This window comes from Mytilus galloprovincialis, chromosome 10 (genome assembly GCF_965363235.1).
Source record: "Mytilus galloprovincialis chromosome 10, xbMytGall1.hap1.1, whole genome shotgun sequence".
NCBI classification, from domain to species: Eukaryota; Metazoa; Mollusca; class Bivalvia; order Mytilida; family Mytilidae; genus Mytilus; species Mytilus galloprovincialis.
This window is the reverse complement of record NC_134847.1, coordinates 52,715,869-52,848,576: the sequence shown is the minus strand read 5'-3', so window position 1 is coordinate 52,848,576 and position 132,708 is coordinate 52,715,869. Positions and strand designations below refer to the sequence as shown.

At 32.2% G+C, this 132,708-nt stretch overlaps 3 protein-coding genes and 1 long non-coding RNA gene across 8 annotated transcripts in view; 1 reads left to right on the top strand and 3 right to left on the bottom strand.

Annotated features, from left to right (window-relative positions):
• Positions 1-6,779: 6,779 nt before the first annotated feature.
• LOC143049228 (uncharacterized) lies at positions 6,780-16,355 on the bottom strand. The gene is made up of 4 exons (XR_012970136.1): positions 16,217-16,355; positions 15,862-16,101; positions 8,301-8,453; positions 6,780-7,158 (listed from the first exon to the last, which is right to left on the bottom strand). It is a non-coding gene; the product is annotated as an uncharacterized LOC143049228 (long non-coding RNA).
• A 27,170-nt stretch (positions 16,356-43,525) lies between these two features.
• LOC143047818 (protein henna-like) lies at positions 43,526-92,649 on the bottom strand. Of its 3 annotated transcripts, none has more exons than XM_076221100.1 (13): positions 92,526-92,649; positions 85,958-86,050; positions 84,653-84,812; positions 82,171-82,259; positions 81,045-81,112; positions 77,098-77,148; positions 76,322-76,467; positions 75,369-75,504; positions 74,825-74,951; positions 74,034-74,129; positions 73,278-73,411; positions 45,347-45,462; positions 43,526-44,612 (listed from the first exon to the last, which is right to left on the bottom strand). In XM_076221100.1, exons 1-13 carry the CDS (start codon positions 92,538-92,540, stop codon positions 44,557-44,559), a joined length of 1,287 nt encoding a protein of 428 aa, XP_076077215.1. In that variant the 5' UTR covers positions 92,541-92,649; the 3' UTR covers positions 43,526-44,556. The 3 variants fall into 3 exon arrangements, with proteins under 3 accessions (XP_076077215.1, XP_076077216.1, XP_076077214.1); XM_076221099.1 differs by lacking the exons at positions 43,526-44,612; positions 45,347-45,462 and adding exons at positions 70,394-71,480; positions 72,204-72,319; XM_076221101.1 differs by lacking the exons at positions 73,278-73,411; positions 74,034-74,129; positions 74,825-74,951; ... (6 more) ...; positions 85,958-86,050; positions 92,526-92,649 and adding exons at positions 46,951-47,084; positions 47,658-47,753; positions 48,149-48,275; ... (5 more) ...; positions 52,704-52,863; positions 53,371-53,475.
• An 18,921-nt stretch (positions 92,650-111,570) lies between these two features.
• On the bottom strand, positions 111,571-112,895 carry LOC143049227 (isopenicillin N synthase-like). Its single transcript, XM_076222937.1, has one exon. It carries the CDS (start codon positions 112,882-112,884, stop codon positions 111,892-111,894), a length of 993 nt encoding a protein of 330 aa, XP_076079052.1. The 5' UTR covers positions 112,885-112,895; the 3' UTR covers positions 111,571-111,891.
• Positions 112,896-116,978: 4,083 nt separating this feature from the next.
• Positions 116,979-132,708, top strand: part of LOC143047815 (protein henna-like) — a 17,926-nt gene continuing 2,196 nt past the window's right edge. Inside the window, exons 1-11 of one of the 3 annotated variants that reach the window (XM_076221093.1) lie at positions 116,979-117,139; positions 125,679-125,801; positions 126,129-126,306; positions 126,704-126,792; positions 128,415-128,482; positions 128,861-128,911; positions 129,549-129,694; positions 130,529-130,664; positions 131,427-131,553; positions 132,037-132,132; positions 132,456-132,589. In XM_076221093.1, coding sequence (XP_076077208.1) covers positions 117,056-117,139; positions 125,679-125,801; positions 126,129-126,306; positions 126,704-126,792; positions 128,415-128,482; positions 128,861-128,911; positions 129,549-129,694; positions 130,529-130,664; positions 131,427-131,553; positions 132,037-132,132; positions 132,456-132,589 — 1,232 coding nt within the window. In that variant the 5' untranslated portion in view covers positions 116,979-117,055. Of the gene's footprint in view, positions 117,140-118,625; positions 118,741-123,519; positions 123,565-125,678; positions 125,802-126,128; positions 126,307-126,703; positions 126,793-128,414; positions 128,483-128,860; positions 128,912-129,548; positions 129,695-130,528; positions 130,665-131,426; positions 131,554-132,036; positions 132,133-132,455; positions 132,590-132,708 lie in introns of those variants that run through there. The other 2 variants (XM_076221095.1, XM_076221096.1) reach the window with 2 other exon arrangements.

Sequence of the window (132,708 nt, the reverse complement as noted above, 5' to 3'; positions counted from 1 at the left end):
ATTTTTTGCCTTAAACTAAAATTAGAAAATGCAAAATTTAGACATAAATCTGAAAATAAAAGGATTTTTAAGTCAAAAACAACCAAGGAAAAGGTTTACATTTCAAATTCTAATGTTTTTTCACATAAAAATCATACTGACTTGGTTTTAAAAGTCTTTGAATTTGATGTAACGGTTATTGTTGGAAGGGTGGGCATGTTTGGAAATAGGGTCAAAATCGCACATTTCGGTTCAATTTGAGGAGAAAACGAGCCTGGTGACCCCCTTTTTTCTTTGCATTTTTGGATTCAGCATAAAAAAATCTACAGAATATGTGAAAATAAAAAAATTCTACCGGGGGTCACTATTGGGGTGAGCCACCTTAACAGACTACTTCCATTTGATAAAATAGCATACCCCTATATTGGATATTTAGTCGTTTATATACATTTTGTTATATCCTATAGCTTATCTCGGTGTGGTTTCAAATTGAAAGAATCTAAACGCGCGTACACTCACAAAACAACTTTTAAATAATAGTAAATAGTGTAAGACTTTTTGAAAATAACCCCGTTGATAAAAAAAAATTCAAAGAGAATTAGTCCAACACCTTTAGTCTATGTAATCAATACATTGTATTACAAACCTTTTCCTGCATAGCTTTTTATCATCACACAACATGTTTCATTTAAAATATTATCGCATTCTGCCCATAACCCACTGTTGGTTTTAATGTTTCTTTTCATTTTCAACACCTCAGTCGTAACGAAGTAATTAGTCGAAAACCCAATTATATAAAATATTGAAGCTGTGGCTAGTATCAAGACAGAGGCTGATAATCTGAGATCTGATCCATCTCCCATCTTTTTTTTTAAAGAAACCAAATCTGAAAAGATCAACTCGTCATCATACATCATACTATCTGTGTTCTATGTATAATTTTTAAACTGTAAATGATATAAATCTTTATGAGTTTGTTTTTTTTTTTTTTGGTTTTTTTTGTTAATATCTTTAATCATTATATTCATGTAAAGGTAATTTTGTCAATTTTTTTCTCCCTTGGCGATTCATTTGTTTATTATTTGATCACTGCAATTAAATATATTGTGTTTATGAGAAGTTAGAACTTAATAAATTAGGAAATAGTTGCAGAAGATTTAAACTAAGTTCTACTTATTTTATCTTACCCCAAGGAGTAAGTTCGACTTATTTTATCTTGTCCCGAGTAGTAAGTTCTACTTATTTTATCTTTCGATGAAATGTACACCCGGTAATAATGGTATCAACACTTTTAAGTATTTAGGTGAATTTGATCTCTAAATGACCCTTGTGTTTCTCCTAATAACCTTCTGATGTCGTGTTATTTTTTAATCATGACGTCAAAGTTTTGAGTTTTGATGGCATAGTTTTCCGGAAGTTGTGATGCCGTAGTTTGCCGGAATACATTTTTTTCTGGTTGATTAAAAGAATGACCGAAAAATTTGCATAAAAGTGTAAACACGTCTATCATTTAATTCTGTATCTTGTTTCGTATCATCAAAATTAAAACCACAAGAAATTGTTACAAACAGCAAACTCCACTGTGAATGCTTTTTTAAAATACAACGTATGTTACTTTCTATTAAAAACAACATAGATATAGATGTATACTTTGAGTCAAGTTTTTGCACTTCATAGGACGGATAATATCGAACCTAGAGAATTGTCAAATTGCTTACCTTATTACAGTTTTCAGTTTTTGGAGTTTCCAATTTTGGTATAAAAGGTAATATTCCAAAGGATTTAAAGTTTCCCTATTTTGTTTTTTTTAATAATATTCATACACATGAGGGAACAATAATAATGTCAACTTTAATTTTCCTTTCAGTAATTTCTTTGTTCATTAGTGTTTGTTCGAAGTAATCGAATATCTTGTATTTATGAACACACATTTGGGTCAATCGGACTTACTAATTAAACAGTTGCACTGAAGATTAAAACTATAGGAGTACTGGGTTTCGTATAAAAAAAAAAATTATAAATAGCCATTGAGGGATATCCCCTTTTATTTACATAATTGGTGAAAATGTTACAATTTATATTTATATTTGATAATTAGAATTGGTTAGTTAGCTTTCAATTTAAAAATGTTGAAAAATCATAATGATTTAAAATGAAAAAAGACAACACTGTAGACCTTCTTGTTGTTGTTGTTTTTTGTTTTGGCGTAGGTAAAACTAAAAGCTGTTGTAACTCTTAGGGAGCTACCATTTGATTTTTATGGGGGGCTAGGATGAAATTTGAAAAAAATAGGCAGGTCAGGAGTTTTGAGTAAAAAAAAAGGCAGGATGAGACACTTGCAAAAAAAAAAAGTCAGCACTACAATTTAGGTAATAAAAAAGCAGGATAAACTAAAAAAAAAAAAGCAGGATCGAACAGAGTGAAAAATAAAAAGGCAGGACAGAGATGACAGCTAAAAAAAATGCAGGACAAAATTTTTCATCCTAGCCCGGCCTAATTTTCACTGCGTGCAATATTCTCTTTCGATTACCAGTGTTTAATAGGCTTTCGTGATAATGGTAAATCAAATCGTACATAGACGACTTATATAGTATCCATTTGCCTAGTTTAACCTTTTCTCCTCAGTACAAACTAGTCTTTCAACACAGTACATGATATATAAGGTATAAAGAAGGAAGTGATTGCAGATTACCTTAACTATATACAAGTGGCAACTCTAAATATCAACACAACAATGTTAATCTGCAAATTTGCGAAATAAATGAGGATCTTGCCTCGCCGCGGTTCAAATTCATGCTATTGGGATATCGATACAGCATGGCCTCAACTGTATCCTGCGCTCATCTGCAATTAATTTTATCTGCATGTCTTATATATCATGTACTGTGTTACAACTCGGGACAATACTGACGAGGAAATGATACATATATACACCGAAAAGAAATATTTGGCGGAAGAAGACAAAACAATGTTATCTGAACAAAATCAATTGGTATCCTCGCTTATAATAATTCCGTTTGTGTTATTTTGGGATGAAATTGGGAATAAGTCGACTGGGATATTGTTTCCGTCATCTGACAGATTATTGATGCATGGCCACAGACCACAATTAATTTCTCTATTCAAAAAACAATTGCACCATGCCGTTTTGGCAAATCTTTTGTGTGTGAAATGTATAGTACTAGTCCAAAAATATATCCAAAATTCAGAAAGATTGAAGCAATCACTCTTACATATGTAGCCAATACACATCCATACCCCTATGGACAAGCAAAGAGATGTTGCGAAAACTGTTAATATGACCTTTTTGCACTCGGTTTAATCACTCTTTCCATATTAAATCAGTAAAAATATAACATCCAAAAGTTAATTTCGCCTCTTTTCTTTCATCCCCCCCCTTTCCACAAAAAAAATTAAGAAATGAATGAGGAAGGGAAAGAACAAAAATTAAGAAAAAATAAACTCTGATTAAAAGGAACTATATTCGACAACGAAAAACGGGGTCATTAATTGTTCTTGAGCTTCAAAGAAAAGACTTCATTTTAGGACTGTTTGAATTTAAACATAATTTCGTCGTGGTTAAACTAATTAACAACCCTTAATTCTCAACTTGACGGCATACAATGGTTTGAGTACCTGAGTTGCAGGGACCTGTTTCTAACATGCCTTCGGATGCTATAAAAATCTGATATTTTAGGACCCCTGGAACCGGGTACCGGTATATAATCATGTTTTATGTAAGAAATAATTCATGCAAGCCATAGATTAGTTGAAATTTTCACATGACCTGGGTTGTTATATTAGAATTTTACCCCAAGCGTAAGCAGCGGGAAAAGTTAACGTATATAACGCGGACCTAGGCCATGTGAAAAACCAAAACAAATATATGGTTTCCATGAATTATTTTGATTCTATTATTATGGTTAGGTTTTTCAGTAAAATTATCGATTACTCTTTCTTCTGCACAACGTAACAGCATGCCGGACAAAGCAACTGGCCTCCTAGAAATGTTGCATTCATGTTACAACAAATACTTGTTCTAAAGCGCTCTAAAGTTTGGAATCAAATTGCGTGTACAATTGTCTAAGATGTGATAATGACACACATTATGGATTTGTTTTATCAGCGTCTATCAACAGCACTGTTAAAAACCCAATTAGTTTTTTAAGGACATACGATACAGTTACAGGGGAGGTAATAACTTTGCTAACGTAAATTGTTATTTTCGAGACGTCAAACTATGATTTATCGGGAAAAGATTCAGTTTATGACTGTTTTATATCATTCAAACCTACTTAAGTTGAAAACGACTTCATGGACCCCTCTTTTTTAAAATGCCATTTGGTTTGATTACGTAAGAAGATTGTGTGCCAATTCTCATTAAAACGTAAATAGTGCAATTTTTTTTAATTTGATAAATATGCCACAAATTCGTGAACATTTGATAAATATGAGTTATTTCTGAATAAAAATGTATAAATATTTAAGATACTTATAAAATACAGAAATTACAAATTATTTAACTAAAAACCATTTGTGTTTATCTTTTAAAACAAAAAAGTTCTGGCTTTATTTCGAAAGGGGAAAATACGGCCACAAATCCGAATTTTGAGCAAATATACAAAATTTCGACTTCATTTTACTCAAAAAGTATCACATGAAGGTATATGTTTTATTACATATTTGATTTAATCAGGTAAAAAATAGTCTATATGGAATTTTTTTTATCAAAACGTAAATACGGGATCAAAACTGTATCGTATGCCCTTAACTTCACATTAAGTTTACACATGTAAGTCTTTACCTAAATAATAAAATGATGACTTTGTTTAACATCTACATCTTCGAACTTAATAAACATAATAATACCTCAGATACAATAGTCTGCTTTATATCTTGACTTACCTGTAAAAATTGACAATGAGTGTAGGTATTTACCAAAACTTACAACAACAAAAAAACGCTTTCTGCTCCGCAATTGTATTTTTTTCATTTCTATGTATCAAAATTTTTTGCAGTATCTGCTTTTGCAGTATATATCCATAGTGTATACGATATTCCATCAATATTTCCTTGATTGTGGGTTGATGCTTAAACAGAACTAAGAGTTCAAAGGGATGAAGCTAAATGTGTCCCTTGGGAAATTTAGCTGACGCCCACACGAGTTTGGTGACTGTTCAGGCATATCTGCATGCATGATTCACTTAAGGAATGACTGTAATGTTTTTTCTGTCTATAATGAAATAACATAAAAGATGTGGTGCACACTGAATAACGCGCGTAGCGGGTTATTTAACAGTGTACACCACATTTTTTATGTTATTTCGAATAGACAGAAAAAAAACTTTACAGTCATTTCTTATCCTTTAATTCTAAATTCCATTTAAAACCGTAGAAAACCATGTAAAAACGTTGATGACGTCACGGTCACATGACTAAATTATGTCTATGGGCTGATAACAAAATAACGTCAGCCAATCAGAAGACGCGTTATATTCAAAATTAAATTTTAGATGCATATATTCCAATTATCGTAACAACAAACCGCTTTTATGTGACCTACATTATTAAACGTATTATCAAGTTTGTATTTATATGAGTAACACGATCTGCGTCACTTGTCACAGTGGAGCAGGGTGATCTGCTTTCCCTTCCGGAGCACATAATATAAACCCCGGTTTTTTTATGAGGTTCGTGTTGCCCAGTCTTTAGCTTTCAATGTTAGTTTATATTTGAATTATGAGTTTGAAAGTCCTTTTGGTATTGTTCGCAATGAGCATATGGCGAACCTAATATTTATCTTTCGAGTGTAAGCTCATATAAATATACAAGAAGATGTGGTATGGGTGCCAATGAGACAACTCTCCATCCAAGTCAAAATTTATAAATCTTCGCGAAGTGGAGAAGAAAGGATAAAACGCGAAATAAAGTATCCGCGAAAATAAGTTGGTTTACTGTATTTGGAAGAATTCAATTGGTAATATTTCCGAAAATGAAAGAGATATTAAATGCATTATTTTTCGATTATCAGTTCAACGAACCAAATATGTATGCGAAATTTTATGAAAACTTGTGGTATAAAGATAAGAAGATGTGGTTTAATTTAAATGATACAAACTCTCCTCAAGAGACCAAATGACACAGAAATATAGAATATCCATACCTTGTCTCGAATTATAAATTTTATTTAAACAAGGCTTTGAAACAGATAGAAAGCGAGGCAATACACGGTCAGTGACTGTATATCACAAATGAATATACGGTCAATTCAATTTGACTGCGCCAAAAAAACCAGCTGCAATATAAACTACTGTACCAGATAGGAACAAGATTGAATTTGGCGCCATTATTTGGTCGCCTGTCCTAAATATTTTTTCACAAAAAAACTTAAGACTTAGATTGATCGTAAGTATATTGAATTGTTCATGAATTACGATCAATCTTAGTCGAAAGTTTTTTTTTGTGAAACTCCTGTTATTAAATGGTCGTTGTTTTTGTTGTTCTTCATATTTTTTATTTTTTTTTTTTTCGTTTAAATTTTTAAATAGTTTGTTATTGTGCTGTGCTATTACATTGCTGCTCGGGCTCATGTAAGGGAAGGGTTGGCGCCTCCAAGCTAGTTTAATCCCGCCTCATTATGTATGTGAGAATTTTGTTTCAGTTGTTGCCTTTGATGCACGTCTGTCATATTTGTTGTTTTTTTTTTTTGCAAATCGCTTTTGTGGAGATTAGGCCGTTAGTTTTCTCAATGGAATTGTTCATATCTTTTTATATCGGTGTCTATAATTGACGACTATGCGTTTAGGCTTAAATTTGCCTTTCATTTATTGAATAAATGTGGAAAATCCTTACCCCAAAGCAAGATCATAACCGATTCATACATTGTTAGGCTATCCGACATAAGATTTGTGACACTTTAATAAGATCAAAGAGAATAATTTAACTTATTTGACACATAATATTAGTTATGTGAAATCAGTGGTTGACGGTTCCTCTTTCTTTCCAGCACACACAATCTATATATGAGATCCATTATCTGGAAGATGGCGGCTAAACCAGTGAGACACATTGCTATTACGCATAATGTATATGAGGAACCATAAAATGGTTCAAAACTTCCCCCAGCTATTTCACGTGCAATATCTGGATACACAGCGATTCCTATAGAAATACATACCACTGAAAGAAAAAAATGGGTCATATTCGAAATAACGTAAAATATGTGGTGCACACTTTAAAATAACCTGCTACGCGGTTTATTTAGTGTGCACCACATTTTTAAATGTTATTTCTTCATAGACAGAAAAAATATTATAATAGTCATTCCTTAATTATTTCTCTTCTTTTTTCTTTTATTTAATTATATGCATGGAACAAACAACAAGGTACTAATACATATCTGAAACCCAGTCTAAAACGATACGCTGATATATGTGTTGATGACGACTTTAACATTTTTTTCTTACATTTCTGGTACATGTATACTCTGAGAAAATTTTAAAGCCTAATTAGAAATTAAATAGATAGCACTGTTTCTGTTGTTCCTCATTTTCTATCTATTTTCGGATCTGCAACAATGATGTCAATAAAATATCGTATAATCATACAAATTTTTCACTCGTCTTATGATTTTATCATGGTACTTTTAGTCTGTCCTAAAAAGGTGTTCCTCGACGTTTTGTTTGTTAAGGTGGTACCCAACACTTTAACTAAAATTAATTTGGCTCGTTTAATTTTCAGAAAATTTTGACAAGGTATTTACTGTGACCCTTTGACAAAAATTTCAAAATTACAAAAAATTTGAACCAACCGTTTTATCAGAAAAATTACACTGGTTATATAGCAGTTTGACTAAATACTTATTTTGATCGTTGAGAAGCTTAATATTCCCTTAACAACACAACGTAATTAAAACGTTTAGCTGATATTACAGAGTTATCTCCCTATAGTGTTAGGTACCATCTTAACTGTGTGTATTCCTTTCAATTTCTATTATCTTTTTTGGGGGGAGGGGAGGGGGGAGTTAATGGTTGTTTGTCATTTAAAATTACTGGCACTTGCTAGTATTTTTTTTTCACAGGATCTGAGATGCGATTTGTGGTCTTTAAAGTTGTTGAAAAATTAATCGTTTCAGATTATAATGCATTTTGTGTAATATATATTATTTAAAACCGTACAACACATTGTGATTGGTTACGTTATCCTTAAACAATTGAAAATCAATGAAGTGATGTTATTTATCAATTTGGGATGTAAACGATGCAATTATCTGTTGATTCTAAAACGGCTCATTATGGCTTCGAAACATAGATAAGACTTACCAGCAACTAAAGTAATGACAATTCCAAAAAGTCGTAATATTCTTCTTTCAGTGGGCTTGCATCGTAGACACAAACTGAATGCAACACAAAATATCGATGCTAGGATAGAAAGGAGTCCAAGTATAAGCATAGACTTGCATACTTTTAACACATCTGAAAGGACAAGTACAAAAAGTATTAAGCATATTAGATATTATTATACCTCTGTAATCATTTTCTATATCAAATAAGTACACAGTAGTCTGACTATTTTTCAAATTCCAAGTGATTAACTGTTTGACCGGTCAATAGTTTCCAATTATTTGACTGCAAGCATCATTTTATTTCCCGGAAATACAAATGCAGCTACGGGATTTGAGAATTTTAAAAATATCGTGAGAGAGTTAATACGACGATCGTTTTACCTATGGTATCTTCGGTTGACTTAGCGTTTCAGAATACATATGCAGCAAATGTGAAACAGCATGGTTGTGTTTCTGCTTTTTATATTACGGTAGTTGATTGGTCCCAGCCATTTATTGTCTGTGGTCTAGTTTTGAAGTCTTGATACGAGAATTACTGAGTGACAGAGCAGGGTGATATAGGCGTAGGGAAGGACGATAAGCTATTTTATAACATTTTGTGCTGATATTTAGAGTAAGAATGAATATGATAAGTGTTTCAGTCGTGTATCATCTTCACTTGTGATCCAATGCACGGATCTGTCATAGAGTTTTCACTTGTTTAGACGTACTTATATATATACGTATATAGATGTGCATTTTATTTCTGGGGACATCTATAGACTTATGTTAAAGAGAAAGTCCTAATAACTTTATTCCCGGGAAATAATGGTGCGGACTTCGCTGACTTCAAATACATTTTAAACAAAGAAAACGAATCTCCAGAGACTACATTGTTATTATTTTATTTTTAGTTAGAGTTGTCCTTTCATGTTCCCGATGTTGTTACTAATCATCCGCAGGCATAGTTTCAAGAACCAGCTGATCATCTACTATAACAAATCGGAATATTGTATATTTGGATTAATACTGAATGCAAGTGGAGAATTTATATGGGGTGATTTCTCAAGTAGTGTTAATATTCTTTCTTAAGGAGGCTCGCGGGTATAAGATTTTCCGAAAAAAATCAAACATTAATTTTTCATTACAAATTTTATTTATTACCTTTAGTAGTTGTTAGTGTTACTTTATCATATGATCCAAAAAATCATTCCAAAAATCAATTCGTGTTGGCCCCAGGTGACTTTTAAAATGTTATCATTGAAAAAGCTCCAAATTATCTCCCTTTGGTACAAAAATGCCATTTTTTTGCATTAAAATTGAAATACTTTTTAAGGCGAAGTGTACGTAATTGCACGCCTCTAGCGGAACACGGGATTAAAAACGTTCGTCGTTAGTTACGCAAGTTATCTCCCTTACTCCAAGAAAGGACACACGAAAGAGAAACTACTTTGAATTCTTCGGTCTATAATGAATCCAACAAGCACGCCTGTGCTGTCTGTAACCTCATAGAAATTATCTAAATAACTCCAATTAGAAATCACAGCATTCTGTACGTTGTTCTGTGTGCAGCCTGACTTAAAAACACTGTGTGTGTGTTTTTTTTTTTTTTTTTTTTGTTTTAGACGCGTAGGAGAAGGCATTTCGTGTTTATGATATCAACAGAAAGAAAAAACGCCTCACAACAAAATTATAAACAAATAAACAAATAAACATGTAACAATTTTTCTTCTATTGATATCAAATTAATTAAAATGAAACCTGAATTGACCCAACAATATCGTTTTAAAAAGCCGTAGTCTTGAACGAAAAACACAGTACTCAACGTACAGTTTTATAATAGGTTACAAATAATTAATGAAAGACGTGTGAATTTAATTGTTTTTAATTAAAAAGACGTTGAAATGTTCGTATTTTGTGCAATTGAAAATTTAAGGACATGATTTATATTCATATAAGAAATCAGACGATACCAAGAGAATAATTTGACCACTAGTGCAAAACTTACCAGTGGAAAGAATAAGTTACAAAGACGGAAAACAAACAAAAAATAACAAATTATGCCCCAAAAATTACTCAGTAACTTAAAAATTGTCTCACTCTAACATTTATCTTAAAATAAGTAAAAATTATGTCATTCAACTCCCAGTTTTCAACTTTTTCTACATGTGTCTTCTATTCCGTTCGAAATTTATGGGAAAACTAAATCTAAATTTAGAACCATATTGAAATTGAAAGTACACATGTAAGATAAAATAATAACATGTCATTTCTTCTTTCACAAATTCCAATTTCGAAGAGATATATAGCGAAATCTGTTTTCTTTTATTGTGCCTGTGTGCATCATTCAAAATTAGAGAATGTAATTTTGAAATATCAAGTCTCAATTCAAGATTATGAATGAATAGAATATAGAATTACGGGGGGAGGGGGTAGGACCTTTATCGGATCTCCGGTATCGGGTGTTTTTAAGCTCGGGATTTCGGGATTGACCCTTTCGGGATCCGGGAATTCTATACTGAACGACTTTAGAAACGCAACACTCATTTTGTTGATTTTTTTTTTAATCTTGTTTGATTCTCTTGTAACTGCTTTTCATGCTTATCATACTTCTTTCTCCTTACAAAAAATCTAAATCTGAGTTACCTGTGGTTATTGAACATACCGAATTTTTGAAGTCGCACGAATTTCTTAAAGCGAAATTTTGGACCCATGAAATATTTTTCCGTTTTTTTTTTTGCTTCGTGAAACAGTTATTTAAATCCTTTGCCTCACTTAATTCAGTTTTAAAATGTTGCATCTCCATTTTGCCAAGACTAAGAAATAAAAAAAACTGAATTAGCCCTTAAGAATACTGCAAACATGAAACATAAACGTGCTGCAACCATACTTTATGACTTCAGAAACTCGTCTTTCTGTCCTTCCGACAACGATACAAGTAGACAAGATTTGTTGCTGGCCATCAATGAACAGATCAACGTGAAGTGACAATGAAACGTCAACAGAATTTGAATATGCAACGTCATTTGCAAGACCTGTTTACGGCCGCAACGTCAACTGCTAATCAAATCGAGTGTCATTGAGTACAGATTCATGCCATAAATGTTTCCCATCTACTGAATTGCCAAAGAATCGACTGAAGGAAAACCTTTAACGCCCTCAAGTTCCAACCGCATAATTGCCAAAACCAATTAACGGGTTGAACAAATGCAAAATCAGAAGGTGTAAAACAGAACCTAAAACATGTCAGACAGAATTTGTTGACCTTTCTGACAATCATGTTGGCGTTTGTAACAGGCAGTCATCGCTTCAAAAATAACACAAAAATAATCTAGTGTTGCGTTTCTAAAGTCGGTCAGTATATTTCCGAATTTCGGGTAGTTGGGATTTAAATTTTTTTTAATTCGGGACCTCGCCGGATTTCGTGTTTTTAAGCCCGGGATTTCGGGATCTGGATTCCTCCTTCCCTCCTCCCTCTATTATGGTTAAAGAAAAAAGGTCAGGGAAGTTTTGTGATACTTGTAACTGCAATTTAATATTTAGTGGAATGAGAGGTGAAATGTGTTCAGACTATTACATTTCGATTTTTTTTTTAAATTTAACCAAAGTTTACTGCAAGGGGTGTTTAATGACCTCGATGATTATCCATGAGGATCTCGCACTCGGTCAGCTCTAGGTTTTCACCTAGTTCATGATCATACAAGAATTGAGAAGCCTGTGGTTTACTAGTCTTATAATATGAGACTTTGGAGTTCATATAATTTACATTCAACGTTTTTATAGAATATTTCAAGGCTTTTTGACTATCAATGTTGATCCCCTCTTCCAATTGATTGGATAAAATGAATGGATTGCCGCCCCTATTTCAAACTGAAGACCTATAAACTGACTGGCATTCGAATTTGTTAAAAGAAATAATTGGTATCTCTATTGATTCAATACCGTAATGCCGAAAAACAATCATTTGTTTCCACGAATTCCGAACAGCTAGAAATATATTCCCGAGTTTCAATTTGAGTAACTCGAATAATTCAAGCCCTTTCCATGTCCGATTTCCTCCCACACGAGAAATGTAGCATTCGTACATCAGCTGAATAATACGACTGAATTATTCGGGTTACAATTTGTGTAAATCCCGAATGTCATAAAAGTTAAGGTCCAGCCCGACTTTCGGAAGGGACTGTTGTAAATTTCAGGTTGATTTCCAGAAATAAAAATCATACAAAAATGTTTCACGCAAATATTCGTCTTTAGACGTGTAAAGTTATACAACGGTTACTAGCCGGTTTGGATTGTGATAAAAAGAAGCACATGCAATGCATAAAATATATAATGTCGTGGCTCAGGGATGTGTTGAATTATAGAAATGCTTATGCGGCACAAATATAAGATTAATTTACCCAAATGTACTAAGAATTACCACACAACTTAAATTTACTTAAATATTGATTTGTTATCCTGTGCCAGACAGATGGCTGATATTCTGAGAAGAGACCTTGATGAAATGAAGTTTTATGGAAACAAATATTTTGAAAACACGTCGCAGTGTTTAGATTTTAACAAAAAATAAGGCACCAAGGTCGAAAATAGTTCTAGTTCATAATGAAGAAAATGTCAACCGTTTTCTAGGTTGGCGATCTCCGCACGCACCCGAATATAATAGACAAATACAATACAATAGTACACACAACGTACCATAAAGAACTAAAGACCGAACAACACGAACTCCAACAAAACAGTATATATTTCATACAAGTATAGGACTATATGAAGCGTCGTAACTGTTGCGGCGACGTCAATAACGTTGTCGTTGTTTTTTGTTTTTTTACACTCAAGATTCAACTTTAACAGGGTATAGCTTGAAAAGTAGCACGGTTGCTAAGGACTTTCTTTGCACCAATCGATTCCTCAGACATTTTAGAATCGTCTCATAAATTTAAAAAAAATTCGATTGTCTAATATAATAGAAAATCTTGGAAATGTAACAATTCCTGCCGAATTTCACGATTTTCCCTATACATCCTAAATGTAATTTTGGTGTATGATGCTGGTAACTTCAACAGCTCGTATCTCAAAAACGAAAACGGTTACCCTCTTTTTTATTTTATTTTCCGATTTATTTTTACAAGCAGAATCTACATGTAAAATTTTAAAAAAAATGCATTACGTACACTTCGCCTTAAGGGCATACGATACAGTTATGAACCTGTATTTACAAGTTGATGAAAATTTGCATATAGGCTATTTTTTACCTGATTAAATTAAATATATAATAAAAAATATACCTTCATGTGCTACTTTTTTAGTAAAATGAGGTCGAAATTTTGTATATTTGCTCAAAATTCAGATTTGTGACCGTATTTCCTTTTTCTAAAAAAAGACATAACTTTTTTGTTTTAAAAGATAAACACAAATTGTTTTTTGTTAAATAATCGGTAATTTCTGTATTTTATAAGTATCGTTAAAAATTATGCATTTTTTTTCAGAAATAACTCATATTTATAAAATGTTCATGAATAGAGGAAAAACATCATTTTTTGCTGCATGTTTATCAAAATTAAAATTTGGGTCATATAATCTCCTTGCAAAATGAAACAAAATGTCGTTTTAAAAAATAGGGGTCCATGCACTCGTTTTCAAATTAAATCAGTTTGAATGATAAAAATCAGTCGAAAATGCATCTTTTCCCGATATGTCATAGTTTGACGTCGCGAAAATAACATTTTACGTTAGCAACGTCATTACCTCCCCTGTAACTGTATCGTATGCCCTTAACTCATCGTTGACCCTCTATTTTTCATTGTTGTTTTCGAATAAGCTGTACATAAACTAAATAATTTTAAAATTTAAGCGATTTCTGTAATTTAGTTCTTTTTTTATTTCGATATTACCCATATTTCTCCTATTAGTTCAACAGAAAACAAGGACATCAACAAAAATGTATGCTTCTTTCGAAGGCAGATTGTGAGCGTAAATGAACGGTGACCCCATTTTTTGATTTCATTTTTCTATTATTAAGTATAAGATAACGTTCGTTTATAAAAAAAAATAAATAGAAATCCTATATTAAATAAAAAAATTGATTTAGACCCGCGATTAAACCACGAGGATGATTGTGCTCGATTTTGTTTGATTTCGGGAAAAGGGTCATTTTAAGAACCAACTTATTCGATAAAAATTAAATTAAAATTTAAGGAGACTATAATTATAGTCATTTGAAACATACATTTGTACCCACATATATTTTCATGACTTTGTTAATTCAGGGTATCAAAATTCGTCTCATTTATAAAGAATGAATAGATATACGTCAAAAACGTAATTAAAACAAGAACGTGTCCATAGTACACGGATGACCCACTCGCACTATATCATTTTCTATGTTCAGTGGACCATGAAATTGTGGTAAAAATTCTAATTTAGCATTAAAATTAGACAGATTATATCAGAGGGGACATGTGTACTAAGTTTCAATTTGATTGGACTTCAACTTCATCAAACACTACCTTGACCAAAAACGTTAACATGAAGCGGGTAGTACTATCATTAATTTCAGTCGACTGTGAAAGTGGGGTCATCACTATAATTAAACACTACCTTGATCAAAAACTTTAACTTGAAGCGGAACAGACGAACGGACGAATGAACGAACGGACGCACAGACTGGAAACATAATGGCCCTTAGTGGAGGTAGTCCTATTAATTAAGACTTCGGAGGTTCATATCATTTACATTCAACGTTTTTTATCAGGTTATTTTTTTACTATCAATGTTGAACCCCGAAAAATGCGTTAAACTTGTGGTATTTTTGTGTTCCTTGTACTCAAATTTATAAGTTGGTTTTACATATTTCCATATATTAAACATGTATAATCAAGGTGTATTTCAAGGTTCCGTTGTCCTATTAAAGACACTTTGTTGCAAATTTTTAGTTATGTCAAAATCGCGTTTTTTTTTTTTTTTATAAAACTACCTCAATGTGTTTATAAAGCATACAGGAGGCCCGGTAAGACACCTTTTTGGCCCCCAAAATATAGCAGTTTTACAGATTTTTTAAAATATACTTCTTGCTATTTATTGGGTCTGAAATGTTTTTTGCTCATTTTTAGACCAAATCAGTCCAGATCTGTCACATAAACTTATTGAAGCAGATGTATCTGAAATGTTAGACCAAAATTGACACTTACCGTACCTTTTCCATTGTGAGCTGTTAGAAATTATTGATAATACTGTTACATTAAAACCCTAAGCGTATTTACACATGGAGCTTTGTCACTGTGAATTATAGATATATTGTCGGAAGACTTTTTTTGGAAACGGCCCTTGTGTAAAAACGGTCATACTTCTTCAACTAATGGCTCATTTTTTTTTTTTTTTTGTATAATTGATTTTATATACTAGTATTGGAGTTCAATATTTTTGTGATTTAACTTTTTGATATTTTGATATAATAGAATTTACCGTAAGACCGAAAGACCGTAAAAGTTATCAGAATTTAATGTTTATGGAACATACCAGGAAGGGGAGAAGATTACATTTTGTAGTAGGTATCAACAAACCTTTTTCTTTTGTTACTCTATTGACTGTTTCCTCACATTCTACTCCACGGTCACCAATGTAGTCAAGGCAATGTTTCCATAACCCGCTGTAGGTTTGATATTTATCATGAGTAGTCTCACTAAAGTAAGGCGTCGAAAGTCCAACTATAAATAATATCGAAGATACAACTAGAACCAACAAAGAAGCTCCTATAAAAATCAAATCCGGTTCATCTTCCATCTTTTATAGGGAAACCAAATCTAAAAAAGAATTAACACATGTCATAATCTTACACCACAACATCTAAGACTTCGTATTCATTTTACAGATAAATGTTATTTTTCAGCTTGGCATCATTAATTTAAAAAAACTAACCTGGCTCGCTTGATGATTTGTGTCAAACAGTAAACCGTCATAGAAATGGTCCTGTGTGTGTTTTGATTTTTTTTTCTGTTGACAGTGCAACAGGAAATTCGGATGATTTGTTTATCAGATAAGTAGAATGACGTCGTACGTAACAACCATTGTCTTACGTTACAATGTTGCAAGATACTGCAGTGCGAACAAGTGTAACGTCAAAAAATGGTTTTCGGGGTTTCTCCGTCATATATCTGCGACTGCGCAATTTTACTTCACTTTATATATTATACAGCTGACTAACATTGTCATTCATTCATTTCACGGGAAAATCATGTCAGAAATATTTTCCGACGGAAACTATAAGATTTTCTAGTTTCTTGGAAATTTCTTTTTTTTTTTTCATATCGAAATTATTTATTTCCGTAATAAACCGTATCTCATAAAAAATGTTTCTAAATGAAAAAAAATCCTATTTGTAATACTTGTTCGTGTAATCCTATAGATAAACTAGTGTAAAGGGCCTTCTTTAATTTGCAATAAGGTAATATAGGCCTTTTTTGCCCCGTGTTGAAGGCATCGTTGTGACTTTGCGATGAAGAACATCAATAAAAGCGCTGCTCTTTTGCTTTTGTGCTTTGAACTGTTTATTTACATGTAATGTGTCATTGACGCAAACCCAATATCCGGTCATAATTTTTTCTTCCCTTTACATTATTTATGGGTATAGCTTTTGATGTTATATATTTATCATTGTTACCTTAGTTAACCTTGTCATGATTGGTATTAGCCGATATTTTTTGTTATACGACCGCAAAAATTGAAATTTTTTTGTTCGTATATTGGTATGACGTTGGCGTCGCCGTCGTCGTCCGAAGACATTTGGTTTTCGCACTCTAACTTTAGTAAAAGTAAATAGAAATATATGAAATTTAAACACAAGGTTTATGACCATAAAAGGAAGGTTGGGATTGATTTTGGGTGTTTTGGTCCTAACAGTTTAGGAATTAGGGGCCAAAAACAGGTACCAAAATAAACATTTTTCTTGGTATTCGCACAATAACTTTAGAATAAGTAAACAGAAATCTATGAAATTTTAACATAAGATCTGACCACAAAAGGAAGGTTGGGATTGATTTTGGGAGTTTAAGTCCCAACAGTTTAGGAATTAGGGGCCAAAAACAGGTACCAAAATAAGCATTTTTCTTGGTTTTTGCACAATAACTTTAGTTTAAGTTAATAGAAATCTATGAAATTTTAACACAAGGTTTATGACCACAAAAGGAAGGTTTGGGTTGATTTTGGGAGTTTTGGTCCCAACGAATTACGGGCCAAAAGGGTCCAAAATTAAACTTTGTTTGATTTCATCAAAATTTGAACTATTGGGGTTCTTTGATATACCGAATCTAACCGTGTATTTAGATTCTTAATTTTTGGTCCCGTTTTCAAATTGGTCTACATTAAGGTCCAAAGGGTCAAAAATTAAACTTACTAGTTTGATTTTAACAAAAATTGAATTCTTGGGGTTCTTTGATATGCTGAATCTAAACATGTTCTTAGTTTTTTTATTATTGGCCCAGTTTTCAAGTTGGTCCAAATCGGGGTCCAAAATTAAACTTTGTTTGATTTCAACAAAAATTCAATATATGGGGTTCTCAATATGCTGAATCTAACCATGTATTTAGATTTTTAATATTTATGACCGGTTATCAAATTGGTCCACATTGAGGTCTAAAGGGTTCAAAATTGACCTTTTATTATTTGATTTCATCAAAAATTGAATTCTTGGGGTTCTTTGATATGATGAATCTAACCATGAATTTAGATTTTGGATATTGGAATACCACAAAGGGATGGTAAGAAATGTCTTTGGGAGTTATGGCTCAAACCGTTAAGGAATAAGGTGAAAAAAGGGGGGGAAAGGGTTTCCAGGTTAATGGACAGTTACTTAAGTACAAAACATAATTTGAAAGCAGTGTAAGGTTGGTAATTGAAACTCATTTTAATAGCTCACCTAAACTGCTCTTAAATTATGTATATTGGAAATTTGCCAAAAACTTTAGTTTAATGAACTTCATTGGAAATTTGCCATTATAAATTGTTGCATTGGAGTTATCTTTCTTTGTCCAGAATAGTAGTCAAATCAACTTAAATCATGACTATGACATTTTATATTTTATGATGTTGTTGTAAATGTGTATATTGGTTATTTCCAAGTAAAGGAATATTGTTATTATTGTATTAGAGAGTTTATTTCAGTTGTCTGAAGTTATTTCTAGTATTTAGTATATTGAATGAGTAATTAACGTACGTTTTACTTTATGTTATTAGCTGTATCGATAACGTCATATATGGCGCAACTTTGTCATGCATTGTTCAGAACGTTACCGTTGGGTCAATATTTTAAGCGTGAACCCAAAAGTGTTCATTTATGAGTTATTAACTGGAAGAATTGATATGTCTAGATTTGTTTATTTATAAGGTTGTATTATTATAAGCATTTTGAGTCGAGGACTCCTATATTTTATGTAAGCGTTTTACGTTGTTTTTCTTCCTGCTTAGAATATTTACTTCCGGTAATTTAAAATAAATACGAGTGCAACGTCACGTTCGTCAGTCTTTGCTGTGTTTACTTTTGGCTTGCAGCAAGGCTCGTCCCGGGGGTTCCTAGAGGTAAGAAGCAGCGCATTAGCTGTATGCCTCGCATTTTATATTACAAGTAAGGGTTATAATTTAGAGGTAAGAAGCAGCGCAGATAGCTGTATGCCTTGCATTTTATTTATATTGTCATTGTTATATTTAAGATAATCCCGTTTGACCCGTACAAAAATACAAGTAAGAATATTATTTAAGTATCTTCGCCCGGTATATGTTTATTATATATTATTGTTGGAATATTGTACTTGTATGGAAATATATCGGCAGTTCTAGATGTTTAATAAACGTATCATTTTTTTACTATTGATTATTTATTCACGCTACCAAGAGAGAACAGAAAACAGATTTGACGTCCGTATTTATTTATTACCCTGTGCATTTACTAGTTTTATGAGATATTCGTATTTGCTGGCTTTATAACTATATCAAAACATAGCGAGAAGCAGAAATTACGACAATGGTGGCAGCGGTTTAGTTCTCACGTTTCAAGGAATTTGGCACGTCTATTTTTAGAAATATTACTGTGTATGGAACACAGTAAGTGACATATATTGTATGGAGTGCATTTAGCTCTATACATTATACTGTGATAAGTGGCTTATTTTGGAAAATACAGAAGTGCATTTAGCTTCTGATTTTTTTTGAAATATATTAAGGAGGTGCATTTAGCTTCCTAGAAAGAAAAAAGAATATTTATAAAAGAGGTGCATTTAGCTTCCAAGCAATTATTTATTAGGGAAATAGAGGTTCAGTTAGCTTCTATTGGCATATTATTGTGTGTTTTAAACATGGATCTTAGAAATAGAAAAATCCCAGCTCCAATTTTTGGAAGGGGGGAAAGTATGAAAAATGTGATTATTTCACAGAGCGGAACTGTTGAGACCTGTAATTTAATGGATTTGGTCATAGAAGATGATGTTAATTTATCCACCCCAGCCCCACAGTAAGTCCTATGACCTCGCCTGTGCAGAATACGGTTGAGGAAAGTAAGACGAATTTGAATGATAACGATATTATTGCGATTCTAATGGACATTCAGAGACAATTAAAAAACCAAAATGATATATTTTCTGAGATAAGCACGCAAGTTTCTGAGATGAGCACGCAAGTTAAGCTAAATCAGGAAAATATAGCTCAGTTAGTAATTGCAAGGGGTAACCATGTGGCTGAAAATAACACCAATACTCAGAATTTTAGTCAAAATAGCATAGGCCTTAACATGACCACAACTGAACAAACTAACCAGGTATCAGTGACCCAACAGTTAGTAGCTGGTCCAAGTACCGATAACACTTATACACCACGCCCAGTTAGTACAAATGATGTAAGAGAAAGTAGTCGTGTTCAGCAACTACAAAGGGAAGAACCAAAACCTAGAAGTCCACTCTTTGATGGTAAGGGGGATTTCAAGGCCTTCTGGACACAGTTTAGGTTATTGGGTAGTAGGTTCAATTGGTCCAGCGACAGACAAGTAGAAGAGCTCATTTTAAATAGTCTTAGAGATGACGCCTTGGTATTTGTAAATGAGCTTCCTGTTTCCTTTCACAGAGACATACAACAAATACATGATGCCATGTCTCAGAGATTTGGGGATCACATTTTACCAGAGACGTACAGGACCAATTTGCAGTTTATCAAACAGGATCAGAAAGAAAGCATACAAGAATATGCTTCTCGTGTTGAGTGGATGGTAGGTAAGGCATACCCTGATGTAAATGACTCAAGTTTGCTTGACCGTTTTAAAACAGAACACTTTATTAAGGGACTGCCAGACCAGTCACTATCATATGAAGTCCTCATACAGAAACCAGCAACATTGCAGGATGCAATAAATATAGTAACATGGCACGCAAGTTGTAGAAAAAATGTAGGCAAAAATTGTAATGTCAGACAGGTAAATACTTATGAAAATTTCACAGCACAAGGGAAAACGGAAGACTTCGAGGTATGTAGGACAGAGAGTCCAAACCAATATGTAGCTAACGCAGAATTTAAAACGGGCTTAGACGAGTTGATTGATTTTGAAGACATTAAGAAAGACCAATTTAATGCAAACAGCAGTTACCGAGTAAATACATGTTACTCATGCCACCAGGAGGGACATTACAGCAGAGATTGTCCTTTCTCAAGAGGAAAAAGAGGGAAACCAGAAAATATGAATACTTTCGGAGGGAACCCGCAGTTTGGATTTATAAGTCAGGATTATCAGAAATAGTTAGGACTATATAGCAGATAAGCCTACACTGGCCAAATATCAGAGTATTTTTGTGTAGATTCTGATTTTTTATAATGTAGATACGAAACTTGTGTGATTATTTGAATTGATGAAATGTAAAAAAGAGATTTATTGTTTATTAAGAAGACTTGTAATATTAGTTTATACGCTGAGTACATTAAGCACAAATATGTAGAGTATACAGTATTATAGATTTTTGAAAGTATATTGTGGTACTGAAATTGTTTTTGAGATTTTCAGTAAACAGGTGATTTTTTATCAGAATCTGGAATTTGATGATCCTATTGAATTGTTGCTGTTGTTGCAGTAAAAAAAGATTGTTTAATACTATTTTGGTGGGAAGCTGCTTTCGGTGGGTGTATATTGGCAGTTGGGATACTTTAGGTGCCATTTTTGTTTTGGTGCGAGAATAAGTTAAGGCTAATGATTAGTCTAGATTGCATTATACATTTAGGTTACACCATGGGTATGCTGAGCTATAGTCTACACCATTTTAGATATTTCTCGGGGAATACTGATGACCATTTTTTTTTATTACTTGTACTTTGTACTAATTTTTCTACTTATGTTAGTATGGTGCATCGGTATCGTGGTTGTGTATATATTTATACACGGTGGTACCCTTGACGGCGGTATAGTACTTGGTAGGACATCTGTCGGCTTATGGTTAGTCGGGTGTTTATATGGAGTTGAGCTTCATGATGTTTTAATTCCAGCGTCTGATAGAATGGAGAATTTTGGAATGAACTTTTAATGTAGTAACTGTATGTAAGTGCTGTTGCTGTATAAAAAATAGAACTAGGTGTTTTCGTGACACTTTACTGTTATATAAGTATAAGAGAATATATTTATATGTGGAAGAAAATTTTAGTTAACTTGTATTGCCTTTTAAGTATTAACAGGCGCATTAGTTTGTTATCGCAGATATTGTTTTTGTTAGGACATAAACAGGCGCAGTAGTTTGTTGATGTATGTTTAAGTTTAAAGATAGCTTAAATATTTGTTTGTTTTTGACAAATTGGAGATGAGTAAAAAATGTTTTATTTGTATGATAGAGTAATATGTACATAGAAATATTGTGAAAAGAGTTTTAAGACGTATTGTCAAAATTGCCAAGCCCATATTTCGGGGACGAAATGTATTCTGGGGGAGGGGCAGTGTTGTAAATGTGTATATTGGTTATTTCCAAGTAAAGGAATATTGTTATTATTGTATTAGAGAGTTTATTTCAGTTGTCTGAAGTTATTTCTAGTATTTAGTATATTGAATGAGTAATTAACGTACGTTTTACTTTATGTTATTAGCTGTATCGATAACGTCATATATGGCGCAACTTTGTCATGCATTGTTCAGAACGTTACCGTTGGGTCAATATTTTAAGCGTGAACCCAAAAGTGTTCATTTATGAGTTATTAACTGGAAGAATTGATATGTCTAGATTTGTTTATTTATAAGGTTGTATTATTATAAGCATTTTGAGTCGAGGACTCCTATATTTTATGTAAGCGTTTTACGTTGTTTTTCTTCCTGCTTAGAATATTTACTTCCGGTAATTTAAAATAAATACGAGTGCAACGTCACGTTCGTCAGTCTTTGCTGTGTTTACTTTTGGCTTGCAGCAAGGCTCGTCCCGGGGGTTCCTAGAGGTAAGAAGCAGCGCATTAGCTGTATGCCTCGCATTTTATATTACAAGTAAGGGTTATAATTTAGAGGTAAGAAGCAGCGCAGATAGCTGTATGCCTTGCATTTTATTTATATTGTCATTGTTATATTTAAGATAATCCCGTTTGACCCGTACGAAAATACAAGTAAGAATATTATTTAAGTATCTTCGCCCGGTATATGTTTATTATATATTATTGTTGGAATATTGTACTTGTATGGAAATATATCGGCAGTTCTAGATGTTTAATAAACGTATCATTTTTTTACTATTGATTATTTATTCACGCTACCAAGAGAGAACAGACAACAGATTTGACGTCCGTATTTATTTATTACCCTGTGCATTTACTAGTTTTATGAGATATTCGTATTTGCTGGCTTTATAACTATATCAAAACATAGCGAGAAGCAGAAATTACGACAGATGTATTTAAATGAGTAGTTATTGTTGAAAACTCCATTAGAAATTTGAATTGAGATCATTTTTGGAATAAGGGAAAGGGGGAGGTGAAAAAGAAATTGGTGGGGATCAATTTTTCTTATTTCAGATTTCAGAAATGAAAAAGAAAATTTCTTCAAATATCAAAGGATTAATATTCAGCAGCATAGTGAATTTCTCAAAAGCAAAAAAGAACATTTTAAGTTCATTAGACCACATTCATTCTGTGTCAGAAACCTATGTTGTGTCAACTATTTAATCACAATCCAAATTCAGAGCTGTATCCAGTTTGAATGTTGTGTCCATACTAGCCCCAACCGTTCAGGGTTCAACCTCTGCGGTCGTATAAAACTGCGCCCTGCGGAGCATCTGCTTAATTATTATATAAACAACAGTCCTTTTTGTCTGATTTTTATAGTTTGTTCTTCAGTTACACCAATATCCTAGGTTAGAAGGAGCCTCCGGGTTTGGCGTCAGCAAACTAGTTGAACGCGTTACATTATCCATTTGCCTTTTCCAATAGGTGACCAGAAATTTTGTATTTTTTGTATTTGAGATTTGTACATAAATCAGGCCCTTAATTTTGTCATTTGATTTGTTTTACATTTGTAATTCAGGGTCTTTCAAAGCTGAGTATGGTGTGGTTTTTGCTCATTATTGAAGGCTGTATGGTGTTCAATCGTTTTGAACTTCTATGACAGGTCTCTGGTTGAGATTTGTCTCATGGGCAATCATACCACACCTTCTTATTGTTATATCAAACAACTGCATCTCGTACATTTATAGTTTATGTATGTACACATGAAATGTATAAAACCCTTAGTAACCGATTCTATCCACAAAAACGTTTATAACATGATAGGTATCTTATATAAAATATACTGACAAAACAATATAACTAAATTATTATGTTCTTTAATAAAGCAAGATCTTGCATCGCTCAGAGATTATAATTCAGAAGATGCTTAAGGTTTTAGTCTACTTCATTGATGAGAGTAATGTATTTATCAAAGTTGTACAAAAGTCGAACATGTAAGAATGTTGTTGTTGTTTATAGTTAACACGTGTTTAGTTATTTATAGTAAGGTCGGTTTGAATGGGGTTTAAAGTTTCATGCACGAGTGAATTCAGGTAGTTTAAAGTCATTCGAGCCATTGCAGTTAAAGTGACCAGTAGCACATAATATACCCGCTTCAAATAACACGTGTGTTGGTATGGCAAGTTCCGAAAGAGAAGAAAGTCCACCGTCAAGACATTCGGACATTAATGTTACAGATCGAGATACTGTAACGAAGATTGCAGATATCACATTTAACAACTTCAAGCATTACTTCGACAGCAAAATTGGCAGCCTGAAGAGAGAACTAAAAGAGGACGCAACTAATAAATCCGAAAGAGTTGTAAAACAACTTAAATTAAAAACCAATTGTTCAGAGAACCATTGATGGTCTTTCCACCACTTACAACATATTTTGATGTGAAAATATTAAAAATTCAGTTGATATGTCAGTTCCTATGACTTTATGATGTCTAAATATGAATTTGGAGCAAAGGTCAAAATCTAGAACGTCCAATTAACCTATGACCTTGACCTCAATTTCAAGGTCATAGACTAAGGATCTCAAACCTAAAGACACTAGTTCCTTAATATGTATGGTTCATGAGTAATATCACTTTACGCATAATTCTAAACATAAGAGGGGCGAAAACTCCCATTTATTGTCTACGCACCCTTTCAACCAAAATTTATAAGTTACGACATGTCGCAACTAACAATTTAGTAAAAATAATTTGTCGATAAGTTATACGGCTTTTGAAAATAAGTGAAAATCAGCCAAAATCAAATTTTATAATATGACCTTGACCTTTGACCTTGACCTTATTTTCATTTTTTTGGACCAAGGACCTCAAATCAAAAGACCCTAGGTCTCTATTACTTATGGTTTACCAGTTAGAAATGCAAATTCTTATATCAAACATAAAAGGGGGGATAACTGTCATATGGAATCTATATACGGCTTCGGTCAAAATAAAACAGAACATCCTAAGGATATAACGAGCAATTTGGAAAAATAAATTTGTCGGTTTCTTATACGGTTGCGAAGCCTTAGAGATAACAAGAAAAACAGTGTTCGGGGAGATAACTCTTATTTGGGAAAGTATTCGGTTAAAACGAGTTGGTTTCAAAAGCGTATAAACTGTTCGATATCATATTCCAAAAATGTAAGCGACATCTTGCGAAACAAAAAAACAGCGAAGGAAACAAATTAGGCGGAAGAAGAAAAAAAAATAATAATAATAATTAAAAACCAATTGTTCAGAGAACCATTGATGGTCTTTCCACCAGTTAAGACCTTTTTTTATATGAAAATATTAAAATTTGGTTTTAAATGTCAATTTTAGCGTCAAATGACAGCTTATTGAAAGCTTATTCCAAAAATATATTGTTTCTATACAAAAAGATATAAATAAGGGAGATCATTTTTTACTTCCGGTTTAAAATATGTTACTTCCGGTAATTTTTTATTGTTTACTTGACACTGATTCCAAAAATATGTGGTTCTATATACTTTTTCATTAATTAAGTACAAAATATAGCTACTTCCGGTTTACAAAAGGTCACTTCCGGTTGTCTTTTTCTAGATCACATTGCTTGCAACCTAATTTCAAAAGTCCCATGTTTTGATCATGTATACATATGAGGTAAAAGCAAAGGTCAAAATCTAGAACGTTACATTTACCTATGACCTTGAGCTCAATTTCGAGGTCATCAACAAAGGACCTCAAATCAAAAGACTCTAGGCCTCTACTATATATTGTTAATGAGTTGTATTACCTTACAACTAATATTAAATATAAAAGGGGGCAAAACTGGCATCAAATGTCTACGTACTCTTTCGACTAAAATTTACGTGTTACGACATGTCGCAACTAACAATTTAGTAAAAATAATTTGTCAATAAGTTATACGGCTTTTGAAAATAAGTGAAAATAAGCCAAAATCGAAATTTATAATATGACCTTGACCTTTGACCTTGACATTATTTTCATTTTTTTGGACCAAGGATCTCAAATCAAAAGACCCTATGTCTCTATCACTTATGGTTTACCAGTTAGAAATGCATATTCTTATATCAAACATAAAAGGGGGGATAACTCTCATATGGAATCTTTAAACGGCTTCGGTCAAAATAAAACAGAACATCATGAGGATATAACGAGCAATTTGGAAAAATAAATTTGTCGGTTTCTTATACGGTTGCGAAGCCTTAGAGATAACAAGAAAAACAGTGTTCGGGGAGATAACTCTTATTTTGGAAAGTATTCGGTTAAGCAGAGTTGATTTCAAAAGCGTATAAACTGTTCGATATCATATTCCAAAAATCTAAGCGACATCTTGCGAAACAAAAAAACAGCGAAGGAAAAAAATTAGGCGGAAGAAAAAAAAAAAAAAAATAATAATCAGAAGAAAACCAATAGGTCTTTCCACGGAAAAGTGGAAAGACCTAATAATAATAATCAGAAGAAATCCAATAGGTCTTTCCACGGAAAAGTGGAAAGACCTAATTAGAACATTCGTACAAGTTTAAGTTTAATGGTAATCAGGTCCAACATGAATTCAACTCGGAAAAATCATGATTCTGTAAACAGCATGCCAGCCACCGATTATCATGTTAGTTTGTATCTAATTTATTTGATGCAAAATGAGTGTTCGTCGTCTAAAATAGAAGAAGTAATATATTCTATTGCTTGGGTACATAGTATAGCTAGATACAACAATCCATGTGCATCTGAAAAATGTAGCCGAAGGTGCAAAGAGGCAGCTTTCTCGTCCTTGTTCTAAAAAGGAACCCATTACACCAGAAATACTTACTCAGTTAGTTAATAGATTTGGTTCTTCTGATAATCTGTTGGATAAACGAATAGTGACTATGTGTTTGATAGGTTATGCCGGTTTTCTGAGATTTTATGAAATAATTAATATTAGGGCATGTGATATCCAATTTCAATCTACACATATGTCTATTTTTATAGAAAAGAGCAAGACAGACAAATACAGGCAGGGAAGTTGTGTTATAATTGCGAAAAGTAATAATATTACATGTCCAGTTACTTGTTTAGAGAGCTATATTAAAGATGCTGACATAAATCTTGAAGATGATAAATTCATTTTTCGGCAAATAACATTCTTTAAGAAAGCGAATACTCATAAGCTTCGTAATGATTCAAGACACATCTCATATACTAGAGCTAGAGAATTATTATTAGAAAAATTACAATCTTTAGGACTTGATAAAACTAAGTTTGGATTACACTCGTTAAGATCTGGTGGTGCTACTTCAGCCGCTAACGCTGGGATTTCGGATAGAATTTTCAAGAAACAATGGAAGGTGGAAATCAAACAGAGCAAAAGATGGTTACGTAAAAGAGGACCTTAAAACACAGTTGTCTCTTTCACAAAATTTAGGAATTTAATAAATAGTCTTTTTCCTTATCTTTTTCCCGTTCTTTGTGTGTCGAAAATGTGCACTTGTCTCTGCAAGTGGCGTCTCCCATGTAAGAGTTTGTGGTTATTTGATAAATATTTTATATTCGTTTGAGTTTACGAATTAGAATTTAATTCTTCTAATGCGTCTTTTGATTGATTGTTGTGTTTTAACAACACTTTGAAGCGGCACTATTGGGCTATTTCGTGGCGGCCAGTTTTTATTGGTGGAGAAAGCTGAAGTGTCGGAGAAAACCACCGACATTCGATAGGAAGAATGACAATTCTAGTCAATTAAGATTGGAGTCGGAGTGCACCTGTGCCCTTTGATGTAGAGTCCCTCCGAATTTACGCTTTGCACATCATCACCGAATTGGCGATAAATGTATTTAGCTTTGTAGTAATGTGACATATCCGGTGCAATTCCGACCGTGCAAGGGCTGTATAGCCAATCAAGGTCGTTAAAAACTTCCATTTGATGTTGCGTTCAACGTCTAGTATTTTATACATATTCATTACCTGGACAAGTTGCCAAGAATTTTTTTTTTTTTTATTATTTGGTCTTTGCTAATGAATAATCTGGAAATAATCTAACCTTGAGATTACAGTAGTGTGCGGTATTCTACATTCTGATTTGCTGATCTGGTTTGATGAAGTTTAGTTGCATGAAGAGACCAGAAATACTAACTTTGAGCACCAGTACGCTTGGTTTTTATTTACGAATTGAACTGATTTCTTCATGAATTAACTTTCTCATGTCGGTTGATTATTCAAAAAGCTCGATAGAGTTTATGTTGTGTCATTGTTTTGAAATCTATTTATATTTATTTGTAACATGATAGTTTATATAACAATTTGTCTTTTGTTGTCATGATTATCGCGTGACTAGAGCTGTGTCCAGTCTATGTGATAAAAAATATCTGTCATATTGTGAACTCTATGATATTTCCATGTCATTTAACTTTTATAGAATTTAATGTTTTAAATTACTGAAGTAATCTTGAATTTTTGTAACGGTACTATATTCTTTTACGGAAGTTGATATAAATCGACTTGATTGACCGTGACACACAAAGAATTGTATTGTTGCGATTTGGAACCTTAAGTAGAATTGCACTTAATATATTCGGACCATTGCTAATATTTGGTTTTTTCTGTTTTTGTCCTTTTGATTATCTACATAGCTTCTATAATGTTTTTACGTATTTTTGAAATAATAGAATCATATATTATGCTCAAATATATACACACACAAAAGAAGATGTGATAAGATTGCTACTGAGACAAGTCTTCACAAGAGACCAAACGACACAGAAATTTTAAACAACTATAGGTCTACGGCCTTCATAAATGAGCAAAGCCTATACGCATAGTCAGCTATAAAAGGCCCCGAAATGACAAATGTAAAACAATTCAACCGAGAAAACTAACGGCAAAATTATTTTTTACTTCATTGTTTTTCAATTATGTTAACAGACATTGTCTCCCGTGCTGTGTGGAGGCTGTAGAAAGTTTCCCGGGCTTGGAGTGTATGATTTTCTATATTTTTAAACTTATGGTGTATATATTATTGAGATAACGTTTCTTATGTCGTCAAATCATTCTCATAATTTTAGACCTGTTTATCAAAGGTACTTCGTCTCGGAATTTATTTCCTATATGCCTTAATATAACACAAGGTACTCAGTATAGTGATACCTTTCCTGAAACCATAGACATTCATCTATCAAGAGGTAAAAAAAAAATCAAATGCATTTCTGCTCGTTTTACCATAAAATTGAATTGAAAAGATCGAGCGTCAAATCTTTGTTGATAAACACCTAGTATGTACAATAATTTCATGACCTATTGGTGGTACGAAAAGGAAAATACGAACCGTCAAACAGACAACTGGCATATAAAACGTGATAAAAACAATCTAAATGTTCATATGAACCCACTTCGAAGGCTATATTATTATTCGATTATCTAAAAATCAATTTTATTGTACGAAAAAAATCATATTTAAAAAATTCACCATGGCCTATTCTTAGGATGGCTATTTGTACAGATCGTGTTTTTGGTAAATACTACTGGAGAAAAAAACTTAAGCGACTTAATAATCTATTATACGTAAGATGTTTATAATGATATAACTCATAAAGGAATGAAAGTTGTCTCTCTTCCCACAGAAAATCTCTAAACATAATATTATAAATATATATGTGAAGGACTCTGAGGGTGTGGTTGGGACGCTGAAGAGCGATTGTCAAGCTGAATGCGATTGTCTGCGACGAAGTATGATGGTGTTATCGTTGAAGCGCGATGGTGTATATGACGCGTGATGGGTAGTTTAAAATAAAAATAATGTGCATTAGACACCTTTCGAGTTCGATGCATTTCCGTCAAAAACTTTGGTTTTAGTGAACATCAATCGTGCGTTAAGGGGATGTCGTCACTTCCGTTCTAATGTCGAGCGAGTTGTTGAAAAACTATCATGCCGAGAAATCATCGCTAAAAATTCCGGTTCACCTGTCAAAAGTTGAAGATTTCATTTCATTCAACAAATTAATTTATCACCTGCATGTACGTGTCGCTTAGAACAAGGCCATATACCAAATGGTCAACATAAGGGACGACATCAAAAGTTCAAAAACTTAACTCACAGACATCACACCCCCCCCCCCCCCCCCCCCCCCCCAACTTTTTAACTTAATTTTGGAAAAATTGATTGACCAATATAGATATATGTAAAATCGATTTTGGATATACAAAACTTGCAGCAATTCCCACCCCACCCCCAAACTATTAAAGTTTTTTTTTTTATCCTACATCAATTTTTTGATGTCGTCCCTTAATCATCCATGTAATTTGATTTATGGGATGTTTGCAAAATTTCAACAGAGGCAATTTCTTGGCATGACGAGACAGCATCTCAGCGATAAAAGAACATATTTGAAAGAACTATGCACTCGGATACCTTTTTTTCTTCAATTCTTTTTTAAACGTCTTAGTTTCTTCAATTTTAATAATAGAAAACAAGACTATATATTGTATCAAACGCAAACTGGATAAAGTGATAAACAAGTTTCTTTTATTAGTAAAAATTACTGCTTCATTGCTTATTTCAGAGTTCGAACCCAACACGCGGTAGCTTGGTTCGACTCCAGTCTTAAATGACTAGGATTGACAGTTTCCATGCCGAAGGTCAGTGGTTGTCTTCGGTCGACCCAGCTTTCTTCAATAAAAAAAAGCTGGGCGCCATGACATAGCAAATAATGATAAAAGTAGCATTAAAGACCAACATTAAATACATCAATCATTGTACATCTTATACGTCTAACACACAAATCTATCATAGTTTTGTTAAACTCGAATCTATTTAGAAATTGAATCTGATACCAGTTGTAGCAATTTTTCTCGCATCGTACAACGATTACTCCGGATAATACTGTAATATGTGTCGCTGGACATGAGAAAGCTTAACCTTTAATAATTTTGAATTACTAGAAGAAAAGATGAATTGTAAAGCAGAACTATTTAAAAAATATGTCAGATATTTTAAGGAGATAAGATGTCATTAAGTATTGAGAAGATATTTATGATTTCCAAGGGTAAGATAACATAGAAGGGGACTATCTATAAAGGTTAATGTGTCCATCATACTGTATCATTTGTGGCAACCTTTTTGTTTAAATATTATAACATATTGTACTTTTTTTTTATCTTTATTCATCATACTTCATACATACAATTATCATATACACACATAGCAATTCCTTATACACACATTTATATGCATTATTATCACAGTTTTAAATATCCATTTATTTTGACAGTAATACCCTTTATCTATTTACTTTGATAGTATTTATTCATCATTATACTTTATATATTTCTTTCAAAATATCCATTTATATTTACAGTTATATACTTTATATACATGTATTTACTTTTAAAATATGTCTTTTTTTTCCTTTTTTTTTTTTTTTTTTTTTTTTTTTTTTTTTTTTTTTTTTTTTTTTTTTTTTTTAATTTTCTTCAATTTGATCCAACGAAATACTATCTCTTATCAAATAAGACTTAATGATTCGTATTCGATTCTGTAAACAGTGATTTTAGTCAAAACGGTTATGCAAGATGAATAAAATAAAACAATATATGCGGATGGAGTTCCAATTCCTTCACATATTCAAAATTTTTAAATCAGTCGCATAAGTTATTAACCAAAGACTTATCTTTTCAAATTGAACAAAAACTAGTATTTCTGTATGCTAAAAAATAAAATTATTTACAACAATATTCATTTCACCAAAGTAAACAGTTCATTGTCAAATGCAAATCTGGCCATTAACTCAACTTTTTCGTCCGTATCGTCTGGACGAAATTCATAGTCTCTCACATCACCAAAGTCTTGTTCTACATTTTTCTTAAATGTATGGTAATCATCATCAATTGAACACACTTCTATTGTATTGTCAAGTTCCCTATCATACCGTATAATTTTACCGGTTCCTTTCAATTTTGCTATTAGTTTATCTGGCAATAATCTACTTTTCTTGATCACAACTTTAGAAATAACGTCATCAATTCCAACTAATATATCGTCATCATCAGATTCATCATCTTTTTGTGTTGGCAATTTTCTTTCATTTCTACTTTGTTTTACATTTTCCAATAAATTTTGATCGACATTGTCTATTGATCCTTTCCTTTTTGTAGTTTTCTTACTTTTCTTAGGTGAATTCTTATGTAAATGTTTATCTGAAAACATTGTGCCGTTTTCCGGTAATTCATGCGCAATATTGTCCATTACGGTTGCAGTTTCGGCGCTCCGTACATTTCCATTTTCGAGTTCCATCAATTGATCACATTGAATAATTTCAGTAGCTTGACTTTCGTTTGTTGTTATATTTTCATTATCTTTGGTAACTTTCTGTATGAAATTCGACATTCTAATGTTATTCCTGCGTTCCATAGATTGAGATTTACGTTTATTGTTTTTATCCTCACTTTGTCCAAACATTATAGAAATCCTCGCTTTATTTTCATCGCCATGTATTGTAAATGTTATTTTACTAAACAAACTACATGCATTGTCTATCGATTTTACTAAATAAGCAGGTAATTTATCCATGTTTACTGTAATACAACTAGTTCAGGTTAATATCTAGGTCGACAGCACATATCTTTAAAAAGTGTCTTTGTGAAACTGGACAAGCGAATTATTCAACAATGAAGCAACACTTACTTTAAACTAGTAAGTTCCTCCGCAAATACATGGGAAAGAATACTGGTAATCCAAGTTTTCACCATATATTTAGAAAAGTTTTCATTGACAAAATTAACGTCCTTGCCACTCCTATAACATATTGTACTAATCAAAGTTATTCAAGTTCCTTTACTAACTTGTAGTCGACACCTTATAATGTACAATATCTTTTTTAACCAGAGAAGGGTGTTTTCTATGTCTTAAGATTGCAAAATTTCTGAGAAGGATTGGAGCAGTCGCTATTCGAATGCAGCATTCGTTAACTTAGTAGACATGTCATTGTAAAGCAATACTTTGAACCACTGACAGGGTCTTAAACGATCTAATGCGAAAATAATTACAAAATTAAAAACAGAGTACTGGCCCTGCCAATCTGACAAGTGTAGGTTTCAGCTCGAGCGTTCCCAGTGAAGACATAAAAAATAGAAGTTCAGAAAATCAGATCACTTTCGTCTTTTTCTATTTAGCTCATGAGTCTCTTCTTTGCTTTTCTTAACTTTATCATGCATGACATAAAACTTTAACTTCAGGTTCTTAAACAATTCTGACGTGTGCAGTATGCTTCAATATGAAATTATGAGTAAACGTCAATGATACAGCCACCTAGTGACAGATACAACAAAAAGACATGTTCTCGGTTTGACGGTAAACCAGATATATGCGAGATTTCCTCACGGGAGAAAGGAAAAAAGACCATTCACAATTTGCCTTGCATTTGTTTTTTCCCTCTTTCAATTAATAAAAACAAATCTTTCGAATGTAAGGTTCATTAGATACAAATATTCCTGGAGGAAGAACCCCCCCCCCCCCCCTTTCTTCGTGTTCTCTGACACGGATTGAATAGGATTGACAGAGTTTCCATGCCGAAGATCAGTGGTTCTTTTCGGGCGACCCAGCTTTCTACGTTTAAAAAAAAGCTGGGCGCCATGACATAGCAAATAATGATAAAAGTGACATTAAAGACCCACATTAAATACATCAATCATTGTACATCTTAGACGTTTCACACACAGATCGATCATAGTTTTGTTAAACACGAATCTTTTGATTTAAAATGGAATCTAATTCCTGGTAGTAGCAATTTTTCCCGTATCGTACAACGATTAATCCGGATAACACTGTAATATGTGCTGCTGGACAGCAAAAAGCTTAAAATTTAATAATTTTGAATTACTCGAAGGATAGATGAAAATTTGTCACGTATTTTATGGGAAATCATTAAGTCATGAAAAGATACGTAACATTTCCAAGGGTAAGACAACATAGAAGGGGACTATCTTTAAAGGTTGTTGTGCCCATCATAATGTATCATATGTGGCAACCTTTTGTTTAAATATTATATCATACTAAACTTTTCAAAGTTATTCAAGTTCAGTTACTAACTTACTTACTTATTTATTTATTTGAAATTGAATCTGATAACCGTAGTAGCAATTTTTCCCGCATAGTACAACGATAACAATCCGGATAATACTGTAATATGTGCTGCTGGACATGTTATATCTAAAATTCAAACGGTCGTGAATGAAAGATACGTATCAAATCACATGCATTTTAAATCCTTGCTTCTCACAAAAAACGTAAATTATTATTTTACAATAATTTTTAAAAAAATAATAACTATCATAATTTGATACTGTTTTATTACACGCCCACTATCACATACAAAAGTAACAGATAAAATGTCAATGAATCCGGAGACAAAACGCTTGAGGTAGGTAGTTTGACATCAGAATAAAAGTATTATATTGATATATGCGATGACGCAAATGCGTATTCTTGTCCAGAGTTTCAGTGCTTATGCTTTCTAGATAGAACTTTTGTGACAAACTATTGATTTATTACACGAAATTTCTATTTTGACGCAACACTGTTGATGGCGTTCTTTGATTGGCGACTTTAACTGGCCTAACTATCCCAAATTGACAATTGGGTTGAACTTGTTGGTCCAACATTCCCCCAACCATCCTGAAATGACAATTGGCGGACAGATGTTGGTCCAACATTGGACCAACCATCCATAAATGACAGTTGGTGGGAAGATGTTGGCCAAATGTTGGCCATTGATTGGCACGCCAACGCCAACAATCTGCCAACACTGCCAACAATTAACAGATGTTGGGCCAACAGGTGGATGCTATCTGGGTTTTTACTATTTCTTGGACAAAAATACCACGTACATTCATACATATATATAACTGACTGTGACAATTTCGAAATACCCAGGATTTTATACCTAGGGAATATATAACTGAACTTTGCCTTTTTATTGTCTTTTTTTATTCAAGAGTCACTGGTGATTCTTTGTAGACTTTACTAGCGTCTGGCGTACAACATTTTAATCCTTTTAGCGTTTCATACCTACATATCTTTTACATAAATTGTTTCTTTTGATAGTATTTTCAGGTATTCATGAAATTCATAAATAAGATATTCTTCAAAACCAAGTTTCTCTATAGAATATTTGGATTGATTTAAGTAAAATCAGGAATTTTTTGAAATTTTATATGTTTTATGAGACTAAAAGTAGTCTCTATGTAAGAGGGTCCAATGAAGCAGTGTGTTACTTTTAAGTAAAATATACGAAACCTTCTTAAAAGTTGCATTCCACAGGGTTTCACTTCAAATGGAAATTGGACTTTAAATTTATCCATCCAACATTTACCATGAGTTCATATATCTTCAATAATGATTTATTAAATCAAATTATAAAGTAAACTGAGTGGTTGAATTTATATTGCTTTTAGTTTGTGCAATTTCCATTAGAAATCTGGTTTGTAGAAACTGGGATTTACAAAGGAGTTATGTAAATATGAGGTATATTCCCAGGTTATCAATAAAATAGCCGAGTTTTGAAATGTATATTCAAATAGTAGCTGTATGTATACACTTTTATATTCACAACTTTCCAGCATAGCTTTCAACTGACTTGTGCAAGAATGTACACACAATTACATAGTTTAAAAAAGGTAGTTTAACATCATCATTATCTTCTTCTATTCACAGTCAATTATTTCAATTCAAAAGTAAACACAAATTCAGCAACAATCTTTTAGTGACCAGCGATCTTAGGTTCACGTATTGCTTTTTTTTTAAAGCAACTTATTGTTTTAGTTTACAAACAATCCGTTAAATGTCGATCTTTTGATGTGTCATGGGGTCGTGGTGTCCTACGACTAGTTTATCTTTGAGTACTTAACTAATAATTATTCCTATGAGGCATGCATAAACAAAATGACTTCTATTCAACAACGAATGATATATTTCTTATTTTTTTATATAATTAAGGTAGCACAATACAACGATTTTTTACTTCCAATCTCCAACCTTTAAAATACTGTTACTTTTTTAAGACTGCATATCAATTAATAAAAGAGGTATACATAGATAGATAAAAGATTAATCTTTTAAATGAATGACAATATTTTTGTTATGCAATCATTATGTAATCATTTATTATGCAATTCATGGCAAAATCTTGATCAGTTCACTTGAATGAATTTAGCTCTATCATCTTTATAACTATACAGGAAATTTTAAATCATAATCAACACAGGAGGAGTTACAAAAGGTTGTCTCAAATTATCGCTATCGCATTCCATTCTCTCATAAATTTCTAATTACTGTAAACATCCTTACCACATAAAAGTAGATAATATTTGATTATGTGTAAAATTTTATCCATACATTCTATCCAAAATCTGAGACACCCTTGTGTAGATAATGGCTCTAGGAACAACATATAATTAAAATCAACCCTCTCGGGATATCGATGAAGAAGCTAATTTCAATTTCATTTTAAAACTGGGGAATTGGAGGTATAAAATCTTTGTATTGTGCTACCTTAACTGAACAAAATTTAAATCAAGTTTAAAAATGTTGATTCAGATATTTCATTAGGTTAATACTATGTATACATTTTCACATGCAGATACATAAATTGTAGCTAATAGAGATTTCCGGGTTAGATACATCTAAGCTTTGTTAAAATAATAATAATTTTATTATGTCTATATATAATGATTATATCAATTATAACCAAAAAACCAACGCCTTAACTAATCAGTATACAGGCGCCGCTAGAATGTTGCTACACAGAAATGGAAAGTCATAATGAGAAAACATCTAGTAGTTTGTCGCGAACTTAAGTTCTCAATCAACCTTCAAGTGTCAGTATCTCGATCTAAGTAAAAATACGAGGCAGACTTTATTTCCAGTTCAATCAGGTAGACGCAGAGCAAAAGGTAATCAATTTGCCAATTATTAAGTGTAGATTTAGCGGATATTGAAATTAAAGGATAAAGCCTCATACGATTACAGGAACAAGTCGGCAAGAGTTGTATTGTTTATAAAAGGCATTTACATATCAAACCGCAGCTTTAAACCTTAAAGTCAATTACAATGCGTTTCTCAGAATTTAGCCTTTTTGTGTTTAGATTTATTTATTAAAATTGTAAAATTAGTCATGGTTACCCTTTGTACTGAATGTATGTTATAGTTGACATAATTAATATGAATTCATATACCATTGAGTTGAACAATGAAATATTATTATAATTATTGAAACAAATGCAAATAATTTAGACAATTAACAATATATTTATTTATCATATATTTAGTACAAAATACAGCTATTTTGTATATCTAATAAAGGTTGTTTTTCCAGTCTGTATCACCTACCCTGTATCGCATACCCCGTATCGCATAGCTAAACCCGTATCGCATACCCCGTATCGCATACCTTTTTTTTTTTTTTTTTTTTTTTTTTACATAAAGTTTTTTGTTTTTTTTTTGCTTAAGAAAAAATTTCCTCAAAATAGGTCATTTTTTTTAATGACGTCATTGTTTGGTATGTAACGTCACGAACGTCAAGTTTTCATATTGTATGTGACGTCACGAACATCAAGTTTGCATATTTTTTGGCACACTAAATGCAACTATAAAAAATACAAAACACTCAAATAAATACAATAATAAACAAAATATTTTTAAAACAGCAGCAGGCAAATGGTAAGGTAACCCAGGTGCTTTGTATAAGCAGTTATTTTTAGGCTTTGAACCAAGACAAAAGCAGAACTGAAGGTAACCCAGTGCTAATCTATCGGGATCAGAAAACAGTTCATATAATATAATACTCTTCTGTTGAAATATATGATAAAGCGTATAATACATGGCAAAATCCGTATCACATGCCGTATCACCCTCGACCAATATCATCCCTCGGGCCTAAAGGCCCTTGGGCTGATATTGATGTCTCTGGATGATACGACATATGATACGGATTTTGCCATGTATTATTCTCTATATAATATTATGAACGAATGTTATAGGAACGACTTATAAGGGACAATAATAAATATAGCCTTTTTGTGTTTAGATTTATACTAACATATCTATCTTAAATTCCTACAATATCAAATCACATTCCCATTCTTCAACACATATGTCTCATTTACAACAATTCACAAAATTTTCATTCATACTTTTCGTTAAAAATCATTAATCTATTTTTACATATTGCAAACTTACGAATTGCATTGTTTCTATTTTAAGGATTATATTTAAGTTTTAATGCAATCCTTTTCCGTGTTGTGTCATAGTGTACCGCAACTAGTGTAATCTTTCGTGTATATAATGAAATGACTCAATTGTTCATTATTGCATATAGCATGTAATAACAAAATGACCATGATGAAATGTATTAAAAACTTGACCTTATTTTAAACTTCATACTTGAATACAATTTAACATGCGTTCAGTTTTCTCAGTAAATTATTGCAATAACTAAATGTGGATAATTATGATATATTAATAATATTAACAAAATAATCACGATTGCCTGTGCCAGCAGTTTATAGATGTATAAAACTGTAAAAGAAACAACAACAAAAATATTATATATTTTTGACAGAAATAGTGATTTACCTATTGCATTCAGTGGTGTCAATCAGATGTGGATTCTCCCAAAATTCTAAAGATCTACTGCTTAATCTTCAAACACAATCACTGCAATTTTGCTGCAGCATTAATAACTTTAATTGTTATACGCTTACTTTTTATGTACAAATGAGAATCGAAGATATTAATGTCTTATTTTGGGTCATAATACGTTTTTTTTAATAACCACACTGAGTCTTTGAAGAATACAATGAAGAAGATATTATTTAAAGCTTGATTTCTTAATCGACAATTTATTCGTTAAAATTTGGTGGATTGATATTTCAACAGACAGTCGGTATTCCAATGGGTACTCATAGTGTTCACCCTATAGTTGACTTATTTTTGTGATTGTATCACCAACTAAACCATATTGCAGTGAGAACTTGCATCTCATATATCCAAGGAATCAAGAAAAAAGGTTCATACCTTGATTGTCCTCCATATTCGACAATTTTACACTACAATCTATGACAAATAAAGGCAACAGTAGTATACCGCTGTCCGAAATTCATTCATATGATGAAATCATAATCTTTCAGTCAGTTTAATTGAAGTCTGGAGCTGGCATGCCAGTTAACTGCTAGTAGTCTGTTGTTATTTATGTATTATTGTCATTTTGTATATTTTCTTTGGTTACATCTTCTGACATCAGACTCGGACTTCTCTTGAACTGAATTTTAATGTGCGTATTGTTATGCGTTTACTTTTCTACATTGGTTAGAGGTATAGGGAGAGGGTTGAGATCTCACAAACATGTTTAACCCCGCCGCATTTTTGCGCCTGTCCCAAGTCAGGAGCCTCTGGCCTTTGTTTGTCTTGTATTATTTTAATTTTAGTTTCTTGTGTACAATTTGGAAATTAGTATGGCGTTCATTATCACTGAACTTGTATATATTTGTTTAGGGGCCAGCTGAAGGACGCCTCCAGGTGCGGGAATTTCTCGCTACATTGAAGACCTGTTGGTGACCTTCTGTTGTTTTTTTTTTTTGTTTTTTTATTTGGTCGAGTTGTTGTCTCTTTGTTTCCATTCTCAATTTCATAAATCGATTGAGAAAAAAAATAAAAAAATCCGGGTAACAAACTTAAACTGAGGCAAACACATCAAATATAAGAGAAAAACTACGACACAACAGAAACACAACACTAAAATGTAACACACACAGAAACGAACTATAATATAACAATTGCCATTTTCCTAACTTGGTACAGGACTGTTATGAAAAAATGTGCATGATCCAGTATACTGACATCATATACATGAGTGTGCTCCTTACACATAAACTGCTTCAACAGAGTTATGAGGAGGACAGATTAAAAATGACACCCTGTAAATTTGATGGACACCACCAAACGTAGGTTGATTTATACGATGAGTCTGTATCTCAACTAACAAATGTTATTTTAACATCGTCTTAAATTGTGTTTTAACATCTGTGTCGTGTGTCTGATGAGTACTGAACGTAAACGTTACCCAAAAATGACTGTTATGCATTTACCGAGTGTGGATTTGCATAATAATATTACGTGTCTCAGTATTTCATACATCTAATATACATGTATTTATTTTTCACGTTCCTGTTATGGATCGATTCGATAACTGTTGTGTCTTATCGTTTTAGTCTAAATGATTATAAAAATGTCTTTCCAATACCATCATTGTTATGGGAAATGTTGATATCATCTAGTATTTGGTCGCGAAGTTTAGTTGTCAACCGACCTTCATTGCCGATTGGTCGACGTAAGTAAAGACACGAGATTGACCGGCTTTATTTCTAGTATCCTTTATTTCCAGTTCATTCATATAAAATTAGAGAAAAAATTAACCAGTTTGTCATTTATTTAGGTGGTACTGAACACCTTGCCTAAAAATAATTTGGCTTGTTTAATTTTCATAATAGTTAAAAAAAAAAAAAATATTAACTTTGACTTCATAACAAAAATATAAAATTTTTCAATAAAACTGAACTAGAAAACTTTATTTGAAAACCTTCATTGTATGTATAGTAATCTGAAAAACACTAGTTCTGATATCGGGAAGTTTCATATTTCCTTTAAAAACAGAAAATGATTAAAACGTTCAGCTGATTTTTACAGAGTTATCTTCCTGTACTACGTGCACCTGAAATGAAGATTTAGTGGATATTGAAATTAAAAGATAAAGCACCGTAAAAATAAAGAAACAATTCAGCAAGATTTATATTGTTTATAAAGTCATTCACAATGCGTTTTTAATAATGTAGCCTTGTTGTGTTTACTTATATTTTTTATGAAAATTAGAAATTAGTCATTGTTACACTTTGTGCTGATTCTATGGTACTGATGTCATAATATGATTTTATAATCTATCAAATTGAACAATTTGAACATTTATGGTTTAGTGAAACATTATCATAACTACAAAATGTATTGGAACAATGCACTAAATTTAGATATCTGAGTAAACAATATCTTCTTTTGATATTATATAGATGTTAGAAGTGCAAATAAAAAAACACTCCTTTCAAGTAACAATTTGAAAAGTAAACCATTATAGATAAAAGTACGGCCTTCATCACGGAGCCTTGGCTCACAGACGCTATAAAGGCCTTGGCTCACACAAGCTCTAAAGGGCCATTAATATTGACAAGTATTAAACCGTTCAAACAGGAAAACCAACGGTGTAGTCTATATTTAAACGAGAAACGAGAACCACTTATGAACCACATCAATATGCGACAACCAAGGCACATCAGGTTCCTGACTTAGAACTGGTGTAAACAAATGCACCGGGTTTAAATGAAAGGAGGATGTAGGAACGATTTTTTAAGGGACAATGATCACTATTAAATATACATCTTATATTCCTACAATATCAAATCACATTCCTTTTCTTCAACATAGATGTCTTATTTACATTTTATTTATAATTCACAAACAATTTCATTCATACTTTTCGTTGCGAATCATTAATCTATTTTTACATATTGCATTGTTTCTATTTTAAGCAAACATTTGTTAAAAGTTCGAATGTTGTGTTTGAGTGTCCTCTACCTAGTTTATTCTTTGGTGTATTTAATAAAATGACTAAAACCAATCATTATTTCAATGTATACAGCGTGTATCAACAAAATGACCTAATTTTAAACTATATAGTACTTAAAATATAATTAAACATGCGATCAGTTTTCTCAGTAAACTGTTTCAAACAACTAAATGTTGATAATTATGATGTATTAATAATAACAAAAATAATCATGATTTTATGTGCCAGCAGTTAGCCGATGTTTAAAAATGTAAAAGAACCACCAACAAAAATATGATATTTTGCTGGAAAAAAATGCTCAGGGTAAATATTTGTCATAAAGGGCCAACCCGTGATAAAATCACGATATTTTCAAGCACCCATGAATTATTTCTTAATTAAACCATATTTTCGGCTAACAAACCTGCCAATTAAATGTAAAATTATAGCAAATCAAACTATTAATCTTACTAATCTATCAAAAATCTAAAGGTTATGAACTGAAACCAATAAATAGACAATTCTGTCAAATTAGCCTGTTTATAGTTTCTTCCTCCAGTAGTTTTGCCAAATGCAAACATAGGTCTTATATAGCTCAAGTCCGTAAACATTGGTATAAAAAGAATCCATTGCAATAAGATCTAGGTGACTACATACCTATACTTAAGGTCAAGTTACAGTAAATGGGCTATGTCTTAGATTTCAGTTTTGACCCTATGATTATTTTATATCATTAAAACAGAAATTTATGTGTCAACAATATATAGTTTTTTAAGAAAAATCTATGGAGTAGAATTAGAGATTTTGGCGATTTTAAGACAAATTTTAGAAGGTTTTTCGCAGATTTTATGTACTTTCTATACAAATATTCACCCATATAAAAAGAAATCAATCTGCAACTTTTCAGATAATAAAAGAGATAAATGTATTATTTTTTTCGATTTTCAGTTGTAGTTCAACGAGCCAAGGTTGTATGCATTTTTTTTTAGCAAAATCTGCGACATAGCCCATTTACTCTTCCTTGACCTTAAGAAGATTTTACTCACACATTTGTTTGTTATTTTCCTAACCGAGCTTATCATTATTATAAGGACTGATGTGCATTAGTGATTTAACCCCAAAAATACTGACAATGTTCCGGATTGAATACTAGCACGTGCATATGAGATGGGTTGAAATAGTGCAAAATCGGATGTACCTCATGAAAAAAATCAGAGGCTCTGTAGTGTATTTTATTCTCATTAGTAGATACTAGCATACTAGTGTACATAGGTCACTCACAGCTAACGAATATCAGTTCTCAATTGTTCACACAGTAATGTTGCTGCCTGAAACTACTTTTTCAGGATTACATACTTAGACGTTGTTTTAGGAATATCCACATAGAGACACAATATGATATCGAATATCTAAACTTAAAAACATGTACAACAGTACAAATGAAGGTGTAAACCACAACTGAGGAAAGCTGATAAAGTCCAAAAGGTGTAAGACCGGATAAGTCAACAGGATAATCGTCTTGTGTATGTGTGGTATATTAGTACGGGAGCATGTGTTTGTGCAAAAAAAGAAAGAAAGAAAAGTGTACGATTCCCCTGCACCCTGTTTTTTTTATGTGTATACTTTATGAACATATACAAGAAACTTTAAACATAAAGCTAATTTTTTATTATGTGAAAATAAAAAATAACATATAAAACAATAAATTGTGATAACATATTTTACTACATACATATGTTATAAAATAAGTAATGTAAAGACAATAGTTGTAACGTTAACAATCAAATACATATGTGAAAATACAATTAGAAAAACTCCTATTTCAAAATGACAGATCTGTAAAGTTAACAAATAACGATATACTATAGCGGTATCCGTGGTACAGGCAAACTGTTCATGATGCAAAACTTGGAACATCGAAAGTTAAATGGATGCATCGTGTTGGATTTTGCATTTATTGGTTTCAGATATTGGACATTTGAAATCGTTACATGCTAAAAAAAAAACAACAACAAACCCAAAAAAGAAATTATATGGACGAAAATGAAAGCTTAGTAACACCTTCACAAAAGAAGGCATGTTTACCTGTATAAAAGCGCACGACATAGTTTCTTTTGTACTGATAGCATAGTAGGAACATAAAAATGAAGTGAACTCCAGTCTTATAATACACAAATATTTTTTTTTTAATATTCATTCATTTTGTGTTCTTATTTATCTTTTTAAACGTTCTGAGATGCTTTTTCGTTTAGCTTTCCACATGTTTTCTTCATCAATTTAAATTAAAAAAAAATGTTTATATAATATAGTTTTTCTCTTCATTAAATATATTAAGAGAGGGATTCTCATATTGCTGAGGGAAAACTAAAATAAAATAAAAACGATTCCTAGAAAAGTGTCCACTAAAGTTTCCACTATCGAAAGTAAATCTTTAAATGCATGAAATTCATGACAAGACTTGTGTGTTAATGATTGAAATGTTAATTGTCTCGAATGGTACCTTAATGGAAATGAAGTTGATATAATCTACATTACAAGAGACTAAAATCATAATAGAATAATGCAGTGTTTTCTGTACTAAGTCATAATAATGTCTAGTGATATGATCATCTCTAGCTGTGAGATTCATCAAATAATTTGTACACTATGGTATTGTTCAAAATGGTTTCAATCGTGCACCATTTACTCTCTAAAACTTCCAATCTTTGTAAGTATATCCTGAAGCATGGTGACTTCACCTGAAATATATATAAAGCAGATATAATAGCCATCGCGATGTCTTTTTATGTTTTCTGTTGTGAGAGATATAAATGTAAAAAAATATGGACATTGATGATTGTTGAGCTTGATTTCAGGGTATGACTTCCTCAGTAAAGATTACAAAAATGTGTTGCATATATACGTATAAATACGTCGCAATGTTAGGAGCTGTAAAACCAAATAGTGGGGGAATTTATTGAACAGAACAAACCTATGGCAGAGGGGTTTTTATATGTAGCTCGACCGAAGCGAATTAATGCGTGGCATATGATGTTGAAATTTGATTCTTTTTAGTGAATAATATTGTTATCTGTTGGTATTTTGCAATATTGATTTGTCATCGGAGCATGCATGCCCTATATATATTAGAATCCATGCATTTTGAATGCTTTTTGGGACACAAAATTGTTAGGTTGTTTCAAACTGTTCGATTCAACTTCGAACAACATATTTTTTTCTTTAAATACAGAAATCTTCTTTAGATAAATATCATTACGCGATACACATATCAATCTATGGTTTGAAAGCTTTCAATAGATGAAAAAAGTTTTCGTATTATTGCATAATTGCATTGATCATTTTGTTGTTTTTAACAAGTTTGAAATGATATAAAAAAAAACACGATGCTTTTATATTTTTTGTTTTTGTTTACTACAAACTATCATATTAATCAATCCCTCAATTCACGCAAAACTTAATCTTAAGTTTATACCTTGTAATTCTTTGACAAGAGTAACCACTCCTTTTGTCCCATCGATGACATCTATTCTTTTGGTGAAAGGGTTGTAACGCACATTAAATGAGCGTGGAATCTTAGATGCATAATCTCTAAATAAAACATAATGAGATAATGTAAACGCTTAAAAAGTAACAACCATTAACGCGAATTTTATGTTGTGTGCAGAAACTTAGACATTTTGTTTCAATTTCCATTCTATCTATCTACCCGTTAGTGTTAAATGTATCACAGCTTGTGCTTGCCAACTATGAATAAATGTCTATTATATAAATTTACTGTTTGCAAAACTATGAATGTGTTTGTAGATAGATGCTTTTGTGTTTTGTTAAATTGTTCCTTTTAAAATTGTTACACGATGATGACTGCTGTACCCATAGTTTGACTATTTCATTTATTGTGTCTGTTTAGTTAACGCATCACTGGACATATAACGGAATTATTTGAAACTGTCGTCAAAGTGAGAGGGTTAGCGCTATAAAACCAGGTTTAATCCACCATGTTCTACATTTGAAAATGTCTGTACCAAGTCAGGAATATGACAGTTCTTGTCCATTCTTTTTTATGCGTTTTGTTATTTGATTTTGTCATGTGATTATGGACTTTCCGAATTGATTTCCCTCTAAGTTCAGTATTTTTGTGATTTTACTTTTTATTCTTGGTAATAATGATGTTTTTGTCGCAGGCGGATAACCCTGGCCTCACAACTCTTTAGAACTTTTGGTCCTCGGCGATCTTCAACTTGGTAGTTGTTATGGCTTACAAACTTTTTACATCTGAACATAGTTTTGTGTGGACGTAGCGCACGTCTGGTGTATAAAAATATTTTTTAACCTGTTACCTTTGGATGGCTATTATTCGTTTGTTTCTCTGTCCTATATTTTCTCCCTTTAATCTGTTTATTTATTGTAACCCTGTCGTGTAATAATCATATGGACTATTGAAATTTTATATCAATTAATTCCGGGTATGTCACAAGATAGTAATGTCATATTCTCCTATTGTCCTATATTTGCGTATGACAGTACTGTATAAAAACTGCTTTAAAAATGTTGTATTAAAACTACTCTAAAATAAGCCACTTATATATGAACGTCGTTATTTCATATGAGCCACTTTCGTACTTTGAGATTCCTCACATCAACTTTTAACACCTTCAGTTATTGTTTTGTTTATTATTAAATTTTTTTATTTGTGTCATTTATTGAACTTTTCTTTTCTCCCTTTTTACATCAGACCTTTTTTTCTATTACTAGTCGATATCATTAGAAGGAAGATTTCTTTAAAAAAAAAATATCCGACAGTCATTTTTTTGTCCTTCTTTCCTTTCTTTTTGTAATATCTTAATGTATTGTATTAAGAGAATGTGAAACTTATTGAAAATTATGCTAGATCTAATGAATAAATTTACAAAATGTTGCAGATCGCATGTTCATCTTCAGATATGTGTCAGTATTTGGGTCGATGTTTTAAATTCATATTCAAAAGTGTGGGTTTTTTTAATTATATTTTTTACCTAAATGACCATAAAGTTTTATCACAGGTTCATTTAACCCTTCATAAAACTTCTCATTGCTTACTTCATTTTATCTTTAGCAGACTTAAACGAATCAACAACATAGTAAATTGGTTGAAACCTAGTGATAGGATATTCTTGAATAGCTGCCTTTTCTGGTTCAAAATTGCGTCTCTCTGGTTCATCTGTCTGACAGTACTAAATAGTAAACACAGAAATGGTAAATTACTAATCCAATAATGTTTATGTATGAATATGAATATGAGAAAAAAAAACATTCACTCGTCTGTCTTTCAAAAGGATTATCGGCTAATGTATCCCATATCAGTTAAAAGTAGTTTTAGTATAGCACACGATATATGTAACATATGGATTTAAGTGGATTTACGTTGTGCACGGAATCTTGCAAAACAATGTATTTTTAAGATATTCAATAATCGAAATCTTTCTGTGAAAATAGGAACTACAATTAAAGATCGTTCTATCGAGCAATTAGATAATATCGCATTAGTTGGATAAACTACGTGTTTATATCATATGATAGATAAATAGTCTAATAGCTGACGAAATTTTCTACTTGACTATCACTCAAGAGAAATGATAAAGGCTCTTCTTTTTTTTTTACAATTGAGTCGACGCCATTACTAGCGATATATATAGTTTATCAACAGTGATGTCGTATTCCTAAAAAATATTGTAACAATTTAGGTAAATACATAAATTTATTTTCATATCGATTTCAATTGTGTCTTTTAATATGTAGATGCTTACTTCTATTTCTCCAAATGAAGACAGAATTCCAGCGCCATACGCTTTCACATCTTTTCCTTCACGACAGAGCCCAAACTCTATGGTAAACCAGTACATCTACAATTAAATTAATTAAATATCAACTTTAAGAAGAGAACAGAAAGAGGATGTTTTCAATTGTCCCAATTTATTCATACATCACACCAGTTTTATATGGATATTATAGTATCAATTGTCTTTTGATGATAACATTCCAACTGAAAACTGATTCACGAGATGAAGTATATGTTTTGAAGTATCCTACAAAAAGTAATTATAAAACCTTTGTAGTATATTCATTGTGCACCAGAACTGAAAACTTTAGTTCTTTATATATTTTCGAAAAAAGTATAACGAGAACAATTCTACTTGTGTTAACAATGTTACTGTTTTTAAGTAATGAAACACATTATTTATTACATTTCAAATCAAACCCTCCAAATTCTTAACTTGACTCGAAAAATCTAACATACCGTTGCAAGCTTTTTAACATCCTCTTCTGAAGCTCCCAAACTGGCTAATCCCAATTCTTGTGAAAACTGTGCAAAATCAGGATCTGCAAACATGGGCACATGACCTAGTAACTCATGGCAGACATCTCTGTTGATTCAAAAGTCAATTTAAAACACAATGATATATAGAGAGAGATAAGGCCTTCAAACATCAACTTAAACTATCGGTTAACCGGTTAATCGGTCGAACGATTACCCGAGTAACCGGTTAGTTAAAAGTGTACGATTTGACAACACTAATAATTATAATCCTGGTACATTTGATAACTATCCAAATCAACACATAAATGTGACAACTAGGGTTGCAATGAATTAAAATGTCTTGTTCATTTCATGCATATTTTTGGATGCGCCAACTACACAAATAGATTAGTCTTTCAAAAATCATGAAAAAAAAATCCCATATTGATATATGAATATATAGTTGTCTCATACCACATGATTCATCTTATTCATATATGTACATTCATTGATATTTTGCGTACGAATATACTTACGGTTCGGGTGTATAGAGTGGTTTCGAACCATGTCTAGTATACTGAGTTGCATGAAAGACACGAAAAGCTAATCCTGCCAGAAAATCTCTTGATGATAGCAAACCAGCTACTGGTCGTAGAGAGAATCCGGAACGATCTGAATAAAATAAATGATATCAATGTATAAGTATCAATGGGTGCTTTGACGATATCAGTTCTCTCTCATATTTTAGAAAACGTAGTTAACAGTATTGATATTTTAAGGAAAGGAAGAAGTAATTTGATATCCAATGAGGCATATAACCCCCATATACCCAACCAATAAGGCTAATATACACCAAAGGACGATGGTTTCTAGTTCAGCCTTTGATAATAAATAAAAACTTTACAAAATATTAAAGTACAAATGAATCTGACAGGAGAAGTTTTAAAACAACTAAATAGAATTGATTTCAGATTAATAAAAAAAAAATAACAAACAGAAAGTATTAAATGGACAACAACCAATGACTAATAGACTCTTGACCTTTCGTTTTGAGTTCTAACTTTTAAATTAGACAAATCTCCTTTTCTAATACTAGCAGCGTCTCGTATCTGCCTTCCTTAATGCACAATAAAACATACAAAGTTGTTTAATGTAATGGAAGGCTGTATTTGCATATTGAGACATCTTGCAGTTTTTGTGATATTCAACCGCTTGCAATAGTTACCATGATTTTCTTGCAGGAAAGTTTCAATTAAGAGCTAGTAGTTTTGGAAGAAACAGATCTGAAATCATCTTATCGAAAGTGTGATATGTGTCACCAAAATTAAATGACTACGACATTCATGTGACTTCTAGGACAAGGAACATATTCCGCTTGTCGTACGTTATTAATTAAAAGAAACCCCAATAATCGCTTCATTTTCCCCTTCCTTGAACAAAATATCTACCTATTTTAGTAAGTTACTAGATAATATATCGTAACATGCTCACCTCTCAGAAAGTTTGATATATCTTCCAGCTGTGGAATGTTATCAGCACTATATCCACATTTCTGTTGTAGAAGTGGAAATGCTTCCAGGAACTCCTTACAAGCATGTTTTGGATATAATGCTGTTAATCTTGTATAGATTGCGTTCCTATCAAAATGCAAAACAATATTTAAAATACTTTTCTTAATTCATGTAGCCAGATATTATTAGTAAAATTTCTGCCAAAGATGTTAATGTATACATGCTATCATTTTATGTTCATTTCCTATTTTAACAATCATTTCTTATTAAAGGTATTGGTTATAAGACTAACGATGTAATCTCTAGTTCTTTTCGATCGTTTTTTATTGAAGACGTCTCCATCAATATGATTTTAAAAGACTATTTAGAAATATGGGTATCCTATTACGAATGGCTTTCTTGTCTTGATGTGTTGACTTTTGATGCCATGTTCAAGTGTTATGAAACTAAGAAAAAAATTAGAATACCGTGAAATGTAAGATTTGATTGTCTGCTGTTTTGATAATGTTATATTCTAGGAGTTCTTCCTTTCGTCAAACTAAATATATTTTAAAGTATTTATACCTCGACTTCACTAAATGAACTATAACTGTTCTTATCGAGTGATTGGCATGCAAACTTGTCATGTATTGTGTTCTGTCATGACGTTTTCTCTCGATCGATTTATGACCTTTAATGGAAATCTCGTTATAACTTACCATGTTTTTACTTCATCCTCCGTATACTCTACACGTGGAATAGATTCTCCACTGCAAACAAAATATTTGAGGTGATTCATACATTTGTATTGCGTCTCTTTTTCAATAATTCTTAAATTGATTATTTGAAAAGAAAGTATTCGTGTATCTTTTATTATCTTTTTTTCTTCATTGATTATAAACATAGTAATATGGAACTTCAACATAAGTTTTTCTTTCTTTATTACGCATTTGATAACCTTGATTTGTATTTAAAATCGTATTAGAAAACTTAAATTCGTTTCGGCATAGGTATTAAACATAAATATATATGAGGTCTGTTGAATATAAAAGTATACAAAACAAATAAGCCTCATAAACATATGAAGCATACAACTGAATAACCAAAAAATTGTTTTTAACACAAACAGTATTATATACTCAATTCTCCAGGATACTGACATCACCTAGCTTTTTATTGGGTATTTTCGCTCAGTGTTTAGTTTTTTATGTTGTGTTCTGTACACTATTGTTTATTTTTTTATTTTTTTTTTTTATGTTGTTTGTTTTTGGTTGTTTTTTTTTTTGTCTTTTTATTTTCGATTTTCGATTAGTTAAAATGTTCTTTTTATATATCTTGCCTTCCTAGCTAAGATGTGAATTCAGCAATTTTTTTTAATGATAATTGAAAAAAGGAATCAGAAGAAATATTCTGTAAAATTTCATGGAATCATTTACTAGTAAGTGGTATATAAGGAGATGCCATCACACTTGACATGGCAAATTTGAAATTTCATCACAACTGTCTTATCAGTTAATGTGAGATTTAGACATAACGATAGTTGTAAACTCCGTTTCATTAAGTGGTGATATGAAAAGGAGGGAAATTGTTATAGCTAACCAGACTTACAATTGCTTAAGACATTTTACAATAAATTATTTTAACTGTATAAGTTTGCAGTGCTTACTGTTTGTAATTCAAAGCTATATCTGCAAAGTATTTCCTTCTCTTCCGGTATACTGCATCTGTAAATCCCTATGAATAGAAAATCAATTGATGAATACTTCTCATTCTGCTATCAAATTAAGATATATATTTTCAAATTGGACTTACTGTTTCGATACAAGTTGGTATGTATAGCTAATAGAAACTGTGATGCAAGAGTAAAACAGGGTGTAGGTTTTAAGGATATTTTAGAAATCAATTGTGAAAAATTGTATCTCAAGTCGATCATCATGACTTCATACTGACGTTTATGTTTGTATATTATAATTCAGTGTTTATGCAAAGAAGTACATAATGGCTTTATTATCGCAAACATTTTAGCAAATTAATGATGTTGTATCTTTTTTGTTAGTTTCTGTAATTTTGTAGTTACGATATGTGCTTGTAACACTTACAGGATGGTCTGCTTCTAGATCCTCTCCGGCACTTAGAACTTTATCTACATATCTGTCAAGATCTGAAACGTGTTTTGGGATCCATATGTCTGTAGAAAGTCAATAGTTTAGTATATAAGTTATTGGTAGAAAATTGCAGATGCCATACTATGAAAATGGTAAAAGAACAAAAGATGAAGTTTTGTTTACAGTAGGTCACCTTTGTTTATTGTGACTCTTCTTTTAATGCTTTTTTATACTGGAATTTTATGCGACTGTCATATAAATGAGAGGTTAAACTAGCTGTAAATCCAGTTTTTATCCACAATTTAAAACTTTGAAAATGTCTGTATCAAGTTAGGAATGTGACAGTTGTTATCAATTCGTTTTATTTGTTTAAGCTATGGATTTTGACAATTTATAATGGAATTTCGGTTTTGAATTTTCCTCGGAGTTTGGTATTTTTTGTAAATTCACTTTATATTGGCTAAATCACTTATGTTAAAAGTATCAATCAATTTTAAAATCTCAAACGTGTGACATTTGACTCTTCTAATGTGTATCAATACAGAAATACATATTGGGTGTATCAACATAGCACGCATTAGTTTGATAAAGTTTGCAAAAAAAAAAGATATAGCGGCCAACCATACAATTTACGGACCATTATAAAAGTAAAGTTAAATTTTCCTTTTCCAACTAAATCATGAAACCAAAGATCAATCTAAAATTTAAAACCAGCAGAGTACGCCATTTCTTTGAGTTTTCTTTGTGGTGGTAATTATTTGGTTGATTTTATACGGAATCACTGAAGCATGAATGGAGTAGTCAGTGAGCGCCTCCCTCCTTATGAAAAGTTCTGGATCCGCCACTGAAGTGGTATTGGCCTTTTCCTTTGTTTAAATCTCTCTAATATTTTTGAATAAAATATCTAATTCAAAATCAAAGTATACTAAACAAAAACCTCTATGAAATAACATTACGTACCTTCTCCAACAATGGTGACACATTTGCCTATTTTCTTCAGTTCGCCGATAGCCGTTTGTAAACCATTCATTTGTGTTGTTGGTACCACCATGAAGTCATGACAATCTTTAAACTCTTTTGATTGACGTGATTCGACATGAGATATCTTAACATCATGTTTCTAGAGAAAAACAATTTCAAACATGCTTTTATTCAGAACACTGAGAACTGTTTTGAAGAAATTTTATCAAACGAGTTTTTAATACATAAACATCATCAAATAAGGCACGTATTTAACATATTCATAGATATTTCAATAACTTCAAATATGGCTTCGAAGTGTGCGCCATGATACGACTTTACAGATTTAGTTTTAAAGGAAGTTTGTCATATGTTTATCATATTGAAAACAAGTGTGAGCATTAAACAGTATGCCACAACTTTCCTCTTTCATTACAACAGTTAGAATTATACCATCAACATTATATTAGAAATAATAAGATATTTCTATAAAAAAAAAGACACTGAACAAGAGGTACTGTATTCCTTTGCATATCATACTGGCTTCGATTGCATGCAACAAATGAATATTGTAAGACGCATAGGTCTCGTAAATAAATAAATATAGTATACTGATGTTCAATATTCATAGATCAATTAAAACAAATACAGTGTATAATTCAGATACCATTAAAATTGTAAGTGCTGCAATTAGATTATCGAACTTAGTCGTAAACTTCACAGCTTCTATGTTGCTTATCTGGGCAGCACTCTTTGGTTCCTAGAAAAAAATATAAAAGATTTATGTCGGTTAGAAATATAAAAGGTATAGTAAAAGCGATACTGGTTTTTTGTTAAATTGACTTCTGCTTGATTTTCAAACGACAAACACACAATCTTTCAATGAATTTATTTGAGATCTGGATCTGGCATGTCAGTATTGGAAGAGTCTTTTGTTAAATATGTATTATTGTCATTTTGCGAAGTTTTCTTTGTTTCCTAATCTGACATCGGAATCGGACTTCCTTTAAATCGAGTTTTTCTGTGCGTACTGCTGTGTGTTTGTTTATATAACATTTGCTTGAGGTATAGCGGAGAGGGTTGATAACATTTTTAAACTCGCCGATTTTTTAGCCTTTCCAAATTAAGGAGCATTTGCCCTTTTTAAGTCTGATATGTTTTAAAATTATAAAACAACACGTTTAATAATTTATTGCGTCCGAAGCGCTTTTCTGGATTTACCTTCATCAGGAACGCTCAAAGCCAAACATTTGAAATCCGAAGATGTATAAGTACGTTCATTCATATTTTTTTAGTTTAAAGACGTCCATTTTCACTGAACTAGTACATATTATTGTTTTATCGACCATCTGAAGCCAGCCTCTGGTTACAGGGTTTCCTCGTCCATTGGTGGACTCGGCTGGTTTTTACTCTTTGGTCGGGTTGTTGTCTCTTTGACACAATCACATTTTTAATTTTCAACTATCTATTTTACTAGATATTAACTATTATGCCATTTTTTTTTATGCAACGGAAAATTTAAAATATATAAGCACTCAAATAGCGAACTCGAAAAATACATGTACATTTATTTTTTTCATCAATTTATAGTGATTTCATTTCTTAACCATTACATTAACTATTACTTAAACCCATGGAGGCTTATTCAAAATATTCATATGTTGTCTTGCGACGAAAATAAGATTGACATCTAAAAAGTGCGATATTATATGTCATTTGTGCTGCATATGATAATAGGTAATGTTATAAAAATAAAAGCTGCAACGAAAGCATTAGCACAGATGAATTATGGCGCAAAAGAACGCATTTTTGGCGCAAATTTATATACCTTCTTACAGCATATTTGTGATCAGAAGCTGAATAAATTAAGTTCTTTTTAAAATAAATAGAGATATTCTTGTTATTGTTTTAAGATTAAAACAGGTGTAGATATGGCGGAATGTAATTACTGTAAACTCTGACCTTTCGTATTAGACCTTTTCTTACTGATTTTTAAATATTATGCAAATTGTAAAGTACACGTATTATTGTCTTTCCTGTTGTATCACCAGTTATTTGAAGGACGTCTGTTAATTGTTTAATTCTTGGTATTTAGCCACCGCTTGATTAAGTACAAATGTATTTATATGTACTCTCGTTTCTTGTAATTTAAATGGGAAACAACTATGAACTCTTCATATAGATTGTAAGGTCTCAATATCAGCCGGGATGGTTTGCCCTTAACTACAGGCATAAAGATAGGAATGTCGGGATTTTTATTACTAACCCCCAATTGTCCTCCGATAATCCTACAAGACTAGTCGTACTTAAATTGTCATTGTATAAAGTGTAGTTTTATTTTGTTAATATTTTTTCTGTTTTTTCCCCGTTTTATTTTGCAATATCTTTCTGCGTATAAAGAATATCCAATATTGAATAGATTTACTTTTAGTTGTCCCGACATGATTTAGGGTCATCGATTTGCCATATCAAAATGACATGAAAACAACATTCAACCATTTGCCTGACTAGTATTTCCTCAAAATATATACATACAAGATAAATATTTTAGGCACAAAAACATTTTACAATTTTTACGTAAATTCTACTAGGTACTTGGAAAACACGTGCTCAATGGTAGCATAGGTGCATATACGTTTTATCTCAAAATAACGCATCTTTGCGCAATTGGATATTTCCACCGAAGCCAGAATATCCTGATAAAAGTCATAAGTACTGGTTATATATCATATATAATCAGTACTTATGACCTTTATCAGGATACAAAACAAAGAAATTTTCATAGTCTCAAGGTAATTTGAAGTCAAATTCTGGTTTCAGCAAGAATTCAAAATGTGCATGAAATCTTTTTGAATTGCCTGTTTAATTTTAAAAATTCGGAAATACATTGTCACCGATAAATTAGCTTATTGTTTATTTCATTACAACTTTAAAATCATTAGATTCTGAATTCTAAATGTCCTCGATAATTGTGATATCGCACAAACATAACAAAAGTTGTTTCCAGCTGTATTTACCCAGCTTTCCGTGGCAAAAAGTTTAGTATAAAACTTTAATTGTTCATCCAATATAGATGTATAATCAATGTCACATTTATACTCACCGTTTTCTATTCTGTGGAAAGACTTATTGTATTTGGTCTGATTATCTTTTTTCTTCATCCACCGAATTTGTTTCTTGACTTTGTTTTGTGGTTTCTCAAGATGTCGCTTATATGTTTTGCATATGACAAGCATATGTAACTGCAACACTTATTACGCTTTTGAGACTGATGATGTCCAATTTTGACAGAAGCGATACGAAATTATGAATTTGAAAAAAGTGATATGCATTTGTAATTAGTTAACCATAAGTGATAGAGATCTAAAGTCTTCTGATTTGAGGTCCTTGGTCAAAACAATACATAATCATGTCAAGGTGAAAGGTCAAGGTCAAATCAAAATTTTGGACTTTTCCTTGTTCCTTGATCTCTGCTGTCACTTTTGAAGATACATATAGAACAACAAGTGCACCATATTTGCCTTATTGTGATTGAGATATGATAAATTTCTTCTGAAACAATTCAAAGATATCTATAAGAGTTATTGGACCTGAAAAGATTCAATTTAAGGTTAGTTGATTATTACTCCGCTTTAGTACATGATAACATGGATAAAGCCATACGGTCTTTTGAAAACTGTTGGTTGGCATGTGACCTTGACAAATATCACCCGGAAGTGATCTTGAGTAAACAGGAAGAAGCTATTTTTTCACTTCTGTTATGGATAAGGAACAGGAAACTATATAATTTTTAAATATGCATACATAAATCTATTATTTGGGATCGAAGGTGAATTTCACTAAGCCGGAAGAACTTTCTACTTTCCTTATTACAGACAAAATTATGTAGTCAATATCACTGTCCTACGGGCAATCAATGTGTCACTATAATGGTCATATACGCCAGACGCGCGTTTTGTCTTCATAAGAGTTATCAGTGAGACTCAGATCAAGAAAGCTTGAAAGCCAAAATAAGTACAAATTAAAGTTGAAAAGAATTGAGGGCCAAAAATTCCAAACAGTTGTGCAAAATAAGCCTAAATTGTTCTATATTGTTCTATATAATAAGAATAAATTGTTCTATATTGTTCTATATAATAAGAATGTTCTTATCCCGGGCATAAAAACAATGCCGTATTTTGCGAAACCTTTTCAACTTTTGATCTTCAGTGCTGTACAACTTTGTACTTTTTTCACTTTCGATCTTTTATATCTGGGCGTCACTGGTGAGTCTTGTGTGGGCAAGGCGCGTTTTTGGCGTATTGAATTTTAAACCTGATGCTTTTTGTTATCTATTAATCATGTTTTTCTGTGTCTAATATGTTCTCCTATTTATTTGTATTGTAGTCCTGTAATATTATGTTGTCATTTCAATGTTATATTTAACTTTGCCATTAAAGTGCGAGGTTTGGCATGCCTTAAAACCAGGTTCAACCCACCACTTTTATTCCCCTTTAAAAGTGTCCTGTACCAAGTCAGGAAGATGGTCATTGTTATATATTGTTCGTTTCTCTTTGTGTTGCATTTTAACGTTGAGTCGTTTGTGTTTTCTCTTATTTTTGAGATATTGAGATAAGACGTGGCACGGTACTTGTCTATCCCAAATTCATGTATTTGGTTTTCATGTTACATTTGTTATTCTCGTGGTGTTTTGTCTGATGATTGGTCTGTTTCTGTGTGTGTTGCGTTTCGATGTTGTGTCGTTGTTCTCCTCTTATATTTAATGCGTTTCGCTCGGTTTTGGTTTGTTACCCCGATTTTGTTTTTTGTCCATGGATTTATGAGTTTTGAACAGCGGTATACTACTGTTGCCTTTATTTAGCTATGCCTGGGATAAGAACATTTTAGTATTTTCGTATTTCGAATAATTCATACTTTTGCAAACGTTAAATTTATAAAAATTAACATATACTTGATATGCATGTCAACACCGAAGTGCTGACTACTGGGCTGGTGGTACCCTCGGGACGAAACGTCCACCAGCAGTTGCATCGACTCAATTGTGTAAATAGTTATCAAATGTAACAGGCTTGTAATTGTCTACGCCAAATGCGCGTGGTTCGCCGACATAAGACTCATCAGTGACGCTCGGATAAAACAATAAGCTGAAAAGCCATATACTAAAAATTCCATAAAGTTGTGCCAAATACGTCAAGGAAAACCAATGCATGGGATACGAAAATCCTTAGTATTTCAAATAAAAGTGCTGAATTCTGGGCTGGTGATACCCTCGGGGACGAAACGTCCACCAACAGTGCCATCAACCCAGTGGTGTAAATAGTTGTCAAAGATACCAGGCTTATAATTGTCTACGCCATATGCGCGTGTTTCATTAACATAAGACTCGTCAGTGACGCTCGGATAAAGAAAATAAGCTGAAAAGCCAAACACCAAAAATTCCAAAAAGTTGTGCCAAATACGTGAAGGAAAACGTATGCATGGAATACGAAAATCCTTAGTACTTTGAATAAAAGTGCTGACTACTGGGCTGTTGATCAACGTCCCCCAACAGTGCCATCAACCCAGTGGTGTAAATATTTATCAAAGATACCAGGCTTATAATGTCATACGCCAGACACGCGTTTTGTCTGAATAATTTAATAACTTCAAATGTCATTTGACATCACTCTAAACAGAGAAACTACGCCCCTCAGGTTATTAACATGTAAAAATTCGTTATAGACCGTTTGCTGGTCCGTTTGTTTCTATAAAGACTAATGGATGTTTTTACTGAAGAAAAAAGAATGTCATGTGACCCTTGATATTCTATAAGAGAAGATAATTCTTAACTGATTTGAAATAAAATATCAATATTACTTCTCAGCAATTAAAGAGTTTCATGATACGCCCATCGTTAGCTAATAATCTGGTATTCGAAGCGTTACTTAACAAATTTCTTAAGAATTCATTGGTGCCCAAAGACAATCAAGTAGTAGACAGACAATCGATCAGACTAAAAACAAAGCTAATCGTGAGATATGTCAAAGATATTAAAAATTGGGTGCACATAACGTCAGTTAATTGTTTTATTCTCAGGAATTTGCTTCCGCTTGCTTAAACTTGACTATATACAACCCTTTCTTGTTATTTATATGTAATTTAACTATGAACTAATGATATATATTTTTTGTTAAGTTTCAATAACCGCCCGGTTAAAGAGAACAACAATTGGTTTGCACCTTACTGGAGTTAGGAGATCAGTGCGATCGGCCATTTGATTGAGTCTATATAAATTCTAATTCAAGGATTAGAAAAGAGTCATGAAATAGTTTTAGAATATTATTAACCAAATGTATATTGGGATCTCGCGATAGTGTAGCATGGGATCCAAGTTCACGGCTTGCCGAAGTACTATCTTAGGTCAGGATGCAAGGCTAGTGATAGTGAAGTTGTGGTATTGACTTTGCTAATTTTGAAGGCCGTACGGTGTCTAATAGCTGTTAATGACTGTGTCATTTGGTCTGTTTTGTTGAGGTGTCTCATTGGCATTCATACCATATCTTCTTGAATTTTGTTCTCTCTGGATGTTGCTTCACAATATGTATTTTGCATCTAATTTTCTCAGTTTTGATATAATATGAAGTAAAAAAAATAATATCTTGCTCTTTACTTTCATCTTGGTCAAAACTCTATAATTAACTTTTAACTCCTTTCTTTTATTTTATATTTAGAAGACATAGTTTGTGCACTTTTTTATCATTTGGTTCCTTAAATTTGCTTGTTTTTTTCATACGTAGAAAATCTTAAAGTAACACTTGTCTATTTTTACCTCCGTTTGCATTACATATGTTTCTTTTTCCTTTCCTTAATTCTTTAATTTCACTTTCTAAAATTTTAAAAGTTATTTTTTTTAAATCATTTCTTTAAAATGATAAATATCTAGATTCAATTGAATACCGTTCCGTATTTGTGAAGAAGATATAAACACTATACCTTGGCTTCTTTTTTAGTGGCACTGAACTATACATCCTTAATAAGTTTGAAAGAAAATTTATGTTATCGTGTGAAGTGAAAAATATTTGATTTACATTTTAGATTGTAACATGTAAGAAAAAAATCAAAATTCTCTGCTCTATAGATTTTTCTAAATAGAGTCTGAAATGTGTATTAGGTGAACCATAAAACATATATGGGAACATTTACTTAGAAACTGTTACGCGTCGCATACAATGTATAAAGACAGGCATGATAAATCTAAGTAAAAAGACAAATTTAAAAAAAAAAGAAATTTTTAAAGCCTACTTAGACAAATTTTAAACTAATTTCATTTCAACAAAATTTCTTAAATAGTGTCAAGAACTGTTTGCATTGTAGTTAATTTAATTCGTTTGTCATTTAGATTTTAAAAACATGCTTTTGAAGATTACTAAGCGCAAAAAAAAAGAAGATAACTTTGTATTTAATAAATAAATTCATAATCATGACGGTATTCGAAACAACTAGTTTTATTGCTATAACAACAAATATGAATTAATAACATGACAGATAATTTTTTCAGAACGTTCTTGCTGAATATACAAAAATCGAATTTGACAATGTACCCTTATTATCCAAAATTTTCAGTTATCCTTGAACATTCTTTTCAAATCAATCGGCTACTTGTATCGGTTTATTCCAAATTGACCCACTTTTTGAATTTTTAGTTCTGATTGTCCTACATGAAAAGTTCTGAATGTCCTACATGAAAAGTTCTGAATGTCCCACATAAAAGTTCTGATTGTTCAACATTATTTAATGAAGTTAAAGTAAAGGCAACAGTAGTATACCGCTGTTCAAAACTCATAAATCCATGGACAAAAAACAAAATCGGGGTAACAAACTAAAACCGAGGGAAACGCATTAAATATAAGAGGAGAACAACGACATAACACCGAAACGTAACACACACAGAAACGGACCAAGCATTAGACAAAACACCACGAGAATAACAAATATAACATGAAAACCAAATACATGAATTTGGGATAGACAAGTACCGTGCCACGTCTTATCTCAATATCTCAAAAATAAGAGAAAACACAAACGACTCAACGTTAAAATGCAACACACACAGAAACGAACAATAATATAACAATGGCCATCTTCCTGACTTGGTACAGGACACTTTTAAAGGGGAATAAAAGTGGTGGGTTGAACCTGGTTTTGTGGCATGCCAAACCTCGCACTTTAATGGCAAAGTTAAATATAACATTGAAATGACAACATAATATTACAGGACTACAATACAAATAAATAGGAGAACATATTAGACAAAGAAAAACAAGATTAATAGATAACAAAAAGCATCAGGTTTAAAATTAATACGCCAAAAACGCGCCTTGTCCACACAAGACTTACAAGTGACGCCCAGATATAAAAGATCGAAAGTGAAAAAAGTACAAAATTGTACAGCACTGAAGATCAAAAGTTGAAATGTTCTTTGATAAAAAAAAAGGGTAACTTCACTGTTGTTTGTTTTGCTATATAAACAAGAAATATTACTGCACATTTAATATTAGTATTATAAAAGATTTAAAAAATATGTTGATTTAAGGCATAAGATAAGTGCACGTTTTATTAAAAAAATATAATATTTATGATTTATGAAATATATCTTCAATGTTACGTTATTTATCAAACGAATGTAAATAGCGTAATTTTAATTACTTAATATCTGTAAAGTTTTTAAATAACTATAGTAATAATGCATGCAACCTAAAAAAAAAAAAAAAAAAAAAAAAGTATAAACTCAATTAAATTAAATTCTCTTCACAAACTTGTTGATTGAGAGATGTTTCAACTATTCTTTGCAAATATACTAGGGAAGTCAAAGGACATTGTTTCAACACTCTTCGCACTATTGAAGACATCAAATACCTTACGATAACCATTTATTGATAACGAAGCTGCTGTCTAGAATTTTGCCAGATCATTCTTTCCAAGAATCACTATCAATGGTTGGTTTTTCCCAATATTCCCATTGTTTTTGCGATCAGTTGGACTCATCACAAATAATAAAGACGAACAAAAGTATGATTGACATTCAAACATTTAAACGGGGATATATTTCCTGTTTGATGAAACCTCAATCGTGCCTACTATGTGCAACAAAAGATGAAACTATTATTATTTGTTCATGTTTTTTCTTCTTCATACTTTATAAGTTTAATTGATTTGTAACCTTTAATTAACTGCAACACACTATACAAATAAATCAATCACGATAATTCCTAATTGTCTTACATTCAAATTTCCAAATTGTCCCACACACATATTCCCGATTGTCCCCTATAATTTCATTACTTTTTTACCTGTAATTTTATAAAGTGGAATAATCGGGAAGACACTCTCATTTCAACGTGATCAGTATAGTTAGAAGCATTAATATAAGCATTTGCATGAGAAATATTTCCTCAAAATTATTCAACTACAATTTGTAAAGATTAATGCAGTCTTTCCCCCCAATCCTATCTATATAATTTCTTACCTCTGCAGAGTCCATGTTAACAATTTATGTAACTTTAATGTTATGAGTTATCTTCTATATGGATATATTTTGATTTTAACGCATGTGATGTTTCTTTATATTTCTATTGAAATCAAAACCTATTTAAAGGTTCCTTTTTAACCTTTTGATTTAAAAGGCATGAATTAATAATGAATGAATGTTTACTTGAAAAGGCAATTTAATATTAAAAATTAATGTAACAGTAATATAATACCGGTTTTTTAAAAGTTATTTTGTATTTAAAATGTTCTGTTATGATATACATGTACATATTTATGATATACCTATAAGCTGTATTGCTTTTGGTTTGAAATAAACTATTAAACTATAAATCGATCGACAAAAAAAAACCCGGCTACAAACCTAAACCTAGGGAAACACAACGACTATAAGATGAAAACTAAGAAATAACAGGAACACCGAAGTGCAACAAAAACAAACGCCAACCAATATAGAAAAGAACTATTTGCTATGATTTGGTGCAGGACATTTAAAGAAAAAGTGGTGGTGTAAACCTGATTTAATGACATGTCAAACCTCCCACTTCATGTGTTATATGTTATTTAAATCATTTCGCTAAAACACTACTTGACATTATCTAAACATGATTCTTCAAACAAATTTCACGGAAGAAAAAATGACAATTCAACAAGTTTAAAAGTGACATAGCTTTCATAATCGCCTTAGTAGAATGTTATCCTAATTTCCTTAAAGACAGAAAAAAACACAGACGTATACTGGGGCAAATGCTTTCCTTCCATGATATGTTTAAAAAAAACAATTACCGCGTAACGTATGGATTTTTTTCAAAAGTGGTTTAATCTTTTCATTAAAATTTGTAAAAATTTCGAACTTTTAATTCTCAACAGATATAACTAATCATGGTATTATTAGTCTTTTGTACATAACAAGAATGGAAATGTTTTATATCAAAACACTATATCATTAGAGAAATTCTTATTTATTAGGGTCTAAACCATGACAAATTTGTCCACAACCTTAACGAATTTCTAGTCACTAAACTGAACTATAACAAATTTGATATTTTAGTTATCCTGCGTTGATTTATGAAAAAAAACATTTTCAATTTAGGTAGATTCACTTACAATATAGATTCAAACATGCTACTTTGTTTTATATACCCATTTGAAAAGAACTAAAACCCAAGTCCAACTACACCACAATCGCACCACGGTCACTGCGATCTTAAACTAAGGCCGTGTTCACACCAAACGCCGTGTACAGTAAACATGTTTACATTTGGTTTAATGTAATCTACACTAGTTTCACATAAGATTTGTCCACATCTATACACCTTGTTTAGTTACCTGTACATAAGATTTGTTCACACTTGTAAACTATATGTTATTTAAATGTTCATTACGTAGAACCAAACTCAGGTTTTCGAACAACTTTTCTAGCAGGAGGGGAACGACCATTTGACTTTGAAAAAAGGGGGGATGAATTTTCCCACACTTTGATTTAAAAAAAATCGGGTCATACAGATGATTAGAATGAAAAAATAGTCTGAACCCAAACTTTCCCCATACATTATAGTGTTAAATATTGAATTGATACCATCGAAAAAAATTGAATATTAACTTTCGCGCGATAAAAAAAAATCGGACTCAGACCCCCCCCTTTTTTTTAAAAGTAAAGTGATTTATCCTTTAAGAAAATCATTTTGGACGATTTGCAGTATTTTGAAGATGTCTCGAATACGCATTAAAAATTTAGGCTGCATCAGCGTGCTTATAGACAAAAAAAAAATTTGCGATGTTGAGGATCAGTACATTTCTATCGTTTCTGTTTGTTTCAAATGGCTATGTTTCTACAAGTTTGGGGTTTTTTTTGGCAAAAGGAGAGGGGGATATTTTTTTTTTTTCTAATTGTATTTTAACGGATCTCAGATTTTACACAAACGAACAATTAACCTCACCCTTTTTTATTTATGCATTTATGAGTGAACCGTTGTTTGAGTAAAGACCAGTGGCAAATATTTCTGTCAGTGTGTACGTCCAGTCGATTCGGGAAGACCTTTTTTAATGAATTATGTGTTCGGCAATGATGATGGATGAGTCTTGATAACGGGTTAAAAAGGCTATGTAAAGTGTTTTTATAACAAATAAATATATCAAGTTTAGACAAATATTTCTGTAAAGAACTTTATTAATAAGTGTTATAAGTATCAATTTTATATAAAAATCGTTTCTTTTTTACATATAAACGGGAAAATTACAGTTCGGAATGTCTAGTTTTGTGTATACTAAACCTACACAAGGCCTACATCGACTACGGACTGCATGTAGACAAAACATGATTTAAACTACATGTAAACATTGAGTTTTATCAATGGGAACGTAATTATGTTTAGTTTATGTGTGAGTTACACTAACACAACACCGATCACGGCCTAATTCAGATCGTGGTCAGGTCGCGGTATGAGCGGCATGAAAATGTTATTTTTCGTTGTTTACATGATGATACTACGTCCTCATTGCGCTTCTACCACGCGTCTGCTACTATTATACCACGTTCTTAACACGCTTTGTCTACGATTATCATGATCTTACTACGCTTATCACTTTTTCACTATGACCATACCACGAGTTATCTGATTGCAACACGTTCTTACCACGCTTCTACTGCGATTATAACACGTTCTTCCACGATTTTACTACGTTCATACCGCAATCTTACTTCGTTCTCAATAACAACGTCAACATCGTATGCCATATCAACACTGTTCCATTCCTTCTTTCTCTGATGAATACGTAGATTTCCTCGGAAACAATCATGCCACCAAAATCTACCATAACACATGGGCGTGGTGGTAGGGGAAGATGGGACAAAATCCCTAATGCGCCTTGAAATAAGGAACTGAAAAGTCACGTGTAAACTTAAAATCTCTGTGTAGTGATATTTGACACTTTTCTATGTTCAGCAAGTGACTGAGCTTGACCATTTGTGTTAATTTAGAACATAGGGGAACACAGAATAATAATTGTGTAAAATCTATGAAGCTATTAAACGTATTCAAGGTATTAAATTTTCAAAGAACTTGTTGTGTAAAAAAATGGGATTTTTTACCATGAGAAGCCGCATCACAAACGGATACTCGGGGTTTGCTAATTTACGGAAAAATTATCTCACTTTGTACCCAGGAAATTTAACCACATATGTCAAACTGTCTCAGCTTCGATACGATCCATCACACATATCCAAGTTAACGATATGGACTGAGCAACAGAAGAAAACGTTACGATTACAGCCTATGGAAAAACTAATTCGCCCCAGATGAAGAGGCAGAAGGAGCTCTGATAGTAACGATCCCTGATCCAGCAGACCAATCCAACCTGAATTACAACCTGTTACTGGTCCATCACGCTCAAATGACGATTTTGTAGCAGGGATGACACAGATGAGCCAAGCATGGTTGACTTGTTAGAGAAATAGGACAAGAGATCCAAATTACATACAGACAAACAAAATCTAAAGAGCTTTTATATACTTTATGTGAAAATGACAATGAGCAGGATGGTTGTAGTATGAAAGTAGTCAGGTTTTAAGAAGAGCGTGATAAGGACGGCATGGGCGTACTATAATTGTACTATGGTCTTGAAATAGTTTGATCTAAATTTTTGGGGGGTATGTGACATGTTCACCCCCCCCCCCCCCTTTTTGCAAAATTTTATGGTAAATAAATGCATAATGTTGCCATGGATACACATAAAAGGAATTAATTTTCACTTTTTTAACTTTTGAAAATCAAATCTATGGAATATACTGATTACATACATATGCACATGTACAACACAAACAGTTAGGTTAATGTATTAGAAATCCAGGAATAGGAGATGATCAAACATTTTGTTGCTCATTTTTAATTTTATTTTCTAACTGTGGAGTGCTATCTAAGGCAGCCGATCTGCTAAAGTAACCTTACTTATCCATGACTACATTAAAGCCCTAGTCCCACTAGACCACGATCACACTACGCTCATCGCGTTCTTAAATATATTCAGTTCGATGTATGAGCGGCCTGAAAATGTTACTTTTCGTTGTTTTCACAATGATACTACGTTCTCATTACGCTTCTACAACGCATCGATCTCACTACGATCAAACCACAAGTTATCCGATTGCAACATGATCTTAATCTCGTGATGGTATAATATTAGTTTGCGTTGTGTTTGAAATAGAGGAAAAGACGTCTATACAAATGGATGATTTAATGCTGGAATCACAATGACGTTAAGAGATAGCAACCATGACGTTACATATAGAGAGCGCTAACGCGTATAGGTACATGTATGAATCCCGCTTAATGTGATCGTCTTTACTTATCCTTGACATAACCACGCTTCTACTGCGACTATAGCACGTTCTTACAACGATTATATTACGTTTATACCGCGACCTCACCACGTTCATAGCAATAACGCAAACATAGTGTTCCGTATACATACTGTTCCATTTCTCCTAGTTCTGATTAATATATAGATTTCTCGGAAATCACACAGGAATGCCACTTAAATCTACCAGACCCATTGGACGTGGTTGTAGAGGTAGATGTTGAGGCTGAGGGAGCTCTGATAGTAACGAACCGTCGGACCGACCAATCCAAACACAATTACAACCTATTGCTGGTCCATTAAGCTCAAATGACGTTGTTTTAGTCAACGATAGCAGTGATGACACAGATGTGTCAAGCATGGTTGTGGCGCCGTTAGAAAAAAAAGGACAAGAGGTACAAATAACAAATAAAGAAACTAAACATTGAGAGCTTTTATATATTTATTTGATAATGTCAATGAGCATGATGGTCGAAGTATGAACGTAGTCAGGAAGAGCATGATAAAGACGGCATGGACGTGCTAGAATCGTTTTTTTGGCTGCATTTAATTAGGACTATTTGTGCATTTTATCTGACGGCTCAACCATGCTTCTCGTGTTTATATAGATTAGACCGTTGGTTTTCCCGTTTGAATGATGGGTCCCTTTATAGCTTGCTGTTCGGTGTGAGTAAAGACTCCGTAGTGATGGCCGTACCTTGACGTATAATAGTTTACTTTTATAAATTGTTACTTGGATTGAGAGTTGTCTCATTGGCACTCATACCCCATCTTCCTATATTTATTGACACATCTGTGTCATCTCTGCTATCGTTCACTATAATATCGTCATTTGAGCTTGATGAACCAGTAATAGGTTGTAATTCAGATAGGATTGGTCGGTCCAACATCTCTGCTGGATCAGAATTCGTTACTATCATAGCTCCATCTGCCTCTACATTAACCCCTACCACCGTGCCCACGTTGTCTAGTAGATTTTGGTGGCATGACTGTATTGTTTCTGAGAAATCTACGTATAAATAGAATAAGAAGGAATTGACCTGTATTGATATGGAACACGACGTTATGTTATTGCAGAGAACGTAGTAAGATCGCGGTATGAACGTAGTATAATCGCGTAACGTGCTATAATCGCAGTAGACGCGTAGTAAGATCGTGTTGCAATCGGATAACTCGTGACATGGTCGTAGTGAGAACATGATGAGCGTAAAAAGATCTTGATAAGCGTAGTGAGGTCGCAGAATAAGCGCGACTAGAACTTGGTATAATCGTAGAGGTATCGTTGTAGAAGCGTAATGAGGACGTATTAGCATCGTGAAAGCAACGAAAATTTACATCTTCTTGCCGCTCATGCCGAGACCTCACCACGATCTGAAATTATTTCAGATCGCGGTAAGAGTGGTCTTGTTGGACTAGGGCTTTAGCAATAGGATTAAAGAATACGACAATGTTAACTATGATACCCAAATACAAAAAAATTGTAAAAAGATGTATGATTTTTAAGCCATTTTAAGTAAAACATTAATTGGATTTATACGTCAAAAGTATTGCGGAAACGTTCTGTAAAATACGGTTCCTTTACCGAAGTTTTGTGAATATTATATACACTTAGCGAATCAGATGCGGAATACTTCCGTGAACTATCCGTCTGCAACTGAAGATGTCACGGCACCTTCGTGAATAATGTTCCTGATTAACACCACTAGTAGACTATATCTCATCACAATACTTTTGAAGGCCAACTTTTACTTTAGAACGTCACACATACACCCCTCTATTGATATCTTTGTTTAACAAAAAGCATACTAATGTATCCTGTGTCGTTTTGTCTTGTAAGTTTGAGACGGTGATCCGTGATGAGACCATAATTAAGTGGCTATGTAAGGATAGTGTTCGTGCACCTAACATTTCATAGTTTCTCCAGCTGCAGTTGCAATTCAAACAAAAACTAAAATTTTCAGTCATTAAGATAAGTGCTGGATTTAATGGGAAATAACCTTTGTATGAGGTGTCTAGAGAGGTAAATACTTTAATTATTGCCTGAACGTGGGATTATTATGTCCGAGTGTATTACCCCAGGAAGTTACAACGTTTCGGTTATGACTTATAATGATTATAATTCATGATATTTTGCTGTTTCATTGTGTCCTGCATCTATTTTATCCTTGTATATGTCACATATACATTAATTCCAGTAAACGTTCTAGTATTGTGAAGATAATTGTACATGTATAAAGTTCGTTACCTAAGGGTGTCACTGTTTTGTGATGTTCTGTGGTATCTTACGTAGATGGAAGATGTTGGATTTTGTTCTGCGGTTTGAATGCTTTGTCGACTATTATGATATTTGATTTTGCGTTTCTCTTTTTGAGTGTTCTTGCTTGTGTTTTCGTGCCGTTATTTTTATCACTTACAGTTCTCTTTTAAGCGGAAGTTTTTGGCTGGCAATAAAACCAGGTTCCATCTTTTTTTTTTTTTTTTTTTTTTTTTTTATATATATATAGTTTCTTTCTTTCTACAAAAATTGGTATAAATTCATCATTGAGAGCAGCAAACATCGTTTTAAAAATAAATAACTGTTATAAGATACAGAAGTCATCAAAACTTTTACTCACAAAAATGTTGTGTTGCCATCAAACTTTTTTTATTTTCATAACCGAACTCATCATTAAGGATTGATGATAACACCGAATCAAAAGAATTGAAAAAACACGAAATATTCATGGACCTAGACATTTATGAAAAAAACATTAAATGGATTAAGCACTTAAGCCAAAAAATACTTTAAACTCATTAACACTGTCATTGCAAGACTGGCACAAGTCAGGAGCCTGTAATTCAGTGGTTGTCGTTTGTTTATGTGTTTCATATTTGTTTTTCGTTCATTTTTTTACATAAATAAGGTCGTTAGTTTTCTCGTTTGAATTTTTTTACATTGTCTTATCGGGGCCTTTTATAGCTGACTTTGCAGTATGGGCTTTGCTCATTGTTGAAGGCCGTACGGTGACCTATAGTTGTTAATGTTTGTGTCATTTTGGTCTTTTGTGGATAGTTGTCTCATTGGCTATCATACCACATCTTCTTTTTTACATAATATGAAATAGGTTTGAAATAGTTCAAAATTGGATGTACCTGAAGGAAAAAACAGCGCCTCTGTAGTTCATTCTATCCTGATTAGAAACCATACGAATGTATATATGTCATCAATTTTTTTTATTTTCATAACCGAACTCATCATTAAGGATTGATGATAACACCGAATCAAAAGAACTGAAAAAACACGAAACATTCATGGACCTAGACATTTATGAAAAAAACATTAAATGGATTAAGCACTTAAGCCAAAAAAATACTTTAAACTCATTAACACTGTCATTGCAAGACTGGCACATAATATGAAAAAGGGTTGAAATAGTTCAAAATTGGATATACCTGAAGAAAAAAACAGATCCTCTGTAGTTCATTCTTTCCTGATTAGAAACCATACGAATGTACATATGTCACTCATAGCTGAAAGGTAAAATCACAAAAAGACTGAACTCCGCGGAAAATCCAATCGGAAAGTCCCCAATCACATGGCAAACCAAATGACAAAACACATCAAACGAATGGACAAAAATGTCGCATTCCTGACTTGGCACAGACATTTTCAAAAGCAGAAAACAGTGGACCGAATACAGGGACCAGTGGAATTGTCGTATACGTTGTTTAATAGTTCGAAAGCATGTGTATGCACTGAAATGAAAATAAACTGTTTACGATTCCCCTGTCCCTTGTTTTTTATGAGTATACTTTATGAAACGACTAGAAACATGAAGCTACTTTTTTTATTTTGTGAAAATAATTGATAAACATGTAAAACAATTTGATGTGATAAAATAGTTTACTACATAAATAAATTACCAAATAACGAATGTAAAGACAATAGTTGTTACAATCTAAATACAACTGCATGTGAAAATACAATCAGAAACACTCCTATTTCATAATGACAGATCTGTAAAGTTAACAAATTACGATATACTACAGCGGTATCAGTGGTAGAGGCAAACTGTTCATGATGCAAAACTTTGAAAATCGAAAGTTAAATGGATGCATCCTGTTGGATGTTGCATTTATTGGTTTCAGATATTGGACATTTGAGAGCGTTACATGGTAAAAAAAAACAACAACAAACCCAAAAAAGAAATTATATGGACGAAAATGAAAGCTTAGTAACACCTTCACAAAAGAAGGCATGTTTACCTGTATAAAAGCGCACGACATAGTTTCTTTTGTACTGATAGCATAGCAGGAACATAAAAATGAAGTGAACTCCAGTCTTATAATACACAAATATTTTTTTTTCTAATATTCATTCATTTTGTGTTCTTATTTATCTTTTTAAACTTTCTTAGATGCTTTTTCGTTAGCTTTCCACATGTTTTCTTCATCAATTTAAATTTTAAAAATGTTTATATAATATAGTTTTCTCTTTATTAAATATATTAAGAGAGGGCTTCTCATATTGCTGAGGGAAAACTAAAATAAATAAAAAAACGATTCCAAGAAAAGTGTCCACTAAAGTTTCCACTATCGAAAGTAAATCTTTAAATGCATGAAAGTCATGGCAAGCCTCGTGTGTTAATGGTTGAAATGTAAATTGTCTCGAATGGTACCTTAATGAAAATTAAGTTGATATAATCTACATTACAAGAGACTAAAATCATAATAGAATAATGCAGTGTTTTCTGTATTAAGTCATAGTAATGTCTGGTGATATGATCATCTCTAGCTGTGAGATTCATCAAATAATTTGTATACATTGACATTGTTCAAAATGTTTTCAATCGTGCACCATTTACTCTCTAAAACTTCCAATTTTTGTAAGTGTATCCTGAAGCATGGTGACTTCACCTGAAATATATATAAAGCAGATATAATAGCTATCGCGATGGTGTTTTTTTCTGTTGTGAGAGATATAAATGTAAAAAAAATATGGACATTAATGATTGTTCAGATTGATTTCAGGGTATGACTTTCTCAGTAAAGATTAAAAAAAAGTGTTGCATAAATACGTCACAACGTCAGGAGCTATAAAACCAAATAGTGGGAAAATTTATTGAACAACTCAAACCTATAGCAGAGGTTTTTTTATATGTAGCTCGACCGAAGCGAATTAATGAGTGGCATATGATGTTGAAATTTGATAATTTTTAGTGAAGAATATTGTTATCTGTTGGTATTTCGCCATATTGATTTGTCATCGGAGCATGAATGCCCTATATATATTAGAATTTATGCATTTTGAATGCTTTTCGTGACACAAAATTGTTAAGTTGTTTCAAACTGTTCGTTTCAACTTCAAACCACATATTTTTTTGTCCAAATACAGAAATCTTCTTTACATAAATATCATTATGCGATAGACATATCAATCTTTATGGTTTGAAAACTTTCAATAGATGAAAAAAAGTTTTCGTTTTATTGCATAACTGCACTGATCATTTTGTTGTTTTAATGAACTTTGAAGTTATAAAAAACACGATGATTTTTTTATTTCTTTGTATGTCGTTTACTACAAACTATCATATTTAATCTATCTCTCAATTAACGCAAAACTTAATCTTAAGTTTATACCTTGTAATTCTTTGACTAGATTAACCACTCCTTTTGTCCCATCGATGACATCTATTCTTTTGGTGAAAGGGTTGTAACGCACATTAAATGAGCGTGGAATTTTAGATGCATAATCTCTAAATAAAACATTATGAGATAATGTAAACGCTTAACAATTAACAACCATAAACGCGAATTTTATGTTGTGCAGAAACTTAGACATGTTGTTTCAATGTCCATTCTATCTATCTACCCGTTAGTGTGATATGTATCAGAGCTTGTGTTTTCTAACTATGAATAAAGGTCTAGTACTATGAATATTGTCACAGATTACTTCAAGCAACCATTTGGCCACAAAAAAATCACTAAATGTTAGACATATCTATTGATAGTCCTTTGGTCTTTTTGTGAACAGTAATTAGCAATCATGTGGAATATTCAAATTTTATATCAGTTCATTCCGGATATGTCACAAAATATTAACGTCATATTCTCCTATTGTCCTAACATTGCGTATGACGTTGCTGTATAAAAACTGCTCTGAAAATGTTGTATTAAAACTACTCTAAAATAAGCCACTAATATATGAACGTCGTAATTTCATATGAGCCACTTTCGTACTTTGAGATTCCTCACATTAACTTTAAACACCTTCAGTTATTGTTTTGTTTATTATTATTGCTTTTGTATATATGTACTTAACAATTTCACATATTATTGAACTTTTCTCTTTTCCCTTTTTACATCATACCTTTTTTTAATAACTAGTCGATATCATTAGAGGGTAGATTTCTTTAAAAAAAACAAATTATCCGGCAGTCATTTTATTTGTATTTCTTTACTTTCTCTTTGAATATCTTAATGTATTGCATCAAGAGAATGTGATACTGATTGAAAATTATGCTAGATCTAATAAATAAATTTACAAAATGTTGCAGATCGCATGTTCATCTTCAGATACATGTATGTTCCAGTATTTGGGTCGATGTTTTAAATGCATATTGAAAAGTTTTTTTAATAATCTTCTTTACCTAAATGACCATAAACTTTTATCATAAGTTCATTTAACCCTTCCTTAAACTTCACATTGCTTACTTCATTTTATCTTTAGCAGACTTAAACGAATCAGCAACATAGTAAATTGGTTGAAATCTAGTGATAGGATATTCTTGAATAGCTGCCTTTTCTGGTTCAAAATTGCGTCTCTCTGGTTCATCTGTCTGACAGTACTAAATAGTAAACACAGAAATGGTTAATCACTAATACAATAATCTTTATGTATGAATATGAATATGAGAGAATAAAAAAAACACCACTCACTTGTCTGTCTTTCAAAAGCATCATAGACAAATGTATCCCATATCAGCTAAAAGTAGTTTTAGTATAGCACACGATATATGAAACATATGGATTTAAGTGGATTACCTTTATGCACGGAATATTACAAAACAATGTGTTTTAAGATATTCAATAATCGAAATCTTTCGGTGAAAATATGAACTATACAATTAAAGATCATTCTATCGAGCACTTAGATAATATCACATTAGTTGGATAAACTACGTGTTTAGATCATATGATAGATAAATAGACTAATAGCTGACGAAATTTTCTACTTGACAATAAAGTAGATACTTTTGCAAATATTCAAACTTTTATATTGTGTTTTCACTCAAGTGAAATGATAAAGGCTCTTCATTTTTTTTTATTACAATTGAGTCGACGCCATTACTAGCGATAGTTTATCAACAGTGATGTGGTATTCCTAAAACATATTGTAACAATTTAGGTAAATACATAAATTTATTTTATATCCATTTCAATGGTGTCTTTTAATATGTAAATGCTTACTTCTATTTCTCCAAATGAAGACAGAATTCCAGCACCATACGCTTTCACATCTTTTCCTTCACGACAGAGCCCAAACTCTATGGTAAACCAGTACAGCTACAATTAAATTAATTAAATATGAAAATCATATCACTACAAAGATAACGGCAACATTAGTATACCAGTGTTATTAATCGATTGAGAGAAAACAAATCCAGGCTACAATCTTAAGCCGAGGGAAACACATCAACTTTAAGATGAGAACAGAAAGAAGGTGTTTTCAATTGTCTCAATTTATTCATACATCATACCAGTTTTATATGGATATTATAGTATCAATTGTTTTTTGATGATAACATTCCAACTGAAAACTGATTCACGAGATGAAGTATATGTTTTAAAGTATCTTACAAAAAGTAATTATAAAACCTTTGTAGTATATTCATTGTGCACCTATTTGCGAAAATGGTCTGTTAAACGGGGTAACAAATCATTGATTGCTGACAGAAAATGATCTGTTAACTTTCGTATTCGAATTCTCTCTTAACGTCTGCTGTTTGTACACTTAAGCCAACTTTCAGTTTCATGAAACAATTTAGTTTTCATGACAGCCGCTCTTTACTTTTAACCCAGTAAATAACTGTGTTATAAATCTCGATATCGGTAATATCAATTAAGACATAAAAAGTATAACGAGAACAATACTACTTGTGTTAACAATGTTACTGTTTTTAAGTAATGAAACACATTATTTATTACAATACAAATTAAACCCTCCGAATTCTTAACTTGACTTGAAAATTCTAACATACCGTTGCAAGCTTTTTAACATCCTCTTCTGAAGCTCCCAAACTGGCTAGTCCTAGTTCTTGTGAAAACTGTGCAAAATCAGGATCTGCAAACATTGGCACGTGACCTAGTAACTCATGGCAGACATCTCTGTTAATTCAAAAGCCAATTTAAAACACAATGATATATATAGAGAGATATAAGGCATTCAAACATCAACTTAAACTACCGGTTAACCGGTAAATCTGTCGAACGATTACCCGAGTAACCGGTTAGTTAGAACTGTACGATTTGACAACACTAATAATTATAATCCTGGTACCTTTGATAACTATCCAAGTCAACACATAAGTGCTGACAACTATGGTTACATTGAATTATAATGACTTGTTCATTGCATTCTTATTTTTGGATGCGCCAACTACTCACATAGATTAGTCTTTCAAAAATCATGAAAAAAAATCATAAATAATCCCATATTGATATATGAATATATAGTTGTCTCATACCACATCATCTTATTTATATGTGTACATTCATTAATATTTTGCGTACGAATATACTTACGGTTCGGGTGTATAGAGTGGTTTCGAACCATGTCTAATATACTGAGTTGCATGAAAGACACGAAAAGCTAATCCTGCCAGAAAATCTCTTGATGATAGCAAACCAGCTACTGGTCGTAGAGAGAATCCGGAACGATCTGAATAAAATAAAGGATATCAATATATAAGTATTAGTGGGTGCTTTGACGATATCAGTTCTCTCTCATATTTTAGAAAACGTTGTTAACAGTATTGATATTTTAAGGAAAGGAAGAAGTAATTTTATATCCAATGAGACATATAACCAGCAGATACCCAACCAATAAGGCTAATATACACGAAAGGACGACGGTTTCTAGTTCAGCCCTTGATAATAAATAAAAACTTTACAAAATATTAAACTACAAATGAATCTGACGGGAGGAGTTTTAAAACAACTAAATAGAATTGATTTCAGATTAATAAAAAAAATAACAAACAGAAAGTATTAAATGGACAACAACCAATGACTAATAGACTCTTGACCTTTCGTTTTGAGTTCTAACTTTTAAATTAGACAAATCTCCTTTTCTAATACTAGCAGCGTCTCGTATCTGCCTTCCTTAATGCACAATAAAACATACAAAGTTGTTTAATGTAATGGAAGGCTGTATTTGCATATTGAGACATTTTGCAGTTTTTGTGATATTCAACCGCTTGCAATAGTTGCCATGATTTTCTTGCAGGAAAGTTTCAATTAAGAGCTAGTAGTTTTGGAAGAAACAGATCTGAAATCATCTTATCGAAAGTGTGATATGTGTCATCAAAATTAAATGACTACGACATTCATGTGACTTCGAGGACAAGGAACATATTCCGCTTGTCGTACGTTATTTATTAAAAGAAACCCCAATAATCGCTTTATTTCCCCCTTCCTTGAACAAAATATCTACCTATTTTAGTAAGTTACTAGATAATATATCGTAACATGCTCACCTCTCAGAAAGTTTGATATATCTTCCAGCTGTGGAATGTTATCAGCACTATATCCACATTTCTGTTGTAGAAGTGGAAATGCTTCCAGGAACTCCTTACAAGCATGTTTTGGATATAATGCTGTTAATCTTGTATAGATTGCGTTCCTATCAAAATGCAAAACAATATTTAAAATACTTTTCTTAATTCATGTAGCCAGATATTATTAGTAAAATTTCTGCCAAAGATGTTAATGTATACATGCTATCATTTTATGTTCATTCCCTATTTTAACAATCATTTCTTATTAAAGGTATTGGTTATAAGACTAACGATGTAATCTCTAGTTCTTTTCGATCGTTTTTTATTGAAGACGTCTCCATCAATATGATTTTAAAAGACTATTTAGAAATATGGGTATCCTATTACGAATGGCTTTCTTGTCTTGATGTGTTGACTTTTGATGCCATGTTCAAGTGTTATGAAACTAAGAAAAAAATTAGAATACCGTGAAATGTAAGATTTGATTGTCTGCTGTTTTGATAATGTTATATTCTAGGAGTTCTTCCTTTCGTCAAACTAAATATATTTTAAAGTATTTATACCTCGACTTCACTAAATGAACTATAACTGTTCTTATCGAGTGATTGGCATGCAAGCTTGTCATGTATTGTGTTCTGTCATGACGTTGTTTTCCTCTTAAAGTTGATGTGTTTCCCTCGTTTTTAGTTTGTAACCCGGATTTGTTTTCTCTCAATCGATTTATGACCTTTGATGGAAATCTCGTAATAACTTACCACGTTTTTACTTCATCCTCCGTATACTCTACACGTGGAATAGATTCTCCACTGCAAACAAAATATTTCAGGTGATTCATACATTTGTATTGCGTCTCTTTTTCAATAATTCTTAAATTGATTATTTGAAAAGAAAGTATTCGTGTATCTTTTATTATCTTTTGTTTTCTTAATTGATTATAAACATAGACATATGGAACTCCAACATATTAAAGTTTTTCTTTCTTTATTACGCATTTGCTAATCCTGAGTTTGTATTTACAATCGTATTACAAAACTTTTCTTCGATTCGGCATAGGTATTAAACATATATATATATATGTTATGTACAAGTTATCATTTTTTAAAAATTATAATTTGTACAAAAATATCGTGCAAATTATAATTTGTATTTTGACTTTGTACAAATTGTAATTTGTACAAAAAGTGCCTGTCCACATTATAATTTGTACAAAATAAGGCATAATTTCACTTATAACTTGTACAATATTTTACATACAATAAGTGCACAATCAAATGATAAAAAATAATTTCAATTTTAATTACGAATTAATATGAAACACATTGACTACTCTATTTACAATACTATACAATAATTACAATGCTTTTATTTGTTGGAGTAGGTGAGCGAACCATGACACCTTGAATTACACAATACATTCTGCTTTTTGCATTTACACTTCGAATTGTTACAGCCGCCTTCGGATTTGCAAGAGAGATAACCCTGTTCACCAGTTTTTGAATTTTTTTTCGCAGCTTCCATCTGGGAAAATTGTAAATCTGGAATTTGTGCAACGGACAAAGAAGAGTCACTAATTCATTCTAGTTGGTTTGTGCTGAAGACTCCTGATAAATTACCAGCTATTGTCCCTACACGATGGCCAAAATTTACTTCTTCTACAACAACACCTTGTATATTCCTCTTTCAGATTCTACCGATTCAGCATCTGTGTTTCTCTCCCATTATCTCTTTGGAGGATATGGGTGAACCAAAGAGAAGAAAAATGTCAAGTAATTGATACGCAACTTCAGCAGCTCTCTTAGATTTCAGAGCTCTAAGCACGCTAAATTTGGTCAGATGATCTTGATAGTGCATTATGCTCATGGTTAGGGACAGATTGAAGGTCTACAAGGTCAATCTGCCCTCTACAGTTGAAATCAGCAGAAAGTATTGGTTTAACAACTAGTTTTGGTATGTCAGTACGTTTTCGTTTCAAGATACATTGTTCACAATTGGTTGTAAATCATGCGTATAGCTTCCCGGCTAATGTTAGCAAAATGTTTTTTTAAAGGTCTTTGTTAGTTTTATGGAGACCTCAAAATGGGTTTTTATAATATCATACATACATTATCCTCAAGGGGTAACCATTTTTTTAACACCTTCACTTTTACTTGTGTTAATGACCATGTGAAAGACAATTGAACAGAAGTTCAATTTATAACCTCAAGGCAATATAAATGAATCAATATGACTTTAAAAATAGCATTGAAAAGTTTTTATAGTGGGTATCAACACTGTTTTTGTCACAATATCCATATGATAAATTATTGTACCAGTTATAAGTGAAATTAAGCCGTATTTTGTACAAATTGTAATTTGTACAAACACTTTTTGTACGAATTATAATTTGTACAAAGTCAAAATACAAATTATAATGTGTACAAGTTATTATTTTATACAAATTATAATTTGTACAAAAAAATTGTACAAATTATAATTTGTATTTTGACTTTGTACAAATTATAAAGAAAGAGGGACGAAAGATACCAAAGGGACAGTCAAACTCATAAATCTAAAACAAACTGACAACGCCATGGCTAAAAATGAAAAAGACAAACAGAAAAACAATAGTACACATGACACAACATAGAAAACTAAAGAATAAACAACACGAACCCCACAAAAAACTAGGGGTGATCTCAGGTGCTCCGGAAGGGTAAGCAGATCCTGCTCCACATATGGCACCCATCGTGTTGCTTATGTGATTACAAATCCGGTAAATAGTCTAATTCTGTAGGTCACATTCATGAAAGAGAAGGGGGTTGTAGTTACGACGTAAGGAACATATCCGATATCATTTGTGAAACGGTTATTCCATAACGGGCAACCAACTCGTGATGGCGTCCGTAAAATTTACGAAGGGATGATTTCAACTTCACCATTTGGAACTCTTGGTTTAATAGCTTCCTTGTGAGCAGTAACCCTCTATCAAGAAAATCATGATAGGAAATGCAAGCACGGGAATATCGTATCAATTGGGAGATATATACCCCGTATGCAGGTGCTGCTGGAATGTTGCTACTTAGAAATGGAAAGTTCACAATTGGAAAGCTGAAATCATCTCTTTTGTCGTAAAGTTTTGTTTTCAACCGACCCTCATTGTCAATTTCTAGATGTAAGTCAAGATATGAAGCCGACTTAACTGTATCTGTAGTATCCTTTATCTCCAATTCGATGGGATAGATGCGTTCCACATAGTCACCAAATTTTGAATTGTTTAGTGAAAGAACGTCATCTATATAGCGGAAAGTAGAGTTAAAGGATATTGCTAACTTCTTATCTTTCTTTCTAAGAAGTTCCTGCATGAAGTCAGCCTCATAATAATAAAGAAACAAGTCGGCAAGTAAAGGGGCACAGTTTCTTCCCATTGGGATGCCGACAGTCTGTTGAAAAACACGTCCTCTGAACGTTACAAATATGTTGTCAATCAAGAAATCAAGCATCTTGATAATATCGGTTTCAGAGAATTTTTTGTTTGAATCAGATTGATTCTTTACAAAGTATGATTTATCCCTCCCTAAGACAAGATACTTGTATCTACGTTGGCCATTCTTTTTTATGAAGCAAAGTAATACCAACTCTTTCAATTTGTATTTTAGTTTGAAATGTGGAATACTTGTGTAAAGAGTAGAAAAGTCAAATGTTTTAATACTGTTACAAGATGAAAGAGAGTTAGATTGTATGTACTCTAAAAGATCTTTGGAATTTTTAAGTATCCACATCTGATTCACGCCACCTCTAGAATAGGCAGTTTCACAATAACTTTGAAGCCCGTCTTTGATTGCTGATAAAATAATTGTTAATAATTTAGAAAGAGGTTTCGTGGAGCACTTGGAAGACCCAGCAATATACCGTTGTTTGTGAGGACACTTATGTAGTTTAGGTATCCAATACAGTGATGGAAGATTCAGTTCTTCATCTTTGGTTGAAATACCAAAGGAACAAATTTGTACAAAAAGTGCTTGTACAAATTACAATTTGTACCAAAAAAAGTAAGCCTCATATACATATGAAACATACAACTGAATACTCAAAGAAACAACCAAATTTAAGACGAACAGTATTATATACTCAATTCTCCCGGAGCCTCTGACATCACCCAGCTTTTTATTGGGTATTTTTGTTCAGTGGTTAATTTTTATATGTTGTGTAATGTATATTATTGTTTATTTTTTTATTTTGTTTTTTAATGCTGTTTGTTTGTTTGTTTGTTGTTGGTTTTTTTGTTTACATAGTATTGTTGATATAGTCATTTTATTTTCGATTTTCGATTAGTTTAAATATTCCTTTGATATGTTTCGCCTTCCTGGCTAAGATGTGTCGAATATATTTGTTATTTGAACTCAGCAATTGTTTTAATGATAATTGAAATAAGTGATGAATAGAAATATTCTTAAAAATTTTATGGAATCATGGACTAGTAAGTGGTATCGAATGACATGCTATTTCAAAATGCCATCGCATTCAACATGGCAAATTTGAACTTTCATCAGAACTGCCTTATCAGTTAAATGTGATAATTGGACATAATGACAGTTCTAAACTCCGCTTCATTAAGTTGTGATATGAAAAGGGAAAAAAACATCGTTGTAGCTAAACAGTCTTACAATTGCTTTAGAAATTTTTACAATAAATTGTTTTAACTGTATAAGATAACAGTGCTTACTGTTTGTAATTTAAAGCTATATCTGCAAAGTATTTCCTTCTCTTCCGGTATACTGCATCTGTAAATCCCTATGAATAGAAAAAAAATATTTACAACTTTTCAATCTGCTTCCAAATTTAGATATAGATATTTGGATTTATCATATATTTAGTAATACATATAGTAGTTTTGAAAATTAAATAAATAGCTTGCTGTTTAATCCATATCGCGTAACTTTCATGGGCACCCTTTATCATACCCTTTATGACACCCTACCCTTTATCCGACCCTTTATCTCAATTTATTTTCATTTTACACAATTTCCGTTTTAATCTATGCAAGTTTCTTGAAGACATATTTTTCCTCAAAATGGGTCTTAAATGAACGGTCATTCGGGCGTGACGCAATTAATTGAATGACGTCATTAATTGTCATGTGACGTCACAAACGCCGAGTTTTCATATTTTCTGGCACACTAAATGCAACTTTAAAACAAAATCAATGAAATACAATACACAACACACAAAAAATACAATAAACAAAATATTTTTAAAACAACAGTACGCAAATTGTAAGGTGACCCAGGTGCTTCGAATGAGTAATTGAGCAGTTATTTTGAACTTTTAAAACACGAAAAAAGTAGAACTGTAGATAACCCAGTTGCTAGGGATGAGAGAGCAGTTCATATATACTCTCCTGTTGAAATATATGATAAAGCGTATAAAACAGGGCAAGATTCGTATCAAATGCCGTATCACCCTCGATCAATATCTAAAGGCCCTCGGGTTGATATTGGTATCTCGGGATGATACGGCATATGATACGGATTTTGCCATGTTATATTCTCTATTGAACTTACTGTGTCGATACAAGTTGGTATGTATAGCGAATAGAATCTGTGATTCAAGAGTAAAAAAGGGTGTAGGTCTTAAGGATATTTTAGCAGTCAATTGTGAAAAATATGTATCTCAAGTCGATCATCATGACTTCATACTGACGTTAATGTTTGTATATTATAATACAGTGTTTATGCAAAGAAGTTCATAATTGCTTTATTATCGCAAACATTTTAACGAATTAATAATGATGTATCATTGTCGTCGGTTTCTATAATTTTGAAGTTACGATTTGTGCTTGTAAAACTTACAGGATGGTCTGCTTCTAGATCCTCCCCAGCGCTCAGAACTTTGTCCACATATCTGTCTAGATCCGAAACGTGTTTAGGGATCCATATGTCTGTAAAAAAAGTCAATAGTTTATTTAATAAGTTGTAAATAGAAAATTGCAGATGACATACTATGAAAAGGGTATAAGAACAAAAGATGAAGTGTTTTTTTACAGCAGTCACCTTTGTTTATGTTGGCTGTTCTTTTAATGCTTTAGACTGGACTTCCATGCGACTGTCATTAAAGTGAATGGTTTAGCTAGCTCTAAAACCAGGTTTTATCTACCATTTTCTACACAAGAAAATGTCTGTACCAAGGCAGGAACATAACAGTTGTTATCCATTAGTCTGATTTGTCTAAGACTTTTATTTTGCTATTTCATAAGGGATGTTCCATTTTGAATTTTCCACGGAGTTCGGTATTTTATCTAAATTTTTTTTTCAATTTTTATTGGCTAAATCGCTTATTAAATGTCATTCAATTTTAAAAGCCAAACGTGTGACATTAATTGGCGTTTCTGGTGTGTTCTAATCCAGAAATACATATCAGGTGTATAGACATAGTACGAATAAGTTTGATTAAAGTTTTCAAAAGAAAAATCCAAGCGTCAAGACATAGTGGACAACCATAATATTTTACGGACCATTATAAAAAGTAATCTAAAAATATCCTTTTCTGAAATTTAGAACCAGCAGAGGACAACATTTCTGTAAGTTTTCACTGGCTTTGAAATAGCTGGCAGTAGCTGCAAATACTAGTACTCTCAAATCGATATTTACTCAGTGTCTTTTTATTGTTGGGATGTACAAGTAGCTGTCCACGTCCACACTATGTTTTATTAGATGTATTTCTATTTATATCCATCTTATTATGATTTGTCTAAATTTGTTTTATGTTGTACTGTTACACCACTGTCATACGTTAAGAATTGTTTAAAACTTATTTAACCCCGCCACATTATGTTCGAACCTGTCATAAGGCAGGAGCTGTAATTCAGTGGTTGTCGTGTGTTGCTGTGTTACAAATTTGTTTCTCGTTCATTAGTTTGTACATAAACTAGTTCATAGGTCTTCTCGTTTAAATTGTTTTACATTTGTCATTTCGGGGACTTTTATAGATTAGTTTACTTTAAACATATTTATTCATAGTGGATTAGGAATAAAGCAATTACAACTTATATTAATCCATTTCTACTTTGCGGGTGCAAGTGCTGCCTTGAAGAGGCATACGCCTGCTCTTTTTCAAAAAGTATTTTACGTGCAAGAGATATGACTCTCTCTTAACACGGGTGAGCTATTTATTCTCCCCTTCCGACGGACTATCATCGCTTCCGCAAGACCATACACGCAATTGGTGTCAAGAGAGAGCCGAAAATTCAGTCCGGAACGGGAATCGAACCAGGAACCTTCGTGTTAGTAGTCAGATGCACTAACCACAACATCACGGCTCTAGATGACTATGTGGCATGTGTCATTTGTTAAAGGCCGTACAGTAACCTATAGATGTTTATTACTGTGTATCTGTGTCTCTTATGAAAAGTTGTCTCGTATTGGCAATCATAAAATATCTTCTTTATATAATTAAATCCCGGAATATCATATCAATTTTGAGATATATACTCTGTATGCAGGTGTTGCTGGAATGTTGCTACAGAAATCGTTTCTTTCGATGCAAAGTATTGTTCTCAATCGACGTTAATTGACAATTTCAAGATGTAGGTCATTATATGAGAAAGACTTGTGTATTTCATCTCAAGCTCGATGGGATACAAGCGTTTATCATAGTCGCCATATATCAAACTATTTAGTGAAAGAACATCAACTTTATATTTGAAAGTGTCGTTAAAGGATACTGCTTACTTCTTTTTTAATCGTAAGAAGTTTCTATATGAAGTCAACCTCATAAGAATAAATGAAGTCGGAAAGATGAGAAGCACAATCGGTTCCTATGGGAATTCCGATTATTTGTTTAAAACAAGTTCTCCAAAGGAAACTTATATGTCTTCAATCAAAAAATCATGCATCTTAACTGTTCACGTGTTATGATCATGATGATTTGGTTCTATTTAGTATTATTGGCATGTCCCTCTTTATGTCGTCTATGATACAGACAATAAAACATATATTAACTCTTTTCTTATCTCATTTGTATGGTTCCTCTGTGTAAGCTTTGTTATTATACTGATCAAAACTGATAGGGATATATCAGAACTATTGGTAAAAAATATCTTTGTTTGGTTTTAGATCCATTGCAGTTTAACAGTAATGTTGATCACTTCCGCACGTTTAATATTGTTCTAAGCAAAACTTTGAGAAAATCATCTTCCTCACAAGGTGCATCATCTTTTTTTAATACCTTATACATGTAATTTCGTTTAAATCTCTCTATCATTTTAAAATAAAATATCTAATTAAAAATAAAAGTATACGCAAACAAAAATATTTATGAAATAACATAACGTACCTTCACCAACAATGGTGACACATTTGCCTATTTTCTTCAGTTCGTCGATAGCAGTTTTTAAACCATTCATTTGTGTTGTTGGTACCACCATAAAGTCATGACAATCTTTAAACTCTTTTGATTGACGTGATTCGACATGAGATATCTTAACATCATGTTTCTAGAGAAAAACAATATTCAAACATTCTTTTAATCAGAACATTGAGAACTGTTTTGAAGTACTGTTATCAAACGAGTTTTTAATACAGAAACACCATCAAATAAGGCAAGTATTTAACATATTTATAGATATTTTAATAACTTTGCATTAATAATACAAATAAGTGCTACACAGTGTGCGCCATGATACGACTATACAGATTTAGTTTTAAAGGAAGTTTGACAGATGTGTATGATATTGAAAGCAAGTGTGAGCAGTAAACAGTATTCCACAACTATCCTCTTTCATTACAACAGTTAGAATATACCATCAGCATTATATTAGAAATAAAAATAACGCATCCGTATAATTGATAAAAAAAAAGACAATGAACAGGAGGTATACTGTACGTATTCCTTTGCATAGCATAATGGCTTCGATTGCATGTAACAAATGTATATAGATAAGACGCATATGTAAGGTAGTGTCGTAAATAAAGGCAACAGTAGTATACCGATGTTCAATATTTTTAGATGAATTAAAACAAATTCGGGCCACGAATCAAAACCGAAGAAAGACATCAACTATAAAATAAAAACCAGAACAACAGAATAACTGAACTATAAGAAAAAAATACTAGTTACATAGAATCGGACTATTTGATAACAACTGCCATATTTAAGACATGATAACAGGACATTTTAAGAAGAACAAATGGTTGGTTAAATCATATGAGTTGAGATTTATTTGAGCGCTATTACAGACTATTTGAGAAAGGACATTTGAGCTGAGTGTAAACTGAAAACGTTTTGTTGTATATTAGAAATTTAGGGCAACTAAAACGCACCGTACTCCAACTAGAAATGATTATGACTTTGTTGGTAAACCAGTTGGGGTCAATTACTTCAGAATGGAATGGAGACCTTCATCAGAATCCATGCAAAATACAAAAAATGTACAACAAAACTAGTGAACACACTATGCAAGGTTCATTTGTGTATCACAAGAGGTGAAAGAAAACAAAGACAATTTCAGACTCAAAAATGAAAACAAACTGTTTACCATGGCAATAACACAAAAACAGCATCAAAATACCAAACTACATTATATAAAACACAACTGATCTGATGAACTACAGAAAGGTTAGCAGTGCATAATTATTATACCTCTAATATTGTAAGTGCTGGAATTAAATTATCGAACTTAGTAGTAAACTTCACAGCTTCGATGTTGCCTATCTGGGCCGCACTCTTTGGTTCCTAGAAAAAATTATAAAAGATTAATGTCGGTTAGAAATATTAACGGTATAGTAAAAGCGATACTGCTTTTTTTGTAACCTGTTTGCCTAATGCTCGTAAAATTGACTTCTGCTTGATTTTCAAACGACGAACACATAATCTTTCAATGAATTTATTTGAGATCTGGAGATGGCATATCAGTATTGGTAGTAGTCTTTTGTTAAATATGTATTATGGTCATTTTGCTTAGTTTTCTTTGTTACCTAATCTAACATCGGAATCGGACTTCCTTTAAATCGAGTTTTACTGTGCGTACTGCTGAGTGTTTGTCTATTGTACATTGGCTTAAGGTATAGGGGAGAGGGTTGATATCTCATAAAACAGTTTTAAACTTGCCGGATTTTTGGCGCCTGTCCCAAGTCAGGAGCGTTTGCCCTTTTTAAGTCTGGTATGTTTTTAAGTTCATTTATATTTTTTTAAGTTTAATGACGTCCATTTTCACTGAACTAGTACATATTATTGTTTATTGACCATCTGAAGCCCACCTCTGGTTGCAGGGTTTCCTCATCGTTTGGTGGCCTCGGCTGGTTTATACTCCTTTGTCTTTGTTGTCTCTTTGACACAATCACATTTTCAATTCAATTCTATTCTATTAGATATTCACTATTATGCCTCTTTTTTTATTATGCAACGGGCAATTCAAAATGTATCAACACTTAACAAAAACTCGAAAAGTACATGTAAATGTATTCTTTTAATCAAGTTATAGTGATAAGACAAAACATTCTTTCATTTCATTTCTTAACCATTACATTATGTATTGCTTATAACCCATGGAAGCTTATTCAAAATATTCATAGGTTCTCTTGTGAGCGCATAAAATCTCTACTTTTAAATATCCATTTAATATAAAAAAAAAAAAAAGCCTTTGCATGATCCTTCTATTATTCTGGTACAGGAAATACGTATTTGAATCTGCAATTCATTTTGCGCCAAATTACCGGTATATATATTTGACAAATATCCTCAATTCACCAGTTAAAAAATAAATATAGATGGCTATTTACTCGTTTGATATACACAGTAGCATCACTACCTGAATGAAACATACACAACAGCCAGAATAGATCAGAATAAGCAGACACTAATCATAAAAGTATATATATAGAAAAAGGTGCAAAAATTAGCCTTCAATTGTTAGTGTGTGTCGACATGCTGTTTTCACGAAAATAAGATTAACATAACCACAGGCATAAAGATAGGGATATCGGGATTTTGATTACTAACCCACAATTATCTTCTGATAATCCTGTAGCACTAGTCGTACTAAAATTGTCAATATATAAAGTGAAGTTTTATTTTTTTAATATTTTTTCGTTCAGGAATGTTACTTTCTTATTCTGAGGAGGGATGTTAATAGATGACCTCTCTTATGTTGAATTGTGTTTTATCTGTGTTGCTGCATATGATAATAGTTAATGTTATAAAAATAAGAGCTGCAACGAAAGCATTGGCACAGATGAATTATGGATCAAATGAACGCATTTTGCCGCAAATTTATATACCTGCTTACAACATATTTGTGATCAGAAGCCAAATAAGTTAATTTCTTTGTAATAGAAATGAAAAGATTCTTATTTTTGTTTCAAGATCAAAACAGACGTAGATATTGCGGAATGTGATTACTGTAAACTCTGACCTTTCGTGTTAGATTTTTTCGTACTGATTTTTAAATATTATGCAACTTGTAAAGTACATGTATTATTGTTTTTCCTGTTGTATCAACATTTCTTTGAATGACGTCTGTTAATTGTTTAATTCTTAGTTTTTAGCTACCGCTTGATTAAGTATGACTATGTACTCTCATTTCTTGTAATTTATATGGGGAACAACTATGAACTCTTCATATAGATTTTAAGGTCTCAATATCAGCCGGGATGGTCATGAAAACAAGATTCAACCATTTGCTATTTAGTATTTCTTCAAAGTATATACATACAAGATAAATAGCTTTTCCTTATAGGCACATACTTCATTTTTTATGTAAATTATACTAGCTACTTTGAAAACAAGAAGCACAATGGTAGCATTGCTGCATATTATACCTTTTATCTCAAAATAACGCATCTTAGCGCAATTGGATATTTCCACCGAAGCCTTATATAATCAGTACTTTGTCAACTAAAGACTTTTTTAAGGATACCAAACAACGAAATTCCGTAATGTCACTTCCTTATTCTCAGGAAGGGTGTTGTTAGATGACCTCTCTTATTTGAATTGTGTTTTATCTATTTTAAAATATTACGCAATTCGTAGTCTTTCCTCTTGAATCACACGTGATATGATTGTTCGTCTACTTATTGTTTAATTCTTGATAATTATCTTCCACTTGATAACTCTGACCTATTTACACCAATTTCTTATATATAAGTAATAAAACTAAGTACTATTTATATATTTTTAATTAAGTTTAAATAGCCAAACGGACAAAGGGCACAGCGATTGGTTTGAACTTAAGTGGAGATCGGAAAATGGTGCAATCAGGAATTTAATCTAGTCTATACAAGGATTTGACAGGTTTTTAAGTATATGATAAAAAAAAAATGGGATCTCGTGACAGTGAATTTGAATAACTATGTTGAAATTATTTATTTTCTCTTTGGGTTATGTTTCATAACCTTTAAGCAGAAACTCATTTTCTTGGTTTTAATATGATATGAAACAAAAAAATATATATTCTTCTTTGAAATTTAATATCGTGTCAATCACCCTTTATTTATCTTTTCATTTGTTTTATTCTATATCTAGTAGTAACATTCTGTTCGTTTTAAAACTTTTTTCCTTTAATTAACATGTTCTTGATCATACTTACAACATATTCAAGTAACACTATTTTATATGTACCCATGTTAACATTACATTTGTTTTTTGTCTTTTTCTATTTCTTAATTCTATAATATTATCTTCTAAAATATACATTTAAATTCATATCTTAAAAATAATTATACTACAACAATATTGCTTCAATAACATGCTTGTTTTTTGTTTTTTTTTTTAATATATATATATTTTTCTTTAATGTTTTAAGCGATGTAAAATGTGTTTCTAATGTGTAAATAATCGTCTCTCATAATTCTATATGAATGGCTTTTACATATGTGTAATTTGTTTTAATCCATGTTTCATGTATAGCTTTGAAGAAGGTGAGACGTTAATAAAATATTGTATTGTATTGTATTGTAAATCACTCAGAACCAATTTAGAACAATTTGATAAAACTCATATTTCGGAGTCCTTTAATCTTCATGTAAAAAAAACTTGAAATATTCATCTCGCTGACTTTTATTTATGGGTGGGTCTTTTATATGCATTACCTCTCCTTCAATTTAAATTTTCATATATAATGTATACAGAATAGTTAGATTTTTAGTAATATGGTTAGAAAAAAAATAATCTTCAACCGTTTGCATAACTAATATTTCTTCAAAATTATCCAAATGCTATATATAAAGATCAAATGCAGTCTTTTTCGATCTTACACAAAATTCAATACCTCTGTAGAGTCCATTTTAATCAATGTTTTACCTGTAAAAGTATGAAGAGTTCCCTACTATATGAACAAAATTTACATTGATTTCAACACACGTGATTTTTCCTGCTATTTCTATTGAACTGTAAATCTATTTTCAGGTTCTTATTTTAGCTGTCATGTCGAAAGTAATGATATTATATATACTTGGAAAAGCATGTTAACTTAAAATTAATATTCTTTAAAATATCTTACGTTCGTAAAACTGACGATTCAAATACGTTATAAGGTAACATTATCTTCTTGAAAGAATGTGAAGAATGTTTTAAAATCTTAACATGAAAAAAAAACACAAGCAAATACCGGGTCAAAAGATTTCCTTCCAATATGGTTGTAAAAAACAATTACCGCTTAAAACTTTAATTTATACTATGAACTTTTTTCTGTTTAATTGTCATAAACATTAGTAGATTTTTGTAAATGGCGTAAAAAAATAAACGACGTAGTTGATTAAAGGGGCACTAGCTACGAGATGTATAAAAAAAATTACTATTTTTTTTTTACTCAATCAATAATTAAATGCAAATAGTGTAACAACAATTAGCTTTTAGCAGCCAGTATTGTTCAATTTTGTCAAAATTAGCTAAAAAAAAATTGATTATGAATTATTCACTTGCAAGTGAATAATTCGACCTCATCGAATCCGTATGCATGTGAACTTCAATTTAACCCCTTAGCTTGAGATTGATAACACGTGCATTGTATGTGTAAAGTTATTTAAGGAAAAAAATGTCAGCATTGAAAATGAAACAAAGATAAATCATTTGAATGACTAATTCAATCAACAAAAATTCATTCTTATAAAGGTAAAAACGATGATAAACATTTATTTGTCATTTATTATATGAAATTAAATAGACCTAGAATAATACAACAACACGAGTTTGCTTAATCTATTTATATCTATATTTATGTTTACATCGCTTCTATGGTCATCGCATGACTTTAGAGGTCAACTCGATAATTAATTAGATGGTTTCTGGACTAAAATACACACGAAACGAAGCTTCGTATTTTCATGCTCGTACCCTGTTTATTATTTATTTTAGACTTTTAATAGTTTGAATAAATGTTTTACATTGTTATAATTACATATGAGAATTTGATTAAAATCGGTGAACATAAATTTGACAGCTAGTGCCCCTATAAGTTTATATGTTCTCAACAGATGTATACCATATCTAGGAATTAAAAGTTTGGTGTATACAAAGAATGGAAATGTATTTGATCGCTTTTTTGGTGCATTTTTCCTTTGATCTTTTCGTGATAATTTTTCATATCATGCTACTCGCTTGAGATGGAAAACTATCGCTAGAAACAAAGGAGGCACACGGCGTTGCTAATGAAATTGATATGCAATTGACAACGTCGACATATGTAAAATAGCGATAAATAGATTATCATTGGTCATCTCAACGTAAATCTATAAATATCAAAAAACCTATATGGAGAATTTTTTTAAGTGTTGGTCAACTGCAGTGAATACAAATATTTCATTTTTGGTGCAAATATATTACATAGTAGTTTAAGAAATAGAGGATCAACGGTAGCATTGGCACAAAGGAACACATTTTTCTGGCGCAACTCAGTGGCGGATACAGAGGGGGTTCCGGGAGTTGGGACCCCCTTTTAAAATAGCTGGATCCGCCCCTGCAACTGGATATATATCCGTTGAAACATACTTGTTGTCGAAAGCAAATGATATTCATTTTATTGTAAAATAGATTCCGAGAGATTTTACGTTGAAGATTAAGATCAAATGAGACAAAGACATAGCGGAATGTTACTTCCTTTAACTTTGTGGTAGAAAATATGTCGTTTCATACTTGCATTCTGTCTTGCTAATTTATAAATATTAAATATTACGCATCTCTTAAAGTACATGCATTATTGTCTTTTCTTTTTGTATCACACGATCTTTTGATGTCTGTTAGTGTTCAAATTCCTGGTAATTAGCTTTTGCATGAAGTGATAAGACAAGATGACAAGATATGTACAATGTGACTCATTTCTCGATATCAATTTGTATTACAAAAATAGTCGTCATATATTTTCTTTTAATATCAAGTGCCAATATCCGCCGGGATTTACAGAACAACGATTGGTTTACACTTAACTAGAGGTGGGAGAATAGGGAAATAGGTATTTTGGTTGAGTCTGTATTAATCATATATGCAAGCTCTAAAATAGATTTAAGTATATATATATGATATAAAAAAAAGCATCATGGGACCTCTTGTTAGTTACATGTACTGTTGATAGCATGTGTTAAATTGGGTTTGTCTCATATCTGTTTGTTCCCATTATATTCTTTAATATAATATGAAAGAAGAAATATCTTTTATTTCAATTTCAGTTTGTGTCATTGATAAATGCCACCCCAACACTCATATTATTGTATCTAATTTTTATTCCTCAATTTATTTTCTTTTGTAATAAACAGATATATTAGATGGATTTATAGATTTTTAAATTTACTTATTCTTGTTCATACTTTAGTTATACAATTTGCAGTATCTTATATGTACCGCCCGTTTAATATTTTGACATTGCATTACGTTTACCCTCAGTGAAAACAAATTAAAAAATTATAATTTATTCAATTTGGTGACTTGGAACAAATAAAGCATTCTGATCCTATAAAATATTTAAGTTATTCCTTCATTTTATATACTAACATATTTTTAATGTTTACTCAAAATATGATGTCGTTGTTTCGTATCTTTTCTTCTTTTTTTATTTTGCATTACGGTCTCTTATAAAAAATCAAATATTATTTGAATATATTAACTCAATCTTTTCCATAAAATCAACCACCAATTTGCCTGATTAGTATATTATTTTTTAATTCATTGTTTTATATCAAATGCAGTACCTATTTTTACAATACAGTGCATCATTTCTTACCTCTGCAGAGTCCATGTTGATAAAATATTGTTCTAAAAGCTCTTTCTAAAAGCGCACTATTTTATATTGATTTGGCAAGGCACGTGACGTGATTTTTTTTTAAACCAATGTGCACTGAAAAACTATGAGAAGGTTCCTAATTTTAGCCATTATATAGAAAGAAGAAAAATGTATTATATCTTTACTTGGAAATGCAAGTTTATTTTTAAATGGTATTCCCTAAATTTCTTTCGTTCGTACAATTGACGATTCGACATAAACTCTATGTGACATATCTTTAATTATCAACTCTGTCGAATTCATAGAACATTTCTATAAAAACATTCATGTAGAAAGTATACACGATCTTGTGACTATCATTTCTTGTATCTGCGAAAGATAGAAACTGAATAGCTAGTTCAAAATTTATTTATTTTTTAAATTGCGTAGACACAAGATCTTCCTTGAAATTATTCATATCTAATTAAGGAACAAAAATGTGGGAACATTTACATAGAGTTTATCTAATATATTTTTCATCATATATATAGTAATATCAAATTCTAATATCTTCTTTTTCTGTTGTAAGAAAAAAGTTCAAAGTTTATTTCTTAATAAAAGCTATACACCTTATTTTATTCCACGGTTTTAGGAAACAAGTATACATGACCATTAGTAAATCACATCGGTAAAAGAATTCATTCTTTTCAGAAATGTAAAACTTATCTGTAAAAGTATTTATATTTTAAATTTTTCCTTATCTATTTTTAAACCGAAAAAAAATAACGTTTTAAATTTTTTGATCTATTGACACACTTTAAATAGACTTGCTGCAATATCGGAAGGTTTATGCATGACACTACGTGGGACTGTTCATTAATCATAAACGTTCTTGACATACTTGGAGGAGAGCCATTTTTAATATTGGAAAATAACCAAATATATTGATATATATTTTTAACACATAAAACATTTGTATTGTAGTTTTATGCAATAGTTATGCACATTTATGATTAATCGGATTTCTTTTAAAAGAAAATGTAGCTTAACTTTTGTTATTTGGAATGTAATTTACTTTTCAGGAATTCATGAAACATATGATATCATAACCACAATTGTCGATATAAACATAAAATATGGTAATGAAAACATCAATGAAGGATAAAATAAAGCGCTAACCAGTCATGTGTTTGTCGGGGTCATTGCTATATTGAATCAATTGTTTTATTCTGAATTTCATGAGAAAATTATTTTATTTCTAAAGAGAAATGAAATAAGAAGTTGGTTTTCTTTCAAAATAAGGGGTATACAACCTTGAGTTTTATTTAAGAAAAAAAAGGATTAATGAAAGTACAAAACAATGTGATTGTCTCAAGAACAAATCCCATGCCATCTTAAAAAGATGAAGAACCTACTTCAAGGTTGGTGTAAGGGCACAATTATTTTGTTTATCTTTTTAAAAAAAGTTTTGAATAGCTTGTATTATACAATTTATAAATCATTTGGACATCAGATAAGAAGTTGCAAAGCATTGTAAACCAATATGTTTAAACGGGTTTATACCAAATCTAGCTAAATGACCACATCATTGCTATTTCATAATAGCACAGGGGATCTTACCATTATTATGTTTGAAATACAATTTTTCCCCGATCCATATTAGTTGTTATCCTTGAAAAGAAATGGATCTAAGGTAAAAAGTAAAAAGTAAAATAACAATAATACCGAACTGCAAGGAAAATTTAAATCGGAAAGTCCGTTATCAAATGGAAAAAATCAAAACATCAAACACATTAAACGAACTATTGGAAAACAACTATTACAATCCTGACTTAATCATGTTGGTACAGGAATTTCCTTATGTAGAAAATTTAATGTCCTTAATTTTGGATATATTTCACTAAATCCATGCATTCAAAATAGGCAACTTTTTCAACATTCAAAGCATACAATTGTTAATGTCTATCACTAAAAAAAATATGACGATATGTTGTTTTCATGCTTTCGAAGCGTTTTCTGGATTTACCTTCATCTGAATCGCTCAAGGCTGAATATTTGAAAGCAAAAGAATTATAAGAACCGAAATAGTTGAATTTTAAGTTACTGAAGGTGTTCACAATTATAGATGATTGTAAACTTCAAACAGTTTATTTTGTAGGTACAATTAGAGACCGTTATCAAGGCACAAAGTAGAAATTTCATATTTTAGGGTAAAGTAAAACTTAATGTTACTAAGGATAGGACATATATTAATAGGACTTTAAGAAATGTCAAGAGGAAAAAAATAATAATTGGTTGCGCCATTGCAATTCATTTTGTGTATTGTCTTTGGAAGTCAATCTTCACGTACATTGGTTAAAACCTGAATAATCAATTGCACAAAGTCTCGATAAATTACAATCTAATTACAATGTAGATCTCTGATTTCATTATACTAAATCCAATGAGAGTTCCATATTTTAATTAGATTGGATAAATGAGCAAAAAGGAGAACGCTCCTTTATCTAAATAATAGTGTGATGTTTATATACATATAGAAATAACGTAATATATTACATTTTACTCCGAAATGAAAGAAGAACTATATATTATTTAAACTTTATATGTATAGAAACGCACTTCGTAAACAGTGTATAACACTCAATGTCATATTATCAAATAATAGGATCGATGGTGTTTTTGAAAAAGGAGTTCCTTAAATATATTTAGCCTCGGTCACACCTTACCGAATAGCTCGAACGGACGCATAACGGATAACTTTTTTTCAATCCGTTCATGTCCGTTAGACGTCCGTTCTTATCCGTTAGACGTCCGTCCATATCCGTTGCATGTCCGTTAAGCGTACGTTTTATCCGTCGGCGTCCGTTTTGTCCGGTGGAAAATTTTGAGCATGTTCAAAACTTTGAACGGACGTCCAACGGATAAAATGTCCGTTGAACGTCCGTTAGGCGTCCGTTTTGTACGGTACTCGTCCGTTTCGTTTCCGTTTTGTATCCGTTACGTGTCCGTTATACATCCGTTGGAGGTCTGGAAGATAAATTCACCAACGGACTTCTACCGGACGTTTAACGGATAAAACGGATGTTGAACGGATGAGAAACGGACTTCTACCGGACGTATAACGGATAAAATGGATGATGAACGGATCTGAAACGAATAAATGCCAATTGAAAATTTCGCGTCAGAAATGCCAATTATTAGTATGTCAGATTTCTTTAGGTTTATGAATTCTTATTATTCATAATCGATCTTAGAGTATAGGCACGTCTTCACAATCAAGCAGTTCTTATTCAGGCCAAACACTGCCCTTTGGTGGAATTTTGAAGAATAAACCAAAACCAGTTACACAGAAAATTTTGAATATATATGCGATTTACATGTATTATTATTGTCGCCTTTGATTTTTCTGTATATCTTGTTCATCCGTTTTATCCGGTACGGTTCCGTTAGGTGTCCGTTTTATGCGGTACTCGTCCGTTGGATGTACGTTCGACATCCGTTCTGTCCGGTACGTGTCCGTTTTCGTACGTTGCATATCCGGTGTGTATGCGTTATGCATCCGTTACCCGTCCGTTTTATTCGGTCAGTACTTCAACGGACTCCCAACGGATAACAATTTTGTCAACGGACAACTTATATTTTCATCCGTTAGGCGTCCGTTCGTGCTATCCGGTAAGGTGTGACCGAGGCTTTTAGTTTGCACTTTAACTAGCTACAAAAAATTGTAATGATTAAATTAAACAATGTAAGAATCCTTTGTGGTTTACATAACGCATTGTTTTTCGTTCTTACTAAAACCGTTTGGAAAGACCGAAAACTTCAAAGTAGAACACAAATTTTGTAAATACCTAAATATCTAGACAGCCTTGTGTGCATAGCTCAATTTTACGGACTAGGTTTCAATTGACTATTTAAAATTGATCGTTTTAACCCTACTGATTTGTAATACGATATGACATTATTGATAAATTATTCGTGACATGCTTGTCGTAGCATAGCTTGCGTCGGCCAAAACAACCCTGTGTATATGAACTATTCAGTGGCGAATTCAGATTGTTTTTGTAAAGAGGGGGGCTGACTGACCTAAAAAGGGGGACTCCAGTCATGCTTCAGTGATTCTTTATATATAATCTACTAAATTCTGCCCTCCAAATTCTGCTCTCCATCTATGCTTTTATTTTTTAAAAGTCTTAATTGTAAATTCAAATCGTCCGCTCGGCGGGATGAGGAATATATCCTTTAGTTTAATAAGTTTATATATTCATAAGCTGGTATTTATTCAAAAATCTTTACGAAAATCTCGAATGCAAAACGTTACAACTGTCTATACTGCATGCTAATCATGCTCTTTTTTACCAATGTTTTTTCTCTCTCTGTCAAGATTTTTTTGGTTGCTTTATATTTCTTAAAGTTTAAATGAAAAGTTCAGAAATAGATAGTACAGAGCATGAACGGTACTGTTTACTGAAATTAGCTAAATATCTATATACATGGTAGTCCTACAAGATTGTCGTTGTCGAATTAATATATTTTGTGAATTTTTTTCTCTTCTTGACATGATGTTTGTTGCCTGTTTTACTTTGACTGATATACATTTTTTTAACGTCTCCCACTTTTTCTCTCTTGATGTTTTCGTACTTAGGAAAACGTTAACCAATATACTTTGATTTATTATTTAGACTAGTTTTCATCATTAACAAATTGAGGGAAATCGCACTCGAATTCAAATAAGATATCATTTAAAATGACATCATCAAGATGTAATTGTTTTTATTGACAAAATATTTGTTACTTTAAAAAAGAAGATGTGGTATGATTGCCAATGAGATAACTGTCCACAAAAGACCAAAATGACACAGAAATTAACAACTATAGGTCATCATACGGCCTTCAACAATGAGCAAAGCCCATACTGCATAGTCAGCTATAAAAGGCCGCAAAATAACAATGTAAAACAATTCAAACGAGAAAACTAACGGCCTTATTTATGTACAAGAAATGAACGAAAAACAAATATGTAACACATAAACAAACGACAACCACTGAATTACAGGCTCCTGACTTGGGACAGACACATACATACATAATGTGGCGGGATTAAACACGTTAGCGGGATCCCAACCCTCCCCCCTAACCTGGGACAGTGGTATAACAGTAAACAAAAAAAGAAACGAACTATAAAAATTAGTTGAAAAAAAGGCTTAACTCATCAGATGGACAAAAATACAATTAGACGTGGCCGTGTACTTGTACATCCCAACATTAAAAAGACACTAGGAATAGAGATGAGAGAAAAGGATCATTTCTAAATTTCCGGCCACGGTTAACAACATTTCTGTAAAAATGAGGATGTGCTATCCCGTTTGAAATAAGTTTTCTACAGGTACAACCAAACTTCAAAACCAAATCTTTATATCTATGGAAAAATTTAGTAAAGGTTTTAAGTAATTTATGGTAACGATATCCCTGGTTTAATACGTTTGGGGAACGTGCTTTCAACAGAAAATGGGCATTCATAGACGAGCAAACAGTGCCCCTCTTCTGGACACTGGAACATGATGCAATCTTCAGTGTATGAGCTTCTCGGGAAAAACGTAAAAAATCAAACATCCTTTAGTTTCGCGTGCTTCTATATACTAGTAGATGATGTTTCCTCAATTAATAAATGTTAGATTGTTATGTTTACGCAAACACACTTTAATCAACTGATACAACAGATTGACCAAAAGAGTTAGTTGAGAACTAAACATTACAACCAAAAAAGATGGTTTAAGCTTTTTAAATGGTGACATTTCCCCTTCTATGTAGTATCATTCCAGCCGAGCCTTATATTGAGTGTATATATTTAAGTTGATACAATATACGAGAGATTGTTTTTCATAGAATTTTGATTTCTTTTGTAGAGGTGTGCTGCTCCCAAGGAAGCTATTGGAACAATGGTTTCAATTGATAAAGTTGATGCCCTCCCTTCGAAAGTGTTACGGACGTCATCGTGATTTGGTTGACCATTATATATCTGTGTGATAGTTGACCACGGAAACGTTGTAATTGTCGTAGCCATTTTTGGCATCTTCGAATGCGACTTAACACAAAGACTTATATGAGCACCACGATTTTTTTCACTAATGGAGGATGTTTTGATCCCTCTACCGAAACACATGAGATCATCCTCGGTTTTTGTGAGGCTCATGTTGCTCAGTATTGAGATCTAGCAAATTAATTTTCTAAAACAGGTGATTGGGTCGTCTTGGACTTTTAGTGAGGTGTGATCGTGAAGACCTCGGCTGTGACTTTGAAATTCGAACAGCAGAAGAGTTGCTATTCCTTGTCCTTTTGGTATTGTCAAGTGTGTGCATGATTTTGTGTTGTTGGTTTCTAGTTATTTACACAAAATCATTTCTTTTCAATTATATCAAACGTTTTTATATTCTTTTGGTACAAGGCAATGTTTTCACGAGCAGACTCTCATTTCTACAGTATTTTTTATTTATTATTAAAGCAACTTTGCTTAAATGTACGACCTAATTGTGTTCCTTTTCAGTTCACTTAGCTTATAGCAATTGTATGCAGATATATTGAATAATTTGCCTTCTTCATATATTCTGAACTCCCCGCCAAGTCATCTAATATATATCTTACCTTAGTTGTATTTGGCAAAACTTTTAGGAATTTTTGGTCCTCAATGCTCTCCAACTTCGTACTTGATTTGGCTTTTTAAACATTTTTTTTTATTCGACCGTCACTGATGAGTCTTTTGTAGACGAAACGCGCGTCTGGCGTTATTATAAAATTTTAATCCTGGTATCTATGATGAGTTTATTTCATGTGACCAGTAACTGCCTTAATGATCATAACCATTATTTCTGTATTTACGGTGATATAGTCGAGTTTATTATGACAATATTTAGTATATATCTTTGCCTGAATTGAACCTGCAATGTGGTGTGCGATTTAGCTTCATGTTGGGGACGATCTCACAGCGACTTGAAGCTCAAAGACAGTAGTAAAACGCAATGTTCCTCTCTTTTTTTTTTGTCAGTGTATCATGTATGCAAACCGTAACCATAAACTTCCTATTCAATTGGATCGAATGTTTTAAATATGCGATGGGAAACATTAACATACTTTAGAAACAAATAACTTAAATGGTAAAATGAAATTTCTAAAAACGAACATTTCTTAAAACAGCTGGAACAGTTCCAAATGTTAAAAACTTTATTTTGTGAAATCGTATTAAAATAACTTATAAGCTGCCAATCTGATTTTTTTTAAATGATAAAATTATTGGAGAAAAATATCTGTGTAATGTATATTTTTAGTCTACTACTAGTATTTACTAAGTAGACTAATCAATGATTTACTCAGTAGCCTTGGCTATAAGTGCGAATAAAATATTTTACAACTAATGTTCTTTAAATACCTCTAAATTTTCATATTTTAAAATTCAGTTTAAACATTAATACGATTAAAATTATTAACGATTGTCGCCAAAATGCAGACGTGGAAAAGGGGAAAAGTAACTGTCTTCAAATAATAACATTTTCTTATATTTGATTTGTACTCATTTTTGAAATCTTGGTATCTTTAGTTATATTTTATTTTTTATTTTTATAATGTTATTTTTGGGACTTATAGGCATACATTGATTAACTGTTGCATATAACAGGTTCACAACGGCTTCTTGTTATACCCCACGCAACGAAGTTGCGGAGGGTATAATGTTTTTGACCCGTCCGTCCGTCCGTCAGTCCTGTTTCTTGTCATCGCAACTCCTCTCAAACCGCACAACAAAATTTCACGAAACCTTTTCAGACGAAAAGGACATACTATGTAGTTGTGCATATCGATAGGAAATTGCGATTCAATTTTTGTTTATAGGAGTTACGCCCCTTTGAACTTATTTGCTTAATGTACTACTGCAACAGTTTGTCATCGCAACTCCTCTGAAACTACACAACAGAATTTCACGAAACCTTTTTAGATAATAAGGACATACTATGTAGATGTGCATATCGACAGGAAATTACGATTCAAATTTTTTTCTAGGAGTTACCCCCCTTTGAACTTATTTACTTTATTGTACTACTGCAACAGTTTGTCATCGCAACTCCTCTGAAACTACACAACAGAATTTCATGAAACCTTTTAAGATAATAAGGACATACTATGTAGATGTGCATATCGACAGGAAATTACGATTCAATTTTTTTCTAGGAGTTACATCTCTTTGAACTTATTTGCTTTAAGGTACTACTTCAACAGTTTGTCATCTCAACTCCTCTGAAACCACACAACAGAATTTCATGAACATTTGTAGATAATAAAGACATACTAGTTAGATGTGCATATCAACAGGGAAATTACGATTCAATTTTTTTCTAGGAGTTACGCCCCTTTGAACTTATTTGCTTCAATGTACTTCTGCAACAGTTTGTCATCTCAACTCCTCTGAAACCACACAACAGAATTTCATGAAATTTTGTAGATAATAAGGACATACTATGTTGATGTGCATATTGACAGGAAATTATTATTCAATTTTTTTTCTTATACAATTTTTTTTTCTTACACTTATTTAATTTCTCCAATGACAATGTGGGGACGTGGGGTATGTGAGCGTGCTCACTAAGGTTCTTTAATTATGTATAAGATATTGGTGTCAACAAATATTAAGAGGTTTGAAAAGGGACAGGTTAAGGAAATCAAGTAAATTAATTACTAGTAATATGAAACCCAATTTGAAAGACCATTTATCTGCATATTCAAGTTTAACACACCCTTTCTACAAACAAAAATATTACCTTAAGAATATAGAATAGCCTACACTGACCAGAAGTCATCATCAACGTTAACCATGTACAAGACAAGTATTGCAAACCGAAATCTTGTTATTTGCATCTATGCGCAGTTAATCTATTCAGAAAAACATGCCATCTTTCAATTTTTGCAACAAGCAATCAGTAGATCAGAAGTCTGCATTATAAATGCCATATTGATATAATTGAAATGAGGTTGGAAAAAACATGCTTTGGCAAAAGCATTCTGACGACACAACTAACAAAAAGGTATCTACATGAATATAATCAAATGATGTTAAACAAGAGCCTATAATGCAATTTAAACAGCAGAAGAAGTGATATTCCTTTTCTTTTTGGTACTGTCAAGTGCGTGCATGATTTTGTGCTGTTGGTTTCTAGTTTTTACACTAATTCCTTTCTTTTCAATTATATCAAAAGGTTTGATTTTCTTTTTGAAAAAGAAACATGTTTTCACTCTTAACTCTACAGTTATTGTGTATCTATTATTGAAGCAACTTTGCTTATACGCACGACTTTTTAGTTCACTTACATGTAGTTTATCGCAAATGTATGCAGATATTTTGAATAATTTACCCTCTTCATAATTATGTTCGGAACTTCCCGTCAAGTCATCTAATAAATTTCTTGATGTGACCCGTCTCTGCCTTAATGATCGTATTGTTTCTATTTTTGTCGATGGGATTGTTGAACAAATAATGACAATATTTGTTATATGTCTTTGTCCGCATTGAAGCTGCAATGAGATTTGCTATTAAGCTGCATGTTGAAGACGATTTTAAAGCTACTTGAATTTCAAGGTCAGCAGTTAAAAACACTATTCATTAATTTGGTTTTGACTAGACTAAGTGTATCATGTATGCAAACACCCTATACTACCTATTTAATTTTATAGTCTTTTTTAAATCTTCGATGGGGAACATTAACATACTTTATAACTTGAACAAATAACTTGAATGGTATTCTGAAATTTCAAAAATCGAACATTTCTTTAAATAACTGGAAAAGTTCCATATGTTAAAAACTGTATTTCGTGAAATCGCAAATAACTTTGAGGCTGCCAATCTGAATTTTTTAAATGATGAAATCAATGGAGAAAAAGATTTGTGTAATGTATAATTTTAGTCTACTATTTATTAATCAATTTGAATTTTCATTATTCACTCTGTAGCTTAGATTTTAAGTAAAATTTTGTAATATGGCGAAGCATTCTTGATATATTTTAAGTTAAACTAAGTCTTGTAAAGTTGTTTAAGATAAGTGTAGCAAAATGCGTCCAATTCGTCTCCTTTTTTACGTGAAAATGAAGAAATTACCCTTTTTTGTAGAGAAAAATCAAAATACCAAAGGTAGTCTTTCTTTTCCTAAAATGATGAATGAAAAACACGTTATGAATTTGGTACTTTTCAGTCTGGATTTGCCTTAATCAGAATTTCGCAAGCATATAACTACTCGAAAGCAGTAGATGAATAAATACGTTAAACATAACTTACTCGAGTTTATATATGTGATTTTTCAATTATTTAGTTATAATTACGACATTTTAATAGAATATTGGATGAAAAACAATGTCATGTATTAGCGTTATTTTTTTTTCCTTTGTAGACTATTTGGAACGTTATCGTCTAGCTCACTGGTTCCGTTATGAACATGATGCAATTTTTAATTAATGACCTTCTCATGACAAAAGAAAAGAAGCCATAATATTATCATTTGATTTCGCATTTCTCTATATAGATGGTGTCCCCATCCTTAATAAATTTTAAATTATTATTTACATAAACGCCATTAATCACAAGCACTTAGAAACACTAAAAAAAGAGGGGCAAAAGATACCGGAGGGACATTTAAACTAGATTGAAAATAAAACGGACAACACCATGGTTAAAAAAGAAAATGACAAACAGACAACTAATAGTTCACAAGACACAACATGGAGAACTAAAGACTAAGCAGCACAAAATCCACCAAAAACTGGCGATAATCTCAAGTGCTCTGAAAGGGTTAGCAGATATGATAAACAAGTTTTGAGGCAAGTGCCTGTGACTTAAATCCAAGGATTTCACAGATACGTCTACTTCATATTTTGACGTACATCTAGAAATTGACAAATTTGCATACAAGTGTAAATACGTCTATTGTCAAATGCGTGCATGATTTTGTTGTTGTTTATTCTAGTTATTTACACAAATCCGTTCTTTTCAATCACAGCAAACGATTTGATTTTCTATTGGAAGAAGGTCATGCTTTCACGTGTAGATTTTACCTGTTCAGTTATTGTGTATTTATTATTGCTTATATGTTCGACGTAAGTGTGTACCTTTTCAGATCAATTAGGTTATCGCAGTTGTGTGCATATCTTTTGAATAATTTCCCCTCTTCATATATTGTGAATTAACTTCTCGCCAAGTCATCTAAATTAAATATTTATCTTGATGTGACCCGTAACTGCCATAATTATCGTGTTGTTACTGTATTTTTTTATCGGGTTGTCGGGCAAAATAAGACCCAAATAATATATTTGTCTCTCCGTGTTCAAGCTACAATGATTTGTTCTATAAATTCATGTTGAAGAAAATATCAAACCGACTTGAACCTCAAGTACAGTAGTAAAACGCACTGTTCATCTCTTTTATATTTGTCTAGTGTATTATGTATGTAAACACCATATACTTTAATTCCTATTAAATTGGATCGAATGTATTAAATCTTCGATGGGGAACATTAACATACTTTATAAACACATAACTTAAATGGTATTTTGAAATTTTTAAAAACGAATATTTTTTTAAATTGCTGGCAAAGTTCCAAATGTTAAAACTTGTATTTCGTGAAATCGCAAATAACTAAGAAGCTGCGGGTCTAATTTTTCTAAAATGATAATTTTATTAGGGAAAAAGATTCGATTGACATATATTTTTAGTCTACTATTTACTTATCAATTTGAATTCCATTATTTACTCCGTAACCTAGATTATAAGTGTGAATAAAATATATTACAATAGTTATCAAAGGTACCAGGATTATGATTACAACGTACATTGTATGTCCTTTAAATACCTCTACATTTACATAATGTAAAATTCATTTCAAACATTACCTCGATTAAAATACATCTACGATTTTCGCTTAAATAGAGACGCCGAAATGGTGGAAAAAACACAATGACAAATAACAAAAGCTGGCAGAAAATTTTTGAAAAAGCCAAAGCATTCTAAATTTTTTTGGAAGGTTAAGGTGGTACCTAACACTTTCACTAAAATTAATTTGACTCGTTTAAATTTCTTAAAATTTTGACAAAATATTTACTTTGACCCTTTGACAAAAATATAAAAAAATCAAAAAAATTGAACCAACCGTTTAATCAGAAAAATTACACTGGTTATATAGCAGTTTGACAAACACTCATTTTGATCATTGAGAAGCTTAATATTCCGTTAAGAACACAACGTCATTAAAACGTTCTGCTGATTTTACAGAGTTATCTCCCTGTAGTGTTAGGTACCACCTAAACTCAGTCTTGTTAAGTTGTATAAGATGAGTATAGCCAAATGATACGATCGTCGTTTTCTTTTACTAGTATATGATAATGAAGAAATAATCCTTTTTTGTCTAGAAAAAAAGTATACAAAAGAACTTCTTCCTTTTCCTATAATGATGAATGAAATTACACGTTACGAATTTGGATGATCACGTGATTTGTACAACATGGATTGTTATTTTCGCTCTGCCAAAATTCACAGATTTAGGATAGTTTTTGTTATGCTATGGAATTAACATTTCGCAAACGTGAATATTATTATCATAATTTACTGATGCTATGAAAAATTTGATCATTAGAAGCTCGAAATTCCACTTTATTAACTTTATGAACTAAACAAAGAAAATTCAAATTTCGTTCATTGAGACCTGTCCTGACTATACCCTTAGGCAGTTATACCCATAGGAAAGAGCTCACAACACTTAGAACGGAGTTGGACTTTGTACCTTTACCTTTGTGTATTTCTAGAGGGCATTTCACCTATTATTGATCGATTTTATATCCGTAAACACCAGTATGTCTTATTTAACGGAACTTCAATCTAGTGACTTATTAATCCATCCAAGTTTTGACGGGAGCCAACATGAACAGTATTATAATTTACCTCTATCCCAACCATGTCCGTACACAGAGAATGACTCTTATACATTAGAAAATACTTCCAACGAATTTATAAGTTTAATATACAATGAGTTGGGTTCGCTTCCTAGAGACACGTTCATTCAAGAATTAATACAAAACTGCAAATCATCAAACAAAGACATCGAAACAGTTAGACATGAACTTTTTGACGTCGTGAAACGTCAACAGAATTTTCCATATCCAAATGCAATATTAAAGAAAAGATTATGTCCTAGAAAATTAACGGGAGATTCGGTTGAAAGTAAACTTGGAAATGATTGTTATGCATTGTATTTAGCCTCAGTCGGGGAATTTGGAGACGATTTGAAAAACGCGCTTAGTGTAAAATCTTCATCAAGCTCAAATAGAACTTTATCGTGTACTGATGAGATATCTGGATCACAAAATGACGCAACAGGTAACCTTGCAGTTAAGGATACGCTAGTTCGTCTAGAAAATGATATGATTTTATTAAAATCTGAATATGCCCGCGACTCTGAGATGTTTAACAGGTCAATTGAGGAACTAAAGAAGGAAAATAAACAACTCAAAGACCGCGATTTCAAATACAGTGACCGTTTCAAGAACCTACAAAATCAAATCAATGTGATAAAAACATGTACAGAAAGATTTCAAACGGACATGAAAACAATTAAAGTTCAATCACAACAAAACTGTGAACAGAATAGTAAAACAAACAGTGATCTAAAATCTTTGGTTTCTCAATTTTTGGAGAGTGTCAAAACAGTAACAGAGATGAAATCAGACATTGCTAAAATTCATGAACATATAACGAAACACACTGTGAACATGAAATCAATAGACAAAACTGTGAAAGCAGAGTCCGAGCGATTAAACCGAATGTCCGATACCCGTGCAATAGGAGTAAGCAGTCTGAAATCTAAAACAGATCTTATTAATTTAAAACTTAAAGACTTAGATGCCCAAGTAGAATTAGCATGTCAAACCTATAGCTCACTAAGTGTATCAGTATCCGATGTCCGTAAACGTCTGGTTAATGCAGAAAAGGAATTAAAAACGGTAAACAAAAAACAGAAAACTTATTCAGAAATTGTTAAAAAGGTTACCCCATTAACATTAGTTGAGAACAAAGAAGCTAGCAAAGTCAACGAAATAAGGAAAATAAATGATGTAAACAATGGCAACGAAGTTAACAAAGACAATACAGAGAACAAGGTCAATGAACACTTTTGTAAGTCAACGGCCCGTTATGTTAGAAGTCAAGGTATGAACAGTAATGATACATCGTGCAAACTGAATTCGAAACCAAAATCGACTCAATTAGATGAACTTTCAAATAGAGACTCAGTCACTACAGCTGAAATACATAATACGTTTCACGATGCTGAATCTGCAAAAGACCATATTAAGAATTCCGAAGATAAGGGAAATAAAAACATTTTAGTTCACTTCCCTAGATCAGTATGCAACCCAGTTCATAACTTTACGGGTCTCATTCATGTTGAACGTAAAAGAGTCGCTCGTTTTTATGTCGGTGGTATTGACAAAACTGTTTCGTCAGAACAAGGAATGCGATATTTTCTACAACAAAGCGGAATTAGAGTGACATTTCTGAGATATTTTGACAAACAATCATTTAAAACAGCTTCGGCTCAACTCAATATCGATGCACGAGATGAACATATTATACACGACTCCAGTTTCTGGCCGAAGGGAATCTTTACTAGAGATTGGAAGCCTTGGGCTTCATTTATTCACGACAAAGGACACGCTTAATTATGGAACTAAACCTTGCTTGTTGGAACTGTCGTGGAATAATGTCTGGCGTTCCATATCTTATTGACTTCTTAAATACAAATAGAATTGATGTAATTGCTATTGCAGAACACTGGCTTCGGTCTTGTCAATTGATGTTTTTGGATACAATTGATCCGACTAATTATATTGGTTACGGGAAAGGCGCTGACGACAATTGTCACCAATTATTCAACTTTAATATTAGAGGCGGAGTCGCCTTTCTGGTATCGAAAAGTCTACAGCCTTTTGTTGAAGTACTGGACATTCCGAGTAATAGAATGTCTGGGATCGAATTAAATATTCCAGACACACCAAACATTTATCTCATATCTGTTTATCTACCAGCAGTAACACAAAGTTATGAATTATTCTCGAAAGAAGTTGAAATTCTGATAGATGTTTATAACATTTATTCAACTATGGGAACTGTTGTCCTTATGGGAGATTTCAATTGTAAAATTGAAGGTCCAAGATACACGTTCGATTATGATAAACGAAGTGACAGTTTTCGATCATTTATGCAGGAATGTAATCTGCGTTCTCTACATCTGGAAACAAATGGAATTGGACCAGTTTGTACCTTTCAGTCCTATCAAGGAGGACCAAAAACCGCCATTGATCATATAATTGTTAGCATTGAAAACCTAACCAAATTTTCAAAAGTCCAAGTCCCTGATGAACATATGTTTAATGTTTCAGACCATAAGCCCATTAGATGTTCGTTTGCCCTATCGGACAATACAAACTATGTATCTAAAGACGACGATCTTACTACTCAAAGGCGTATATCATGGACTAAAGCTGTACAGAACGGTGCTATTGCCGACTATTCCTTTGCCGTGTCACAATTCTTATGGGAAATTAAATCATCAACTGCTACTTCGGCTAATATTGAACAATACTACAGCGAAATAGTCGATGCTATTTTGAGAGCCGATATGGAAACTCTTCCCGGTAAACAGTACGTAAAACATTTAAAACCGTATTGGACAAAGACTGTGAAAGAATATCATACAATTATGAGATTGCAACGTCGAACATGGATTGAGAATGGTAAATTTCATGACCGTAATGACAAACATTACAGTGATTACAAAAGCGCTAAACTGAATTTTAAAAAACAGCTTGAGCTAGCATATGAAAACTACATTAGTGAAATAAATCGTAAAATCGAAGAATCTGTCGACTGTGATCAACGTTCTGTATGGTCTGTGATAAAAAGTGGACGCAAAAGTGTATCGCATTGTCAACAATTAAATATTAGCGGTATTCAACTCATTTCTTCAGACGAAATACGTGACGGTTGGGTGACTCATTTCCAATCTGTATTCAGTTTCGATAGCAACTTGATCAACCCTGTGAATGAAAAAGCTATCGATAATACTATCAACGACTTGTTAGAAACTGTCCGTACAAACACAAACGAAAATATCGAGGAATTTACTTTCGACGAACTATATAAACTTTGTGACAATTTGCCGTGTAACAAATCTCCAGGGTTAGATGGAATCTGTTACGAACATTTGAAATACGGCGGAAAGCTACTTCATCGTCATCTTTGTAGTTTGTTTAATCTTGTATTGGAAACATGCTACACACCAATAAGCTGGAAAGACAGTTGTATCATACCTCTATTCAAAGGTGGAAACAAATCAAAGTCTGATCCGAATTCATATCGGGGAATTTCTCTTCTGTGTAGCATATCAAAACTATTTGAAAAGGCACTATATACTCGTTTACCATCGCTTCATCACAACTTTCCACACCAATCACAAGTTGCCTACCAGAAGACATTATCTAGCACACATGCAAGTTTTAACATGCAAGAAGTCGTACACCATAACTTAGAGCGTCATAGCAATATTATCGTCACACTTCTGGACAGCATGAAAGCATTTGATACTCTATGGCACAAAGGACTATTAGTTAAGTTGTATATATATGGAGTTCGGGGTTTAACTTGGCTGTTGATTTATGAAATGTACCAGAACATGCGAAGCTGTGTGCAATTTAAAGGAAAGTGTTCAAAATGGTTCAACCTCAAAAGAGGCGTAAGACAAGGTGGGGTGCTGTCTGCTGTTTTTTATTTAGTGTTCATAAATGATCTTCTTAGACAATTAGATGAAAGTCCTTATGGAAGTATGCTATTCAATCTTCGCGTAAGCAGTACCGTACAAGCGGACGACATCGCTCTTATATCTACAACATCAAAAGGTATGAAAACTTTAATAGATATTTGCCAAACATATAGCGAAAATTGGGGCTTCAGATTCTCATCAGCAAAAAGTGAAGTACTGAAATTTTGTTCTTCAAAATGTGCTACCATAAGTCAACCATTGAAACTTTACGGAGCGGACATTCCAGTAGTAACATCAACCAAGCATGTTGGAATTATATTAAATGCCGAATGTAAGAGCATGTCAAGAACTTTAAATGCATGCCGAATTTTGCGTGCAACTGCGTTATCTGTAATGAAATCCGGAATACACCCATCCTTCCTCAATCCATTAACGTGCTCCAAAATAGTATTTCAGATGTGTTATCCAAAGGCAATGTTTGCTTGTGAGCTTTGGTATGGTCTTTCAAATACTGAATTAACAATGTTAGAACGTTCTCACAAATATATATGTAAAATAATTCAAGGGCTTCCTGCACGAACACGATCCGACAAGTGCACAAGCCTACTTGGTTGGCTTCCTGTGGAGTGCTATATTGACAAGTGCAAGTTACAATTTTTTGGAAGATTATGTAGAATGGACAATAACTTATTACCAAAACGTATACTATTACTACGACTTTTAGAATTTAGAAACAAATGTGTCAAAAAGCAAGATGGTCTTGTACCAGATCTAATCAGAATAGCCGTTAAATACGATCTGATAAACTTTGTTGAAGATTTCGTGAAATCAGGCAGCTTCCCAAGTAAAGCTGTATGGAACAGATATATTTCCACTTCCATAGCGAATTCTGAAAACAACAGATGGCAACAAAGAATATCAGTTGACAGTGACTTTGAAATTTTCCGTAAAATTCACAAACACATTGTACCACACAGAGCTTGGGTCATTGCTAAAACTTATCCTAACTTCAGAGAAGGAGCTAAATATATTGTTGAACTATGTTCCGTCATCCGAAACGAAGAGTCGCCTCTCTTATGCGATAAATGTGGACAGTTTTTCTATAACGTTATTGAACATATCATGTGTGTGTGCGATCGTCTATCAGACTTAAGAGCGAAGCTTTGGGAGGACTTAATAAGTATTAATCCGATTGTGTTCAGTGTGTATCTAGACAATCTAACGTCATCCACATTCACAGCAACACTTTTGTCATGTTATACGGAATATGATCTGGATAATGATAACAGTATTTATTTCTCAAAAACTTGCATTACACATGTTCAACGGATGTGCAGCGTTTTTTATAACAGTTAACTTACCTTCTGAAATATTATCATTTACTTTAAAGTGACATTCAACTGATTCAGTATTATCATTTACTTTAAAGTGACATTCAATTGATTCAATCACTCTTATCAATATATGACATTTAAATAATTTAATCACTCTGATGTCTTGACCAATATGTAAATATTATTATTGTACAAAACTGTTTAATACATGCAAAATCTTCGATAAGAAGGAAATAAAGTTAATATATATACTGTACTTAATTCATCTCTAAAACTGGCTGCTATTTCAGGTTTTCAGAATTTTTGAAAACTACGGATCGACTAGGGTATAAAAGATGGCTACCTGGATATCCGTCGGATGTAGATCCATTATAAATAGGGTTATTTGTTTGATCATGTATGATTTCTGTATACGCAATCATATCTGGTCGGAAAGGGAAAATTAAATTGGACGCTGCATGTGCATCTCTAACTCTGAAATCACACTTACAACAACCTTTGGGAATCCAGAATAGCTTGCCTGCTGCAAAGTGAAAATAGTGTCCTTTTGAAATAAACCCTAATTAACATGAGGTGGAAGTTCTCATTTCTAAAGTCATTATTATTGTCATTTCACTTTGCAGATTGTATCAGATTGATTGTTTCAAAAGATGTTTAAATCCTGAATATTCATGAAATATTCGTCACTGGATGTTTGCAAACAGCAACCAGTAAACCAACAGACCGCATTTGAAATGCCATATTAAGATAAATGAAACGAGATTTGGATACACATGTTTTGGAGACAGCCATCTAAGACACAAACAACAGAAAGACATCTATATGAGGATCATTGCACGGTTTTCAAGTAGAATCTGCCACAATATGTCATCCTCTTAATCAACACGAGTCTCAAAATTTTATGAATGGATTTAATAGAGGCAATAATATACATGTAAAAGACATGCTTATTAATATAATTTTCAAATATTTATAATCTTATCTCATTATTGCCTTTTTTGTAAAAGAAGGAGAAACTATCATTTATCTTATTGGTTAGTTGTTATAAGTTTTGCCTTTTTGTAAATAAAGGAGAAGAATTTATTTACATTTATTTATCACCGAGAGGTTAATTAGTAATAAGTAAATTTGAGCAATAAAAAGTAGCCGATTTTTCATATTTCTAAATTATAGCTGCTAATGTTGGTTTTTTTTATATACAAGTTTCGTTTGGAATATTTAATCTTCTATTTCAGGCAAGTCTCTATATTCAAAATATTTGATTTCATGTTTGATCCGATGAAGGAGCCATGGACCGAATTTTTCAGGAACATGTTCAGGTCCATTTGAGTTGAACTTGGACATGAAATTGACTCCAATATCACTATCAAAAGATGGAGACAAGAAGAACGGAACTGAAAATCTATCTTTCCCGATGTCCAAAACCCGATGTCTTGTTGCTTTAAAACGTCCAGCCATCATCCGTGAGAACGTTACACCTATGTTCATAATTAAACTGTTTGGCCGAGGTGGAACAGCTATCCATGTCCCGTCCATATCTAGAACTTCGAGACCATCATAATTAAATATATGAAGCAATGTTAAAAAATCAGAGTCCATATGCTCTGGTGTTGTCACAACTTTTCCATCCTCAATTATTGCATTTTTAGGAGGTGTCCCTTCCCATGGAGGATAATGCATTATACGGAAGGTCGAACATGGCTTATCAGAAAATAAATGTTCGAATGCGTGTTCTTCTATCCCTAATCCAAGCGCAGCCAGTCGTAGTATTTCCTGTGATGTTTCGTGAACTATTTCGTACATATTTTGTAAGAACTCCTTAAAAGCAACGGTGAAATTTTCTTCTGGCCAAACTGATTTTTCATACATCCAGTTGTTCGATGAAACTGTTTTATCGTCTGCAGGAACATCCCGCGCGAATTCGAAACCCTCCTTCCGGCTTGGTTCACCCTCCACCACAGGGAAATATCCTCGATAAAGGTTGTGGTTTTCAGATTTAAAGTTTTTTCTTGTTAAATCCATTTTTGTTTCGATCGGCAACCCGAAGAACCATTGACATATTTTGAATAACTTATCAAAATCAATACCTTTCACATTATCAATGTACAAAAATCCTATGTTCTCAAGGGCGTGAACGACTTCTTTTGCAAGTTGTGTCCGGTCCGTCTTGGCCCTAGATAAATCTATCACCGGTATAGGTAGTTCCGACATTTGTTTCTTCAGATCTGTAAATGAGAAGCAATGATAATATTTCAATATTTAAATTTTCCCTGTTACTCGGAGTATTTGGATGAACGAAAGGAACAGAACAAATTAAGAGTAATACAAATGATAAGAGAGCTACGAATAAATAAGCGAAATAATCAAATTTTACGACAAATCTTTCAAATTGCGAATTTTCTTTTATGGACAGTAATGTACCTCCATGTTTTTATTCGGTCTTTATTTTCTCAACTTTTGCGACCGCATGTTTTTTATAGGGTGAGTGAAAGATTACTCGATTCTGTTCATAGGAAAACATATTTGACATAGATCAGCTGTTTGATCTGTCAATATTTTGTTCACTATATCAATTGACTTTACACAATTCAAGACTGAAATTTACAAAGTCTCTCACAGATTGATAGGGTTTATATTTGATATTTAAAGGAAATTATTGTTGATCAACTTACCTGTTTCGTCAGGATGAATACCTCTGGACACAGTCCAGTTTTTATCTTATAACTATCAATCGTTATGTTTAAAATGCAAACATAAGTACATATAAACGGAAGATATATGTATGATTACAAGTACATGGAAATGTATAGTTATATACATGTACCTTTATATACATAATATACACCGCTTAATACAACCACGATTATGATACTTCTTCTATATTTTAAAAACTCGTAACACATGGCAAGAGTAAAATCTCTTTGTTCTTACTGTTCTATAATCTGGATAATGCACAGCAAAGGTGTGCATTAACTACCTCAGATATACTGCACAGTTCAAATCTTTTCAGTTTACCTTTAGGGGCGGTTGCTGGATTTTGAAAGGGGCGTTATTCTATCAAATTAAAAAATATATCACCGAGTGTAGCGAGACTAAAGACAATATTGACGATTTTAAGCTAAAACACGATACTTTGTCCAATCCAAGGGTAACGACCCGTTCGCCTCCACCCCCGAATCCGCCATCTGCCTTGAAATTACGACAAAGTTGAACTTCGTACAAACATCGTAGTTTCAAAATAGGTAAAAAGATAGGTTTCTCCTTCCTTTATTTTGTTTTTATCTAAGCTGGGACATTAACTTTTTTATTATATTTTGTGTTCAACGTAAATCTAAATAAGTGCTTTAAAGTTAGAAAGATAGTTTAACATTTTTTGGTAATTTCTGCCAAAAAAGAAATGCATCTAAGAATATCCGAATAAAAGAAATCTGATTTGGATTAGGTTCAGACTCAATGGAATTTAAAACGACTTTTTGAATAATTATTCCTATAAAGAGACTATTTTTGGATCAGATTTAATGAGGACCATATTTAAGTCTGTTTTAAAACAGGGTGATTAGCTGGAGGTAATACAACATCTTCCTCGGTTCTTGTAAGCATATCATTGAGGGGAAGAAATTCAAAAGCAATTAATCTTATTTAAACTCAGTAACCCTTGCAGTTATGTTTTTTTTTCATACACCGATCTAAAAGTACACAATTTATCAAAGTCTTAATCGTCACCAATTAAATAAAAATTGGAAATAAATTAACGGAAACGATTAAAAAACATATACCATTAAATCGCTATTTTAGAATGAGTCTAAATATAAAAAAAAAGATTAATTTAAAACTTACCAAAGTCGTATTTCCCCCTTTCTTTACCCTACAAGAAACTTTCCTAGGACCCGTGGATTGCAGAATAACGTCCACATTTCTAAAACGTTCACGTAAATTGATTGCGTCATGTGTTAAAACAGTTATTGGCCAATCAAATCGGTATATGAGATTTAATCTGCACAGCACGAGATGACCCAATAACCCGAACTCCTACGTCGTTCGGGTTATCGGGTCATCTCGTAGGAGTTCGGGTTATCGGGTCATCTCGTGCTGTGCAGATTAAATGACATATACCGACTTGCTTGGTCGATAACTATAACATATGTAGATATTACAACACAAGTTTATGAAATTAGTATTCAAAATTTCACGTTATTAGTGTCGTCGTGCATTCTATAAAAAAAAATCATAAATGATATCAGACACGCATGACGCGCGTATCGTCTACCTAAGACTAGTTAGTTACATAGGGGACAATTACAGACAATTTCATGCGGTACAACTGCGTGGTCGTAATAGTCATGCTATCGCTATTTTGTGCATACATGTATTTCCTTTGATCTTTTTTGTGATAATTTTACATATCATGCTACTCGCTTGAGATGGAAAATTATCGTCAGAAACTAAGAAGGCGCGTGGCGTTGCTAATGAAATTGACATGAAACTGACAACGTCGTCATAGGTAAAATAGCGATGAACAGATTATCATTGGTCATCTCAACTTGATTACTTTTCTCACTCTTTCGCCGTACCGGCTCAAGCGAGAAAAGCAATATCGTTGAGATGATCGACGATAATCTATAATTATTGTCTGATGAATGATCTATGCATATTGAAAGTTGCTTGAAGAGTGAATGCTCTTTATTTCACTACGATTAACGTATATGCGATTCGGTTTAATTGTAATTCCTATGTTTCTTCGTATTATACATTGAATTAGTTAGCGGAACATTGGTATTCTAGCTTTAACCATAGTAGGATAAATAAGTACATATCCATCCTTAATTAGAAGACAGAATTTCTTTTTCATTATAATTATTTATGATTTATCTGACATTCATAGTAAGTGATGTTTAAATGGGTTATGAAAACTCACTATATCGAGATTCAGAATTAGCAAAATATTATTTCCAGCAATTCTCTTATAATAGGAGACATACAGAGAAAAAAACATAAGTTATATAATTTACTTTAAATTCTTTAACTACGTATACTACAGTTGTAATGATATGGAATCTGAAACATATCTTTAAATAGTTTCTGGGAAAAGGGAGTTAACTCAATTTAAACTATATGTCCTAAACGTATAAAAAAAAATAGAAGCTGTGGTATAATTGCCAATCAGACAACTCTCCACAAGAGACCAAATGACACAGAAATTACCAACTATAGGTCACCGTACGGCCTTCAACAATGAGCTAAGCTCATACCGCATAGTCAGCTATAAAAGGCCCCGAAATGACAAATGTAAAACAATTCAAACGAGAAAACTTACGGCCTAGCTAATTTATGTACAAAAATGAACGAAAATCAAATATGTAACACATCAACAAACGTCAACCACTGAATTACAGGCTCCTGACTTGGAACATGCATGTGTATGTTTAGGTTATGTCACATCTCATGACGCCTTTCGTCACTTTCCTGATAGAGTGTTCATTCCAGTCTGTTAAGGTTATAATATTGTTAAATATCTTTTTTATGACTATGGAAGAAGGACGCTTGCATCCAATTAAGCGTGTCTGTGTTGCGTTCAAATAAGGATTCATGTTCATATTACACTAGTGATCACTATTTTTTCACTCGTCATGCAAGTAGTATTTGCCACTGGACATTAAAAAAAAACCATCATTATAATCAACATAACTGGGTTTGAAGTTAATAGTATGTCTTTTTTTTAATAAAATCTCATTGTGACAAGTTCATAAGATCGAACATTTTGATATTCAAATAAGTTTTAATTCTTACTAAATTGCTTTTCGTGATTTATTTACACGTACTCATAAATAAACTGATCGTAATATATTTCTATATAATATTCGCTGTTATTCAATTGTTTCTTTAATATTAAAATGGTTAGATTATTTTGCTCCCCTGAGACCCTCATTTAGGGAATAAAATTCTTATTCTCAATTATTATTTGTCTTATTCTTATTCTTATTCATGTTTACCTAAATTGCAAGATCTCTAAACTGCGGGCGTTTTCTTTCAAAATTAAAGTTCTTTATAATATATGATATTGATTACAATTGCTCATTTAACTGTTTTGTCTTGCAGTTAATTTCTATTGTACTTTGTTTTGATTAAGGATCTTTCCAATCCATGCCCATAACTTAATATTGTCTATATCTATGTAAGCCTGTCTGTATTTACGTTTAATAGGCTTATCACAAATGGAACAAAGGTGTGTCAGGTTTAACCAATGAAATCATTTGTTTTCATGTTTAAACCAATAATATTATTTATTCCGTTTACAGCAATGTGAAGGTCGTGTCTTTTACGGTAAACTCGCCAACTGTAAAAGTAAATACGGGCAGCATATTTGCATTAAATAAATCTAATCATGGACAATGGAATCAGTTCTAAGGTCGGTAACGGTCCGACCCCCGAGAAACGACAGAAGATTGAGAATGGAACGGGATCTGGGGTAAGCGTAATTAGTTTTTATAATTAATATCTGTATGGAAAGTTTTGGAAATACAATTTGATAAGCATAATGATATTGAATGCCCTTCAATATGTTCCATGGTATAAACTATAGTCCCTTCAACATATTTATTCAGAAACTAATCGCAAAATTTGTAAATATATATGGATGACATATATTTTTTTATTGATTTCACAAAGAGAAGACCCAAGGTTGTGATTGATTTCCTATAACCATAACAAATGCAATTTATATTTAACAGATACCGTGACCCAATATTTTATAATGAATAAAGCGTCCTGACTTTGTTAACCATGTGGAACAGCCGTTTTTTTGTTGGTGCACAGGACAAAACCATTATTTGGATTGCATAAGTCTTCTTTTTTTTAACCAATTTCGCCTACAACAACGATTCATTATATTTTGACATGTTCTCCAGTATAAAATTCCCTTTTTGTTTATAAATGTGTCAGTTCATTCAGTTTAAGTGTTTGTATATAAATTGTATGTAATTTGTCATTTTACAGGTTTAATCATTTCCTTTAAACAAATCCGCGTTTATAAATAAGTATATTGACTTATTGAATTACAAATATAACGTTTGACCTAAAGTTTTACAATGAATCCCATGATGTTCATAATGGTATGCTATTTTCTATTTTCTTAATGTAATACCCTCTTGAGCATTTAAGAGTTAGCGGTCATCTCTTGTGGTCATTTCTCGACACCCCAAAAAAAAGTTTCTCATACAAGGAAAGGGGAGAAACAGTGTGCTCATGAACAAATCCCGCTTATTTGTAATCAACTTTTCCCTTTTCTCCCTTCTTGTTTTCAATTCAACCTTTTTAAGCCCTATATCCTGCATTATAAAAAAAGTGCCATTCCTATCATACAAATAAAAAGGGGGGTTCAATTACTTACCAGGTAGTATATATGTATTGTTGTATTGATGTTTACAAATAACTGTGACGCTCTTGTGGGAAATAAGGATCCAATATATGCAGTTTCGAATAAAAAGAATAATCTATCTGAGGACACGAATGACACCCCCCTTTTTAATCTTGCCTATGATACTATAAAATAGAAGATGTGGTATGATTACCAATGAGACCAAAAATTAACAACTATTATGTGAAAATACTTTTGGGACTTAGATTAAATGCATTAAATTAAACTAAAGGAGACGTTGCTGTTTTTAATTTTATAACCATTTACTCTAAAAATCCAACTAGTAAACATCTGTCCAATAAAAATATGCAGATTTCAAACTTGCATCCTTTTCTTTTTATTTCTTTGACCTCTTTGGTATACTAATTGAATGGGGGTCGGCAGGTGTATACAACAGTGATGCAATTATAAAGGAAAATGATGAAATACAAGTAACTATACATTTCATTGTCGATCAAAAATGTCAACCGTATATAAACCGATGATTGAAGGTTTTTCGGATATGGTATAAATGCATTCGAAATATACATGCAATACTAAAATTAGACGGACCCAGGCACAGCTGGCGAGTTTAGAGTTCTATCCATATTGGATATTAAGCGTTAATTTATTTTATTATAAATATGGAAGGATTTATGTTTTATTGTATTCAGGTCAGTTTAATGTTTTACACTAATGCCCTTGCTCAATATGTAGTGGATAAATAAACGTTTTTTGTAATCGCTATATAAGACTTTTTAATCGGCCTAATCTTTGTTTACATTTTATTTTTGATGAACGATTGCAATATTATTCAATTGAAATTGTCAATTCAGCTAAATAGCTTTGATAACATTGATCATTATCTGACTTTACGCAGTCATTATAGTGACCTACGCCTACGCAATGGTGCTGTTTGGTTGAGCAAAGACATATATATCTCTGATTTGAGATAAAAGTATTCAAAACTTTGTAATAATCGTGTAGTTCATGTCAGTATTTTTTTCGGAAAGTTCGGAAAATTTTGTCTTGATAGAAGCTTTTTGGTGGCTGAATATATTAATAGAACTTGCACAATTGTGGATGTTTGCAAAATATAGTTGAAATTCATTTTGTAGCTGGACACACGGACACAACGCGACAAATTATAAATATTGAATATAATAATTCAGTTTAAAGGATTAATTTAATACAAATGACCGTGTTCTAACGCTAAATAACACAAATGTAAATTTCAATCAGATAAAATTTTCTTAAACGCAAATTATACTGAAAATTCGTATTTGCAATGCGCATAGGCACTGCACACATCCATTTAGAACATCAATATAATGTTATTTAATATAATTCAAATTATTCTTGTGTAATGATGTGCGTTATTCAAGAAATAGAGTCAATTAATCGTCTATACCCGAATGTGAAGTTTGTTAAAGGACAAAATTCTTTGGACACAAAATGCATCTTTACTAAAATTGAGAATGGAAATGGGGAATGTGTCAAAGAGACAACAACCCGACCAAATAAAAAACAACAGCAGAGGGTCACCAACAGGTCTTCAATGTAGCGAGAAATTCCCGCACCCGGAGGCGTCCTTCAGCTAGCCCCTAAACAAATATATACTAGTCCAGTGATAATGAACGCCATACTAATTTCCAAATTGTACACAAGAAACTAAAATTAAAATAATACAAGACTAACAAAGGCCAGAGGCTCCTGACTTGGGACAGGCGCAAAAATGCGGCGGGGTTAAACATGTTTTGAGATCTCAACCCTCCCCCTATACCTCTAACCAATGAAGAAAAGTAAACGCATAACAATACGCACATTAAAATTCAGTTCAAGAGAAGTCCAAGTCTGATGTCAGAAGATGTAATCAAAGAAAATAAACAAAATGACAATAATACATAAATAACAACAGACTACTAGCAGTTAACGGACATGCCAGCTCCAGACTTCAATTAAACTGACTGAAAGATTATGATTTCATCATATGAACATCAGGCACAATCCTTTCCGTTAGGGGTTTAGTATCATACCATCATAACATATATGAGAAGAACATAACCCGTGTCATGCCAACAACTGTTTTTAGAATAAATGTGTTTAGTTCCGATGCAAAGACCTTATCAGTGACTCAATATTAACGCCAAAATATGCAATCTTTAATGACTTGACAACAATATCGTAATTATATCCCTTCTTAATAAGTCTATTCAAAGGTTTTGTAAGTTTCTGAGGTGAATACTGACACCTTTGTGCTTTTATATTAATATTTCCATAAAAAATTGGATGTGAAATACCTGAACGTATTAGAAGTCTGCATGTTGAGCTATATTTACGAATGATGTCTTTATACCGATGATAAAATTTAGTAAATGTTTTGACTAGTTTGTGATATCGAAAACCCTGGTGTAATAATTTTTCAGTAATACATAAATTTCTCTCGTTAAAATCTAAAACATTGTTACATACACGAGCGAATCGTACAAGTTGAGATATATAAACACCGTAAGATGGCGACAAGGGAACGTCACCATCTAAAAACGGATAATTAACGATAGGAAATGAAAAATCATCCCTTTTATCATAAATTTTAGTATTCAGCTTTCCATTAGTGATATAGATATCAAGATCGAGAAAAGGGCAGTGGTCATTGTTAGTATTAGCTTTATTTAAAGTAAGTTCAACAGGATAAATTTCATTAATATACATACTGAAGTCGTCATTATTGAGAGCCAAAATATCATCCAAATATCTACAAGTATTATTAAATTTGTTTAACAGATGTTGTTTCGATGGGTCTTTGCTTATTTTTGTCATAAATTGTAACTCATAACAATACAAAAACAGGTCCGCAATAAGTGGTGCACAGTTAGTCCCCATTGGAATTCCGATAATCTGACGATATACGGAATCCCCAAAGCGAACAAAAATATTATCTAGTAAAAATTCAAGGGCATATATAGTATCAAAGCATGTCCAATTAACATAGTTTTTTTTGTTTATTGCTACTAAAAAATGACCTAAAAGAGTTTGAACATATATATTCACATTCTGATTTTTTGAATGCCCATTTAATTAGGTGTGTGATTTTTTTCTTAATGAGAATGTGGGGCAATGTGGTATACAGGGTAGAAAAATCAAAACTTTGAACAGTTTAAAATCACCAATATAAGCATGCAATTTATCAAGTACTTCCAACGACTTCGTGACACTCCAAAAGTAATTTATTCCACTATTTTCGAAGGCCTTATTTGAACAATTTATTATCAGGTTTTTAATTGTGCCAAGTGTGCTGGTAAGAAGAATAGACAATTTAGTAGTTGAACAATGGCTTGAAGACGAAATAAATCTATATTTGTAAGGGGTTTTGTGTAGCTTCGGAAGCCAATACATAGTTGGGACTTTCATTGTATTTGGCTCTGCTTGTAAAGCGGTGGCTAAAAGTTTATGTTTGTTACAGATTTCGTTTTCTGAAAATGGAGTCAGTTGGAATGTTGGTGAATTGCTGATTTCCTTTTTCAGAACCTCAATGTAAAATTTACGTCAAACAATAATAATATTATTAGCAGCTTTATCGGCCGGGGCAAAAACAAATTCCTTGGCTAGTTCTTTTAGTTTATGTTTGATACGAGAAATTGGTTTATTGTGGTTATTGTTAATAGTAAAATGTTCTTTAAAATGTTGAATACGTATATCAACTATCTTCATTACTGAATTAAAAAAAGAGTCCAAAGATTTTTTGTCAGCTTTTTCCCGTTTTATCCATTTCTTACAGTAAGTATGGAGTGAGTCGTGGATGATATTACGACACTCATTCCAATTAATAATTAACGGGGGACGATATCTAGGTCCTTTACTGAGGAATGATTTTAACTCTCGGTCTTGAACGATGTTTATTAAATATTTATTGCACAAAAATAGGACATATCTAGTTGGAAACACAGACTGTTTTAAACACTAGCATTAGCAATATACAGACAAATTTGCTGATCTTCTGAATTTGTCTTCGTGAATGGATAATTTACTATTTTAAGTTGCTATTTGCAAAAATAGAAAGAGGGATTACTGTTTGTCTATTTGAACAGTGGCTGTTGTATAATGAATCAATTTGTATGTATTATAATTATTCCTCTCAAGGCGATATATAATCTTTACAGCAACTTTCTGTAGAACATTACGATTTGTCATTATACGTCGCGACACTTTTTATTCATAATTTAACCTAGATCAGAAGAAGTTCAGACGGGTCATTTTTTATAGTCCGAGATTGCTCTGACATCCCACGTCTGGCAAAACAGACGTTGGACTTCAGAGCAATATTGATCTACATTTTTTATGGTTGGATTATAGACAACCATACTGCGCAGTATGTGCGCCTTGTTCTCATATTATGGAAATGTATCTGAGTTTCATAAATTACGGTTTTCAAGTTTTCTTGCATTTAAATTAGGGAATTAATTTAAAAGAGAATTTTAGATTTTTTTATCAATGATAAAAGGTATACATTGTAGGCGAATAGTCGGTTTTTCTGGTGGAAATACAACCAGGGTAATTTGTGTTGGGTTGTCCATATAAATATACAATGTAGCCGTTTAGTCGGTTGTCTCCGGGTGCGGGAGTTTCTTGCTGCATTGAAGACACATTGGTGGCCTTCGGCTGTTGTTTACTCTATGGTCGGGTTGTTGTCTCTTTGACATATACCCCATTTCCATTCTCAATTTAATATATAAAATGTAGCCGTTTAGTCGGGTTTCCAGCTATGTATACAATGTAGCTGTTTTGCTGGTTTCAAATATGTACGCGCTATGTCGTCCAAACCCCAATGTTCGAACGACCGTATCAAGAAATATACTAATATATTATACATTATATTAAAATAATACATGAGCAATTTTTCTTCATTCATAAATAACTTTAATGTATATATTTCATTCAAGAGAAAACATGTGCATGTTTAGATATTTGATCGATATTTCATTCAAGAGAAAACATATGTTCGCATATTATAAAGAAATGAAGAAGTACTTATACTGAGTCCGGATGTTAAAACAAAACATAAATGTAAGAAACATGACTTTAAGAGTATTGGGTTTAGAAAGATTTTGATACGTGGGAACATTTCTACCTCTTAATTGAATACCAAGTATACTTATTAAAACCACATGTATTTTATGCAGAAATCGTTCCTATGGTAAATTTCCTCTGTACTGCGAAACGCGGAAGGGTATACTCACACACTGTATTCAAATGATCTTATTGACACGTATCCCTTATATCTCAAAACTATATAATAAAGAAAACTAAAAACCCAAAATATTAAATAAGCCGACTGTTTAACTTAAACTAGAGAAGGCCAGAGAACACAAAAAGATTGAAAAGCTTAAATAAGAAAGACCACAGCACAGCTATCTTAAGCTTATTTTTGTATTCACAAATAGGACAATACCGTTGATTCATCCTTGAATATGGAAGGATTTATGTTTTATTGTATTCAGGTCAGTTAACGAACGTTTTAAATACTATCACTGTATACATTCAATTTAAAAAGTACAAAAAATCCAACAACAGAAGACATGTAGTCATTTGAAAATTAATTAACAAAGTTCAACAAATTAACGAGGTCCTTCTAAACAACTGGACCTCTTTACCGGTAAATTTTCTACATGGTTGTGCTGACGAATGCAAGTAAGGGTTATAAGTCAGATTCAGTTTCATGTTCACACTTTAGAAGCTTCATTACTTTTTTGTACATTATCTACCTAGAGAACAAGGTCATGACTTCCAATTATTCAAAAATGTTAATGAATCGGGATTCATTGGTAATTCGAGAAACAAGTCCTTAATGAAAAGGTCTCCAGCGAGTGTAGCTACTATTTTGGTACTTTTTGGTAGTATTGTCACTTCTAGATCGAATTTGGGGTAGCCCCTATATGTATAAGATGATGTGGGATGAGTTCCAATGAGACAACTCTCTCATCCAAGTCACAATTTATAAAAGTAAACCATTATAGGTCAATGTATGGTCTTCAACACGAATCCTTGGCTTGTCTGCTATCTACAGTCAAAAACATGCAATGTTGTAATTGTCACTAATGAAACGAACCAATTGTTCGCATGAAAGGATTTTTTTTTAAAGTTCAATAAAAATCGTTGACACACTATGTTGAGCTCTCAAATGGCTCATTTCTACCAAATTACCATATATACATCACTACTACTAAACGAGGAACAAACAGTGGCGGATCTAAAACTTTATGTAAGAGGGTACTGACTGACCTAAGGTAGACCCGCTCCAATCACGTTCAGTGATTCCGTATATTATCAGCCATTTTTCATCCATAAAAAGGGGGCAACACGCCCCTCCCCCTTTTTGAGTCTGCCTATGACAAGTGAATTCTACATCAAAGTTATCGTTTGAATTAATTATGATAATGAAATAACCTTCACAACTCCTTGTCAGATGTTCTCCAAAATATAACTCATCGATAGCTTGGTGTTTTATGTTAGTGCTAATTTCCTAAAGCATGTAGATTAAGGCTTTGGTAGACTTGCTTGTTTTGTTTGTGTAAAAGTTGAATTTGATTATTTGATTGTGTCCAATCAAATAAGATGAATGCAGGTTGAACTTTGCCTAGTTATATTGTTTGCAGAAGTCAATATTAATTACAATGCTAAACAAGCGATAGCCTTTCAAAAAGTGCTAAATTGGACTCTTAGCTGATGAAAATGGAAAGAGCTCTCGCTTTGTAGATTAATTCATTTACTAGAATAGCCACGTGCATCAATCAACAAATTTTACCACACACGTGAGGTCACACGTTATGAACTTGTAGTATCGTTTAACGTTGTTGTTTACTCCAGAAGATTCGTCTATTTATAGATAAAAGTTACCTGTGTAAAATCTTATTGCTAAAATAGAGACGACAAATCCGATACTCTACGGGATTGAAGGACATTTACTTGGTTTGGATTGTCCTAACCAATCAATAAATTTTAATTATTCACGTCTCGTGATATCTTCCAATCAGGTAGTAAGAAAAATTCACGCCCTTAGTGTCCATCGTTCAATTCTTAATTATACAACAAACATTTGCAAGCAAGTGAGGCTTTATCTAGTAAAAAATGTACATGCATTAGGAAATTACCTCTAACCAAAGGTTCTAGCATGCTTTACAGTGCCCTCACTTTTAAGCCTACTGATAAACAAATCAGAGACATTGACAAGCGTTAGATCATAGTAAATGTCGCAATAGGCAATAAACCCAAAATAAATATTTAGGTCATCGGATTTAAAGTTAATAAACACAAATTATATTATTCAATTCTCGGTAAATATTTGTTTTTCTTGGGTGAACAAATAAATAAATATATACTACATTGATTGTTCTCTAATAGACCATTTCTACCAATTGTATATAGACCTATTACCTGACTACTTGGATAGAAACGTGAGGAAACGACTTCAAGATAACCTGATCTACATAGATATTATGAATTACTTATGTCTATTGATACGTGTGCAGAGAACATGTAATTCTGTGAGATACATGCATGAATAAAAACTATAAAAATGAGTATTCATAATAATGCACATTTTGGTTTATTACAGCATTCGTCCGTACAGTACCATGGGTATCTAGATGAAAAACAGGATTACGATGGCAGCTTTAGCTTAATTTTTACATTGCCAGAGAAGGTCGGGGCACTTTGTGGAGCATTGCGAATATTCGAGGTAAGTAGATTAAGTAAAAAGTATATATTCAAAATAAATACTCTTAAAAAAAACTACAAAATACATGTATCACATAAGTACGTATAAGAAAAGACATATAATTAAAAGATAAACGAAAACCTTGGATACTAAACAAGTAGCATTCATAAGAAATACCCTATCGAAGCAGGGAAAAAAAAATAAGTTTGTAATGACCGACATATAAAACTTTAAAAAAAAAAACGTCAAAAAAATACACTTCACAATGCATTAAATAATATGTATATACTTGAAGTTTCCTTCTTATTTCATTGTAACCCGATTAATGTTCGAATATAATTATTTCAGAAACACCGTGTAAACTTACATCATATAGAATCTCGTCCCTCCAAACAAGACAAGGCACTGTATGCTTTCTTCGTATCATGTGACAACAAAACAGGAGGACTAAAAGAAGCCATAAAAGAACTTAAGGAGAAATCTACAACATTTAGTATATTATCCAGAGATTCGGATAAAGATGCTAGTAAGACTTTAGTATTATCTTTTTTTTCAAACAAGTCTTGCATAAGAGTATCAACAAATTTTTAAAATCGTTTCTACCGAAACTTTGCAAACGTAGAGCGCTTTTATTCGCTGGTTTGAAGAAATATACAAAGCTCTTCTGCTTTGTAGAGGCTATAATAAACTGTCTGATTATTCTGTCACTTTGTGTTGTTCACAATTCTCAATTTATAACCATTATATAGTTCTGTTTAAAACCAATATACAGGTGATCTTTAAAAACGGAATTTGTTATATATACTTTCGAGCCAAGGCTGGAAATTTGCGATTTCTCTATAAGTGTCAGCATATATAAATTGTCTGGACACAGTTTGTTTGCCATTTTACATACCCAATAAACATTTTTTTGTTTACCATAGTTCCATGGTTTCCACGAAAGATAGTTGAGCTGGATCGTTTTGCAAACCAGATTTTAAGCTACGGATCAGAGTTGGATTCAGATCACCCTGTAAGTTTAGAAATATAATATTTGTGCTATCTCTTTAAAAGTTTGATATATTTTGATAATAGGTTATTGAAACAATTACATTTGTACTATACATCGATTTCTACCACATAAATTAGCGTACGTAATATGTATTATACGTAGACGTTACGCGCGATGTTCGTACATGTAAGCGTAACACAACGTCGCGAATATTTCATAACGTTCAAACCGAAAATTCGACTGAAACGTTGTTTTTAAGCAAGTGAGACATTCTTGTAAGACTCCGAAAAATCGACGGTGCTTTTTAACTACTTATTGAAAATTGATGTATTTTAGTTTTTTGAAAATTTAAGAAAAATAACAATTTAAAAAATCATAAAATTCTACCATTATTAAGAGCAGTGATAAGCAAACAATTGACGTAAATTTGAATTGAGTTCAGTTTTTCGTCAAAAAATGGCGGTGCGACAAACTCGTAAGCCTTTGAAAAATCGCTCCTTAATTACCATATATCATTTTTCAGGATATTTGTCTTTAAATTCATAAAATTGAGCAAATTAACATTGATGTAATAAATACAAATACTAAACTTTTTTTCATTTTAGATAAATGTTTTTTGATTCTCAAATCTGGAATCCCATTTTTTCCCCCGCGGGACAGATTTGCCCTTGTAGTATGGAACGCGTTATTTTCTATGACGTCAGCACAACGTCATAAGAAATGCATAAAAGACTGATGGAACCATTCTGTTTAATAATGGAAAAAACCGTTTTTCAAAATATTAAATAATTTGACGAAAATCATAGTTTAGTGGTTACAATAAATGAAATATGTTACACGGGACAACCTAAAAATCGCCGTTTTTTTTAAATGAAACTTGTCGCATGCAGCATAAAACATAGTTTCAACAATTATTTTTTTCATTTTTATTTTAAAAATCGTTATTTTTTCAAAATACGTACAATAGCAATGAATATGATATCACGCAAATTATATATTTTGGACTTGCATCTTGCCAACTACTCCGAATTTCCTATGAGGTACGAACATCGCGCGTAACGTCGTACAATGTAGTAGTATACACAGCACGAGCAGGGGCGTAGCTACCCGAGGCACGACAGCACGTGCATCCACGTCGTTTTCACACAAAAAAAACTAACAGAAGAGATGAGTTGGTCAATCGGAATCGGACAGCGTGATGCATGTAACAGTATAATAAATTTATCTTAGACTATTATGATATTTGTTTAACGTTCTTCGACACAAACTTTGTGTAGATAAGATTGAAACAACAGCAGGGGTCCAGTTTATTTGACAACCTTAGTCGAGTTACGGTTGTGGTAATTTTTCATTCTTTCAAAGACTGTACAGGGTGAGTATATTTTCATGGTGCCATGACATTGGATACTCACTTTTACACACATATGTATATATATAATATATGTCGAGTAATGTTAATAACAAATAAAAAACTATACGATTCACAAAAATATAAACTTAATCTTATACGAATTTGAAGCGTATATTTAACGTCGAAAGTTCCCCCTTTGTCTCTCCTTTTGTCTCTGGTTCCTTTCTTTTCAATGATTTACATTTTCCGCAATGGAATTATTACTTTGATGAAATTATTATTTTCTTAACAGGGGTTTACTGACAAAATATACAGAGCAAGACGAAAAGAGTTCGCAGACATAGCATTTAATTACAAACAGTAAGTGAACTTTGTCATTGGTTATGCATGAATAAGCTGTATATGTTATTCAATTAATAATCAAAAAGTAGATGGAACATATATTTACTTCGGCTTTATGGTTGAAAAAATTCGGCATATTTACCATTGTTCCACTATAACAGATGCACAGTTTTGTAAAACCAGGTGGTTTTTTTTTTTGCAAATTTGCATATATACAAATGCCTTTTAAAGATCACAATTTCGTTAATACATCTTAGATAAACAAATAAAAAGTAACTACTTTTAACTATTGGCATTTAACGTCTTATTGCATTAAGATTGAATGATTATTCTTCGTTTATAACTTACCAACTTCGGTTTTATTAAGCAAAGTAAAATAGGTAAATTTTCTTTCAGTGGTCAAGAAATACCAAGGGTTACCTACACGCCGGCCGAAATAAAAACATGGTATGTATGTATCGGTAGAATTTTTTTAAATTGCAGTATGGTTTTTTTAAATACTTTGTTTGTAATGGCTATCTGCATTAGGCTGTGGAGATCGCATATTTCGTATCTTTGACAGGAGCCGATTCCTTGATTTAACAATAATTATTGCCGATTTAAATTATGTTTGCAACATCAAAACAATCACGTCTAAGTCATTATACAATATATCAAACATACTACGCATGCATCGGCATATAAGCACTTTGTTCCAGGATACAATTTTCAAACCCAGATTTTGTCACAGGCAACAAGTGTTTGCAAAACAGACATGCACACACATACGTGATCTAACATTTGTCTTTGCCAATTCTCGACGTTTCTGCAGGGAATATTGTTACTTGCTTGTTGTCTACAGTATCGTTTTCGGTATTTAAGATCAGTCTTCTTAAATCTCACAAAGAATAAACCTATTTTTGGTGCTATTGATTAAGACCTCTGTTTGACTTTGGCAGCCATTCAATCATATTCAGATTCTGTTGCGGCAGCTTGAAGATTACACGACAAAGTCCCTTATTTTTGTTAATTTTATTAGTATTGTAACATTCAAGAAATTATAAAACTTATCATTTCTGTGACATCTGTCTTATTTTGTTTGTAGGGGAACAATCTTCAGAGAATTAACAAAGTTATACCCAACACACGCCTGTCGTGAATTCAACCACATCTTCCCCCTGTTGTGTGATAATTGTGGTTTTAAAGAGGACAATCTACCACAATTACAAGATATTTCAAACTTTTTACAAGGTAATTACCTTTAACAAGTATAATTACTGTAGAAAAATGGTTGAAAAAGAAGATTGATTATTGAACATCAAAGACATCTTCGATCAAAAATAATGAGAACATCTGTTACCGAGAGCAGACAAATAGACACCAATAGTGTTATGTTAGTTCACAGTGCTTAGTGTGTCAATATAAAGCTTATTTACAGCTGATTTACAACATTTAAACACAATGTATTGTAAAAAAGAAAGCCGCTTTCTTTAATCTGCCTTCATCAGAAACGCTGAAACTTAAACACCTGACTGTCAACGATGTAGAAGACTAAAACACGTGCAGAGCGTGCGTGAAGACTAAAGAGAACAAAAGTGACATAAGTTGCTGAATAGTATTTGGATATATCAACGGCGAATTTTGGAAGTTTGTTAAAAATCATGTTAGTACCGAAACACTAACTACGGAGTTGATGATGCACTCGGGAATTAACAGTCCACTAGTAGTGGTACTAACGTAAGAAGACAATTATTACAAATATTTACACATCAGTTTTATTCATACAAACCTTCATATGAAGACATTAGGTTTTCACGCACAATGGCGAGGTTGATACATGCATACATACAATAGCACATGCTCATTTTAAAAAGCAACATGACGTTAACATTTCTATAAAAGTATTAAAGAAACTTTTACTGAGATGGAAAATGTATGTTCAAATCATTTATCGCTACATGTATGACTTATCTTGATAATAATTCTAATATGTAACCCTATGCATGTACAGAATGGTCAAAACAACAAAAGAATCAAAAACTAGTATTTCTCAAAGTTTGTTCAATGAACATTTTTTAACTTTAGACTGCACAGGGTTCAGATTACGGCCTGTTGCTGGATTACTCTCGTCACGTGATTTCCTAGCTGGTCTAGCGTTCCGAGTATTTCATTCTACACAATACATTAGACATGGATCAAAACCAATGTACACCCCAGAACCGTGAGTAGCTAGTATTTAAGATATTTGATTTTGCTTTATTGCATAGACATATGTCATATGCTTTCTTAAGACTTCTGCAATAGTCTCTCAAAGCGATAGCTTTATTAACAAACAACTTTGACAGTAATGCAGTTCTTTTTACTTAGTATCGAATAAATTGAGAGATCTTCAAACAGTGTTGAATCTTAATTTTCTTCAAATAACAATTTTCATTTTCTGTCTGTTTGTTTGTAAACAACACATTGTTTTCGTTATAAAATAGACTAATTATGGTATTACATTACAATTAACACACTTTACCTTGACATATTTGGTGTATTATTGGACATAACTTTTTATGGAGAATTGTGCCAAAAATAGTCATATTAACCTTGTTATTTTATATGACTAACTAACCTTTAATTGTTAACATTGTTGACTGACATACGTTTTTTTGTCACATGTCCTTTTGTATGTGCCTGTACCTAGTTAGAAATATGTCATTGTTTGGTTGTCGTTTGATGCTGTATATCATTTTGTTTTTTGTTCATTGTCATTGTTTTGTACATAAATCAGACTGTAAGTTTTCTCGTTTGAATTGTTTTACATTTGACATTTCGGGGCCTTTTATACCTAACTATACGGTATGGTTTTTTCACATCGTTGAAGGCCGTATGGTGATATAAGCTATAGCTATTAATCTATACCGGTATGTCAATTGTGGAGAGTTGTCTATTTGGCAGTTACCACATCTTCTTAATGTTTGTATTTTTATTTTCATAGAGATATATGCCATGAAGTACTTGGACATGTGCCTTTATTTGCTGATCCCTCATTTGCACAGTTCTCACAAGAAATTGGATTGGCAAGTCTTGGTGCACCAGATGAATACATTCAAAAATTGGCTACGGTTAGTTACAACATATTGTTTTCTTTTACGTTTTGCTTTTTATAGATGCAAACAATATTTTCAACGTTTGTATTATGGGCAAAGGTTGGTTTGACAAGACAATGCTATAATGCATGTACACAGCTTCAATACCCGTATATTCATTCAGTATAGAGCTTATTCGTACATTATAGAGCTGAGAGAACGAGAAACTTTCATTTCTTAAAATATAAGATCGTTAATCATTTACCATGTTTACGTTAAGGTAAAACGCATTTGTGGTCAAGCTCCATCCACTCATTATATAAAATTTTAACTTTTTACTTTTGATTATGACATATGCTTCTATGGAAACGATAGCCATTAACAATTAACTAATTTGGGTGCCTCCACTTCTTCTTAACCACTTTCATTTTTTAATAGCCCTTAGTTTCGTGCATAACAATTTAATATCAAATAAATACCACTGCAACGCATTTATAAATATTTGTATTTTCACTTCAGTGTTACTGGTTTACGGTTGAGTTTGGATTATGCCGACAAAATGGTGAAATAAAAGCTTATGGTGCTGGACTGTTGTCTTCGTTTGGTGAATTACAGGTAAGTTAAATGAATTAATAGTATTTTTGTTGACATTGTTAGAATATGGTTGTAAGAAATATTACATCTCACAATCTAACTTATTCAATCAGTACTTAATTTCTTAATTGCATACAAATAAAAATAAAGAAACATAAATTTGACAATTTCTCTGTCTGTAGATGGTACTCGACATTATAAACTATCAAAATTAATCCTTTATTTTTCTGGAGAACATACTACTCCTGAAGGGGTTCTATAAAAACTAGAACCGAAAAATACCAGCATAGGGCGTCATGCTTATCTATATACATAAAATATTATGTTCCTTGTACTTATTTTAGTATTGTGTTAGTGACAAGCCTGAAACAAGACCATTTGAACCATCAAAGACAGCTGAACAACAATATCCTATTACAGAGTTCCAACCAATTTATTATGTAGCTGATAGCTTTGATTCGGCTAAGGATAAAATGAGGTAATATCAGGAATAACATATAGAAGTGAATATGTATTTATATATATATATCGAACCATTAATGTTTATTAATGTCAACATTCAACATCAAAAGTCAAAATGTAAAATAAATTAGAATA

Excerpts from the sequence above, each read along its gene's own strand:
- LOC143049227 (XM_076222937.1), bottom strand. The coding sequence starts at position 112,884 with ATGTCGGAACTACCTATACCGGTGATAGATTTATCTAGGGCCAAGACG.
- LOC143047818 (XM_076221100.1), bottom strand. Across the intron at positions 77,149-81,044 it reads ATAGCTTTAAATTACAAACA|TGGAGAATCTATTCCACGTG; the intron begins GTAAGCACTGTT and ends TTTTGTTTGCAG. Across the intron at positions 45,463-73,277 it reads TCTGCTAAAGATAAAATGAA|AGATTATGCATCTAAGATTC; the intron begins GTAAGCAATGTG and ends TGTTTTATTTAG.